This window comes from Coffea eugenioides, chromosome 2, assembly GCF_003713205.1.
Source record: "Coffea eugenioides isolate CCC68of chromosome 2, Ceug_1.0, whole genome shotgun sequence".
Taxonomy (NCBI): Eukaryota; Viridiplantae; Streptophyta; class Magnoliopsida; order Gentianales; family Rubiaceae; genus Coffea; species Coffea eugenioides.
Genome location: NC_040036.1, coordinates 18936270 through 19075263, shown reverse-complemented (window position 1 = coordinate 19075263; position 138994 = coordinate 18936270). Strand labels below are relative to the sequence as shown.

The 138994-nt window shown below is 38.5% G+C and overlaps 18 protein-coding genes and 1 pseudogene across 27 annotated transcripts; 9 read left to right on the top strand and 10 right to left on the bottom strand.

Annotated features, from left to right (window-relative positions):
• Positions 1–112: 112 nt before the first annotated feature.
• Positions 113–5014, bottom strand: LOC113762170 (EEF1A lysine methyltransferase 2). The gene is made up of 6 exons (XM_027305480.1): positions 4694–5014; positions 3753–3953; positions 2157–2253; positions 1351–1454; positions 736–787; positions 113–543 (listed from the first exon to the last, which is right to left on the bottom strand). The coding sequence occupies exons 1-6, from the start codon at positions 4906–4908 to the stop codon at positions 316–318; spliced, it is 897 nt and encodes a 298-aa protein (XP_027161281.1). The 5' UTR covers positions 4909–5014; the 3' UTR covers positions 113–315.
• A 1625-nt stretch (positions 5015–6639) lies between these two features.
• On the bottom strand, positions 6640–7182 carry LOC113758809. Its single transcript, XM_027301532.1, has one exon. The coding sequence runs from the start codon at positions 7180–7182 to the stop codon at positions 6640–6642; it is 543 nt and encodes a 180-aa protein (XP_027157333.1).
• Positions 7183–10296: 3114 nt separating this feature from the next.
• Positions 10297–11925, top strand: LOC113762446. The gene is made up of 2 exons (XM_027305901.1): positions 10297–10561; positions 11569–11925. The coding sequence occupies exons 1-2, from the start codon at positions 10325–10327 to the stop codon at positions 11680–11682; spliced, it is 351 nt and encodes a 116-aa protein (XP_027161702.1). The 5' UTR covers positions 10297–10324; the 3' UTR covers positions 11683–11925.
• Positions 11926–14161: 2236 nt separating this feature from the next.
• LOC113758800 (integrin-linked protein kinase 1-like) lies at positions 14162–18654 on the bottom strand. Its single transcript, XM_027301522.1, has 11 exons — positions 18397–18654; positions 17915–18007; positions 17617–17700; positions 16870–16961; positions 16629–16749; positions 16121–16200; positions 15712–15774; positions 15233–15324; positions 15056–15144; positions 14470–14570; positions 14162–14279 (listed from the first exon to the last, which is right to left on the bottom strand). The coding sequence occupies exons 1-11, from the start codon at positions 18652–18654 to the stop codon at positions 14162–14164; spliced, it is 1191 nt and encodes a 396-aa protein (XP_027157323.1).
• Positions 18655–20276: 1622 nt separating this feature from the next.
• On the top strand, positions 20277–21527 carry LOC113758795 (probable S-adenosylmethionine-dependent methyltransferase At5g37990). The gene is made up of 3 exons (XM_027301517.1): positions 20277–20327; positions 20416–21078; positions 21177–21527. The coding sequence occupies exons 1-3, from the start codon at positions 20277–20279 to the stop codon at positions 21525–21527; spliced, it is 1065 nt and encodes a 354-aa protein (XP_027157318.1).
• A 469-nt stretch (positions 21528–21996) lies between these two features.
• Positions 21997–25230, bottom strand: LOC113761325 (ATP synthase subunit beta, mitochondrial). Its single transcript, XM_027304272.1, has 9 exons — positions 24530–25230; positions 24250–24325; positions 24019–24107; positions 23660–23777; positions 23445–23548; positions 23183–23341; positions 22871–23095; positions 22474–22785; positions 21997–22282 (listed from the first exon to the last, which is right to left on the bottom strand). The coding sequence occupies exons 1-9, from the start codon at positions 24965–24967 to the stop codon at positions 22172–22174; spliced, it is 1632 nt and encodes a 543-aa protein (XP_027160073.1). The 5' UTR covers positions 24968–25230; the 3' UTR covers positions 21997–22171.
• A 1455-nt stretch (positions 25231–26685) lies between these two features.
• LOC113753876 (DNA ligase 6) lies at positions 26686–37794 on the top strand. The gene is made up of 19 exons (XM_027298145.1): positions 26686–29095; positions 29197–29314; positions 29461–29542; positions 30087–30189; positions 30304–30400; positions 30920–31022; positions 31769–31882; positions 32118–32165; positions 32454–32551; positions 32651–32716; positions 34061–34220; positions 34366–34473; positions 35505–35554; positions 35810–35844; positions 35957–36018; positions 36091–36252; positions 36329–36417; positions 36822–36921; positions 37414–37794. Exons 1-19 carry the CDS (start codon positions 26725–26727, stop codon positions 37720–37722), a joined length of 4275 nt encoding a protein of 1424 aa, XP_027153946.1. The 5' UTR covers positions 26686–26724; the 3' UTR covers positions 37723–37794.
• Positions 37795–38356: 562 nt separating this feature from the next.
• LOC113762381 (histone chaperone ASF1B) lies at positions 38357–41861 on the top strand. 3 transcript variants are annotated; one of them, XM_027305818.1, is made up of 4 exons: positions 38357–38731; positions 38920–38988; positions 40925–41040; positions 41132–41861. In XM_027305818.1, the coding sequence occupies exons 1-4, from the start codon at positions 38623–38625 to the stop codon at positions 41480–41482; spliced, it is 645 nt and encodes a 214-aa protein (XP_027161619.1). In that variant the 5' UTR covers positions 38357–38622; the 3' UTR covers positions 41483–41861. The 3 variants fall into 3 exon arrangements, with proteins under 3 accessions (XP_027161619.1, XP_027161618.1, XP_027161620.1); XM_027305817.1 differs by having other exon boundaries at positions 38358–38731; positions 38920–38997; XM_027305819.1 differs by lacking the exon at positions 38920–38988 and having other exon boundaries at positions 38361–38731.
• Positions 41862–42274: 413 nt separating this feature from the next.
• On the bottom strand, positions 42275–45113 carry LOC113762547. 2 transcript variants are annotated; one of them, XM_027306041.1, is made up of 7 exons: positions 45018–45113; positions 44337–44584; positions 43918–43968; positions 43376–43611; positions 42951–43061; positions 42791–42853; positions 42275–42711 (listed from the first exon to the last, which is right to left on the bottom strand). In XM_027306041.1, exons 2-7 carry the CDS (start codon positions 44530–44532, stop codon positions 42628–42630), a joined length of 741 nt encoding a protein of 246 aa, XP_027161842.1. In that variant the 5' UTR covers positions 44533–44584; positions 45018–45113; the 3' UTR covers positions 42275–42627. The 2 variants fall into 2 exon arrangements, with proteins under 2 accessions (XP_027161842.1, XP_027161843.1); XM_027306042.1 differs by having other exon boundaries at positions 44337–44561.
• Positions 45114–46200: 1087 nt separating this feature from the next.
• LOC113761506 (2-hydroxyacyl-CoA lyase) lies at positions 46201–50489 on the top strand. Of its 2 annotated transcripts, none has more exons than XM_027304522.1 (3): positions 46201–47935; positions 49461–49776; positions 50378–50464. In XM_027304522.1, the coding sequence occupies exons 1-2, from the start codon at positions 46526–46528 to the stop codon at positions 49773–49775; spliced, it is 1725 nt and encodes a 574-aa protein (XP_027160323.1). In that variant the 5' UTR covers positions 46201–46525; the 3' UTR covers position 49776; positions 50378–50464. The 2 variants fall into 2 exon arrangements, with proteins under 2 accessions (XP_027160323.1, XP_027160322.1); XM_027304521.1 differs by having other exon boundaries at positions 46202–47935; positions 49988–50489.
• A 3801-nt stretch (positions 50490–54290) lies between these two features.
• LOC113762654 (protein DETOXIFICATION 14-like) lies at positions 54291–57975 on the top strand. The gene is made up of 7 exons (XM_027306203.1): positions 54291–54776; positions 55336–55880; positions 56005–56091; positions 56186–56242; positions 56376–56614; positions 57217–57422; positions 57583–57975. Exons 1-7 carry the CDS (start codon positions 54528–54530, stop codon positions 57640–57642), a joined length of 1443 nt encoding a protein of 480 aa, XP_027162004.1. The 5' UTR covers positions 54291–54527; the 3' UTR covers positions 57643–57975.
• A 3567-nt stretch (positions 57976–61542) lies between these two features.
• Positions 61543–78798, top strand: LOC113760898 (annotated as a pseudogene).
• A 14460-nt stretch (positions 78799–93258) lies between these two features.
• LOC113763654 (zinc finger CCCH domain-containing protein 15-like) lies at positions 93259–94793 on the bottom strand (the record flags this gene model as incomplete). Its single annotated transcript, XM_027307535.1, has 2 exons — positions 93259–93806; positions 94236–94793. Coding segments are annotated over 2 exons (843 nt in total), but the record flags the coding sequence as incomplete, so codon positions are not given.
• A 2793-nt stretch (positions 94794–97586) lies between these two features.
• Positions 97587–98299, bottom strand: LOC113763389. The gene has a single exon (XM_027307174.1). The coding sequence runs from the start codon at positions 98124–98126 to the stop codon at positions 97725–97727; it is 402 nt and encodes a 133-aa protein (XP_027162975.1). The 5' UTR covers positions 98127–98299; the 3' UTR covers positions 97587–97724.
• Positions 98300–104360: 6061 nt separating this feature from the next.
• Positions 104361–105103, bottom strand: LOC113761595 (60S ribosomal protein L26-1-like). Its single transcript, XM_027304663.1, has one exon. The coding sequence runs from the start codon at positions 105000–105002 to the stop codon at positions 104547–104549; it is 456 nt and encodes a 151-aa protein (XP_027160464.1). The 5' UTR covers positions 105003–105103; the 3' UTR covers positions 104361–104546.
• Positions 105104–106035: 932 nt separating this feature from the next.
• LOC113762356 (lipid phosphate phosphatase 2-like) lies at positions 106036–111069 on the bottom strand. Of its 4 annotated transcripts, XM_027305766.1 has the most exons (9): positions 110971–111069; positions 109067–109159; positions 107823–108047; positions 107629–107716; positions 107418–107527; positions 107209–107299; positions 106758–106946; positions 106621–106680; positions 106036–106408 (listed from the first exon to the last, which is right to left on the bottom strand). In XM_027305766.1, exons 3-9 carry the CDS (start codon positions 108036–108038, stop codon positions 106215–106217), a joined length of 948 nt encoding a protein of 315 aa, XP_027161567.1. In that variant the 5' UTR covers positions 108039–108047; positions 109067–109159; positions 110971–111069; the 3' UTR covers positions 106036–106214. The 4 variants fall into 4 exon arrangements, with proteins under 4 accessions (XP_027161567.1, XP_027161568.1, XP_027161569.1 ...); XM_027305767.1 differs by lacking the exon at positions 110971–111069 and having other exon boundaries at positions 107823–108044; positions 109067–109143; XM_027305768.1 differs by lacking the exon at positions 110971–111069 and having other exon boundaries at positions 107823–108075; positions 109067–109138.
• Positions 111070–115301: 4232 nt separating this feature from the next.
• LOC113753730 lies at positions 115302–118073 on the top strand. 2 transcript variants are annotated; one of them, XM_027297970.1, is made up of 3 exons: positions 115302–116146; positions 116973–117544; positions 117664–117747. In XM_027297970.1, exons 1-3 carry the CDS (start codon positions 115359–115361, stop codon positions 117669–117671), a joined length of 1368 nt encoding a protein of 455 aa, XP_027153771.1. In that variant the 5' UTR covers positions 115302–115358; the 3' UTR covers positions 117672–117747. The 2 variants fall into 2 exon arrangements, with proteins under 2 accessions (XP_027153771.1, XP_027153763.1); XM_027297962.1 differs by having other exon boundaries at positions 116973–118073.
• A 1097-nt stretch (positions 118074–119170) lies between these two features.
• LOC113763412 (protein PLASTID MOVEMENT IMPAIRED 2-like) lies at positions 119171–121801 on the bottom strand. 2 transcript variants are annotated; one of them, XM_027307219.1, is made up of 3 exons: positions 121595–121801; positions 121370–121503; positions 119171–121230 (listed from the first exon to the last, which is right to left on the bottom strand). In XM_027307219.1, the coding sequence occupies exons 2-3, from the start codon at positions 121490–121492 to the stop codon at positions 119437–119439; spliced, it is 1917 nt and encodes a 638-aa protein (XP_027163020.1). In that variant the 5' UTR covers positions 121493–121503; positions 121595–121801; the 3' UTR covers positions 119171–119436. The 2 variants fall into 2 exon arrangements, with proteins under 2 accessions (XP_027163020.1, XP_027163021.1); XM_027307220.1 differs by lacking the exon at positions 121595–121801 and having other exon boundaries at positions 121316–121391.
• Positions 121802–124759: 2958 nt separating this feature from the next.
• Positions 124760–133251, top strand: LOC113762791 (RAB11-binding protein RELCH homolog). Its single transcript, XM_027306388.1, has 20 exons — positions 124760–125111; positions 125924–126076; positions 126550–126716; positions 127323–127430; positions 128021–128191; positions 128274–128825; positions 128909–128983; positions 129108–129236; positions 129312–129386; positions 129479–129688; positions 129877–130029; positions 130103–130317; positions 130446–130563; positions 130654–130786; positions 130883–131078; positions 131161–131266; positions 131349–131489; positions 131571–131694; positions 131835–131951; positions 132642–133251. The coding sequence occupies exons 1-20, from the start codon at positions 124913–124915 to the stop codon at positions 133016–133018; spliced, it is 3519 nt and encodes a 1172-aa protein (XP_027162189.1). The 5' UTR covers positions 124760–124912; the 3' UTR covers positions 133019–133251.
• The last annotated feature ends 5743 nt before the right edge of the window (positions 133252–138994 follow it).

Genomic DNA, 138994 nt, shown 5'->3' with positions numbered 1-138994 from the left:
GAGGAAAGAGTTAGCCCTAGGAAGCGCAACTTCATCGCAGTCAGGAAACAAATCAGTAACTTGCAATAGACTAAAACAAGACGCTCGTCATGATGACCTTAAGAGGATCGGAGCACAAATCCTTCTCTGTTTGGACTAAAGTTACCTTGTCCAAAAATCTGTATTACCCTGACATGCCTCACATTGCAAAGCAGAGACATCAATAATCTTGATATAAATTAGCATCCTCGACAAAGTCACAGACACATTCATTGAAACATGGAATTCCTTCAAAGAGAAAGAAACTAACTCAACAAATTACGGACACTCAATTATTCAGTTCCTTTGGAATGCCACGGTAGCAACACGTGATCCTACTGATCCTCCAAACATAAATGTTGGGTATGAGCGAACATGATCAACATAGCGGAACAAAGGGGGGTCTCTATTTACCTCTTGGTCTCCACTAGCTCCTAGCTCTTGGGACGGTGAATTTCTTCTCTGATTAAAAGCATCAACTTCTTGCACCAGTTCATCTTTTGTACTGTTACAGGAGGTAATCACCTGGGAACCATGAGAAATAAGAGAAGAAGATATGATGAAAGCTCAGAAGATAATCACTTGCACAAGAAGCAGAACTTTCAGAAACCAAAGACATGCATAGTTATTTGAGTAATAGGTAAGAGGTTTAGCTTCATTCAAGCAAATTGGACTTGACAAGAATTAGTATGTTGGAAACAATACAGAGAAGCTCACCAATAATCCACCAGGAGCCACAAGACTTGATACTGAATCCCAGTACATGATCCTTGAAAAAAAGAGGGGAGGTGAAATCAAAGATAGAATAGTATTCTGTAGTTTTTACATCTAACCAGGATTCCAGAAGATAAAAATCAATTTACTGAGACATACAAGGATACCATGATTATTTTCAGACAGCTTAAAAAGAAAATGAAAGAAAAAGTGCAAAATAATCCTAAATAGCCCTAATAAAGATGACACATTTGAGTATCGGAGGAAAAAAATTTTAACATCTTCAGCAAGGTTAGAGTAATTCACGCCAAGCAGATGGCGACAGACCACCTAAAATGTCTCTTTTCTATAATCTGTTTTTCCTTCAATAAATGAACTTGAACTGCACTAACAACGAAAGTATAAATTCTCTCTGTCTTTTAGTATAATTAGCTCTTTACTCTAAATCTTCCACAGAATCAAACTTGATGCTCGCACAATTCCCTCTCCCACAAAACATTTGTCATTACTCTGCAAGTCACTGGTTGGTTTTGAGATGCTACAACTTGGGGACTCTCTTGAATGCATGTATCAGGTGACAACATAATAAATGCCAGACCTTCAAAACGTCCATAATACCTTTTCACAGGACCATCAGGATGAAGTCCAATGGCATCTAAAGTGCCTTTATCAACAAGAAGCTGAAACTTCCTGTCTAACTTTGTTTCAAGAATGTCATCAACCTGTACCATTGAAAACAGAGAGGCTTAACTGCAGAGCTAAAGAGAACAGGTTGAGAAGAATAATGTACTTAGTGTGTTGTACAGAATACGTGTTAAGGATAAAATCTACATGATAAAATCTGAAAATATTTCAAATAAGCATCTAAGATTTACATTTTAAAATCATAAACATCCACTCGAAATAATGAATTTTTAATTTTCACCCCACAACCACTTCAAGCTATCACCTGCCCACCATATAGGAATAGGCACTGCATCTTGGTGCAACCACCAACTCAACGGGTACTTCTCGAGTTACCTAGTGCTCATCCAAACTGGCATCACTTCATACCAACCAAGCAATCATACTTGCAGTCTATGATGTTACCAACCTATCCTTGTCTAAGACCTCATCAATCAGCAGAGTACCACATTTTGCTACAACCATGTCTCCAGCCAAAAGACACCCCACCCCATCTCAAGCTCCTTCCAACAACAATTTAAGATGTTCCACTTCTATGTCAAGCTTTTGAGTTTCACCCTTTTTACCTACTTAGACAACATTTACCATAGATGTAAAGAAAAGTTAAAGAGAATCATCTAAAGACAAAATATGGAGTATTTTCTTCACAAGCTATATCACTGACAAGGTGACAAAAAGTAAATAGCATTGAAAGTGGTGGATAAGTTACTTTTATGTTAAATTTCAACCACTTCTCATACCAAGAATTTAATATTAGTGAAACCGTCACGATGCGCAAGGCTCCGAGCAAGGTCTATGGCTCCTTCACTATAATCAGTTCCAGTAAGATCAGAGAACCTAAACCCAAAAACATCAAATGTTAGTTGATTCAGAGCTTAGAAAATAAAAAAGATCACATGCTAATGACGTGGCAACAAAGTCTCATTGATACAGTGAATCTTCAATGATAAGTCAAATATGCAAACCTTCCTTGTTGATTCATTCGCATTGATAGCGGTCGACAACTATAGAAAATATCTCAGAAAATCATACTTTTGTTTACAAAGAAACGTGTGATGAGTATCATCAGATAACTTGCCATTCAGGCTCATCAGAAATGAACAGAGCACTAATAACTATAGATTCCGGCTCCCAGACTCCTTCAACACGTGTACCATCATATCCAGAAGGGCTGAGGAAAGGAGAAGTTTTAAAGACCTATGCAACCATGTTCCTTGGCTTTACTTCACAAACAACATGACATTGCCCCACAACTCAAGAATTAGGTTAAATTCCTACAGCTTTCATTTTTTTATGAAAATTACACTATTTACCCTTCTTGTTTTAGTCAAGGTCTTGCAAAAAAAAAAAGCAACTAAATTCGTTAACAGAACATTAATTCTGGGTTAGACATGTTGAGCACTGACCGTTTCAGGAAAAGAACTGTTTGCTTTGATAACCAAGAACCTAAAGAAGGCCACCTTAGACCCACCCTCATTTACCAAACTTGGGGGAACTGACCCAACCAGTCACTTCTAGGATGTCATGTATTATATAATCATGCAGATTTTCTCTGGATTGAATGTCATACATAGAAACAATATTCATTATTCCTATGCCCTTTCTGTGCATCCGTTAAGACAAAAGTCCATGTTTTCTCCTATTTGTTCCCAGGTTAGTTTGGTTTGAGTACTAACTCCTTGAACAATAAACTACAAGATGGTACTATGTTTCTAAGTAGAGAGACTGGATGTTAAACACAGAGAAATTTTTAATATTTGAATTTATATGATTATTACACATCAAGATCGATATACAAACTGGTGGGGAATGTTTCAAAAAATAACCCTTAAAATAGAGGTTTTTCTGTGTAACCATATCTGGAAAGGCCAGCAAGGTTGCTGTTCAGCGTCTATGTCATTTTCTCTCCCTTTGTCCCAACCCTTCTGTATATGAACAAATGTCAGTGAAAAAGAGTCCGAATAAGAAATATTCTCAAAATAGTTGAACCAAAACCAATAGCAGACTCGAGATTTGATAGCTGTGGGGCCCACAACTTTCAGACAAAATTACGAAGAGCACATTCTGATTTTGAACAAAACCCGGAAGGATGGAAAATTGTGGTAAAACAGCATTAAAGACTTCACTGAAAATGTCAAACTTTTAAGAGATAAACTGAGTTTTTCACTGTTGTAAGGCAAATGCTCCGACCTGCTTCTTCCTACTTCGACAAGTATTTAAAAAAGGTCAAATCACAACTATGAAAATAACAAATTTTGGTATTCCAAAACTGTAATGCCCCTGGTTTAGCACTTGATACAGACTATAAATAGCTTCTGAAAGACCAACAATATTACCCCTGCTTGGCAAGCTCTTGGAGAAGAAGCCCATTTCCAGTCCCAATGTCAAGCACGCTCCAATTAAAAGGTTCCTTCTCAAGCTGATCAACAGATTCACAATTGGAATCATCCACGTGGTTTGACAAGTGACCTTGAGAAAATTCACCACATAAGCTTTTTGTCCAAGAAGCAACAACTTCCATAACGTCAGCCCCAAACCTGCCCAAGAAATCAACTCTCTTTACCATAACATCTTCCCAAAAAGTATTTGAAAACAAAATACTGGGGAGAAGACTGAACCCTCTATCATTTCCCAACTTTTCTTTTGTTCTTTTTGTCTTACGGGTGATAAAATGGAGGTGCGTCTTATGTGTATCCAGGTTCACATAGACATACTACACTTGGGTTGCTAATTCAAGTAATCCAAAATGGAAATTGAAAAAAAAAAAAAAAAAACACTGCTGATGCCTTATTGTCAAGCTAATGACCTATTTGAAGCAGATGATAATTGCTTACCAAATCCTCAGCATGGCCATGTTCACGAAATTTGTTTAGTTATCTGCATATTTGAGCGTCCCAATAACTCTGAAACCCAACATTTGATGTAACTGCCTTCTGCACTCAGGCTCCTCTTTTTGTCCGAACTACTCTAACAACAGAACATTTCCAAAATATCCAACTTCAAAATTTGAACTTTATGGAACTAATATTATCCTATTCAAAACCTCAACAACGAAAGAACTATATTCCTGATAATACCTAATAAACTAACCGAGCTGAAAAACCGAATTTTACAATAAATGCACATACTACTAGAAGTGTATCAGCCTCGTTAATTAAGAGGATTCAGAAATTTCAAACATCCCGCATTGCATAATTTTCCCCCAGCTAATTGATCCAAGCATCTAATTCTAATCACATATAGGTGGAAGCAAAAACGAGTGAAATAACTTAATAACCTGTAGTCGGAGGCGGCACGGAAATTGGCAACGGAGAGTGCTTCGGAGGCATCCGCGTGACGTTGCTCATCGTCAAGAGTACTTCCGTAGTCGCTTTTAATCGACCAAGAGTCCGCAGCAACCGACCGGTCGTCGTCGGAGATCAGATCAGACGAAGTTGGCGGTCGAGCTTGTGAGGCGTCAGGGTCTTCCGGCTGAAGTCTGATCCCAGCCATACGCAGTAGTGGCTGTGTAGAACAGAGAATGAGTGGAGAAAAAGCCCTAAAATTAAGAAGAGGAAAATGGTTGAATTGCAGATTGTTATTATGATGATGACACCCATGAGAAGCGACTATAATAAAACTCCTAGTTGGAGTGTTGCCAGACTCGATTGTAAAAGTTGACCTTTGACCTTTGTTGGAGGCTGAAGATGGACAAAATTCATTTTTGGCCCTCCAAGATCCGGTTTATTACTAATTTTTCCGTGCAAACTTTAAATTTGCACAGTTAAGGCACTAATGCCCATGATTCTTTGATTTGTGAAACTAAACAGTTCTTATTCTAGTATAGTTTCAAATTATGACGTAATTCAATTAAAACTGAAATTGTTGTCATGTTTAATTATAAAATTTTTGTTGACACTATTAGTTCTTTTTTTTTTTTTTTTTTTTTTTTTTTACCTTTATCCCATTCATTTATGCTCTTGACATGAGCATTATAAGAGGGTTGCATTCTTTCAATTATTTAAAATTTAACCCTATGCATTTCAATTCTCTTACTATAAATTTTTTGTCCTAATTCAAAATATCTTTTATAAGCATAAGATAACATTTTCCCCTGTTTAACACTAGATTAGCTTCTTCGCATCTCTCTAACACTTTGATCTAAATTATGTAAATAAACATCAAAAGCAGAATCCAGCACAGAAAAATCATCCATAAACACTTTTTTCAATATATTTTTTAATAAATCAGAGAAAATAAACCTTCCATCTTTGCATATGACTTTTTTTTTTGTTTGAGAAGAAAAATAAAATCTTGCATTATGAAATTCTGGTTATATTGGCTAAAGCATGAGCTTTAGCTACAGTCTTCCTACTAACCTTGACTATTCGAACAAAAGAGAAAAAAACTACATAAACATAAGATATCTTCCACAATAGCCTGCACCATTTGGGGAGACTTGGCCGGATCCTCGATGTATTGCAATAACAAAATGGAGTCAGTTTTAATAACAAAAGTTGACCACTAATCCCTCTAGATTATGGAAATTGTTTTAGCATTAGATATCATAAGCTCTTGAGAAGTTCCAAGTTAATGTACCTATATGCCATCCCCATTAAAATTCTGCAAGTACATTAGTATACTATCGCATAAGTACCTTCCAACCTCTAATACGTTGAAACCACCCTATTGTAGCTCCCATTCCATGTCAATTAGTTATTTAATGATGGTAATGATTTCATGTATTTATGCATTATCATTTTCAAAGCCATTTGCCTATGAAATCCCGGACTTTCAACAGCCTAATTCTAAAGGAAGAAATAGGCACACACTAAACCGATTCACTATAAATAATGGCGAAATTTCTATAATATGCAGTCCCAAACCGGCAAGGTATCTCGGTGATGAATATGAAGAACTTTTATAGTCACAATGATACTCGTACAATTCCACAACTAAAAAAGAAGGTCTACATGCCATTTGATGGAGATACTTCTCAGACAATCATATTACAGATTGAACAAAGGGGTAACCATGGAGACCAAATCTTCGCGTCTACTCATGATTGACTTCAAATCTCATCGAATGAAGAATTGTTTTTCACCATAGACTACACTTACTCTGCTACTCCGCTACAAATAAATGGAATTAGTATGTATAGCTTTAAAAAAGAAAACAAAAGAAACTCTCTCTTTTCTAAAACATAAGAGAAATTAATTGACTTCAGTCACGACTGCATCTCTCTCATCTTGAGCAAACCGGTTCCTCAGCTATAGTCTCTAGCAAAGGCTTCTTTGATCTGCACATAGACAATCTGTGCCTGAATTCAGGCGTTGAAAACTCTTCAATGTCATCCAAATTCAACTTGGGTACTGCAGCTTCAGTGGTTTTAGGCTGAGGCTGCACAATTTCTAGCGCCGCCGGGGCATTGCATTCCGGCAAGATCCTCACTCTTTTCAGGGACACCCTTTTAGCAGATGATTTAGCTTGGATGAACAAAGCTCCCAAATCAGCCGCTGTGACAACAGAATTCACTCTTTTCATAGGAAACATAACATAAACGTTGGCTATCTCCAAGTCTTCGTCTGCATTGAGAGCAGAGAACCTTCTTCCTATCTGCAGAGACTTTGTATTCACAAGAAAGAATCCGGGCGTTTCAAACATGGGCTCTGCTGCCTTCATCGGTTCGTAAAAGTGTCTAATTTCGCCACCAGGGAAAATAATCTTTATGCCGCGAGATTGCTTGCTAGCAGGCCCAGAAAGGGTACAAGATACATAGTTGCCCATATTATAAATCAAGATGCACAAGAAAACCAGTAGTAAACTGGTAATGGTTGAGAACTTTGTTGAGAGAATTTGATGAAGAACAAAATATGTTTAATTGTGAGAGTTGAGAGAAGACTTGATTTTTTGGGGTGATCGAGGACGGTGGGAGGGATAATGTGTACCCGTATATATATATATATATATGTAGGACGCGAAAAAAGTCTGCGGGAGAATGCGTAGAGTATTCTTGAGCCAGTTGTATAAATTGTGTGTGTATAGTTATGGTTGACAATCAGTTCAGTCCGCGTCTGGTAAAGCAGAATATAAAAATGTGCGCAAGAAATCAAGAAATTGATGGGAAGGCTCATAATTCCAGTCGGTCATTTGGTCCCTCTTTAGTTTTCTTGAAATGGGATAACTCCTACTTTTGTTGCGCGTGGAGCCCATCTCTTTTTTTTTTCTGGTTTGTGTTTTTCACTTTTGTCTACTTCTGTTAAAACAAAATATGTTTTTCATCCCTACGCCACTAATTCAACCGGGCATCAATCCACTACAGAATTGGTCACTCGCCTGCAAAATTCTAGTCGTGATTAATGATTCAAAGAATCAAAACCAGTCAAAATTTTCTAACTTGGAACACCCTGATACTCGACGAGGTGCCAAATTTAGGTAAGTCATAATTATGTAATGGATATAATTAAATTAATTCATTCAGATTCATTTAAATAAATAGATATAAATGGATGCTCAATTACTCATTTATGAGTCATTTAACATTTTATTTATTTATTTTTATTTTTATAACGTGTTGTTTGATAAGAAGTAACGGTATTTTATTATTATTAGATTGATAAGAGATTCAAATTTATTTGCTTAATACTCATTAAAAGTTGAGTTTAAATGTATAATTATTTTTAAATAAATTTAAAAGTTGAGTCAAATTAATCCACTATCCACTAATTAAATGAGTTTAATTGAGTACTTATTTAAAACCATTCAAAATTAATGAATAGGTCTGGACAATTATTGATGGACGAATTTAATGGATCAATTTAATTAATTTATAATTGACGCCTCTACGTACTCGTCTAACAAGTATAGTAGGCTGAGAAGCAATAATTGGCTGTACCATATCCACGGAAACGTGGATAAATGGTTAGCGTGCCCGGTTACGTATGTTTAGCAATGTGCCAAACATTCGATATGACTTGTTGACAGCGCAGCAATTGGTACCCTAAAGCAAATTCACCAAACTCATCTTTTTCGGACGCGGTGCCATTTGGTGGTGCTAAGTTAACAGTTAATGGAGTTAGGAGGAGTTAATTATGTTGGCGTAGTTGCTAAAACACTTTGCAACTCGAAGTCTTAACTGAGTAATTTGTTGGATGCTTTTTTTCACCTTTTTCTTCAAATTTAAATTTGGTTGATTAGTTCCCTTGATACAACATTCTACTAGAAATTTTCAACTTCAGTTTTGCGTAAAAAGAAGTTCATTCTCTTTTTCTTTTTCTTTTTTTTTTGTTAAAATCCATCATTGTCCCCTCACATTTTTTTTTTCCGGGGACGCAGGGGGTTATCCAGACCTTCGACCCAACTAATTTTCTTGCGGCTCGAGAGGAGAGGCCCCATCCCCTCGGACACGTTAATCCTGGGACTCAAATTCTGATGGGGAAGATGGACAATACTTCTTGAAGAGGGTACGTGATCAACCGAGCCACCCAAGAGGACATGTCCGTCCGCATTCATGTGTACAATTTGTGCAGCCCTAGGAGATGAAAATATTCCATCCAATTAACCGTTACGAGACCACATGCACAACCAGGGGTGAGCAAACTGTGCATATTCAGTAATTCGATTATATGAATTCGGTAAATTCGGTTATTGGATTTACAAAAATCTAAACCGCTTTCAAATTCAAATTGGAGATACCCGAATTCATTTAATTTGGAATTTGAATTCGGAAATAGTAATGAATTCGGGTTAACCAAATTCATTTTAAAAAAAATTTACTGAATCCTTTAATTGCAGTTTCCGGCCCAATTAAAATAATAAATATTATAGTTATACTTAAATGTAGTTATGTATTATACCTATACTTATTAATTATTATCTAATTCTGGTCATGTATAAAATAATAAGTATTATAGTTATGTTATGTATTGTTGTATATTTGTATTATTATAGTCATATAACAATTAACAAATACTAAAATAGTATATTGTACATCATTATATATTATTGTTATCATAAGTATATGATAATACCATATACTAACTATTATTAATAGCATTTACCTATATAATATAATAATATATTAGTAATATATACTAATACTAAACCAATTCTTTATAAACAAATTCTTTATAAACGAATTCGAAATCGGTTATTACCAAATTCATAATCTTATTAACTATTTCATACCATATTAGAATTCGGTGAATTCGGTAAATACTACTTTTGTACCAAATCAAATACCCGATTTCAAATTACCAAATTGAATTTGAATTCGGTACGTACCGAATTTGCTCACCCCTATGCACAACAACAACGACAACAGCTTCGCGTTCTTTATTTCATTGTTTAAACATGGGATATTCACCAATAATTTGTAGTAGTACATAAGTATATAAATTCGTTCAATCTATCAGCAATAGATAGACAAACATTAATCATTGATAATCTAAACCCCAAAACACATGATGTGGACAGAGCTAGCGCTGGTGATGATTGTATTAAACTTTTTCAGCCTAAAATAACAGAATATGGGATGTTTGTGGCTTGCCCTGTTCTTTTCATTGGGTTTACACTTTACACCCCATTCTAGCTTAGAGTCCACTCATGGGCCACAAATAAACATAAGGGTATGTTTGGTACCCCATAGAATTGGGATTTAGAATTGGAATTGGAACCTCAATTCTAATTCTTGTGTTTGGATGCTGCCTTTTCCATAGAATTAGCATTGAATTCTAATTCCAAGAGGTTCCAATTCCATGAGTTGAATTCTTTATCAGACCAAAAGAATTCTAATTCCAATTCCACGTCTAAACCCTCAAAAACGGGCCTACACGCGGATCCAACGTGGGTAAAAAATAAAAATCGGGTCAAGTTCACTCGCGTCCCTTCTCTATCTAATTAACCGCTTTTCCTCAGCACAATTGCTCTGATGTCCACTGCCGCTTCCACCTCAACCCTAACATTTTGCCTCTTCCACCACCGTCTCCCCCATTGCCCTTTGCTCCGAGTGCTCTGCTCTGCTCCGCTCTGCTGTTGCCTTTTGGCCTTTGGGGGAACTTACAGCTTGCTAGTTGCCTCTGGTGGATTTCAATCTTTTTCTTTGCTTCTCCTTTCTGGTGGCTTCAAGGATAAGCGATTTGGATCTTGGGCTTCTGGTTTTCTCACAGTAAGTTCAAATGTTGTGCCTTTTCTTCTGTTTCGATGTGATTCTCGGGTTTTTTTAGCGTTTTAGTGATTTTGCTGGCATTAATGTTTTATGGGTTGTTTCTAATTTAGCTACTTGTTGTAGGTTTTTGTAATTCTGGACTAAATTTATGACCTTTACTTGCTGTGGATATTTTAAAAACAAAAGGTGAAAATGCTATACAGTAGAAAATTTCAACGGCAAGATCCCTCTTTTCAGTTTGTTTGAGCTATCCCCAATAACAAGACAGAAACGAAACCATATCCATTTTATCTTTCATATCCATTTCTGTTCAGGTGGACTTGTTCAAGTTTTGTTTGGCTCATTTCTTGTCTTGTTCATCAGATATCTAATGACAAAAGAAGTTCCTTTGCACCTGTTTCTCTGGCTCAGTATATCTGATGCTGTCTTCCGTATAAACAAAATTTTGTTTTTGACTTCTTGAAAGTTGGGGTAAGATGCAACTTTTGTAAATAAATTAATGGTTCTCCTGAGTTTAGGCTTCTTTTTTAGTTTCTATATACTTTGTGTGCACATGTATTTTGAAGCAGTAATAAATAGATTGTTTGAAAGTTATGAATGATTTGCAATTCGTAAAGCGCCGCTACAAGATCTGTGATGGAATCCACTAATGGCCGTTTAGCCAAACAGTGGTTTACTATGTGATTGGTGTAAACTACATTTTGCTTTATGCTCAAAAGCTTTCATTGTACCAGACATTAGGCCCACCTCTTTTGGCTTTGCTTCTGAACCTCTGTTAAGATTCACTTTAGCATTTCATTTGATTGGTTACACATCACGAATTTTTCATCGCAGAGAGACACTTTTTTACTGCAAAATGGAAATAAAGTGTTATGAGAAATGGTTATAGTTATACTGTGAGGCAGTAAGATGGCTGATCAAAATGCTTATGAATTTATTCTCATGTATGAGCTGGAAGAGAAACAAATATGTGTTGTTATCCTAACACAGAGTAATTACTTCTGCAGGCCATTAGCTTTAGCAGCGTCTCATATCCCTCTGGCATGGTGAAATTTGGTTTTGTCTTCTTAATTTCGAGTGACAAATATGGGAAGCTACTTTTTGTAACAATTTCACTCTGACTTGGATGCAAATGAGATATGATACTGAATAATGTTGTTTCTGTATCAAGCTATTCCAGGGCTCAGCAGACCACAGGGCCTGTGTGAACTAGGTGTTACCTTTATGTTATGTATGCCAGCAGGCTTTGTAAACTCGTATGGAATTGGGATAATATGTCATTATGATGCTGTCTCGTATGTAAATGGAAGAGACAATTAATAATAATAATAATAAAATGTTGCTCTGTGCCTTTTTTATTCTAATTTATTGTCATTCATCCAATTAAATTGTTTTTGACAATTCAGAAAGAAAATTAAAATGGATGTCACTGTTTCACCAATACTACATGTGGTTGCAGTTGTTTACTGTGAGCATTTTTAATACACTAATTAGCCAAAATCATTCCTAGCCTTGAAATTTGATAGGAACTTATTCGGACTTAATTTAATATTAGAATGGCCATTTATTGAAGAATAGTAGCAATGTATAATTGTGCTTATCTCTCTCTCTCTCTCTCTATTTTGCTAAAGTCACTTTGTTTGCATATTCATCTATTGGAATTTCTTGTAAGATACAAAACTCAAATTTTTATAATAGGCACAAGCTATTACTTTCCTTCCCAATTAATATCATAGAGTAGGCTTTTGATTTTCTAAAATTTAAAGTTCTTAGCTTTATAAAAAGTATCAAGGTTTTAACTTGATAAATATTAATTACTTTTTAAGTTAGAATATATAGTTATTTTTTATTTAATATAATTTAATTAAGAAGAAAAGAAACAAGAATAATATTTTTTTTGAAGAAAAGTAACTAATTTTTTTTCTTTAAAGCTTGAGTAACAATTAGCTAAATGCAAGAAAAAATAAATTATTAAAGGTACAAATTGGTTTTTTCCTTAAAGCTTTAGTAACAATTAGCTAAATGTTAAAAAAATATTATATAGTAAAGGAAAAAGAAAAATTTTCTGTAAGCAAATGTTTCATGAAAACAATTCTAATTCCTAATGAATTATTCTCTCATGCAAACAAAGAATTTGGAATTCCAAACAAATTCCATATCAATTCTATGCATTTTCCAAACGAAAGAATTGCAATGATTTGGAATTATAATTCATAGAATTCCAATTCTATAGAATTTCAATTCTAATTCAATTCCAATTCTGCAGAACCAAACGCACCCTAAGAATAATCAATCACCTGCCAACTCGCTCAATCTCTGAATTTGTTTCCGTACTCGGGTATCTACCTGTAACGTCGCAACTTCTCACTGACGATCCACCAGTTGCTTCTAGGGTGCGCACACTCAAATTGTGCCTGAAATTTACAAAATTTTGTTCTAAAAAAAAATTAGATTACATCCTTTGGAACTGAACAAAACCTGCTCAAATGGATTTTCTGATGACCGTTTGAGCCTCTTATCCCCTGAATTGCTACGTTCGGCTATGCGTCAATACTTAGTAAGTACATTTTTCTGGCAAGAAAAATTCTATCAATGGCGGATATAAGCTGGGGGCACGGGCCTCCATTGCTCCCCTTAAATTCTTATAGTATTTATAGAATTTTGATATAATTTCAAGCGTGTCTCGAAATTTTCTTATGAAGGAAGTGAAAGAATCACGTAGTCCTCTAAGTTGGTTCCTGAACTAATATTCTAGAAGAATATGTGGTCCACAAAGTTTCATTTGAAATAAGCTAAAAAAAGGCTTTTCATTTCAACTTGTTGGTGAATATTTTTTTGCTTAAAAAAACTAGAAAAAGAATAGATAAAAAATTTTAGTGTTTGCCCCACTGAGAATTTTTTCTGGCTCTGCCACTGAATTATATATAATTGTTTGAACTGATTGATCGGTTGAACGAGTCCAGTGCTGGCTATACAGCTGCAGCTCAATTTTATGGCTTCAACATCGTAATTACAGCTGTTCCTCTCTATCTCCTCTCTCTGATGGAAGGGATTATACTAATGATTTTTGAGGACTGGGTTCACATACTTTTATTTGTTAATTATTCCAGAATTCCTGTCAGTAATAAAATATTTGTTCATCACATTTTCTTTGGGAACCTAACAAGACTTTGTACGTGTTGAATTTTCGATATACCTAAAACAATGTTGAACACTAAAGGAGGTGAACGGAGATCATGACGTAGATCCTCCAAAAAAGTTTTAATACGTTGATGGCTTGAAAAAATGGTTTGTCTATCAAATCATGCAGGGACGGTGAACCTCATAATTAATCTTTAGCAAGCAGAAACCAGAAGGATCTTCAGATGAACAACAACCGATCGAATACTATGCTGAACGAGAATCATACGGTAGTAATAATTTGTAGCTGTGTATAAATAATAAATCATTCACACTTGAGGAGAAAAATTTGAGGTTTTCTCAGATGCCAATCGTAGTCATATCTTAGATTGATAGCATAACCTAATCTGCAGGGACACAAGGGCCATTACCATGTTAACTTCCGACTCTTGATTGATCATCTTGCATTGGAGAACTTACTCAACAAACAGGACAACCAGCCTTTCCTAGCAACACTGAAACTTCCTCTAGAATCACTATGATTCCTTCAAATGAGGGCCTCAGGGAAGGATCATCGCTAACGCAGTTCTCTATCAACCTGCAGATAGAAGCGATAGCTTAATTGGAGTTGGAAAGCAGCTAAACGCAGTGAACTTCAAGATGATTAATAATTCTACCATGTAAGTTGTAACAGATGATCATGGCTTCCCACTGAAAACTCAAGATGATTAATAATTCTATAACTTTAGTCATTACTTTCCTTAAATGCTATGATAATATTTACTTACTGAACAATTCGTCCGGGACAACGGCTTAAATGGAACTTCTTCTCTGAATCAGCAAGCATGCATTCAGTGTCGATGTTACTAACATGCCTCCCTTCAAGCATCTGCAGTGCCATCATCCAAAAGAAACGGGAACAGAATCAGAAATCATGGAAAACTCTTTTAACTTTGAGTGACAGCTATCTTCTTCTCCTAAATTAAGGAGAGTCTTTCGAAATTGGCTGGTGCCAGATGCGTTTCAAATTTCCAGACTTAAAAGAGTTTTCTGGCCGTTTATGAAATACAATCATAGTCTGGAAACTGAAACGAACTTATAACATCTTGGTGATACAGTTATAGGCGAATGCGGCCCAGTCATTGCAAAATGCCCTTTCTGATCAAGTTTATCAACTGGCTTTGGGTTCAGACTTATTGCTGGTGAATGCACATTAGGACCATAATACCCTAAATGGACTTAATAAGTCTTACAGACCTATCTACTTCACAAATCTTTGTGGCCCTATAACATAGAATACCCAAGAAAAAGGACCAATCATTGTCAAATATCATAAGACATCACATTAGATGATAAAAAGGGAATGAATTTCACCTGATACAGTAAAAAACCGAAAGACTGGACATCTTTCTTGGGGTCGTTTCTGGCGATGTTAATGCTTCGCAAGCTGTCGTGATTTTGTCCTGTACAGCAATAGATGGTCAATCTTGACCTTTCTGTCGAATACTTGAACAATGAGTGGTAATCTTATTAACAAACATCATGGCATACTTGAGTCTTGATTTGTGTGAATCTGCTCATAAAGCATTTGAATCCAATATTCACCGATCTTCAAATGCCCACCTTCATCTTGCAACAAGTTCCTGGGATAAGGAAGAAAAGTCCTAGTGAAAGATCAAGAAAATGGTAGTACAAGGAAATGGGTTACACCTTTCTTCTTGCTTTCCTTTAGGTTACTAGTCACTTGGAATATTAGATGCTTCAAGGGAAATAATGCTCCACGCTCATGGAGTAAGACAGACGAAAAAGTTACTTTTAAGCACTCGCACTTACAGTGATCAAGCATTCTTCAGATAATTGTTTATGATGAAATGTTTTGACATTCTTCAGCCAATATCTCACGAACATGTCTAAATACGAGCAGTGTGAAATTCAATTGACGAGATGAGCTAAGATGAGGTGGGTCATGTGGAAAATGGTTTTGGTTAAGCCAAAGACACCATGTATTTACAAGCCTACAACGAACCTACCTGGGATTCAAATTATTGTGAACTATGGGGAATCGCTTGTGCTGATGAAGGTAATTCATCCCCCTGTCAATTGATTCAAGTAACAAATCTCAGCTTAACCTTAAGGGACAACTTTTTACAAGCAACATGTCTCTAAACCATAAAAGCATGATACCCGTTTCGTTTCAATGCTCAAAATGGAGGGTACATAATCAATAAACTGTCAACATTATATTTATTTAGCAGAATTGACGCTCAGCTTTGGGTTTTGACATGCATTTGGCAAGATGAAACTGTAACGATAGCAAACAAACATGAATGTAGAATAAGATGATCTGCCAGAAAAATGTAGAATAAGATCAATGAAACTTCACATCTGAGATTGGAATTCTTCAGGTTAGTAAACATAGAATGACTTCAGGAAAAATACCTGGCAATGTCGAGTGCATAGCGCAGAGCAGTTTGAGCGTCAAGACGAACTTTGTCAGCCAAAATATCATTCAAGTTTCCCTGACATGTAAACCAAGAAATGATTCAGACTTTCCTACCTTCATCATCAACTGAATTGTGCATAGAAAAACATCTTACACAGCAAAGACGATCAACCCTCACAGTAAAAGGTAGAGCTAAAGGATATTTCAGTTGAGTAAAGGTCCAATATATTCAGTAAAAGTCTTAAGTTTCTCTTTTGAAGTTTTTGAATGTTCACTAAATAGACCAGATGACAGAATGACTGGCCAAAGACCAATTGCATCAATAGTACCGAATGCACTGTGGAGGGCGGAAACTTATATTCATCAAATTTCATCCTTGTATTTCTACAAAATCAAGATCACTTCAAATATCCTACTCACCAAAAGCAAACCTTTAGTGAGTCAGAATAAACCCCAAAGAAAAAAAAAAGAACCATAGATTTGTAAAAGTATTTGAAAACTTACTTTTGGCAAGTACTCCGTAATTAAAATCATCTCTTCGTCGTGCACACTTGATCCAAGGAACTGTAAAATATTTGGATGCCGAAGTTCCTTAAGCAGAGTGTCATCCTTGGCAGACAAAACCCTGGATCAAGTTCAACTTGGCATCATATCAGCACTTCAAATTTAAGGTGAATAACACACTAAGAGCTATTGATTCGAGTTCAGCAGAAGTAGGAAAGAGAGACAGCGTGGAAGAACAAACATTTTCACCGGATGAGATATATGTCTTTTTATTATCGTTTTCACTACCCATGTTCCTCGCCACTTGACCTTTTCAGATTCACCGAACAAACCCTGGAAAGCACCAATCAAAAACACCACTTCTTTCAGGAAACTAACTTTAATAGAAGACTAGCACAGCTTTGACAGGACCATAAACATCACTTGATGTCAGACATACTTTGACAGGACAATTAACTTTCAAGGAATAGTTGAGCAGGAAGAACATGTGAATTTTCTCTGAAGAAATTCAGACGCAGAAAACAGTATGGGCAGTCAACGATTTTTGTTTCAAAGCTTGTAAAGAATAATATATAGCTTGGATTATTTTACATTCTTTCTGCATTACTATAAACTATTCTTACTTATTTTTAAGGCACAGTCTCTACTTAAGTCCACCTATTACAAATGATGTATAAGAGGTTGCATTGCACTACAGCTCAAAAATAAGTTAGTGGTAGTGATTGGGGTTTCAACTGAAATACAGTTGCTCTTTGTGTAACTGTCTAATTATCAGTGCTTGGGCAGGGATAAGAACAGAGTATTATCCACCAGGCATAAGATTACCAACTCTTAGGCAAAGACAAGCACTCAATAATACCCGATACAGAAGATCTATATGTAGAACTAAGTCAGTAAATAGATATTGGAATCAAGCCCATTTATCAGATAATTCATTGCAAATTTGGAGCTCAGTAAGCCGCAATCAGTTGCTGCTCATACTCTTTACCTGTTCAATCATTGACGAATGCTGCAACTTCAGTTCAGACATGTCAATATTCACCTCATATGAATCTTCTTCACGGCGGATCGTCTGCATTATATGTTATAGAAATATTATCATTGTATATAATGCGAATCAATTATAGGACTCCAAAAAATACATAGTAAAGCTGTTAATATCCCCTGTGGTTAAAGTCCACTATTCCTAGTCTAAAAACAAAACACTTAATGCAAACATGTAGCCTTGAATCGAAATTTATTTATCAAACCATCAAAAAAGACTAAAGCAAATTTATCATTATTACCATGGAATGATCATTGGTGGAGTCCTTGCCGCCATTGACTTCCAGGATCCTGCATATATCTCGATGTCCATACAGTCTTGCATCTGTTAAAGGCTTGATAATCAAAAGTAAGAGAGAATTATGATCCTTCATCCTTCATCCTTCATAATGCCTCTCTCATAGCAAACAGAGGTAATCATCTTAAGAAGCATTGAGTAAGGCTGAAAATCAGAACATACTCAAAATACTTGGCATACATCTCTTGGCTATATAATCACTGCCCGCGCCAACGATAATACTACTCCACACACATAAATTTGCTCAAGTTCTTAGTCTAGTCTAATTTTCTGTCCTAGTTCGGTTAAAAAAACTGGGTTGTCTTCATTTCCGTTCGAATGATACAAAGGAATAAAAGTAAACATAAATCACAATTGTTTTAGCTTCATGAAAGTTTTTAAAGACACATAACTTGAAAGTCATATCTTATACTGTGTCAAACTTACTGTCCTCTGCCACCTATCTTGAAGGTTAACTTGAGCGTTGTAGGCCAAAAGAAGCTCAACAATGGAGGCTTGGCCCTCGCTGGCAGCAAGATGAAGGGCAGTTCTTTTGTCATAATCTTGTACATTAGGAGATATACCATTTCTTAGCATCTGATTTAGTCCAACTCTATCCCCTCTAGACGCGAAACTCAAGAAGTTTCCTATTAATTGCATATCGAAAACATCTGTAGGATCTCCATGGTAGTTTGGATTCGACATTGGGATCAACAAATTTCAAGAATGTAGGAACCACTTGTTGCGTAATATCCAGTTGATCTCCAATTCAAAGAATTGAAGTAACAGGAGATGACTTTATATCCACTTAGCAACTATCAAGTGACTTCTGAGTGGGAGAGTTGGCGGTTAATTCTAAGGAAAGGAGTTTAGGATTTAACGACGGTTACGCACTTAACAGGAAAATACGTTATACTTACATACTACTGTATAGATGTATTCATGAAATGTTCAACCTCCAGCATTGAACAAACGTCAAGATGGGGTTTTCTTTTATATTTCCTTTTTGACTTTTGGTTTGTCCGGGCCTTTAGTGCTAGCAATTGAGTTAATTAGTGGAAGAATAAACGAAAACAAGGAAATATCAAGTAGTACCTTTGCTTTAAAAGGAAAAAAACAAAAAAGGCTAGTTCCTTTTCTGTATGTCCCTGTATCAATTTGCCGTATTTTTTTTTTTATCAAGAATTGAAGTACATTTCTTCTCTGTGACTTTATCTGCGTCAACTTATGGTGCTACTATTTTGAATTTTTTTTGGGTATTATGATGGGGCACCACAAACCCGATAACAGTACTATTGCAGCGTGTCGGGAGAAGGGCTAGTGCGGTTGGGGTTTGGTACGATTCGCTTCAATTATTATATTTTTTATATTATTTGATGTACAATTACATTACATTTTATATTCAGGATAAATGTGATGTATATAAATAAAATATTTGATGCATATTCAATAAAACATTATAATGTATTTGTACACCAAAAATTTAAACGTGTACAATGCCTAAATGGAACGCACAAATATAATTGTACTGAATAGCGTACCAGCATGTACTAAATCGCGGATAACGCCTGTAAGGCGCGGTAAGGAGTAAGCTTTTAGTTTCACGCTAGACGGGTATAACGTTAACATGCAGAAAAGGATAATTCTTGAGTCGATTAGACATAACCAAGTACAAGTTCGAACCATATTTTACAAGCACTTGAAACTTTGATAGTACAGGTTAACCAGGTCTATGCCAAACATTTGCCCCGGAAGAGAGAGACGTTAAATTAAGCGGTGACCTCTTCAATCCAGATGATTACCTTTTTATATATTGTTTTGCAAATATTTTGTTAAGGAGATGTCACTAACTATATGGATACTTGTAATAAATAACTCTAATTAATGTCTTTCTTGTCTATAATGATCACTAGATGATGACACAAGCTCTTGATTGCAATCATCTTACATTCATCCTTGACTGGAGTGGTTCACGTATGATACCCATGCAAAAATCTTTATTGGTAGCAAACAAATTTCCTTAGGTTGACATATCATGGCTTTGCAACGTTGGATCCTTCAATCAGCATGTGTTCTACTTTTTAATATCCATTTCCTAATTAGAGGGCATCATTTTTATATCATGGCCAAGATTCATACCAACAAATGACATCAGTCCATCGTATTGTAATGCAAATTAGTAATCAAAAGAACCCGTGCTTGATTGCCTCATGATTTGCTCATAAAGCAATTGACATTTTTCACTCATTAAACAGCCACCATCAGGCTTCAGGCTGAACAGAAGCACAGACATGGCTCAAGAGAATTTAGGCATCTGTAGATACCCCATGGAAGGCGGTGATGGCCCATACAGCTACACTCAAAATTCTGAGTACCAGGTAGTAATCTATTATGTCTCGAATTTATGTTCTTCTTTTTGGATTAAGAAAAGGGAGGAACGAAATAACTAATTTTAAACTGATGCAGAAACAATCACTGGATTCAGCTAAGCAACTGACGAATGAACTGATTGATCAACATCTTGTTGTTGGAAACCATCCATGCTCTTTCAGTAACTCATATCGAGTTGCAGATTTTGGGTGTTCTGTCGGTCCTAACACGTTCTGTGCAGTGCATAACATCATTGAAGCTGTTGAAAACAAATACAAATCCCAAAAGATGGAATCACGGACGCCAGAATTCCATGTCTTCTTTAACGATCACGTTGGCAATGATTTTAACACACTCTTCAGAAACATTCCTGCTACTGGACGCTACTTTGCAGCAGGTGTTCCGGGTTCTTTTCACGGGCGCCTACTTCCTAGTTCTACGCTACATTTTGCACACTGCTCCACCGCGCTTCACTGGCTCTCTAAGATCCCGAAAGAAGTGACGGATAAGAATTCCCCTGCATGGAACAAGGGCAGAATCCACTATGCTGGAGCTGCTAAAGAAGTTAAAGATGCATATTCAACTCAGTTTGCAAAAGATTTTGATTCTTTCCTGAGCGCGAGAGCTCAGGAGCTCGTTCCAGGAGGATTGATGGTGCTTGTATCACTTGGATTCCCGGATGGAGTCCAGGTATGCGAGTCCAGTATGGGAGAAAATTTTAACATTCTCGGGTCCTGTTTCCTGGACATTGCCAAAACGGTGAGGAATTGGTCCCGCTAAATCAAATTTCACCCAATCAACTCTCCATCTTTCAATTCTTACTTATTTGAAAGTTGAAACCCATCATTTACTTGCAGGGAATCATCACTCAAGAGATGGTGGATTCATTTAACTTGCCGTTTTATTATCCATGGCCATCGGAACTGAAGTCGCTGATTGACGTAAACGGATTGTTTGAGATTAAGAAAATAGAGAAGTTGGTCGCCCCAACAAGACAAGTAAAGCCGGACCTTGCTGTCTGCGTCCTTCACCTTAGAGCTATCCTCGGGGAACTCATCAAGAAACATTTTGGTGAAGGGATAACGGACATCTTGTTCAAACGTCACACGAAAAAGTATGTCGAGAGTCCTATTGTGTCTGATGGGAGGTATTTTAAAGAAACTAGCTATTTCGTCTTTCTCAAGCGGAAAATGAATTGTGCATCCTAGTTCTTCAGAAGAAATTCCATACCATTGCACAAAGATGGTTCTTGTGTACATGCTATGGAAGCAATATTACTAATCACTGGTTGTATGAAGTCGTCTTATATTCCAATAAAATTAGCTCGGTTATCTGTGAAAGATTTTCTTGAAGCAGCAAAATTTAACTGTCAAAAATTTATCGAAGTGCAATGTAGCTCGCAGGAGATACCCTCGTAGGCCAAGACGGTGCCGAAGGCTTGATTCTGTTTTTAATACTTGACAAGCAGAGTTGATAAATAAGATGTACGCAAGCAGGTGAGCATGAAGCAAAAGTTAGAGGAAACACTAATATCTTATGAAATCGATATCCACAGTTTCAGCCTCGTGTATGAATTTTCTTGCCGGTGCCTAAGCTCCAATTTGTCAGCTTAAAATCCTGAGAAAATTAAACTACCAGCACCCCCGGCATACACACATCAAAGAAGCAGAAACAAACTAACAAAGAGTATGATCCACCGTTTGTAGGTAGCCCAACTTCATTCCATTCATCTAAGATTAGCAGTGTGATGAGGTAAGAAGCATTAGATGAAACAAAATCTCCTAGTACTTCTAATTGCTATTTTATAGTATCATTTGAAAGTAAATTCTAAAAGAAAGAGGATAGGTAAAGCTCAAGTAGACTCCTTTGCAATCTTCTCCGCCTTGGCAAGAACTTCATCAATCCCACCAACCATGTAAAAAGACTGTTCAGGAAGGTCGTCATATTTCCCATCCAAAACACCCTGAAGATTAAGAATTCAGTCAGAAAGAAAAAAGAAAATTTAAGAGACGAGTAGAAACTTTATATGCTGAAGTACCACGGAAGTATCCAAAATAGTAGAATTCTCAATGAACTAATTTGACACAAGCAACAATATAGACTTCTTTCTCACTCAAGTGAGGCTGTCAAACCTAGCAAGCAGATCAAATTTACCTGAAAACTATTGATACTCTCTTTCAACTCCACATACTTTCCAGGTGCACCAGTAAAAACCTCGGCCACATGGAAAGGCTGGCTCAGAAAGCGTTGAACTTTTCGTGCGCGAGCCACAGTAAGTTTATCCTCTTCACTAAGCTCATCCATTCCCAGAATAGCAATTATGTCCTGCAGATTCTTGTAATTCTGGAGAACCTGCTGCACGCCACGAGCTGTATTATAATGTTCATCACCTAAAATGTGAGGAGATAGCATGCGAGAGGTAGAGTCTAGAGGATCCACAGCTGGATAGATGCCAAGCTCTGAAATCTGCAGTCAGGGACAATGGCAAGGTCAATAGATGGACCTGGTATAATATTTGTCACCTGGATAGATGGGTTCAGTCTGGAAACACCTGTCGAGACAACACAGTTGTGGCATCTAGGTGGGCAAAGGTGGTAGCAGGGGCTGGATCCGTCAAGTCATCAGCAGGCACATATATGGCCTGAACAGATGTGATTGATCCCTTCTTGGTGGTTGTAATACGTTCTTGGAGTGCTCCCAGGTCTGTTGCCAGAGTTGGCTGATAACCCACAGCAGAGGGGATACGACCCAGCAGAGCAGATACCTCAGAATTAGCCTGGAAGCAACCAGGAAAAACACAAATGATAACCTTGTAAGCAATATGGGAAATGAACAAAAACATAGAAGATGAAGAAGTGGATACCTGTGTGAACCGGAATATGTTATCAATGAACAAAAGCACATCTTGCCCTTCAGCATCTCGGAAGTGTTCAGCCACTGTCAATCCAGTAAGCCCAACACGAGCACGTGCACCAGGAGGTTCATTCATTTGACCATACACAAGAGCACACTTGCTTTCACTCTAAAATCCATGTAGGTTTTCAAAATGAGGCTAACAGTTCAAACTATGTATTAACCACAAACGAATAGATTCATTTCAATTGGGAACTGCAATGATTATAAACCTGCTTGTCCCCTAGCTTAATAACACCACTCTCAATCATTTCTCTGTACAAATCATTGCCCTCTCGAGTACGCTCACCAACGCCAGCGAAAACAGAGAAACCACCTAATTAACAACACATGCATCACAAAGAAATTAACCACAACAGTCAGTGTCACCCATGATAGTATGACATAGAAAAGACAAGAAAGAGTAGTTTTAAAAATAAATTCAAACCGTGAGCCTTGGCAACATTGTTGATCAATTCCATGATCAGCACTGTTTTTCCAACACCAGCACCACCAAAAAGTCCAATCTTTCCACCTCTTTGATAAGGAGCAAGTAGGTCCACAACCTGTATAAGGGAATTGGAATAGAAAATTATCTCCAAAGGGGAGCAAGCAGCTACAGATATTAAGAGAATAAGTAAACAGCTCTTCATGAAACCTTGGCAATTCAGAAAAAAAAAAAAAAAAAGCATCTGAAAAGTAACAAGTAATACAGACTTTCTCTCTGGCTTTTATGTATAGAAAATTAACATGAAGATCAATATCATTTAAAAAAAAAGACGCATCAATTAAGATTGCAATTATCACCTTGATTCCAGTGACAAGGATCTGCTGTTCGGTTGCTTGTTCGACAAAGGTTGGAGCTTCTCTATGGATTGGGAGAAAGTGATCGGTTTCTTTTCATGTAAATCGATTTATTGAATACAAAAAGACAGCGGAAAAAGGAAATCCACAAGTTAGAAATGCAATGGCAGACACGAAATTGAAGGAAACATATCCTAATATAGAAGTAACATTAATTAATGCATGGAACATTACTTATATCACCCCTGTCGTCAATAGGCTCCCCAATGACATTCACAATACGGCCAAGAGTAGCCCTGCCCACAGGAACCTGCCATAACGGGCCAAAGAATGGAAGCACGAAATGTGAGCATTTTCCTTGCAAATAAGCATCCGTGAACACAACGAGGAGCAAGAAGTAGGACCGAAACTCGAAGTTACAGATTACATAATCATGAAACAATTACTTATTTGAGTACGAGGGACAAAACGGTTTAAGAAAAAAAGAAAACAGAGAGATAGAGAGAGAAATTACAGTGATAGGAGAGCCAGTATTAAGGACGCTTTGGCCACGAACAAGCCCTTCCGTACCATCCATTGCAATCGTCCGTACAGTGTTCTCTCCCAAATGCTGCGCCACCTCCAGTACCAATCTCATCGAGTGGTCCTTCACCTCCAACGCCGTCATTATCGGCGGCAACCCATCTTCGAACCGAACATCCACCACAGCCCCGATGACCTGGCAAACCTGACCAACTGCTCCGGCGCCGGTGAAATTTTCCGTGATCTTCCCTATTCCCTTTCCAGGCGGCTGAGTCGGGGCTTTCGTAGCGGCTGCTGAGGAGGCGGCATAGTTGGCCACACGGTGGAGAATGTGACCAGCTGGTGGAGGATTGTAGAATTTGGGCTGCAGAGAATAAGAATGACGTGTCGGAAGGCGGATGAGGGAGGACAGAATTTTCCGTATAGCCATGGCTAAGAACTGAGACTGAAGCGTGTGTTATTGGGGCGTGTTTATGGTGTTAATGGAGTAAAAGACGACGATGATGAGGGTTTCTTCACATTTTGAGTAGAAATTGGAAGATGAGAGAGTGAGCTGTGACTGAAGTATATGAGGCAGTACATGGTGTTTCTGTGGAATTCTCAGATGGATCCGGTCCACCACGGACCAAAACCTTAGGAAGCTTGAGTGGTTCTGCTACGTGACTTTTTACTTTTTAGATGGGTTCAGTTGTTCAAAACTGCAGCTCACGGTGGACGAGCTACAGGGAAGTGTTTTGGGCGCGATTTGGTGGGACACGTTGCATGGTACGACGACATCTGCGGTGGACGGATTCAATGCGTACTTTGAGTGCCACGTGTTCCATGGCTGCTGCAACTGAAAATAGCTGCACAAAACGGCGACGTAGCCACCAATAGGCCTAGTAACCAACTACTAGTAAGTACTTAGACACCACGTATCGTGTGGAATGCGAGGTCAATGGTCTAGACCTTCCTTCCCATGGTTACCAATGTGGCTTCTTTTAAATTATGTAGCACATTCGTATAATCAGATAGTGATTCAGTTTTCATCGATTCTCTTGATTCAATTGGATCACCTCCTTAAAAAATGGATTAGAGTAGGAGTAAGAATAAATTGTGACGATTGACAAAAAAAAAAGTTATAATATATGAATTCATTACACCTACAATCCCATTCAAAAGTATCATACTTTCCATATTTAAAAAGGATAAAATCTAATACGTGTGAGTCCACGACCCTAATGATTCTACAATCAATAGATTACACCTACAATCCCATTAAAAAGTATCGTACTTTTCATATTTAAATAGAATAAAATATAATTTGTGTGAGTGCACGATCCTAATGATTCTACGATCAATAGGTTATATTCATTAACTAGTTGTTGCTAGATCTTGATTGGATCAGTAGATCATATCGGTCGATCATGAACAAGCATTTTTTTTTCGAGTTGGTTAGTAATACAAAATAGTTTTGATAAAAAAGCAATCAAAATCATAAAAAATCGACCAAATCAGTGACTTGGTTCGGCTACTTGATTCAATTCTCAAAATTTTCCTTCTTGTTTTTTCGAACATACTTAAGTTGTAAAACTTTCATTTATTAATAGGAATAAAAAAAATGCCACCCACTTAATATAAACACTAAAAATCACTCATACCCCTAAACAATCTCTAAACCACGAAGTTTTCATCCATATTATCTTATCAATTTATAATTAGTGATTCCAACTTGCATTAAAAAGCAATTTTCTCAATAAAAAGATCTCAAATTGGGTATGATTTATTTTAATTTAGTTATTCAAGTACTTTTGAAAAATGAACATATTTAAGATATGAATTCACATTTTTATATATAATTTTTAAATGTATATTTAATTGTAGGCCAATATTTTTGAAATATTTTGTATAATTGGTTGAAATATAACCAAAAATATAATTTTAATATTTTTAAAACTTATAAAAATATAAAATAATTATAACATCATATAACGTGAGCGAATTAAAAAAAGGTGGCGATCGTTGACCCGGGCTGCTATCCAATCCGAATTTAACAACATTGCCAAAAACAGGTCCGGCACCCAAACCTTTTGGCGCCAGTCCAACCGGCTCGCTGTCGCGCGTTATAAACTACTTAACAACTGCATCAGTCCCCGCTAATTTCCCTCGTGGAAACCACCGTCCGCTTATGACCACCGACAAACCGCCATGTCTTCAACTGTGCTCGAAAGCCAATCCCTAACCCTTGACTCCACCACTCGCTACCTGGGCGCTCACACCACCGTCTCCTCTCAACCGCCGCCCATTTCCCACCCCCTCCCCCCGCTTCCTTCCTCACTTCCCCAACCCAAACTCATTCCTAAAACCCGCTTTATCATCGACGGTTTCAAACACGCCGGTGACTTCTCCGTCTCTTACTTCCTTTCTCACTTCCACTCTGATCACTACACCGGGCTCAACCCCTTTTGGTCGAAAGGCGTCATTTATTGCTCCTCCGTCACTGCCCGCCTTCTTATTGAAGTCCTCAAAGTCCCCTCGGCCTTCGTTGTTGCATTGCCCCTCTCCGAACGGTTTCTGATAGACGGATGTGAGGTTGTCCTCGTTGACGCCAACCATTGTCCCGGGGCAGTTCAGTTTTTGTTTAAGGTTCCAGTTAATGGAGGTAAATTCGAGAAATATGTTCATACCGGTGATTTTCGCTATTCTGATTCCATGAAATTGGTACCGTTGCTAAGTGAATTCATTGGTTCTGATGCTGTGTTTTTGGATACTACCTACTGTAACCCGAAATATGTCTTTCCGGGACAGCAGGAGTCAATTGAATACATTGTTGGGGTTATAGAGAGAGTTGGAGCTGAAAATGAGGGTAAGTTGAAGAATGTTTTGTTTCTTGTTGCTACTTATGTTATTGGGAAAGAGAAGATTTTGCTGGAAATTTCACAGAGGTGTAAGATGAAGATTCATGTCAACGCCAGGAAAATGGCTGTTTTGAGTGTTCTGGGGTTGGGGGAGTGTGGAGTGTTTACTGAGGATGAGACGGAGAGTAATGTTCATGTTGTTGGTTGGAATGTGTTGGGCGAGACTTGGCCGTATTTTCGACCTAATTTTGTTAGCATGAAGGAAATTATGAAGGACAGAGGGTATTCTAAGGTTGTGGGATTTGTTCCGACAGGATGGACTTATGAAGTGAAGAAGAATAAGTTTGCGGTGAGGACAAAGGATTCATTTGAAATACACCTTGTGCCTTATAGTGAGCATTCAAATTATGATGAACTTAGGGAGTACATAAAGTTTTTGAAACCTAAACGTGTTATACCTACAGTGGGCATTGATGTGGAGAAACTTGATGGTAAACATGCAAATGCACTTCGAAAACATTTTGTGGGTTTGGTTGATGAGATGGCTGCTAAGGAAGAATTCTTGATGGGTTTCCACCAAAAGGCCAAGGAGGGGGTTGGGAAGGATGACAATGCTGGTTCTTCAGCGCCAACTGTTTTGTTAAAGCAGGGGAGTGAGGATATGTTGTCCGTAATTGAATGCAGCAAAAATATTGAGAACGATGATGTTTTAAACTCTTCACTTTCTAAGGAGGGAAGTGCTTCACATGATATTGAGATTGTAAATCAAGAGGACATAGAGGAATCTACACAAGAACTTTGTGACTGTTTACCCAGCTGGGTCACTCGAAGTCAGATGTTGGATTTACTCAACAGCTCAGGAAGAAATGTAGTTGAAGCGGTTTCCCAGTTTTATGAACATGAAACTGAGTTTTATGAGCAAGTTGCTTCAAACATATCCTCTGCATGTAAATCTCCCTCAAACTCAGAATTAGTAGAGTGCAAATTGCCAGCTAAGTCAACAGAAGGTTTATTTGCATCGTCTGCTAAACTAAGTGGAGTTGAATCTGGATTGCCTTATAAATGCTGTCCTGATAATATGCTTTCTAAAACTCAGGATATATCTTTTAGAGAAAGGCTTAAGCTACCAAGAACTATTAACCCAAGTAAGAGTGGAAGTTCTCCAGGGAAGAGGAAGAGAACTCCTGAAAATAAAACAAGCAAAAAAGCTAAAAGGAAAACAATTCCGGAGTCAAATGGGCCAAAACAGCATACTATAACAAAGTTTTTCCAAAAATTAGTCCCTTCTGTTTCTCAAGCTGAAGACATTGTAGCTGCATCTGGGCATTCTCATGATGATGATGCTGTGATGTTAAATCACTGTACTGAGAGATACAAAGTCGAGGTGGATCAGTTTATTCAGATTGTGAATGGCGACAACGCATTAAGAAGGCATGCTGCTGAGATCTTGGAGAAGACAAAAGGAGATGTTAATGTGGCACTAGATATCTATTTTAACAATTCTGGTGGTAGTATCATGGAGAAAAAAGTCAGCCTGTCAGAGAGAATTAATGAGTTCCAGATTCAACCGTCAAAAGGGAATAGCTCTTCTGACCAATGTGCTCAGACGTTAGAGGGATTGACATGTGAGACTGTCACATCTTTAACTGTACAACCAACAGATAATGTAGCTGTGAATTACGTATCGTTACTGCCTGAAAAATATTCTCCCATTGAGCATGGTTGGTTTCTAGTTATTGTCTTAATTCTCTTTCCTTATACAGAGAGTTATTTATGTAGGAGAGTTATTATATGTAATGTGTGTATCATTGACTTTATCCAGCTTGCTGGAAAAAGGGGGAGCCTGCCCCATACCTACATCTTGCACGATGTTTTAATCTGCTTGAGGAAGAAAGGGGTAAAATAAAAGCTACATCGATGCTTTGCAATATGTTTAGGAGGTTTGTTTTCTGGAAAAATATACGTCCTTTTTTTTTGCTATCTTTTCAGAATCTATAACCTCCACAATCGGTCAACATTAGCCTTTTTTGTGGCACATGGAAAGTTATTGTGTCATCATTTAATCACTTTACTGTTCAATATGCAGCTTGCTGACCTTGTCTCCAGAAGATGTGTTACCTTCTGTGTACTTGTGTACCAACAAGATTGCTCCTGACCATGAGAACATGGTTAGTGTGTTTTACTGTTGTTGTTGCTTTCAGCATTGTTGTGCTGTTGCCTGCTCTATCTGTCTCCCTCGTAAAGTTTTCTCCTCTCTTGGCATATTTCCATTCCCTTGGTCAACATCCTCATGTTATTGGCTTTATATGCATGAATCCACACCGTTTATTTCCTCATAGTACTTGATTTTGATTTGGTTTTCCTTTATGTTCTTTCTCAGCGTGCTTTGTTCTATTTTCCAAATTCTTACCAGAAAGAAAGAGCTTTCTTCCTAATTGTCGTTTTCACACTTAAAGGTTGTCTGCTTTGAATTATTTTTAGCCCTTCCTCTTGTTGACCCTTGAGAGTCAGAAGCCTTAAATATACTGCTGTTTTAGATTTTAAAGTTGATATCGATCACATGTTTGAGTTCCATGGATCATTTCTATGTTAATATTTTGGATCATTTTATTCACCTTAAGTGGTAATAGTAAGTGTATCTTGGTAACTTATTGGTAATCAATTTATTCCTTTATTTATTGACTGGAAGGCATTGGGCGATTGTGTGCACAGGAACTTAATATTGGTGGTAGCATTGTTGTAGCAGCATTGGAAGATGCTTGTGGGACAAACAAATCTAGAGTGCGTGACTTGTATAACAGCCTAGGTGATCTTGGTATGAAAAATTACTTTTGTTTATTGTTTGCTTAATGGCTATATGCTACTCTTTACAAGGTTGGATCATGATTGTGTTTAAAAATTCATGTTAAACTGGTGCATACTTAATTAGGTGATGTTGCTCAGCTTTGTCGAACAACACAACCACTACTTGTTCCTCATGCTGGGCTTACTGTTCGAGGTGTCTATTCTGTTCTTCGAAAGATAAGGTACAATATGTATAATTTCACAGTCAGCAAATCATATTTTCACTATATCACTTTCAACAAGTGAATATTAGTGGTCGAGTAGTGTTATTCTGGTTTCCCCTTTTCTCCATACTTGATCATGAGCTACCCTGTATTCAGTGGTGGAGCCAGTGGGTGACAGTTGGTTTGCTGGAAATTATATATGTATTGGTTAGTTATCTTCAATTTGACAGGGCATTCTAATTTTGCTAAGGTCGTGGTAGAAATTTTCATTTTCTCATTGGTGTGTGGCAGATGTTATAAGATTACGCCTGTTTTTAAAACATTCTTCAAAATGGAAACATGTCAATTATTTTTCCTTGACAGATTTCTAGCAAGATTAACTTCTTTTCTGTATACACCTTAAAAAGCAGATTGTGTTTTTTTTTCTTTTTTGTATCTTCGGATGTATCTTATTGTTTAATTTTTTTTTTCTTTCTTTTTTAAAGATTATGGTAGTCCAGTATGGATTCTGTCATTTTTTCATGTACAATTCATCAGTTTACAAACAGGTAGTGGAAGCACAGCTCGGAAGAAAAACCTTATAGTGAATCTTATGCGTTCATGTAGAGAAATGGAGATGAAGTTTCTTGTCAGGACCTTGGTATGGCATGCTTTATCTGAAATTTCTTCTTATACTGTTAAGTCACAATCTTTTAGCACAGTTGGTTGATCTTGAAAGATTAATCTTTTGAGTTCTAGTTGATTCTGCATTGAGCTATAACTGGTGTTAATAGTTTGTTTGATTTTCTTGATGTGAAAAGGATCAAGATGTAGAAAATTTAATGCGTTACCTTTTTGTTGATGTTTATTAGTTAACTTGGAATCTAATGTGTTGGCCGTGAGATAAAAGTATTTTGCTTTTGTGTCATGGTTGTGTTCCAGCACCCTAGTCATCTTTTCTTTTTCCTTTCTTTTTTCTTTTTTTCATTTTTTCCGGTTATAAAGTGTGAGTTAGCCTCTTAAGGGTGAGGACAATTATGGTAATATACATGATAAACCAAGAAGTTTTTAAAGATAATGAAGGATAAGTGAGAAATGATGCTACTTTATCTTTTATCAGTATCCACTACATGGGTATGCTATCTAGGAATAGCTAGCCAAATATGAGGATGAGTAGGGTGGTGATGTATGAGTCAGAGTTGGTCTCTTGAAGAGATCCTGTTTATGTGAATGATTATATTGTATTTTCACACTCATAGTTTTCCATATGCATTGAAAAAGGAGATCATATGATCTGCACTAGAAAATATCATACAGAATGATCTACATGAGATGATGTGTAGTTAATTTTCTGCTGATCATGCATATAGTACGGTGGTGGTCTTTTGATCTTTATTCTATATGTAGGTTAGAAATTTGCGTATTGGAGCGATGATGAGAACTGTTTTGCCTGCATTAGCACAAGCTATTGTAATAACCTCCAGTGAAGGACCTGTTGAAAATTTGAAGGATCATCTTCAGGTATGTTCCCTTCTTTGGGGTCAGAAATCATGAGATTTTACTTCTCAAAAGAAATGTTGTTGACGTGGCTTTTACTTGCTGGGGAAAAACAACTACTAGTTTCCACCATGTTCTGGTTGAACAATGTTTGTATTTAGATGTGATTCCTATTACACTACCTTTTGTCCAATGTACCATTTAATAACTTTTTCCTTCTGATTATTGCATTAAATTTCTTTTTCTTTCTTGTTCTTAGTGCCTTTCTTCAGCTGTCGTTGACGCTTATAACATACTTCCTCATTTGGTAAGCATTTCGTTCTATGTACTAGTGCATGGCATATGCATTTTAAAGGTGTTGATTGAATATTGAAATTTTTATGTGTGAATGATATTGTATTATCATAATGCACCATGTTATCCTTCTGTAATTTGTTTGGTTTTGACAATGCTGTCAATGAAGATAAAAGCTTCTTTTATTGTTTAATGTGTATTAATATCTATGAGTTGTTTGATTATTCTTCTGAATGAAAATATTAGCTATAGCATCTTCAAACCATTAATGCCCTGAATGCTTTGATTTGCTGTTGATTAGGATTTACTAATACCCAAATTAATGGAGAAAGGAGTTCAATTTTCTTCAATGGCTTTATCAATGGTTCCTGGCATACCCATCAAGCCAATGCTTGCAAAGTATGTTTGCCACCTACTTCTGCTGCTTTTATACTTCCTCCTTTTGTCTTATTTAATTGATGCTATCTCTCTTTGTATTAATTATTCTTATTCTTGTAGGATTACTAATGGATCCCCTCAGGTTCTGAAGCTCTTTCAAAACAAAGCCTTGACGTGTGAATATAAGTAAGTTCTCCACAAATTTGCTATTGCTTTTTCTTTTGTATTGCCAATCTTTCTGTTTTTGACAATTCTTGCACGCTTGGTTTCTACACAGCATGAATTTCTTGAATGCTTAGTAGGAGACAGTTTGATGGTACACCTTAGTGGCTCTAGCAATCTCATTTTATACATTCCGTTCTGGAAGTCTAGCTATTTTATGGGTGAGTAGTAAAAATGCTAGAACTTTTTTTTCAATTCTGAGATCCTTTCTTCACGTAATGGGTTCGCACTCATTTGTGTTTTTGCCGAATTATATATATAATGTTTCGGATGGGGTTCTGCCATTTACGCATGTGCCCAAATACTTCAAAGTTCCTTGGCACTTCAGTTAGTGGATTGAAGTTATTTTTTTCACTTAATTTAAGGTGAGATAACTCTAATATTTGGCGCTTGTGTGGTTGGCTTGGTGAAGGTTATATCCATCGTGGAAGATTTCTAATTTTTTTGGAGGTGCCCTATGTTTATAAACTGATGTAGATTTATGTTCTTAAGACAAGCCTCAAATTTTTGCGCTATCAGAAGTTTATATCAAGTATTTCAATGGTTTTACTTCATGGATGTAATGGCCTGTGATCCAATTGTTTAGGTTGATTTGTCTGGTTTCTGGATCCTGATATGCTTCCCCCAATTTAATGCCATTCATTGAAGTCAGAATCTTTTACATGTTGGATTAGTTGAATACTTTTGCTCAACGAGAAAAAATCCATTGCATGACTTTGCATCATTCTTGTCTAAAAGATTTGGACTTCATACTGGGATGCTTTTCAAACTGAATATGTTTGCCTTCTCTTCCTTTGATTGGGTTGGGTTCAGAGGTATCTTATTTCTCAAATATTATTTATCACTGTTAAGATTGGCTTTCACATCCAAGGAAGCATACCAGTCTGATCACATTGAAGTGTTTGGTGCACTTTTTTATGAATTCGGATCTGAACTGCATATTACTCCATGCTTTGTTGGTCTGATAATTAAGAGGGGAAAAGGATGCCACAGGTCCTTGAATTTAGAATCTATAAGGCCGTTATGTTACAACATTTGCTTGATATTTAAATCCAATTTCTGATCCATCCATGTATTTGCTCCAAAAGATGTATGGTTTTCAAGGCGCACAATCTTGTTTTTCTCCTATAGGATGTGGAATTTGTTTGCAATCTTCTGTTTGAATTTCGTATGTTATTGTGAGAAAGAGCAAATCACAAGTAACTTATGTAGATTAAAAAATAAAAAAAAAACTTTATTTACAATGTCCTTTCTTAATTGAAAAGTCTGTCCAGACTTTTCTGAGCAGCATATATTTTCATTTTTCAGATATGATGGCCAGCGAGCCCAAATTCACAGATTAGATAATGGATCTGTTCATGTATTCTCACGGAGTGGGGATGAAACAACAACAAAATTCCCTGATTTATTAGATATAATTGGGGAAGCATGCGGCTCTGCTTCAATAACTTTCATAGTGGATGCAGAGGTATATTGCTTCTCTGATGAAATATACTAGACTTGTCGGCTTTGAAATTCATGCTGATTATTTTTGTGCATGGCTTGAAATGATTATTACCGTCTTCAATCATGGTCGTCTGTTTGTTTATTTGTGTATGACCTTGCATTTCCAGGTAGTTGCAATTGATAGGAAGAAAAATATGAAGCTTATGTCATTCCAAGAATTATCTTCTCGGGAAAGAGGAAGTAAAGATTCCATGGTTTCTGTAGGAAAAATAAAGGTAGCATGTTATGTTCTTTTACATATTGGGAACCTCTACTTTTCTTAAAAATTTTGTAGAGTTTTGTGTTATTGGGAGTGCCAATTGGGTATAAATTTGCATTTGGATTACTGTTACTTGCCATATGGTTCTGCTGTTCTTGTTGACATCATTGATATGCACTGGGACGAAAGTAGTAAACTTAATTCTTTCATTGTATTCTCTCCTAAACCTAGATAACTTAAGATTTTTGTTCTGCATTACATGGTTACCTATTGAAGGAGGTCGAAGCTGTTCGACGCTGAAAATGATTACACAAGATTATGGAAATTTCCCTCTAAGAACATTTGGCATTTATTTTGTCTTCTAATGGTCACGGCTATTTTTTTTCCTAATGTCATAACTGTTCAATGATTATCTGGGAATCAGAAAGGAAGAAACAAGATGAATCTAAGAGAAGTTTGGTCATTATCCAAAAGCCATGTTTGTTTTTCTCCAGTAGGTTTGTCTATTGGAATCCAGAACCAGGTTGTGGCATGAAGAGAGTTTTATGGATATTTTAACCTAAATAGTGGTCAAATTGTTTCTGCAAGCAGTTAGCCGAGCAGTATTTTGTCTTCTCTTATTTAGGTACTAGGCATTTACAAAAGCCATTTTAAGAAAGATAAAAGCATGAATGCTCCTTGCATTTTGATGATGAATTGTTCAAATTCTTGAAGAAGCCAATCATGATCATTTTGCATTAATTGAAGGTCAGGAGTTTCCGGAGAAAGAATGAATGTGCATTAATGTGAGCTATCTAAATAAATCGAGCAGTCAGTTTTTTCACCTTTGAATAAAAGAAAGTAGAAATTGAAAAGCAAAATGAAACATGTGTAAGAAGCTTTTAAAAAGGCGAGGTTTTGAGAAGGAAGAAGTTAAAATCAGCTGAACTAAAGCATCTGAAAACAGGCCTATCAAGTGCTTCATTATCTACGGGTTTTCATTCATTTCTTCTACCTCCTTATTACTTAGTAGTATTACAAGCTTCTGACATTTTGTTATATATGCAGGTTGATATTTGTGTTTTCATCTTTGATATTATGTTCGCGAATGGGAAGCAGTAATGATCTTGTACCTTTCTACAAACATTTATGGTTTAAATCATGTTTTACTGTCATGTATGATATTCAATATCAAGCTATGGTTATACTTTATAGCAGTCTACAGGGGATTTGAGAAAGGTTCTGAACTCTTATGTCACCATCAATCTGTTTGGTCTCATTTTCATCTAAACTAAATGATTAATCTTGCCTGCGACTAGTTTGATTTATATAGTTTTACGTCTCTCACTGATCTTGATTCACATTTTCTCCAGGTTGTTGAGCCTTCCCCTTCGCCAAAGACGGATGCGTATGCACTTTCTCCATCTTTGCAGAGTAGATTTTTCTATCTTACCTGGGGGTGACTTTTAATTGCATAGATCTTATTTTAAGCTCATTTTAAACTTGCTTCTGAATTACAGATTTGAAGGACTTGTTTGGTCAGGAGAGACCAGGTTATTTGGAGTATGCAAAAGAAATTACGGTAAGTAATTTATTGTTAACACATATGATAGCCACTTTGTTGTCAAAGATGTCATGAATTTACTTCGTTTAGGTGGAGGCAGAAGATGCTTGTCCAAATAATGAAGCCACATTGACCAGGATGAATTGTTTTCTTGATAATGCAATCCATTCCTCCTGTGAAGGAGTCATGGTTAAATCTCTTGATGTGGATGCTGGATATACTCCGTCAAAGCGTTCTGATGCATGGTTAAAGGTGACGTAACAGAAGTTATAAAATCTTAACAAAGCAAAACAATTGTTGCTACTAACAAATAGTTTTGCTTTTGCAGGTGAAAAGAGATTATGTGGAAGGTCTAAGTGATTCGTTGGATTTAGTCCCTATAGGTGCTTGGCACGGGAATGGAAGAAAAGCAGGATGGTAATAATCCAGCTATTTCTTGTTCTGCACTTTTATCCTACTGTTTGTATGCATCAGCTCTTTTCCCTTACTTTGGTAAGCTCGTCTAGATATTTTATTTCCAGATGAATGGAACCCATCATGCGGTGTTGAGAAAATACGTTAGATAATCATTAGCCTCTTAAGTTTCTCAATTGGAACGCAAATATTTCAATCATTAATATCGTGCTAGTGAAAGATATCTTCTTTATTTCTTAAATGTTTAACTTAAGGCTGTTTATGATGCTTCAGATTTTTCCTTTAGTGTCATGTTGGATTTTTCAGGAGCAAAGATTGTTTTCCTTTTCTTCACTAGGAAACCCAAAGACGTGTTTTTATTTGCATCTTTGATGTGTGTAATTGTTTGTTGTTTTTCAATGATTTAGGTACAGCCCTTTCCTTATGGCCTGCTACAATCCTGATACGGAAGAGTTCCAGAGTGTATGCCGTGTCATGTCTGGGTTTTCAGATTCCTTCTACAAAGAGGTAAATCAAGCATAATCTGGTATTGACTTGTTCTTTCAGTGAACTTCAAAATTCTTAGGCTGCAAAACACTTGATGACGCACAGCTGAGGGTCCTTTTTACTATTTAGCTCATGGTAATTGAAGATTTTGATATGTCATAGTTAACTTGAGATTACTTGGTAGCTTTTGATGTTTCATCTATAAGATTAAAAGTAGTTAGCGTTATTGTTCTATACATGCGCATAATAGTAGTCTCCGTGGCTATTAATTAGATTGAAACCTTCAGTTAGGTTGGTGGTGTTGTCTGTGAGAGTTGTGTCATTAGTTGTAACATCTTTTTATCCGAGTTCAAATCTTCGTATGAATATGCAAAATTGATGCAAAGGATTCCTCCTCGTTGTCTTTCCAATTTGGTAAATTGCTAGGTATTGTAAGCTGCCGGTAAGTCATAAATGCATTCAGATGACTTTCCAGATGCTCGGAAACTGATCAGGCATCTATGTTTATAACAGATGAAAGATTTCTTCTCTGGGGACAAAATCCTTGCAAAGAAGCCTTCTCATTATCGAACTGTGGAGGTGCCTGATATGTGGTTTGCTGCAGAATTAGTGTGGGAGATCAGGGGTGCAGATTTCACAGTCTCCCCTGTTCACCATGCAGCCATTGGTTTAATTCATCCGTCCCGTGGGATCTCAGTCAGGTTCCCCAGATTTGTTGGATCTGTATCTGATAGAAATCCTGAGGAATGTAGCACATCTGCAGATATAGCAGAAATGTTCAATTCTCAAACTCGAAAGATGAACCTCGACAAAATAGTTTGAGCTGAGCTTTTGTATCACTGTAGATGGATAAGCTTTTTGTATGATGTAGCAATATAAACAAGATTCCTTCCATGTCTATGGCTATAAGTTGGAATCTGTTCTGTATAGAATGCTTAAACGTCATTATGGATCCATGTTGCTCGGCAAACGCAAGAACCTATGTCTGTAATCTTCGTCCATGAGAGTCTAGCAATGTCCAAGAAAGATGGAACATATCCATCCCCTCAAAAAGCTAAAAGCAGCAAATGTGCTCTAGTTATTGAACCCAGCCACTGTACAGATGTTTCTTGACCTCGGACGGAATTACTGCTACTTCATCTTTTGCTCTCAGAGGCACTTGATCCTTTTGCTGCCTTAGGTCCGTCTCACGAACACGAAGGTCCTTGCCATACGTGACAAACCAGTTTGGGTAAGCCATGTGATGTAACCTAAGACTAAGACTGGATTACGATATGAGCCCAGTAAACATCCATTTCCTAAGACGGATAACGTAGCAAGGAGAGGGAGCGGCCCAGTGGGCCCAAAATATGCACCTCAAAAACTCCCGCCAAGCGCCAAAACCGGCTAGTCCCGGTTTCCGAACGGGTAGCCGGTGATCAAAATAATAAAGAGCTAGCCTAACAGTAATACACTGAAGAAATTGTTGTCATTCCAGCAGAAGAGAAGCAGTAGTAGAGTATTTAGTCCTTCCTCTTTGCTCTTGCTGGGCGTGTTGAGTCGCGGTCGCCGTCGTTCCTCCTATTGGGGTTTTCTCCGCCGACCATCGAGTTCGAGGCGTTTTGCCTCCGTTCCATGAAGAAGAAATCTAGGGCTGAGCTGGTCTTGCTTCAACTTTGTCTAATAAAGCTAAAACCCCTTCGAGATTTTACAAGTTTACTTTAGCTTGCTCAAGTGGGAAAAATGAGTGCTGTTAACATAACCAACGTCACCGTCTTGGACAATCCGGCACCGTTTCTCACCCCTTTTCAGTTCGAAATCTCCTACGAGTGCGTCACTCCTCTCAAAGACGGTAATTCTTTTCCTCTAACTAAGTTAATAGCACTTTTATAGAACTTCGAGATCCTTTTGCTACGTCGTAATCTATTATGTCGACACATTCTGTTAGGATATACTATTTTGTACAGTGAACAAATCGTTAAATCTGGATTTTGTGTGAGCTTGTAAGGAAAATTTATTCTACTTTTGCGGATTTTGCAGGATTCTTTTACTTACCAAATGCTTGTAAACCTAGTTGGAAAGAAGAATTATCATTGTTAACTGAAGACGGTAATCTAGGTCTCTGCATGGGTGCTCTTTTCTAGGGTTTGTAACTTCAGAATTTAATAGTTTTTTGTGTCTGAACTGGGCAGGATTACACTCATGCATCATCAATTCAGCAAAGACTAAAGTGTCTGGTCGTGAATTAGCTGAATTCCTTTTTTTTTTTTTAATTGATCAGTTAGATACTGTTATTAGCTGCTAATTTATAGTAGTTTCATCTCCATATTAAGCAAATTGTAAGGTAGCTCTTATGTCATTTGTACTGATTTGGCAAAAATTGTTGCAAATTTAACGTAGAAGGTCCACACACTGACAATGTAGTTTAGTGCTTAATTTTTTGACTAATTCATGCATATGCACTTTGGTTTTTTAGCTTGAATCTTGTTAATGCAGGCAATTATGGGAAGGGTTAAACTGCTTTCTTTTAAAATCTATCTTGTTGTAACAGCATATGCCGGAAAGCTGAGGTGATCTGTGTCAACCAGTAAAATATTGGTGGTGCTTATAAGTAGTTTTCAGAATCCTAAAAAAATTCGCTGTCCATCTTCATTTGGGGCTTCAGTTTCATCTTAGAGCACCCAATATTGTTTAACAGATCAGATGCAGTATTCTTTTTTCTGTATAGCACCGAAAAGTGAGTGTGTTCTTTTTGAAGGACACAAAGAAAGAAACAGGTGTCGTTGAGAAAACAGAAGTTACAATGACGGGGATGAGAATTCCCACAAGATAATTTTATTTAAACAGTCAAATGATTGCATCTTCCAATTGCTGTTAAATTTTGTTACCCAGATGGCCCCGTCCCACCCAAGAAAAAAAAAACCTTAAATGGTGTTTTGTGTTAACTGTAGCAAGTACCAAACTTTGGGAGCTGAAGAAGAGCAGGTGCAATTGTACTTGTCTTGATTTTGGTTTTGTGAGTTGATTGTTACTGGATTAGCATCGTACGTATTGGTTTTGGAAGAATATAATGCTTTTCTTGCCATGTAAAGAAATTTTTCTATGTGCTCCAAACTTTTGCAACAGTAGCATTTTACAAGTTAGTGTTTGCCATCAGGCTAAAAGACTTGTTTTGAAAGGTTGCATGAAGAGAGAAATGAATGGGTCAATACTTTTCTAGGGCTTTTCAATGCACTTAATAGTTTGGATGTCTGCTATGTGCAATGTTAAGCCTTAAATGATTGCTTCGGTCCTCCACCACATAGTTTTGGCAACAATGAGTCACATTATATCCATTTAGGTTCTCTGATATCAAGTCTCTTATTGGCTGTTTCCGTAGCATTAAATTCACTAATTTAAAATTTATCTTTCAGCTGTGCTTTTCACGCATTGTATTGGATGTATTATGCGAATCATGCATGGGTTTAAATATATGTTTCAATTGATTAATGCGCTTAACGGGTAATAATAGATGCTCTAGGCCATAATGGCAAGTTAATAATTGTTCTCGCCGTACATCCTTTAGTGTCTTGAATATGCCAAATCTGGAACTGGGCCTCAATCTTGCTTCTTTTACAGTATCATCGTATAAGTACTGCCATTCCATGTCTATCTAATGATGTATGGAGTTTTGGGATCTTTGGAGGATATTGCTGTGTCTTGTACGAAATTTTCTCAACTGGCTCGCTGTTATCAGCCGTGTGCATCTGGTTGAACAGTTCACAAAGCAATTGTACCTCCTTGTCTTAAATTTGCCTTCATGAACTATCAGATTTGGTGCTTTGTTGAACATAAAAACCATCATATTATCGGTGTTTTCTTTTGTTTTTCCCTTCTTGTTTTTGGTTATGGGGTTACTTGTGAAAGTAAATATATACATGATATCATCCTTGCTACTGATATCCTTCAGATTGTCTTGAGTTAGCATTTGTAAAAACTCTTGTCTTGGTATTATGAATTAGCTTTGTGGTTTTTTGCACTTGTGATAACTGTACTGCACATGCAGATTTAGAATGGAAACTCATCTATGTTGGATCTGCTGAGGATGAAACTTATGACCAGCTTTTAGAAAGCGTTCTTGTTGGGCCAGTCAATGTTGGTAATTACCGTTTTGTCTTGCAGGTAACTCCCATCGAATGAAATGTTTTTTATGAATTTGTTTACCATCTTTGTTACTCATTGCAGCTATCAACTTTTGTTGGTGACCTACCAGGCAGACCCTCCAGATCCTTCCAAAATCCGTGAAGAAGACATAATTGGTGTAACAGTGCTTCTACTGACCTGTTCTTATATGGGTCAGGAATTTGTTCGAGTGGGCTACTATGTGAACAATGACTATGATGATGACCAGCTAAGAGAAGAACCTCCACAGAAAGTTTTGATTGACAGGGTTCAGAGAAATATACTTACAGACAAGCCCAGAGTGACTAAGTTCCCCATCAATTTTCACCCAGAAAATAGTGAAAGTGGAGAGCAAGGACCTCCTCCTGAACATGCAGCTGAACCAGAAGGAAATGAACAAGTGCCTGCTTCACCAGGTCATCTTTCAGATGGAGGACAATAAATCACAATGACATTAACTTTGCTTAATAGCTGACTTATTTGTGTTTGAAGAGGATATCTGTCTTCTATAGGTGGACTGTCTACAGAGTCAACTGTTTCTTTTCTGCTCTCTGTGTGAATCTGTGAGTGGCACACATGATTTTGAATAGCTTTTGGTTAGTTAAGCTGATAATTACTGCAGCTCGTGTGCTCTTCTAGTTTTGTTGTGGAACTTAGAAGACTTTGGAGGAAAAGTTTTTGGCTGTAGGCTCCTGCTTTAACATTTGCAATCTGAGTACTAGTTAGAAAAAAGCCTTTTTGCACAGCTGTATTGACAAGAGTAAGTTTAACGATTTGTTTGAATAGTATACCTTCTGAAATGTATGTTACATTACAGTTAACATTGGCCTTTTGACCTTTGTTCACCAATTTGGCTAGAATGCCTTTTCTTCAAAGCTTTCCTTATTTGATGGCTTGCAGGTGCTCTTTTAACTATTAACTTCCGTTGTGATTCGTGGTATCCCTTTAACTGCAGATTCGACATTAGTCCTTCCATATATGAACTTCCCAAACATCATATTAATTTAAACGAAACGTGAGGCTTTTACCCTCCAGCAGCAGGTTTTTCAGTAGGTACTTGTTTAAGCCAGTAAAATGATTATTTGCCCTCAAGCAGTACAAGTACGGTAGTTAGAACCGCGTCTAATTGGCCCTTGACATAAAGAATGGACGTAAAATATCAATTTCCCACAGGGTCCTTCGAACAATTCTTATGTTGATACTTACAATTCATGCACACGAACCACAAAGAAAATGAAAAGATTAGAAGCATTACCAAAAAATAATAATAATAAGATTTAGCAGTACATTGACAAATTGGCAGTCTGAAATATCTTGCGGTTGACATACTGATAGATAATGTAAATGCAAAATACGAAGAAAAAAGGAAAAAAACTGTTCCCCAGAGAATTTGCAGGATAACAGCACAAAATAGGCAACTTTGCCTTTGACCCAGCCCTCCTGCATCCCTTGTCTCCAGTCCCGTCCCCCTAAGGGCCAACCTGCTGAAAATGGGGGGCGCAGAAAAGCCTCAGATCTGATATCAACATGCTATACTTTCATTAGCTGCTTTGTTTTCTTGAAGGAAAGCCATCTGATTGCAATGTTTCACTTGCCATCTCTAAGTCTCTTCTTGGCTGGATTCTTTGCCCATTGCCTTGCATGATCCAGGCTCGAACCTTTTCCCTTTTTCTGAAAGTCATAAGATATTCAAGATTACAATTGGCATTTATTAATGTGAAGCACATTCATTGGGTGACAGAAGATTTACCTTCCTAAAATTTTTGCTGTGAATATGCCGCCGTTTGGCTCCCCCTGGGGTTTTAGGTGTAATCTGCTAAGAGTAATCATTCAATTATGCCAAGCCATCTTCCAGATCATGCTTACAGCATCAAATGATGCAGCGTACTCTCAACTGCAAGTGATCTAACCTGAGCAGAAGAGTTATTCTCTGGATCAACCTCTGCATTAGCTTTTCCATCATCATCCAGCATAAGCTTCAGCCTCCCTTCTCTCAATAACTTTTCAGATCGAGCATGTCTCTATTAAGAGATAAAGAGCATGCTTTTGTGAAATGAATCAGTAGGGACACACAATAAAGAGTTTTAATCAGTCTTACGAAGATTATACAGAAAGTAAAGGCTTCAAATGCCACAAGTAGATATCATTCTTCAAATGCCAGCCCTCAATTCCAACACGAGACACAAGTAAGAAATTACGCACTTCTGCATTTTAGAGAAAAATGTTGCCGCCGCTGGTTGTAAAAATAGTATGCAGTAAAAAATCTAGAAGTTTAATTAAACATAACGTAGTTAAGTGTACATGTTGCATGCCCCCATTCTCATATTGTGCTTACCTTGGATTTCAAATGAGCCTTCAAGCTATCCTCTGTCAAGCAGACAATTCTGGGGCACAGCTTACACTTAAAAACAGATTTACATTTTACCACACGATCTGCAAAATCAGATGGGATATCACTAACTTCAGGCACAGAATTATGATGTTCCACATTGCCTTCACCAGATGGATGACTTTCCAGGATATTTTCTCCATCATTTCGAGATCCCCCATCGTCCTCACTTGTTGGTAAACCTACTAGAGGTAAACATGGTTAGACATTTGTTCTATAGGCAATTTATATTGTATGCATCCTTGAGAGTTTACTTATAACAAAAACTAAAAGCTTCTTTGTCGTTCAGAGGGCCTAGCCATTCACACGTTTGCTTAATACTCCGAAGTCCAAAAGATAGCAGTAAGACCATTACTACCACAAATTAGACAAGCACAGACATATGTTACCATCAAACTCTAAATTAGCAATTTTCAAAATTTTAGGGCCATTTAGAAACTACAGATTTTAGGTCAGAAAATCATGTATATCAAAAGTTCCAAACCAACCTGAAGAATCTAGATTAAGTTCATTTGCAGAGCTATCCTCACTTTCATACCCTGCAGGAAGGGGGCAAAAGCCATCAAGAAACAAGATGAAATACCTAACAAAGATAACAATGGTAAAATTAAAGCACTGCACGGAGATATCATTCAAATGATACTAATACAATATTAAAAAAAAAAAAAAAACTGTTATCTTTCGAAGCAAGGCAATAACACACCTTTTGGAAATTCTCACCCTGTAATGTACTAGTGTTGCCTTTCACCATTTAGGCAAGAAAGCTCCTATGAATTGTCCGTTTAGTAATTCAAAAAATGTAACAATGTACTGTCACTAACTTTTCAGCACTTTCTCACTCTCTGTGATAATAGCTCTCAAGCATTGTAAGTTACAATTTACCCACTGCCAGAAAAAACAAAGGTACCTGAAGAAGAGGACACAGCTTGACCCCCTCTTGCTTCTGCTATTCTGTCATCATTATCTCCATCTTCTTCTTCCTCCTCTTCGCCTTCTGTTTCTGCAGTGGCTTCTGCCTCCAATTCAGAGTCAGATGAAGACGAAGATTCAGAGGGAGCATCTCTATCACCGTGATCAAGCTTGTAAAATCTCCTCTTTATCATTTTTTTTTTATTTGGCCTCTTTTGTTTAACTACAAGAATTCAACCAATCAAACTAATAAACAAACCCAATTAGCAAGCTGCCCACTTTCCAAAAAAATAAAATCTTTATTAAAATGTACAAAAGAAATTTCTGGGCTGTAAATATTTCATCCCGACACCCTATCACTTGATGAAGCAGTCATATATCCGGCAAGGGTTCGGGCACAGTCAAACAACACATCAGAATAAAAAAAAATTGAAGAAAAACCCAGAAAACAAGTTCTTCATACGCAATTAAAGGGCAGAAAACAAGGTCCATTGTTGTTAAGTCCATAAATTTAATAGGGAAAAAAGCTTGATAAGTCTGTAGAGTTTGTTACGATATATCGGTGCACTACAGGAGGAAAGAAAAGTGAGGACATTTATGTATACACACATATCTACACCACCAACGACATGTAAATATAGGCAGTTGTATATAGAGACACGTCAGAAAAGAGAGTTACCTGAGAGGAATGGAGGGTGGGCGGTGGTGGTGGCTGATGGCGACGAGAAGCTGAAAGAGGGTTTTGGAGCGTTTTATCATACGGATGTAGGGTAGGATCGGGTGTAGTTCAACGTGAGTAGTTTGAGATGACGCGGCGGCTCCTGGTTAGTTCTTATAAAATTCTTTGTACGGCTTCGACGCGAGAACAGTTACCTGAGAATTGAGTGAGTTTGGATCGGAATTATTTGCTAATAAATTATTCGTTTATATTATTATAAACACAATTCTTGATATATTTATTTATTTTTTAATAATTTATTATTTTACATGCTTTATATCATATAATAATTATTTAAAATAATATTTGAAATAATCACCGACCTGTCAGTCCAAACACTACACCAAAAGTTAGATACCTTTTGGTTCCGTTTGTTATGTGCCCCTAATATTTCTTCATACCATATAGCAGAAGGTATTTCATGGCACCGTTAAAATATAAGATGTATTTGTTGAATATAATCCATTTAATGGGTATCTTAAACTAATTTATTTGTTGTATGATTTTCATATATTTTTGGTATGATTTTCACGTAATAGGACAGGACAGCGAAAGGCCAAATAAAACCTTCTACTTGTACGGAACCTACCTACCTGGTAGAGAGTGGAACGATTTTGAGAGATTAAAAAACAATGACGAGAAAACTTTCACAGATGTTCGTAAACTCATCTGCACGTTTGTTGATCTCAGGTACAATTTGTCGGCTTGGACATTGCAATTTGATACTGTAATTAACTTGTTTGCAATTAGTTTAGAGAAGTATCCAGTATTTCATGGATGAGTAAGAATTGGAATAAAAGGTCGTTCATGATGCAAAATTTATATGTGATCATCATGTCTTTTGGTGGAAAGATCTTTCAAAATTTATTGTGCCATTTTTAGTGGCGGATTTATTAAAAAATTAACAAAATTTCAATCTTTTCTATATATATATATTTATCAAAAAAGCTTATGTACTTTTTGAACCCAGTATTACAGGTCAAATTAGCAAATTCACCTCAAAGCCAACTTTGTTTCCGAAGCAATCACGTTTGCGCTTTATATTTCCGATGAAGCATTAGAAAGAAAGAAAGAGCATAGCGGGCAGCTTTGTCTCGTCGTACCAAATAATGGGTCACAACTCACAATTCACGTCGGAGTGAAGTAGTAAATATTAATAAACAAGAAAGCCAAAACCAAATTCATTTCTTTTCTTCTGGTAACGAGAAAGCCCAAATTCGTTGGACTTGGTGACAAAATCTCACCGTAACTTCCCAATCAGATGACTCATGCTCAACCCAGATCGCCTCCCTCAGTCCCCTCCACCGAATCGAATCGTTCTTTGGCTGGGGCAGAGAAAAAAGAAAGAAGCATGAAAATTGTACCTCTACTTTAGTATAAATTGCCAACCACTAGGATCCTCATTTTCTGCGAATCATCTATTTCTCGTCATTCTCAAATTTTCCGCACTTTTCCAACTTCTTTTGAACATGGCAGAGTCTGATGGGAAAACCTCAACTTCAATTGATGGCAACACTCTCGTGGCCATGTGCCTGGCAAGGGCCGGGGTGGACAAGATGTTCGGAGTTGTGGGCATCCCCGTAACCTCCCTAGCCAACCGGGCCGTGGCTCTCGGAATCCGCTTCGTCGCTTTCCACAACGAGCAGTCCGCCGGCTACGCTGCCTCTGCTTACGGCTACCTCACCGGCCGTCCCGGTATCCTTCTCACTGTTTCCGGTCCCGGCTGCGTTCATGGGCTGGCTGGTCTCTCCAACGCCGGCGTCAACGCCTGGCCCATGGTCTTGATTTCCGGCTCGTGTGATCAGAAGGATTTCGGCCGTGGTGACTTCCAGGAGCTCGACCAAATTGCCGCTGTTGAACCCTTTTCCAAGTACTCGGTGAAAGCCACTGATATTACTAAAATCCCTACCGTTGTTTTCGAGGTTCTTGATCGAGCTGTTTCGGGTCGCCCCGGCGGGTGCTATTTGGACCTCCCCACTGATGTGCTTCACCAAAGTGTTGCTGATTCCGAGGCCCAGAAATTGATTGATGAAGCTGAGAATAGTAGGAAAAAAGAGCTGATTGCCAAGCCCTTAGTTAAGAATTCAGAGATTGAAAAGGCGGTTGCTTTATTGAGGAAAGCAGAGAGGCCTTTGATCGTGTTTGGAAAAGGGGCTGCATATGCTAGAGCCGAAAATGCATTGAAAAAGCTAGTTGAAAGTACTGGAATTCCCTTCTTACCGACTCCTATGGGGAAAGGTTTATTGTCTGATACTCATGAGTTAGCTGCCACTGCTGCCAGGTCACTGGCAATTGGGAAATGTGATGTGGCGTTGGTTGTTGGAGCAAGGCTTAATTGGTTATTGCATTTTGGGGAGCCACCAAAGTGGTCCAAAGATGTGAAGTTTATCTTAGTGGACATAGATAAGGATGAGATTGAACTAAGGAAGCCTAGTGTGGGATTGGTAGGAGATGCCAAAGATGTTGTGGAAAGGATATACGAGGAGATCAAAGATGAACCTTTTTGTTTAGGAAAGTCTCACCCTTGGGTTGAGGCCATAGCAAAGAAGGTTAAGGAGAATGTGTCAAAAATGGAGGTTCAGTTGGCGAAGGATGTTGTTCCATTTAATTATACTACACCATTAAGGATTATTAGGGATGCAATTCTTGGATTGGGTAGTCCTGCTCCAATTTTAGTTTCTGAGGGGGCAAATACTATGGATGTTGGCAGGGCAGTGTTGGTTCAGACAGAACCAAGGACTAGGCTGGACGCAGGGACGTGGGGGACAATGGGGGTTGGTCTGGGATATTGCATTGCTGCTGCTGTGGCATCGCCTGATCGGCTTGTTGTGGCTGTTGAAGGGGACTCTGGATTTGGTTTCAGTGCAATGGAAGTTGAGGTTTGTTTTTGTTGCTGTTCATGCCTCTTTTTGTTGTCTTTGTTCACTCATTACTGTCTTTCATATTGTCATTTTGACATACATCACTTCATTGTGAGTTGTTGCGTTTATTTTAGTCTGCATACCAGAATACTTTTTTCCCTATATTCTGCTCTGGTTTTATTTGCTTTCCCATTGGTGCAAGGTCTTGCTTCATGTCTATTGCATTCTTACTGGGGCGTCAATGGATAGTAGAGTTTTTCTTGAAAATGAACTTCCTTTCTTCTTGTCAGCCTTGAGAATTGCACTCCAGAAGTTGCTAACGACTGCATCAGTATCATCAATTTCATGAATGCCTTGAAGCGCCATTTAATGTGTATTTGTTGTTTTGCATTTTTCTTCTTTCAGATTTAGGTGATATTTGTTCTGAGTCTTACCAAACTTATATGTTCCAGTTTGCGTTCTACCATATTTGATACACTATTTCTACCACCATGCTATCTGCATTAGAGCAATTTTTTTGGATCTCCAACAGGTGTTGAAAGGCAAAGAAAAGAGTTATCTCGGGGGAGATATTGTTTAAAAAAAAAAAAAACAGGAGGGAGATATTGTACTTTTCCTGTGATTCTTATTTGCAGATCAAGTGATTGGCTGGAATTAAAGTGTTTCTCATGGAATATTTGGTTTTTCCTTGTTTCAACCCATTTTTTCCTCCTTATTCAAAACTTTCAGAAATAAGTCAAGGTTGGTCCACCCATTTGCTTACAGAACTCAAGTGACTAGGAGAACTTTTACAACAGAAACAAGTGTATCTAAAGCTATTTGAATTGGAAAACTACAAGTTCTCTGAAATTTGTCTGATTGAGTAGTTATTTGTTCTTAAAACAGGCTATTCATCATAGTCAGAATGACTTGTATGATCCCTATCATATATGGGCAGAGTAGTTGGTACAAGGCATCTGCTTTAATAACTGTTGTCTGGTTGAGAGCTTTTATGACAAGTGATTGCAGAAAGAATGCTCTCTTGTTTGCCTATAGAACTTGTTTTAGTGAATCCGTAACTGAGAACAGGATAATAAAACTTTGATCTTCCACGAGTAAGGTTTAAAATAGATAGATATAAAGCTCATAATCATGGGACTACATATTTCTCCCTTTTCTCATATTATCTTTGGCAATATGATCAATTTTGTATTTTGCTTTGTATGTTTTCTAGTCGATGAATTGCATCACAGTTCATACTTTTCATGCCAGAATCATGCTGCAATTTACCATCTCCTTAAATTGTGGTGCATGAGCCCGATCTTATTGTTCCTTTTGTTTTATAAATCTTTTTGATAATAGCACTCAATCAGAAAAATTCCCCTTTTCTTCATTCCTGATAACTCATAGAAAAAAGCAACATTTTAAGGCCTATGCTTACCTACTATTTTTTTACTAGCAATCCTTATGAAATCATGATTCAGCATTTCTCTTTGTTTTAGTGTCCTTACACCAATTCTATGGTTTTTAATTGATTTAAATGCCGTGCACTTTTATCTTGCAGACCTTGGTTAGATATCAGTTACCTGTAGTCGTTATAGTTTTCAATAATGGTGGGGTTTACGGTGGTGATCGAAGGAGTCCTGAAGAAATCACAGGGCCTCACAAAGATGACCCAGCACCCACGTCTTTTGTTCCCGGAGCAGGTTATCATGTTCTAACGGAAGCTTTTGGGGGGAAAGGTTATCTCATTCAGACGCCTGATGAACTCAAATCTGCACTTGCTGAATCTTTTTCGGCACGGAAACCTGCAGTGTTAAATGTCATACTTGATCCATATGCTGGTTCAGAAAGTGGAAGGTTGCAGCACAAAAACTGAGGTATAACCAGAATGCATGACCTAATAAGCTGTACCTAAATTCTTATTTGATAAAACATATGGATGTTTGTTTTGTTCTTTTACATAAACTTTCCAAAGCGATCTGCTCCGGTGTTTTCTCCGACTCAAATGAGGAAAGTTAGTGCTGTTGCTATAGTGTATTCTTATCATGTAGTAACAAATTGCACTTAATGCTTTTATCCTTTTAATAGCTAAATACACGTGCAAGTAGAAAGAGCATCCTCTGCTACAAGCCTACATACTCATTGCATGAGGGTTGCTGATTTACCAAATGTTGGGTCGAAGAAGCAGCTGGTATCCCTGTCTTGTTTTGTTTGAACAAGAAAGTTAAGAGAGCTAGCAGCTTCAACATTTTGAAGACATCAGTGGCAGGTTTTCAGGACTACCATTAGCTTGTATGGAATACTGTAGATAGTTTTTCTTGGAATGTTTGTTGAGTTCTTTTGCAATTATGTGCTTTCTTTTCATCTGCACGAGAGAAGAAAACATGCACTCCGGTCGGGAACTGTATCATTACTTGTTTTGAGTAGATTAGGTATAGTTTCTGCAACTTTGATCAATGAGTAGGAAAATTGCTGTAGGAATTAGCATTTGGAATCACTCTATGGATCTGAGACTCGGCATATAAGGATTCAGGCCTTAAAGGTAATAATGTGTTGATTGCTGCACATACCTGCGCAGTATTTTCCTTTTTCTTTCTTCTTTGTGTTATCAAACTTCTACATTCATCGACGCCTTGCTCAGTTGCTCTCTTTGCGCTCATCTGTTAAGAATTCAGAGAATAGCGTAAGCATTTACCGCTAGCTGTTCAGCAGTCGGACTCGAGTCAAAACGACCAGCTTTATTCTATTCTAGGACACAGGAGACTGGTATCCAGTTATCTGTCGGATAGGAATAGGATGTTCTCAAGTGCCACCCAAAGGTCGGTTCTCAAACATATAATACCTTCTCTCGGCCAAGTTGCTAAAAATTGCTTTCTTGGCATCAAACTTTCTCTCAGAGTAAATCGGAAAGACGAGTGACCCTTAGAATAGATTGTAGTAATATTTATTTATTCTGTAAAACGGATGCACGTACGCAAGAAAATTCCATGAACACACCTCCTGCCTGGATGAAGAACTTGCTCACGCTTTGACATAAGCCATTTATTGTCTGATGATCTATTTCCAGAATAAAATAAAAAAAAAAAGTGCTTATCTTCCACCCTCCGCACAAAGGAAAAAAAAATTTATCATATTGACTATTGACTCGTGAGATCCATCGCTGCGGCAAAATCTGTTTTCCAGAGGTACGTATGAACAAGACTTTCTTGATTGCAACTGCAACTAGGGAAGGAATGGACAGAACAGATGAGAGTAAAATGTGCAAAGAAAGAAGTGACTCCAGCTCCTGGAAGACCAACAAGTAGAAAGCCTGCTTTCTCAGGCTCAAAGTTTCTCGACCTTGTGTACGAAGGTAAGATTTTTGGCCTACAAAGATCAAAGTACAATAATTACTTGGATAGGGTATTATTTGAAATATTATTTGGAATAATTATTGTAGCTCTTTTTGTGATGTGATGTATGTGAGATAAAAAGGTGGTTGAGAATATAAAAAGGTGAGTTGGAAAATGTGTTTATGATGCAAGCGAAATATTATTTGGGATAAGTTTTGTATCCAAGCACTATCATAACCACAATGAGATTTATTAATAGCTAATTTAACGTGGTCCTAATTCTGAAAACTGTGACCGGAGCAGTTACCTGCATAAAAGCGCTGGAGTGTAGAACTTAAAATGAGAGGAAGTGGAATCGGACTTAAAAAGAGTAACCAAAATTTTCAACCGCAGTATTCTCTCTACTGAAGATTGAAGAGAGAATCGGTAAGAGTTGCAGCAGAAGATTAAAGAGGTGAGTCGTGGTGTGGAAACACTGGGACGCGTGGAAGAAGACCACCTGCATTGGGCGTGGGAAGTGTTACAATTCTAGTCTAGGAGCACCAAGCCAATGGATTGTTATTTCATTCTTGATTATTTGACTCCACCAAGGTGAGACAATTGATTTTTTTTTTTATTTTTTATTTTTTGTCGACACAGGAGTGTCCGGGTCCATCCTTACGGGGCCCGACTAATCCCCTGCGGTCCGGCCCGGCACCCCAACTCGGCCCAAACACGTTAAGTGCGCGGAGGAATCCAGCGGAGCGGAGACTCGAACTTGTGACCTCAAAGTTCACTGGTGAAAGGCGCTGCCGTGGACCATTCACACGGGGTAAGGTGAGACAATTGATTGCTAACATAACATTTGGTCCAATTATTACATTAAGGATTTAATTTCTGCACAGTCCTTGATATTTACAGACCATTTTAGCTTTTCTTTTTATTTTATTATTTTTCCATATGACTACAGAGTGATTTTACTTGCACCACCATTTTTTAAAATCTTTTTTACTGTGGATAGTAGCATCCAGCACCTCCGGTAAGCAGGAATTATCCCTTGTCATCACTCTGTGTATTCAGTCTCTGAATCCAGCTGTATTCACTCTGTGGAGATGGATTCTTCCAGTATCATCTCCTTGTGTAAGTCAAATAATCTTACTTTTCGTGAACTTTAGCCTATTATTTTTTATTGCAGGGAGCTGTTGACTATATTTCAGCAGATATGTTTCTACCATAACTATCGCAAAGCAAACAAATGTGCACACATCCTAGCAAACTGGGAAAGAAGCAGCATTCAAGACTTCACTTTTTTTGAATTATGTCCTAATTTTGTCATTTCCTTACTTTTGCAAGAAGACTTAAAAGGACGTTACCACCCCACGGATGACTGTACTTTAACTTCCGCTCTTGATTTTTACTTTAATGCATCTTTATTTACCAAAAAAAAAAAAAAATCTTTGGTAGCTGCGACTAGCGAGCCAGCGAACCAGTGGGGAGAGCATCAAATGATCACGAGGCCACAATGAACAAAGGGGTTAGACAAGTCCAACCATTTCTCCCGGGCTCTTGGATGGATAAACCGTTTGGGCCAAATCTGTGCACAGAAGAATTGGGTCCTCGGACAGGGCGTCAGTAAAGATGGGACTACTGAGCCAGTTGACAGCTACCTCTCGTGGGCCCAAATGATTTCCGGCTTCTGTGCCAACCTGCAAGTGCAAGTGACGTCTCTCAACATCCTGGACCCCTTTTTTTATTTAAAAAAAAAAAGCCTACAGAGTGAGAGAGCATCCTGGTGCCATTTTTCAGATTCGGATCCTTTCGCAGTTGCGCTTGTACTAGCAGAGCAGTTGATTTAAAAAATTTTATTGGGATTTTAAATCATCGATCAAGATCCAATTCAAGCTCGGTTTCAACAACTGTGGATCCTTATACGTGCGTCCTGGAATAAGTTTCAAATTGATTTATGCGTTTCAAATTTTTTTTTTTTTGCACAGGAACAGAGGGAAAATTCAGAAATGTTGGGTGGTCATTATTTTATTTTATTTTTTTAGCTGGGGAATAAGTCTGGAATGCGTGTTTGGTAAGTAGAATGTGGGAAGAAACATGCAATCGTTGTTGAAACTTGAAAGATGATTGATTCCATTCCATTCCATCCCATGCACAAAGGGAATTCAAAGGTTTCGTACTGTCCACTCCAGGACACAACACATCCTAGTAGTAACCTCGCTTTTACCCTTTTTTTTTTGAATCTCATCTTTTGCTGCATCCAGATTCCAGAGCACATAACTTCTTGTCACCATTAAAGGTAGCCTATCGTATCGTAGTAATAGAACTTTTTTGTCATAATTGCTTATCAACAATAAAGATGGTATTAAAAAAACCTCACATTCTCTCCTTATATTTGTGTTAGGTATGTAATATGTTACGACTGTTTTGGAAAATGATTCAAACCTTGTAAGCTGTGGTGGGTCTTTTAGGGCATTCATTTAAAATTTTGATCAAATTTAAAGTTTGGTTACCAAAAGTGTTAAATTAGCGAGAATAGGTGCAATTTTAAAAATTCAAGGGAGCTCTTTGAAATTGCTAGAAATCTCAGGGAGGCTTATGAAATTATCCCATAGTTTCTTTTTCCTGGATGCTATCTTCGTCGACCGTCATGTCAAGTAAATAGTACTACTCTAACCATTAGCTGTTTTGTCAATCTAAATCTGTTCTCCAATAATGGACACATCATTGATTCATGGCACAAAGTCAGTTGCGGTGGGCCTTGCATAGAAACAAAATCTCTCAACAACGAGTCAACGACACTTTTTATCACAAAATTTGTCGATATGTTACGGCCAAGATCAATAAAAAAAAAATAACGACACTTTTTATCAACGAACTACACTACTCATTAGGCTTGTTTTATGTGTTATGTTCATGGCCGGCTATATGTATCATGCATGTCAGGGGCAGGCACAGACTGTGGCAACAAAATAATCTCTGAATAGATCCACTCCATCCAATTATCCTCCTATGTTATGCGATGAGCCCGCTTGACCCGCTGCAGTTCCTTGACCAACTCCGGGCCCAATAGAAGCAAGCCCGAGCCAGGCCTATTTTTGTCCTATCATGCTCACATGTGCTAGTAATAAATAATTGAGCTGTTCTCAAATCTCCGGTACTTCTCATCAGATTCTGTTAACTCTGATAGCCAGCTATAGCAAGCTAAGTAACCAAGCAGATTTTCGTTTTGTACATAGATAGTCTCGAGACTCGGGCGAATACGAGAAGTTTGTGCATTTCAGTAGTCGTCCTTCAAGAACAAGAGAGCGATGGAAGAGGCACTGCTGCCATCTGAAAATGTTGAGGACACGAGATCAAGAAAGGCGGCAACGTGCAAGCCTTATGTGGAAGAACTGAAGAGGGTCAACAGCATAGCACTTCCGATGATAGTAGCAACAGTCGCACAATATCTCTTGCGAGTTTCACCAATCTTTATGGTGGGCCATCTTGGGGAACTCCAACTCTCTGGTGTCTCCATTGCCACATCCTTTTCCAATGTTACTGGCTTCAGTGTTCTTGTAAGTTCTTTCGTATTCCTCAAAATTTTCACCTGATAAATGCTGCTGAAGATTTTAATCAATCAGATAACTCATCTTAATTATCATATGCTATTAGATATTCTATGACAAAGCAAGCGTATGAATGCAAATTGTCTTGTACTAGAAGCATAGTAGTCAATCTAGAATCACTTTTGAACATAGTTAGCATAATATGCTGCAAAGATATTTGTAGAAGTACAAATATGTATGCGTTCTTCTCATGTCAACTGACTTCTTATTTCACTCGAATATCCTTGTATCGTGAGCCATGCATGACTCATCCTTGTTGATATTTTAAGTTTTGCTTTTTGGGGAAAGAATCATCAATACTTGTGCTGCTCTCAGTCACGCCAATTGCAAATATGGCTTCTTTCTGAATTTTGATGCCTGATGTTGTAAGTCAATTATGTCAAACAACTCCATGTCAACTAAAAGATTAAGGCTAAAAAAAAAAAACTGTTAAGAACTGTGATAATATTGGATAAGTAGTGTCCAGAACATACTTGATTAAGTACTGATACAATTAACTATCACGCAGTTTGGGATGTCAAGTGCACTGGAGACCTTGTGCGGGCAGGCTTTTGGAGCAGAACAATATCAAAGACTAGGAGCTTATACATATGGGGCCATCATGGGTCTCTTTATGGTTTGTATACCAATATCCTTGTTGTGGATCTTCACAGACAAGCTATTAATACTCACTGGCCAAGATCCTGCAATTGCAACCGAGGCTGGCATATACTTGATTTGGCTCATTCCTACACTATTCCCTTATGTTATTCTCCAGTCACTTGTCCGCTTCCTTCAGACTCAGAGTTTAATCTTTCCAATGCTGTATAGTACAGTTGCATCTCTATGCTTACAAGTGCCTCTTTGTTGGGCTTTAGTATTCAAGTTCAATCTAGGGAATACTGGAGCAGCTTTGTCCATTGGTATATCATATTGGTTGAATGTGATCTTGCTTGGGCTGTATGTGAAGTATTCTTCTTCCTGTAAAGACTCCCGTCTTCCTTTCTCTATGGATGCTCTTCAAACAATGGGGGAATTCCTCCGTTTTGCCATCCCTTCTGCCGTAATGGTTTGGTAAATTTATCTCTTAACCTCTCCAATTGGCTATGCATATTAGTCGTTCCTCTGGTTCTGTAATACTCTATCTACTAATCTTCTTGATCACTTTAGCTTACTATTGTTTGCAAAATGATGGTAGTCTGGAATGGTGGGCATTTGAGTTAATCATATTGCTGTCTGGCCTGTCACCAAATCCTCAGCTGGAGACCTCTGTGCTATCTATCTGGTTAGCCTTTTTTCTTTTCTTTTTTTGGACCTTTTACTTCTCTGATAGAATCTAAAAAGTTAATGTAACTGATTCAAAATTTCCTTTCGAACAGCTTTACTATTACTTCATTGCACTACCAGATACCCTCCTCTTTTAGTGCTGCTGCAAGGTTTGCTCCCTACTCTTATGCAATGAATGCATTGATACATAGACTATATCTCTTAGCCTAATAATCCAGAAATAATCTTATGAGCTCATGCAAGTAAGGTTTCCGCTGAAAGACAACCTTTGTTATCTTATAGTACTAGGGTATCAAATGAACTTGGAGCAGGGAATCCACAGGCAGCACGAGTAGCTCTTTGCATGGTGCTATTAGTATCTGTATCAGAGTTTCTTGTGGCAAGCACTACTCTCTTCCTCTGCCGTACTATACTTGGATATGCCTTCAGTGACGAGAAAGAAGTTATTAGCTATGTCAAGGACATGACTCCTCTTTTATGCATCTCCATCATGATGGATAGCACACAGGCGGTGTTATCAGGTATCCTAATATCTTGGGTTACTACTTTCTCAATATGTTGACTGACATGAAAACTGGGATAACATCAGAAAGAGTTACATCAAATCTTAAATTAACTATTAGAGCAACTTTGCAATTTGAGTTAAACAAACACTACAATAATTTTGTGTAAAATTCGTATCTTCGTGGTATGATTTTGAAAATGAAAGAGAGCTGACTTCCATGTTAGTCCTACTCCTTGTCTTTGTTGAGTGTAATTTGACATCACAAACTGAAGACATCATACTGGCTGTCATTGAGGTATATGGAGGATTTTGTTTCACATTGGTTAAGATTTAAGCATAACAATTACAAGATACCCATGCCTTACCACAGAAAGGATGCAAAAATTGTGAAAACACTGGAAAGATGTGAAGAAATTAGCAATTGCAGTTCTGTCAAGTGTCAACTGATAAATTTGTTTATCCTTGTCCATTTTCTCCTGACTTGAGAACTGCGTTTGGATGACATAAACACAAAATCCATCATTTTAGAACTTCGATACAAAACTTGTGACATCATATAGCACTGGACATGTTTATTTCCTACCATCTTCTGACTTGATGCAATCCTTTTGCATTCAGGGGTAGCAAGAGGAAGTGGATGGCAGCACTTGGGAGCTTATGTAAATCTAGGGGCATATTATCTGGTTGGAGTTCCGACGGCTTTAATACTGGGCTTTGCATTGCATTTAAGAGGAATGGGTCTTTGGGGTGGACTGCTCTCTGGAGCTACGGTGCAAACTCTTTCCTTGTCTGCTATAACAAGCCTAACAAACTGGGAAAAGCAGGTTGGTGAACGCAAAGTCTATTGAATTACCAAACTTTCCCCCAGATTTTTATACTTCAGCTAAATCCAACTTAATTCACTAGTAAAATAAAATAATGCTGAATCATGTTGGGAAAAAATCAGTTAGTTGCCTGACTCTTACACCTGTGGATACATGACAGTCAATGGAAGCCAGGCGCAGAATATTTGAAGGGCAAAAAGAAGAACCCGCTTCGGTATGAGTAAATTCGAGAAAAACACCAGCACCGACATTCTAGTTCCATCAAGAACATCAGACGGGGCTCCTATTGCTGCGCGCAGTTAGATTCTTGAACGTCTGTTTCGCGTCAAATAGGATTGCTACCTGTGCTAAAGACGAAAGATGATAATTTTTAGTTCTCCATTGCACAGAGAGGAGCTGATGGTTTTCTTTTAAATAACCGCTTGACTTTGCAATAATATCGAACTTATGAACATCCACAGCGTGCCTAATCACTTTTCCCTGAAATAATTTTGAGGTGGGAAAATGGACAATGTCGGCTTAAAATTGAAGGGCGCATGCCACCGTTTTTTTTTATCTGCTTCTGCTGCAATGGAATATAACTCATCACACGGTAAGCGCATGTCGAGATAGAGAGCTTCATTGCATGAGGTGTATTGGATGCTATACGACCAAATTATTATTTTCCCAAAAATTGCTGTAAGATTTGAATCCTACGGTCGGAAAAGGAAGATGAGTTGAGTTGCAAATAATAAGATTTTGAATCCACCCACCATTTGCGACTACGTTAAATCTGCCTGAGATGATTTGGAAAAGGAAAATGAGTTGACTTGAATAAATATGGCAGTATCGTATGATTACCTGAAAACAGCTTCTCCTGGGTAGTTCGGTTAGTCACGTACCCTCCTCGGGAAGTGTTGTCCATCTCTCTCACCAAGGTTCGAGTCTCAGGGTTAACGTGTCCAAGAGAATGGAACCTCTCCTCTCGGGCCACAGGAAAATTAGTCGGGTCGAAGGTCCGAATACCCCCTGCATCTGAAAAAAAAAGAAAGTATAATTACCTGAAAACATAACAAGAGCTGCCATCGTGTACTATAATATCAGTAGATACACCTGTTTTATAAGGGAAGAAGTTTGCAAATTCATATATGGGAAGCTAATTTATGGGACTTAATGATTGTGTATGAAGCAATGAAACCGTGTCAGCTGGTAAAATGCTAAACTCCTAAGAATGATAACAAGTGCCTATTTTCCCAAGCCATTTTGAATATCCCCCTGCCAGTCAAATCAGAGATCAAAATTGTCCAGTTTTAATTAACCATCCGTTTCAATACAACGTCAATTGAAGATTATCAGGATATATGCACTTCAACAGGAATTTATATATAAGGAACAATTTATGTTTTGGGAACCCAAGAGGTCAACACTAAATTGAGCCAAACAGAAAAAATTAACGCCACATATGTTTGTCCTTTGCATGTTATGGTCTTCTATACTCTGCACCGCCAAAAAAAAAAAAAAAAAAAATCCGTAAAAGGTATTCTGGGCTTTTTGCGGCTTCAGACGGATGAAAATTGAAGGAGCAATCTTTTGTAAATTCGTGGGATATTTGTATTAGTCCTAGTGCTAACATTTTTCTCCAACTGATTGTCATTTCTATTTGTTTCTAGAATGAAAACTTGGTTAAAGTAATGCTATGGAATATCTTTCCCTGAACGGTACTCTATGACGTTAATGATTTGTTTGTTCCCAACTTTGTATGTTCCCTCCCCTTGAATATTCTAATTAAGAACCTCGAGTATCGGATCTCACATTTCAATTTTCAACTGATCAAGAAAAATTCGAAATTTGTCGTCTCTTGCTCAAGAACACTTCAATTTGCCTTAGAGTAAAACCAATGATCGATGTGATTGTGGAAAGAAACAATTGGATAGAGCCCAGAAGAAGCACACTGCTAAATTGCCTATACCTACTGAAATTGTACTTGTTTCGTTCCAATTATTTAATCATATTTGAAGAATTCAACTTTTAAAATATTTGAAGAATTCAACTTTTGAAGAATCATAGTTGTTTAATTGTGATGTTTGTACTTCTCTTTTTAATTTTATCCCTACAAATTTAAATTTTAAATTTGAATGATTATATGTATATGATTAAAAAGAAGGATTATATTGAAAGAAAAGACTAAAATGTGTTTTGACTTTTTCAATATGATAAATATTTTGATACGTTTCAAAATAAAAAGTACGACACTACAGTATATTGGTTTATTGGATCTTGCAGCATTAATTATCTACTACTCTATTCGAAGTCAATTTGCGAAAGATTCTTGATCTGACATTGCGGGCATCAATGTCCGACTAATATAATAGTTCTTTTCCCTGTTGTCTTTAGGACTGTCAATGGGGCTGGGCCAACCCGAGCTCGGTTCATTCAATCCGACAGAAAACCTGATGAGCCCGATCATTTAGTGAGCCGGTCTGAACTTGAGTCTAAAAATTAGGCTCGAATTAAATGTGAGCCGAGTTTGGGCCTTATTAGGCTCAAACCCGATATAGGTTCGACCCTTTAATTACCTATATATATAATATTTATATTTTGATATTATGTATAATTATATATCCAAATATATTATTACTAAATACTAAATATATACATAAATTATAAAACACAAAATACATCTAAAAACTCTTTCATGAGTTTTCTTGAGAGCCAATATTGGTAATGCATAACTAAATCTCTAATTTTTCTTATTGGTTGAGTAAATTTTTGTATTGGTATAATATTGGTTGATTTTTTTTTTGTCTACAAACACAAAAATCATCAAGCATATTTGGATTTAAATCACAAGATTATAAAAAAAGTTTCAACTTTTAAAGATGTATTGGCTTATGATCGCATGTTTTATTACTATTTTTCATGCATTTTGAATGGATTAAATATAAATATTGTTGAAATTTTTTTGGTTTATATACGTTTTAAGAACTATTATTTGTTCATGTTTAGTTTTAATATTATAGTCTTGTAAATGTTAAATTAGTTTTACAACTTAATAGTTATAGTAATTATATTAAGAAAATTAAGGAGTAATAAGTGAGCTTGGGCTAAGCCCGATTAAGACTCACAACTCGAATATTATGTGAGTTGAGTATGAGTTTCACATTTACAAACTCGAAACTCATAGCCCGAAGCCCTAAAATGATTCAAATTAAATGAGTTGAGCTTGAGTTCATCAAAGCCCAACTCATTAGGCCCGATTGACAGGCCTAGTTGTCTTCCCGCTTTCTGACTCCTAACTGCTAAGTTCGATGGCTAAAATTCACACTCCATCAATGTATCATAGATTCGGTTTTTGACATAAATACAAGCGGGTCTACGGTGTTAGTGTTTTGAAACTCAAATCGTTAATTGAATCGATGAAATGAATAAATTGAGATTCAATTGATCAAATCGATTCAACTCTGATTTGATGATTATATGTATATATACACACGCACACGTACACACTTGATGCACAAAATAAGATATTCTATGGACGAATTTAAGATATTACTTGATATAGAGTTAAATATATTTAAACAAAATAAATTTTTAAAATTGTAAATTCAAACCAATAAATTTATCTCAATTGTACCTATTAGAAAAAAAATCTTAAATCCTACACAAATCACAACTATATTTTGAAATTATACAAAATGCATTGGAACTTTTGAAATTAAATAAAATCTAATAGAACTAAAAAAAAAAACGGCAATCGTTGAGTTTGACAGTGAGAAATAGAGAGAGTTTGGTTACTCTTTTAGAAATTAGGGTTGGGAATAAAAGATTCGATAGATAAGTTTTATATTTAAAACTTTAGATTCATTTATAAAAAAAAAAAAAAAGATGGAAAAAAATGAAAAATCGCAATTCACAAGTCAATTCGGGTTGAACAGTCAGACTGGTTTTTTATGATTTTGACCCATTTTTATTATAAATCAACACTAGTGGTGAATCGGATCGGAGACTTGTCCGGTTCATAGTCTGATCAATCGAACCAGCTGGTTCGGTCCAATTTTCAAACCTTAATATAACAGGTCAAAGTCATACTTTGATTGCCTTCTCTTGTTGCTGGAACTGGAAGCCATTGCTAGAGTTGGAAATGGAAGATGCTCTGTTGGGAGATAAGGAAGAGAGGAAGAGGGTGGTTGCAACATGGGATTTTTTTTTGCAAGAATTGAAGAGGGTTAGCTGCATAGCACTGCCAATGGTGGTGGTGACAATTTCGCAGCACTTCTCCAAGGTTGCATCGATGATGATGGTTGGACATCTTGGTGAACTCTCGCTCTCGGGCACATCCATTGCTACTTCTCTCACTAATGTTACTGGCTTCAGTCTTCTTGTAATGTCTTCTTTCTTCTTTTCTTCTAAATCTATTACTTTCCACAGCAATTTATGGTGGTAACTTACTGCAGCAATCCTGAAATAGTGCAAGCAGTTCTGCCGACTCTAAATTAGTACTTCTTCATAATCATTTCTAATTGTTTCGGTAGACGTATTTGATGAGTGAAATGGATAGCGCATGATAAGGAATATGTTGCATTGAATCAGTAGGCCTCTGTGAGTCTTGGTAAGCTCAATTTATTGCAATGGTTCTGTTCTAATGCTTGAACAAATCAGATAATCAACATCTTCCGGTTAAAGAATTTTAACCAAGCACCCTTTGCACCTAGATTACAGCTGAATGGCTGATGAGACTCTCGGAGAATTACAATCTTAATCCAGCCAAATTCTGGAAATCCTTTCTATGAGTTTTCACTATCATTCTGATAGGATTAGAAGCAAGCATGTATAAGTACTACCTTTCTGTAGCAGCCACCAACCAATTTCGCAGTATGATCAGCCCGAATTCTATTGTAGCTAATTCAATAACGAATTTTCAAACAGTTTGGAATGGCTAGTGCACTGGAAACTCTCTCTGGCCAAGCTTATGGTGCAGGCCAGTACCACAAGCTAGGGATCTATACTTACGGTGCCATCTGAGGATGGTCGTTCCAGCCCGGATAGTCCGGGGGCCTCACCCTGTAGTACTTCTGGAAACACCGCCTCGGCAATCCCCCTCGGGTCGTGACTTCGGCCCCGATACCACCTCGGCTAAGATCTTCTGTCATAAAGCCGAAGTGATGCCTAAATGTCTGACCGCCGGAGAGGTGGGATCTGACCTCTGACACCTGACAAAGCTGCTCTGACACATGCGCCGCCTGACTTTGACAACTGTTCCGGTGCGCCTTTTCGCAGGAGCCTATCAAATCAACTTGATGTACTGCCCATGCCAAATCTTTAGGGACCCGTGCCAGCAATCCCTCTTTCCTGTCCATCCTCTATAAATACTCAACACTTCTACTGAGAAATGGAGGATAACCAATTTTCTGGTAAACAACATATATTGATTCTCTACTATTAAACCATTTTTCTAATCCCGAACTGACTTAAATTTCGGAGTTATACCGGGGGATTCAACCCCTCTTGTGACTTAAGTAGGTGACCAAGACCGCTGTGACCTTTTCAGTCGGGACACTTTAAGCTCTCAGTTCACTCCAACCGGTCAGAAATCACCTCTTCAATTGGCGCCGTCTGTGGGAACGCGAAAACATCAGAGGATGAAACCTACGCGTTCTAGGAGCAGGAAAGCTCTCACTATTGGGGCTGAGCAGAGTAATGCGGCTCAGCAGGAAGATATTTCCGAAGGGCAGGAGTCCCCCAGGACTCAACCCGCAAACGAAGAAGCCATAACCCGTATGATCGAGTTTGTGACCGAGAACCCTAACATCTTCGAGAAGTTGGGGAGGTATCTTAAGAGACAAGGCAAGCAGAAGGCCGAGTCCTCTAAAAGGAAATCAGATGGATCTCCTGAAGGTTCGTCTGAAGAAGAATCTGACGGGAGGCACTTGAGCCGAAGTGCTTCAAAGCGGGCATTCTCCAAGGCCACCTCTAAGGTCACCTCCCTAACCAAGGCATTTTCAAGAGGGCTCTTGAGTCGACGACCTGAAGAGGAACCTCAACCCATGGAAAGAGTTGGGGTGGATTACAAGAGGGCTCCACCCTTCACGGATGACATCAACGAGGAGAGGCATTCTCCCAACTTCAAGCTCCCCTCGATACAATCTTACGACGGCCGAGGTGATCCTGAAAATCACATTCATGCTTTCATCTCGGTCTTCCGCCTATATTGCATCCCTGACCCCGTCATATGCCGGACTTTTTCAGTATTCCTCCAGGGGACAGCTCGAAAATGGTTCTGGGGTTTAGAACCTAGGAGCATTTCAACCCTGGGGAAATTAGTGGAGAAATTTCTTCACCGATTTGTCTCCTCCCGACCTACGACCAGGATCTCGGCTTACCTGTTGAATATGCAACAGAACCCGGGAGAATCACTTCGGTCATACGTCCAGAGGTTCCATGAGGAAAACGTGCAGATACCTAACCCCAATGAGCAGGTTACCATTGCTGCTTTTACCTATGGGCTCGTTGCCGGGGTATTCAATACGGGGATCCACAAGAAGTATCCCCGCACCCTCCATGAACTGTGGTTGAAGGTCGAGAAGGACATACAGGCCGAAAACCTCAACCGCATGAAGAAAGAGGTCCAGACCGCCCGCTCAAGGACCGATCCCCGAAAGGGAAAAGGTGGCCGAAGTGAAGTAGGGACGGGGAACTTCCAAAGCCCTAACCGAGATCGCCGCAGCGTATTTGACCGGATCTCCAAGGGGAAAGCATCCATTCCCGAGTCCGAGTTGACCCCTTTGAACACTACTCGGTCCCGGGTATTGTCAGTGATGAAACAGAATAACCTCGGGAAAGCACCTCCGAAGATGTTCGGTAGCAGGGACAAAAGGAACTCCAACCTCTACTGCCTGTACCACAGAGACATCGGGCACGAGACCGAGGACTGTAACGACCTTAAGAGGGAGATCGAGAACCTAATCAGGCAAGGGCATCTGAAGCAGTTCATCCGCCGAGATGGCGGTCACCAACGTAATGAACCCCGACGCGAAGGCCAGAGTGACCAACGCCGAGACGAGGGACGGGTATCAAGAAGTAGTTGTAGGCCCCCTGAGGATCCTAGGGAGACGAGAAGACCTCCCCGAGACGGATCTTCAGGTCATGGGTTGGGATATGGGCCAAATATAGCTGGGGTCATCAACACCATCGCCGGAAGTCCGACGGGAGGGGATAGTCAGAACTCCCGGAAGAGAACCTACAGGCAAGCCAACCCGGATCAGGCCGAGTCAAGCTCTCGACTATCCGAGGTGATCTCTTACGGACCCAGTGATCCTGTCCCAACTGCCTCTAGTAGCCATGAGACTTTGGTGATTGAAGTGCTCACCAACAATTACATTGTGAAAAAGGTCTACATTGACTCGGGAAGTTCGGTGGACGTCATGTACCTCCGCACGTTTGATAGCCTTAAAATGGTCAGGGAACGCATGACCCCAGTAAGAACCCCCTTGGTAGGGTTCGGGGGACACGTTGTGCATCTCGAAGGGATGGTGACTCTGACAGTGACCGTGGAGCACCACCCCCGTTGTCGAACCATTCCAGTTAACTTTGTGGTGGTTAAGGCTGACTCTCCGTACAACTTGCTCCTGTGTCGACCCACGCTTAATGCTCTGCGAGCAGTGTACTCCACATACCATCTGAGTTTTAAGTTTCTTACCCCCGCGGGTGTTGCTAAGGTAAGCAGCGATGTCTGTGCTGCCAGAGAGTGCTACCTCACCACTTTGCAGGCAGCCTCTACATCGGCCTCCGACACGAGGTCCGAGAAGAGGTCCAACATCCTGTCCATTGATTGCATCGACCCTCAGCAAGTTGAGAAGCCCCAGAGACTGGAGGCCGGAGACGAGGTGGAGGAGGTCTCCCTGGACCCCACGAATCCGGATCAGACGATCCGCGTCGGCACCTGTTTGCCTGGCCCAGTTAAGAAAGGTATGGTGGATCTTCTTAGAGAGTACCGGGACGTCTTCGCTTGGGCCGCAGATCTATGTTTTCAAACTCGGACCGGGACTCGACTCGGCAGAGGTCGGGGGTCAGGGGTCAATGGGTTCGACCGGGGTCGATAGGGGGTCGACTCGGATGACGTCATATATACGTCATATATATATATATATATATATATATATATATTATATACACACACACATACCTGCAAATCAAATTTACAAAATATAACCAAAGAACCCAATCATCTAAATTTATATCTAATTCATCAAACAATTCACCAAATTCATCCAAACTCACAAATTTATAAAATAGAAATCCCATATATGTTCAATCATTAACAAATAGCAATCCAAATAAGGTAACAAGTTCATGTTCAAATGCTTGATAATATCAATCTAAATAAAACACCATGTTCCACAGAACTATCTAAGCCATTCTTCATCTTCATCCTCATCATCCTTATCTCCAATTTCATAACTTTCGAAGTCGATATCATCAACATCATCCTCATCATCAAGTTGCACAATATTTGTGTCTTTCTTATCTACAAATCATTTAAATACTCATAAATAAAAATATTCAAAAATAGACACAAATTAAAAAGAAACTTAAATAAAGTTAGCAAATATAAACTTACGTGATTGAGAGGCTTCATTCTCGCTAGTTTTGGGAAATTCTTCTTCAATCATTTCTTCTAACTCATCATAATCAAGCTCTCCTTCTTGTTCCTCATCAATTACCCAAAATTCAACTTTATCAATAGTTTCATAATCCACCGGATCATAAGACCTCTTTTTATATGAAAGCCTACAATGAAAAAAAGAGCAAAAAAAATAAAAGAAGTAAGTAATTTTAAAAAAGTAATAAATTTACAAAAGAAAATAAGCATGTATAATAGTAATTCCATACCTATTCTTCAAACGTAAATTATAATGAATATAAACAAGATCATTCAACCTTTGATACTCAAGTCTATTTCTCTTTTTGGTATGGATGCGTTCAAATACACTCCAATTGCGTTCACATCCCGAAGAAGAAGATGTTTGGCTCAAGAGTTTAATTGCCAACTTTTGTAAATGTGGAGCATCATTACCAAACAATTTCCACCACTCATCAATATTAGTAAGACATAATTAGTAATCTTTTTTAAAAAAAACCAACAAAAGTAATTCTTAACATAATCAATGTGAAATTAGAGTAGGCATACCTGGACGGGCAGTTTTGTGAGTATTTTGAGCAAATTCAAATCCAAAACTTTGATCCTTTGACCTAAACATTGATATTTCATCCATCATATATTGAAGTCCATCCATTTTTAGCTTTTGCATGACTTCTAAAACACTTTTCATAATCTCAGGCATGTGACAAGGGCTATCCTTATCATATTGAAAGGCCGGATTCAACCAAAAGGCAGCTGCATGAAGATCTTTTTCAACATATTATCCCACCTCCTATCAATTATATCAATGTATGGACCATAGAACTTTTTCTTGTTCTTAAACAGCTCTTTAATGTCATTAACAACTCTCCACATGCCTTCATATACATAACCCAATGATGGTTTTTCATCAGAATCACAAATGCGCAACAAGCGCATAATTGGACCCATAATTCTCACAATAATCAAACAATTATTCCAAAACTTCCCATCAACAACAATTTGTTTGACTTCTTTACCTTTATCATTTTTCAACTCTCTCTTGTATGCACTAGAAGTCACTAAAGCCTCCAAATGTTGTTTCAAATCATGAAGGTTCTTCAAAGCAATAAAATTAGTACCAAATCGTGTTTCCGCAGGACGAAGAATCTCTCTCCAACCAGGCCTTTTTCTTAACCAACTAAGAATCCACTTTCGATTATGAACATACACAGTGACTCTTGAAGCAAGAGTAATTACATCTTTCACATGAGTCATTCTCCAATATCTTTCATAATTAAATTCAAACAATGTGCTGCACGAGGAGACCAACTAATTGTAGGATATTTTTCAGAAAGTAATCGACCGGCAGCTTTATAATTACTTGCATTATCTGTGACCATGTGAACAACATTACTAGATCCAACAATCTCAACAATTTCTGAAAACAGATTACACAAATATTCAGCATTAGACTCAAAATCTGAAGCATCAACAGATTTGATAAATGAGATCCCACTAGGACAATAGACCAAAAAATTGATCAAACTTCTTTGCCTATTATCCTTCCAGCCATCACCCATAATTGTGCAACCAGTTTCAGCCCATTTACTACGTAGATTGTTAACAATTAATTTAACTTGCTTCTTTGCATCTTTCAACAAAGTTACCCTTAAAGCATGATAACTAGGTCCTTGATAACCATGACCCATACTTGTTATTTTTTCAATTGCTTGTTGGTAATAGAGAGAATTACAAGCATTCATTGGAATACATGCATCATAAAACCACAAAGCTATAGTCATGTCAGTATCATGCCATCTCTCTTTACTTTGCATACAAGACTTGATACTCGGTTGAGAGCGATCAAGAGATTTACCTGTTATATAAGATTCAATGCCATGTGCCTTTCTTTTTCCCTTATTCCCACTCATGTTAGTTTGAGTCTTTGTTTTTGGATGAGGAATTTCTTGAATATCATCATCTTCAAATCCCGCTACACTTCGGCCCAATGGATTTCCAATTTCAAATATCCCTTTTTTCTCTTTTGCTTTTTTAACATTTTCGTTCAATGAATCTTCCATTATCTGCTGAACATCATTTTGCACATTTTTGCATGGAGCCACATTACCCTTTACTTTTGCAAGATGATGCTTCACTCGATTAATACCTCCCCCTCTAAAAATACTACTGCACCATTGACATATCAAAATTCTTCTACCTTGTGAATCTTGTCCTTCTATAGCATATCTCCAAGCTATATCAGTTTTTTGCCTAACATTTTCAGAACTTGACTTTGATGCCGATCCTTCATTTGTTGGTGTGGACTGTGAATCGGTACCTTCCATTGTCCTACATTAGAAAGAACATTGAAAATATTAAAAATTTAAAAAATCTCCTATAAATGAAAATCTACAGCAATTATGCATAGCCATATATGCACAGACATTAGCTATCATTAGCCATATATGCACAGCCATTGAGTATGAGAAAAGAATATCAAAGCTAAAAGTATGTTGAAATTGAAGTCCGCAGGAACTATATGGTTTTTCAAAGGCTTGTTGGCAATGACATTAAGCGTATATGAAAAGTGTAAAACTCCAGCAGTTGTTTCAACGGGAAAAAGAAGGAACCAAGGCAGTGGAAGAAGGCTTTCACAGGTCTTGAACAGAGACTTAATTTAATTTAAGAGAGACAACAACTTCAAGTCCCATTTCACTATCATTGCTCAATTACTAAAAAAAGAAGAGTAGGAATGAAAATTTTTTGATTGCTAAATCATTTTGGAATTGCGCCTGTCTTGTTTACAAAACCAGTGGAGTCTTGTTACTAAACCAGTGGAATTGCGCCTGCCTTGATTCCAAAAATTACAGTGCCCAAGAAACAACCATTACAGTTTGGCAACAATTACAGTGCCCAAGAAACAAAATTTGGCCTATCTTGTTTCGTGAGCCTGTCTTGTTTCTTGAGCAACAACCATTACAGTGCCCAAGAAACAAAATTTGGCAAATAGTGGATTTCCTTCAAGTTTGACAATTAGGGCTGCTGCCTGTTTAATATCTAGAGCCATAAGAAAATGCCAGAGTTATAAACCTTATTCCTATAAGCTAAGACAGGGTTCAGATTCATAAGCCAGTAATGTAAAATATCCAATTTAACGAAACATAATCAGTCAACATTTTATCGTTTTATAATGGATAAAACCATTAAAGCTCATGGTTAACAAAAATAGAAGGTCTAGCTATTAAAATGTGCATATGATTGGCGGTGCTAAATTATAGGACCTGGAGGTTTATCATACTTGTCTGTCCTCTCAAAATCATCTTCCATTCAAAGTAATCCTCATCCATTTCATCCCTTCCATGTAATCCTCATCCATTTCATCCATGTAAAAATGGTAGAAAGTTTATAACATACGCCATAATAGTTTAGTTTTTGAAAAATCTCAGGCATCATATTCGGGCAACAATAAATTTGCAAACTGATACATTTGTCTTTCATCTAGGTGATTCAGTTAGCTGGAAAGGGAGAAACGTGCATAAAAGAAAGGGAGATAACTGAGAACAGAGCACAACAGTTGTGGCCTTCGTATTAGTTACACACCCGCAATATCCAATCCCGAAGGCCCAGCATAATGAATCAAAAAATTCCAGCCACATATCAACTTTAGCATAACAAATCAGCAATAATAGCCTTCAGATTGTAAAAATTACCAGATATAGGCTTTAGCTTCAGTTCACCCGCTTGCTAACTACTTGCTTCTCTTGAAATCTGAACGAACTGGTGGTGTTGCGGCGGTGGAGGCCAGAGATTGAAGACTGTGGATCTCAAGAGCGATGGAGGCCAGAGATCGGCGATGGATCTCAAGAGCGGCGGTGGTGGCTGAACTGCTGTGGTTATCGGCGTGGTTATCGCCTATCGGCTGAAGAAGAAACACTCAAACAGAAGCTCACGAAAGCTTTTGTCAATTTCGCTCTATTTTTTCAGTCAATTTTTAGCGTTTTTAGTTGGTCAATTTGTCAAAGTCTGACCCAAAAAAAGGCCGAAAATGGAAAAAAATAAAAATTCGGAGTTAACCAAAAATTCCGGTTCACCGGTCCAACCCGAGTTATGACCGAGTTTGACCGATTTTTTAACAGCCGAGTTTTCTAGCTAGCTCGGACCGGATGCCTGGCCGGTTCCCGGTCCGACCGGCCGGTCCGGTCCGAACCTGAAAACACAGCCGCAGATGAGGTCTAAGGAGTCCCGCATCACCTCATGGTACATGAGTTGAACGTTGATCCCCTGGCACGCCCGGTCAAACAAAAAAGGAGGCACCTCGGCCCTGAACGCAGCCGAGCCGTAGGTGAAGAAGTGGACAAACTCCTGCCCGCAAAGATTATCCGGGAGGTCCAATATCCGACCTGGTTGTCCAACCCGGTCATGGTCAAGAAGGACGGGGGGTTTGGAGAATGTGCGTCGACTTCACCGACCTCAATAAGGCCTGCCCCAAAGACTGCTACCTATTGCCCAAGGTCGACACCTTGGTGGACTTGGCAAGGGGTTATGAGGTCCTCTGTTTCCTTGATTCCTTCAAGGGGTACCACCAGATCGGAATGAGTCCCGAGAACCAGGAGAAAACGGCCTCCTATACAGACCAAGGCGTATATTGCTACACCACCAAGCCTTTCGGACTAAAGAATGCCGGGGCCACGTATCAGCGTTTGGTTAACCAATCTATCAAATCCCAGATCGGCCGAAATGTCGAAACTTACGTGGATGACATCCTTCTCAAGAGCCAGATGACCTCCACTTTCCTTTCTGACCTGAAAGAGGTTCTTGAGATCCTCCGGAAGACGCGAATGATGTTAAACCCCGAGAAATGTGTTTTTGGGGTCACCTCGGAAAAATTTTTGGGTTACCTCGTCTCAAGGCGAGGCATTGAAGCTAATCCAGATAAAGTGAGAGCGATCCAGGAAATGTCTCCACCTCGGTCCATCCGTGAGGTGCAGAGGCTCACAGGACGGTTGGCGGCCTTGAACCGGTTCCTGTCGCAGTCAGCCTCCAAGGCATTGCCTTTTTTCAAAGTTCTCAAGAAGGCCGACAGCTTCTCCTGGACTGAAGAATGTCGACAGGCCTTTGAGCAACTAAAGGAGTACCTTCACCACCTCCCAACGCTCACCTCGCCTCGGCCAGGGGACAAGTTGATTTTGTACCTGTCTGCCGCGGTCGAAGCTGTGAGCGCAGTGCTGATAAAGGAGGAGGGAATACAGATGCCAGTCTATTACGTCAGCCGAGTCCTCCGGGGTCCGGAGACCAGGTATACCCAGGCGGAGAAACTCGTGCTGGCCTTAATCCACGCAGCCCGCAGGCTCAAGCCTTACTTTTTAGCTCATCACATTTGCCTGAGAACTGACCAGCCCCTCAGGCAAGTTTTGTCACGTCCGGAGGCTTTCGGACGTCTTACTAAATGGGCCATTGAACTGGGGGAGTACGATTGTCTTACGAGCCTCAAACAGCCATCAAAGCTCAAGCCCTCGCGGATTTCCTAACTAAACTCACTTTTGATGAAGTGATTGAATCCACCTCGGCCACCACTGAGTCTCAGCGGTGGATTCTACATATGGACGGCTCTTCCAACAGTGAGGGTAGTGGGGCAGGTTTGCTCCTCGAAGACCCTAGGGAGAGGTGTGCTGTATGCCTTAAGATTTGACTTTGTCGTCTCAAACAATGAGGCCAAATACGAGGTAGTCATTGCCGGACTCCAGCTGGCCCGCAAACTCGGCGCTATGCACATCTTGGTTTACAGTGACTCCCAACTCGTCGTGTGCCAGATATTGGGTGATTATGAGGCCAGAGAAGAGGTCATGCATCGCTACCTCTCCAAAGTCCACCAGTTGATCGCACACTTCGAGTCTTTTGAAATTCAAAGGATACCACGGTCGCAGAACAAGTGCGCCGACGCCTTATCTCGGCTTGTTTCTACCTCATTTTCTGACTTGAATAAGACGGTTCTTGTGGAAGCTTTAGCCGAGTCGGGATACCTAGGAGAAATTGTGTACCCCATCTATCCCGGAGACACTTGGATGGGCCCCTTGATTCGATTTCTCAGTCGGGGGGAGCTCCCTGATGACCGAGCTGAATCAAGAAAGCTTCAGCGTAAAGTAGCTCGGTATGCTCTTCGACAAAATCTCTTGTACAAGAGGTCCTATCTTGACCCGTAGCTGCGGTGCATCACACCAGAAGAAGACCAAAGGATCCTCCAAGATATACACGAGGGACTCTGTGGTACTCACGTCGGTTACAGGATGCTCGTCAAAAAAACTCTGTTGCTTGGGTATTTCTGGCCCACCATGAGGGTAGATGCCCAGATCATGATCCTTAGCTGTCCTGCTTGCCGGCATCACGCCCCTGAGCACCACTAGCCGACCAACCTCATGATCCCCATCACCTCGCCCTGGTCTTTCGAACAATGGGGGACTGATATAATCGGTCCATTCTCCAGAGCCCCAGGCAACTACTCTTACGTGGTGGTAGCGGTGGATTATTTCACCAAATGGGTCGGGGCCGAGCCTCTGAGAACCATCACTGGGTCAGCCGTTCAAAAATTTTTCTGGAAGAGCGTGGTTTGTCGCTTCGACCTACCCAGGTGGTCATCTCGGATAACGGCAGGCAGTTCGCTGATAATCATTTCAAGGCGTGGTGCGAAAATCTTGGGATTAAACAGCATTTCACCTCGATTGGACACCCCCAGGCCTATGAGCAGGCCGAAAACTTCAACCGCACTCTCCTCCATGGCCTCAAAACTAGGCTACATCGAGCCGAATCATCCTGGATGGGGGAACTCCCTAGCATGTTGTGGTCTTACCGGACCACCCCGTGGTCATCCACCCAAGAGACCTCGTTCTCTTTAACGTATGGGTCCGAAGCTGTCATCCCAGCCGAATTCATCACTCCGAGCCCACGAATGGCAGCGTATGCCGCCAAACTCAATGAAGAAAAACGACGAGTTGACCTCGACCTCACCGAAGAGAAGCGTGACATGGCGGCGGCCAAAGTTGCTCTTTATAAAAATATCCTAACTGGCTACTATAACGCCCGGGTCAAACACCTACGGATCAGTCCGGGAGACCTTGTGCTCCGGAAGAATTCGGTCAGCCGAGCTGAACCTCAGGGGAAACTTAGCCCCAAGTGGGAGGGACCCTACCGTGTTGTCGAGTCCAGCCAAAACGGATATTGTAAATTAGCTTATCGGGATGGTTCTCGGGTGCCTCGAACTTGGCACGCTGAGAACCTTAGATTGTATCACCCCTGAAAGGTATGTACTCTGTTAGTTAAACTCATCTGTTATTTCTCCCTTAGTGTTATTTTATTCTAAGTGAAAAATAAGGGGACAAAGCAGCAGTAAAAAAGAAAAAAAGGAAAATCGAGCTCAATTAAAAAGGCAAAAATACAAAGTTATATTGAAGTACAAAAAGAAGACCGAGGTCCAGAATGCTCCTAAGCATCCACGACCTCGGCCCTTGGGTACAAAATAGAATGTCTCTAAGCATTCCCTGCCCCGGAGCCTGGTTCACCCATAGTTTCTCCCCCCACCCGGGCGTCTTACTGACCTTCAACCTCTCCGCCGGTCTGGTCCCCTTCGAGGCCATCGCCATCTAAGTCGAACTCTTGAAGCCACTTGTTGAACTCGGCGCGGACCTCGATTAGGTCTCTTCCGGCTATGATGCCTTCGGCCATGCGGTCGCACAGCTCTTTGGCATCCTCATTATAGCTCGGCGCATCTTGGAGAGATTCCAGCTGTTCAGAAGAGAGGAAGGGCGCCGCGTCATTGATCGCCGTGATGTAGCCAAACATGAAACTCGGCAGCGTCAGTTCGCTGAGGTCGCGGTTGAAAGACTCCGACTTGCGGAAGGCTTCCAAGGCTGACACCCCGGCCATCTCTATCGGTTTTTTGGATGACTGCTCTTCCTGGGCTCTTCTCTCTTTTTCTTCACCGATTTCTGGCCTCCTTGGCCTTATCTCGCTCCAACTCGGTGGCTCTTAGTCTCTCTTCCAGTTCAACAATTTTCTTCTGAAGCTCGGAGGGCGGCTCGTACGTTTCCATTATGTTCCCATAACGCTGAATCATCTCAGCGAAAAAGGCCGTGGTGGATGCCCAGGAAACTGAGGCACTCTGCATCAGCTCGCCAGGGGTGAGCTTCCTGGCATAAGTGTTGTCCCATGGCAGCACTGAATGGACGAGGAGCTCTTGTGCGACCAGAGGGTTTTTGCAACGGTCGTTGACATTGATGTTCCACTCCGGGCACCATTGTGCTCCGGAGTGCCTCTTGTCCTCCCCGGCCTCTTGAACAGGCACGTGGTGGAGATTGAACAATGAAAACCCCATGACGGGGTGATCTGGAAAAGGTGTTACACCCTGACCCCGGGGTAGAGAAGCTATGGTTACTTCTCGAACGGGGACCCCTACCGGAATGGCTGAGTCTTGGGATCCCCCTGGAGTGGCCGAGGTGCATGAGCTTTCCCCCACAATCACCACGGGAGGTACGCGGCTCGCCGTTGTTACGGCAGTCTTCTTGGCCGGCCTGGTGGAGGGCTCAGCAATGTCCTTGCGTTTCTTTGGTCTTTTGGCCACCTCGGCTGCCGTCCCGGAGGTTATCAAGTCAGAAACTCTCGTCACTGCGAAGTACGAAAGGAGAGTTAGTTAGAATCAAGGAAAAACAAACAAAGTAGGGAATGAAAAAGTACAAGGTTTCTGTAGCCTAGAGGAGAAGAAGACGGGGTGATCCGAGCTGATCAGAGCTCGGCTGAGCCCGCCGTCAACAAGAACTGCCTCGGAAAAATCTCAACAGTTGATCTTGAGGCCCGACCCCGTCAGTTTCTTGAAGTTGCTCTCCTCCAGTTTACCCGGAGAGGTCTCTTTGACCGGAGTGGGAGGCCTCCACCAGAACCCTCTAGGGAAATCCTCAGCTGGAACGAAGATGAAGTTTCCCTTCCACTCCTTTATCGAAGTAGGGGCATCTACCACCAACTTTGGGATCTTATTCCCGAAGTAAAACCAACCCTTTTCACTTCCGCTGTTTTTGAGCGAGTAACACCGGCGGAAGAGGTTGACTGTGGGGTCTATTTCTTGATGTCGGCATAGCAGTTGGAAGCCGACAAGAACGCGAATGGCGTTGGGGGTAAGTTGAGTGATTCTCACCCCCAATGCCTCAAGCAGTCTCGAAGAAACCTTGTGGTGGGCATTCTGAGCCCAGCCTCCAGTTGATCCACATAAATAGCCACTCTACCCCTTGGTGGTAGTGCGGCTGACTGATCTGGCCGAGGCGGATAGATGCTGTAATTCCTTCTCCAGGGATATCGGCGAACCACCTCGGCTACCAGAGTTCGATTCATGATGCTGCCAAATGTAGGCATTTGGCCGTAGTTGAGTACTGATAGATCCGGAGGGGTGGCCGGCTCTTGCACACCCTCATCCCTGGGAACCTCGTCGCCGAGGTCGTCGTTATAAAGGACCTCAGCTTCAATCTCTATCTCTTCTTCCTGCTCTTGGAGTAACCCGATCTGGTGGGACGCTCCGGCACCCTCTTCTCTCGGTTCGGAGGCAGTCCTCTCCTCGGATGGGTCGGGCCTCTCTGCCTTGGTGAAGTCGGGCCTCACTGTCTCTTTGTGGGTACGAGCTGTCCTAACCATTACTAAAGAGAAAGAAATGGACTTACTCAGAAGATGCGATTTAAGAGATTGCCGAAGTGAAAAGACAGAGAAGCGAAGCTCTGGGGTGATTTGGGATTTCTGGTAAAGAGTGAAACGGTAAAAAGGGACTCCTATTTATAGGCTAACAGGGGGAAGATGAAAAGGCGGTACCTTTGGGATTCTCGAGGGCACGACCTCTCTCCTCATTAATGAGTACTGTTCATCTGACCGTTGATTTCACGTCCATCCATGGATCCGTCATTAAAGCTGACAGCCGTCCTTTCACTTCTCTTCCAGTCCCATCCACACGATCATGACATGTCCTTGCTGTAGTCCGTGTCCTACACACTTGTCAGCCTCGGGAAGTAACTATATCGGGAGGCAACGATCTCGCCCTTCCCGAGGCTTGGGGGGCTTAGTGAGGATGGTCGTTCCAGCCCGGATAGTCCGGGGGTCTCACCCTGTGGTACTTCTGGAAACACCGCCTTGGCAATCCCCCTCGAGTCGTGACTTCGGCCCCGATACCACCTCGGCTAAGATCTTTTGTCATAAAGCCGAAGTGATGCCTAAATGTCTGACCGCCGGAGAGGTGGGATCTGACCTCTGACACCTCTGACACCTGACAAAGTTGCTCTGACACATGCGCCGCCTGACTCTGACAACTGTTCCGGCGCGCCTTTTCGCAGGAGCCTATCAAATCAATTTGATGCACTGCCCATGCCAAATCTTTAGGGACCCGTGCCAGCAATCCCTCTTTCCTGTCCATCCTCTATAAATACTCAACACTTCTACTGAGAAATGGAGGATGACCAATTTTCTGGTAAACAACATACACTGATTCTCTACTATTAAACCATTTTTCTAATCCCGAACTGACTTAAGTTTCGGAGTTATACCGGGAGATTCAACCCCTCTTGTGACCTAAGCAGGTGACCAAGATCGCTGTGACCTTTCCAGCCGGGACACTTTAAGCTCTCTGTTCACTCCAACCGGTCAGAAATCACCTCTTCACCATCATATCTCTAATCATGGTCTGCGTGCCAATATTGGTACTGTGGCTCTTCTTGGACAGACTACTCATCTTCATGGGTCAAGACCATTTGATTTCCGCTGAAGCTGGCAGATATGCATTTTGGCTGATTCCTGCATTGTTTCCGTATGCCGTTCTACAAGCGCTGATTCGCTATCTGCAGACTCAAAGTCTGATCCTGCCAATGCTCTTAAGCTCAGTTGCAGCGCTATGTTTCCACTTGCCTGTTTGTTGGGCTTTCGTGTTTTACTTGAAATTTGGAAATGCTGGAGCTGCCTTGGCGCTTGGCTTATCCTATTGGTTTAATGTGGCATTGCTTGTTTTATATGTGAAGTATTCTGCAGCCTGTGGAAAAACCCGCATCTCTTTTTCAAAGAGATGCTTTCGCAAGTATGGGGGAGTTCTTCAAATTCGCTGTCCCTTCCGCGGTCATGGTGTGGTAATTTCCGTCGTTATTCTTCTCTTGAACAGAATTTACTCCCTGATTTTATATTATCTTTGATGGATAATAGTTCTAATATGATTATTACAGTCTTGAATGGTGGACATTTGAAATAGTGATTTTACTTTCTGGACTTCTGCCAAATCCCCAACTTGAAGCTTCCGTGCTTTCAATATGGTATGTTCCTCATCTTGATATTACTTTTATTGGGTGATCATTTTGAGGTTCGGAATTCTCAGTGCTAACGCTTAATTCTCCATTCAACAGCCTCTTGATTGCTTCATTGCATTACTTCGTACCATACTCTATTGGTGCTGCTGCAAGGTTTGCTCTGATTCTCTCTACCTTTAACTTTAGATCTGTCTAGAGATCGAGTGATTGCATTCAGGAGAAGAATATTGGTAACTCTTTTTGCAGCACTCGAGTTTCAAATGAACTGGGAGCTGGGAATCCAGAGGCAGCTCGAGTTGTTGTCTGGACAGTGATTTTTCTTTCGCTAGCAGAAGTGATCGTTGCCGCAACAACTCTCCTCTGCTGCCGTGGTTTTCTGGGATATGCATTCAGTGATGAGAAGGAAGTAGTGGATTATCTCAAAGAACTGACTCCACGGGTGTGCCTTTTGGTTGTAATGGATGGCATTCAAGCAGTACTTTCTGGTTTGTGTCGCCTGGTTTCTTTACGTTAATGTTGTTTGATCAGTATTCAGTAATCAAGCCTACAAGTTAACTAGGTTCTGGTTTGACTCAGGAGTTGCAAGAGGAGGTGGGTGGCAGCATATAGGGGCATACGTCAATCTTGGGGTATATTATCTGGTTGGGATCCCTGTGGCCGGAGTGCTGGGGTTTGTCCCGCATTTGAAAGGGATTGGCCTCTGGATTGGACTGAATGTTGGATCAGTTCTGCAATCTTCTCTGCTTTCCCTCATAACAAGCTCCACAAACTGGGAAAAAGAGGTTGACAATACGCTAAATGCTTCTACATTAGCTTCACTTTTTTCACAGAAATCGTCTGCAAATAGCCATTCACCTTTAAACAATGACGTTAATTTTCTTCTGGATCAAATTGCAGGCAATAATGGCTCGCCGAAGAATACTCGATGGAGGGATTCCGGCTAATGAGTGAACGCAATACCTCATTTGCATTGGTCTTATCAGATATGAGTTCGACAAAGTTCTCCTCTGATTTTGGTAATACTCCATGGGTTTGGGTGCAGCCGGGAAACTTTTAAAGAGGAGTTCATGCGTTAATTCCTCCTCTCACTCTCAGGCATCTTTTAAGATTTTCTTTCTGTTTGGTAATGCCTTATATTTATTAAATTTTACTACAAAATTTCCAGCGGTTGTCATAGCCGCCTTTGAAGTTTGAACTCCGTAACCAAGAGCTGCGCTGGCTGTCCCCAACGCCACCACGTGGTTCACGGGATCATCAAGAAAATGCCACGTTGTTACAAAACTTTTGATAAACCAATAAAAACTTTATAGTCCTCCCCTACCGAAAAAAAGTAATAATAAAGGCAGGGCCAAAATTTGGCAAAAGGCGACCATAGAGAAAGATGGACTTATTGGACAACGTACTAGAAACATATTTCATCAGGAATAGTAATATTACATGCTCATCAGGAGGAAAAAAAAAAAAAGGGTAATAAATCTAAAAGCTAAAACCCTATATATTATTGTATCTTCTTTCTTCCGAGACAAATTATTCGGGATGTACCACAAACACACAAATACGTAGAAATTGCTGTCCGCAAGATGTGAGGAAATACGATAACCTGAATATTTTTGTTCACTCATAGTTTACACATGACAAGTCCCGTGCCACGCGTACGTATAGCATGCAAGTAAACAGCTTCTAGTATGGCGGCGGCGGTGGTCTAGGGCCAGGTCCTGGTGGTGGTGGTGGTCCACGATCATAATAATATGGCGGAGGTGGACCAGCTGGCCCAGGACCGGGAGGGGGCGGTGCGTAAGGTGGACGAGGTGGTCCAGGAGGAGGTGGTGGCCCAGGAGGGTAAGGAGGAGGAGCATAATAATACACCGGTGGTGGAGGTGATGGTGGTGGTGGTGGTGGTGGGGCATAAGGACCTTGCGGCGGCATGGGAGGCGGCGGTGCAAAAGGATTCTCTGGAGGTGGTGGTGGAGGAGGATGTCTCGGAAACTCCATTTGTTTTTCTAGCAAGCTAGAGAATGTATCAGAGAGGCAGAGTTTCAGCAAGCGAGGTTACCAGAAAATAAGCTGGTGAAAAATGAGCGGATTAATCAAGGATGAGGAGAAGCTTGAGATGATTTTATACTATGTTGGAGATTAGAATGAAGAAGTTTCTGGGCTTTTATCTATCTACCCATCTACAACTACACATCATTGACTGGTAGTTTCGACAACTGGTGGTTGAAACTTGAATGTTGAAACCAGCCAGGTTAAATACCTACACCACTAAATCATCTTTTTCTCTTAAAAGTTAAAACAAAAAAGATTACTAATTTATTCAAGGTTTTTTGCTTCAAATCTCTGCGGACGAGTCTAGTTCTTTCCATGACTTGGAGATTTTTATTTCTGATTAGGATTATACAAACCAAGTGGTCCCGTTCGTTAGTATGTTTTGTGAGGTCTAAAACTTAGCAACTGTCTTTGGAATGCTACCACTTCTACCAATCAATTATTTGTTGAGAGTCTGAGTCTGGTGGAATTCGTCGTCTTGGCTAAAGAATCATATAATAAATTTGAGTTCGTCCTCGGTGATCATGCCTTTGAGGGTTTTTTTTCGTTTGTTGTTTTTTAATGTTTTGGGTGTATTAGTTCCTTGTTTTGTGAAGTTTTCTAGCATCCTCCGTATTAAAATTTCAGGCAGCGTTTTACGAAGAAACGGCACATGCATTATTGACTGCTCGTGCTTAAGGCACACTCGACGTGTGTGTAAATATTTAAAAAAAATTTAAAGATATTTGTTAAAATTATTTTTTATGAGATTTGATTTTATATTTTTATAATACAAATAGACATTTACATAAATAAAATGTACAAATAGACTATTATTTGGCAGTAAGTAGTTATATATATATATATATATAAAGAGACAGAAGTAGATATAATTTGGATAGACTAGTGTTATTTGAAATATTATTTGGAATAATTACTGTAGCACTTTTTGTGATGTGATGTATGTGAGATAAAAAGTTGGTTGGAAATATAAAAAGGTGAGTTGGAAAATGTGTTTATGATGCAAGCGAAATATTATTTGGAATAATATGTGTATCCAAACAATGAATTTTTATACTTCAAGGGTAATATAAGAAGATCATAAAATGACAATTTTGTATCTACACCACAAGGCTCCCTGTCCCTTTATATATGATATATAGATAGAGATAAGGATAAATTTGAAAATGTACAAATTAAGTTAACACCAAGTTGGTGTAAATTATCTTTACACGGGCTTTATTATTGTAAAGATAATGTTAAAGCTTGCAATTTTACTTGTCTAGATGCTCTCTCTCTTTTTCAAAAGCAAGAACTGAAAGATCATGGTATTATTGGAATAACTAGTGGCAAGATTTTTAACAACTTCGCATCCCTAAACCTTATAGTATATTTATTCTTTCTCTTATCACGACTCATTTGCATGCAGTATTCAGTAAATACGTGTAAATCATATATACAATAATGCGCTCACAATTGCTCCCAAATTAAATCTGGGTGCCACAAAAAGTTTATCAATAAGGACACAAGCAACGTTAAACGGTTAAAGCCCGCAGGTACAACAACAGGAATCGTGGCCGGCCGATAGTTCACACTTCACATGACTTGGGTTGATGAGGACGTTTACGATGTGGAACTTGCCTATCTTAATTAAATTGGGTAAGATATCAAAAAACTCCCTATGATTTGATAAATATTCAATTTAATTTCCTCTGGTTTGGAAACTTATATTATAACTCCATGTGGTTTTCACTAAATTGAAAATTAGACAGTAAGCATCAAATATAACGGTTGTGTGTGAAATGTCAATATTACCCCTACTATACATGAGATGTTTCCATTCAATTTTCAATTTAATCGAAACCGTAGGGAGTCATAGTGTAATTTTTCAAATTAGAGGGAGTTAAATTAAACATTCAACAAACCATAGAGAGTTCATTTATATAAGGGCAATATTGACGTTTCACGTATGACCGTTAGATTGGATACTTTCCGTCCAATTTTCAATATAGTTAAAACCACAGGGAGTTATAGTGTAGGTTTTTAAATAAGAGAGAGTTAAATTGAACATTTAGCAAATCACAAGGAGTTTTTGGGTATTTTACCCAATTAAATTTTACTAGAATTCACAAGTGCACACTCAAAGTTTGTTCTACTGCTACGGTTATATATATATATATATATATATATTAGCCAAAGACAGGTGTGCAGCATATGCTTCTGTAAAATCACCACTCAAAGATACCGGAAACAATCTACACACCCTGCTACGACGCTTTACTGAATACTAGAAATATTCCTTATATTATTTAGGGGGATAATATCATAAACGTCTCCTGAGGTTCCTCTTAATATCACTTAACAACCCTAAGGTTTTAAAAAAATCACTTACCTTCCTTACTTTTGCTGTTTGTGTAACAAAAATGCTGCACTTTTGTTCATTTTGCTGAATAAAATACCCCTAAATCACTTTTTTTTTTTGTCATCACTGTGGGTATCCGGGTCTACACCCGACTAATCCCACAGCGCTCCAGCAGAGCGGGCCTGACCGATGCTGAAGAAGATAATAACTGGGTTGCTGCCCGGGATCGAACCCAGGTGGAACTCACCTAAGGAGGCTACTTCCACCAGCAGACCAACCCAACGCGGGCTAAATCACTTTATTTACTTTAAGAAAAATTACCACCTAAAAATTAATCTCTAGTAGCACCGTCATATTAGAAAGCTATAATTTGGAAAAAAAAATATAAATTTAGAAAACAGAAAATATATTTGTAAAGACATGCACTAGCACCAAGTCAAATCTATATGTTTAAAATCGATTTCTTATGAATCTTATTTTTTTTTTCCAACCTCTTCCCAACTCGTGGGCCAAATCTTTAAATTGTACTAAATCATTATAAAAATTAATTCAAAATAAACAAAGAAACCATATGCCACTCTATCAAAATCACAAAAGGAAAAAAATAAACAAAAATCAATTTACTAGAATTTATAAATAAAAAATCGCATAGTTATCCAAAAAAATAAGTAAGAGAGAATGTTGGAAAAAAAGGAAAACGAAGAAATTGACATTTGTTCTTTTTCTTTAATTTTTTAAACTCTATTTATTTGACATGTGAATTAGATATTAAGTGAGGATTAGTATATTCATTTTGCAATTTCTAGGAGGAGGTAAGCGATATTTTTAGAATTTTAGAAATACTAAGTAATATTAAGAGAAACCTCAGGAGAGGTTTATGAAATATTATCCCATTATTTAATGTACTCTTCCCACTTATCCATTTGCAATTTCCTTATTTCTTTTCGACTTTCCATTTTTTCTCAAAAAGGATAGTCTTAAGATAATTAGTTTAACTTTGAAATCGTCTAATTAATCCGGTTATTGGAATCAATTAATGAAGGGCAAACTGATTAATTCTCTTGTCAAATGAAGTACAAATCTCATCCATGGGCAACCAAACAACTGTAGTTTAGTCATCATCTACTGAGTTCATTCTTAATCTCATGCAAGAAGATGAGAATTTTCTGGTTTGTGATAATTAAGGTCGAATACATGCTGGCGTAACCCACTATGAAGCTCAGAAAGCTGCATAGTGCATCCTTTCAACGCATATACACATAGCTCCCAGCTAATTACTAGCTAACCCTTTCTTGATTGCAATGTTTAAGTTTAAGAACAAACCCTATCTGATCATAAAACAACCAAAGAGGGATTCCAGCAACTCACCTTGGCCACCTTAATTTGCTGCAGTTTCATATTCCACGAGGGAAGAAGCGCCGAAAGTCGGTTTCACTTGTTTAAAATACAAATAATACTAATAATAATAGTAACAATAATAATGAAATTGACTTTCATTTGTATTCCTACCCGAGAAAAAAAATTCAGAAATGAAATAGGTGGGGCGAAATATTGAAATTGAGTTGAAATGGTCGTATTTAGCATGCCTTCATAGAAACATGATGTAACAGTAGAAAATGCCAAAAAAGTGGAGAGTCTAGTTCAGATTCAGGACTTAAACCGGCAACTGAAGCTGTAACAAGAATACAAGAAACTGATGCATATATATATGATCAAGGAAAGAAAACGACCAAAATAGCAAGTGCTAATTATTTCACCAATTAACCAGTACTGACAGGAGCAGCTAAACTACATATGACGCTGAGGAGACTAAGAGGAAACAATAGAAGGGAGTTGAGGCATGCTTGTCTCCCAAATTCTACCTTCTTTGACCTGAATATAGATGTAGATATTAACAGCTATACGAATCAGTACTATAAGAGTATATTATATATATAGATTTAGATGCATTATGGAGTCAAGGGGCCGAGGGTGATGACAGAAGACTAGAGAGCACAAAGGAGTGAGATGCAGTATTAATTCCCCATGCACATCATCATCTGTGCTCTCTATCTTCTGTCAACAGCTTCACCACTCACTGCCTCCTCCTTATACACAGATCTCAGGATGTCCACGATTATGATCTAGAAGTTATAGCTAGGTTTCCTAGAATCTGATTTTTTGTCACTGAAAACGACAATCATGATGAGGGCTTCTCTGAAAGGTCATTGATTTGAAGCAAATGGCTGAACAGGGCAAAAATATACAGGCGCTTTCTATCTTTCTAGGATCATTTGCAAGCTGCACTGTCACGCCAATGCCTCATGGGCTTATATGGGATTTGCCATATGAGGCAAGAAGGGCCGGCAAAGGAAGGTGAAGGCTTGAAGGCCAGGGATCTAGGACTGCTAGGATAGAATAGAGAAGATAAGCAGTTGAGTTGGGATGAACTATAGCATCTTTACTGCCACTCTATTTATAGGGAAAAACTTACACACAAATTAGCGGTTGTTTCAAGTTATATTCCTGCGGTGGTCCCTTTCCAGTTTCTTTGATATGGAGATTAAAAAGGAAGAATATAAGTGTGACATCAAAGCTGGAACTGTAATCAACTTTTAGTACTAATTAAGTACCAACAGCCATTGACTAAAGCATGATTAGTACTAGACGATTTTTGGATGTTGGAGTAAAGTGTTGAAGCTGAAAACGATGTATGAAGTGATTTTATCCGTCATCCACTTGATAGATGCGGGTTAAGAACTAAAGAACAATATGTAACACACTATTTGCATTCAAACCCACCTGTCAGACAAAGATATTATCATTCTAGTGGTTTGATTTTAGAATAAGAATTAAGAATATTTTGGCACAGACAAGATTGCATGCGCGGGGGAATCCTTTTCCTTTAAGGCTCAGCAAAGACGTGTTACGAGCAATTTCATTTCCATTTTTGGCATTCGATCCTGGATGTTTCTGTGTGCTCATCTCCTGTTAGTGTCACATACAACTTTCTAAGGAATAATACTTGCAAATTAAGGAGAACGGACGCAGCTATACTTGTCATATGTGCGATTTTGCATTTGAGAGATTTGTGGCTGATTTGGACAATTTTTTTTCTGATGCATCATACAAATAATCATTGAAACGAGATTAACTCTTCTATCTGTCGTCTCAATAAGAATATTTGGTGCAGGTTGTTACTTCGAACAAGCAGTTTACAAAAGCTTTAATTGATAGATTCCAGAATATCAGCTCAATTAACCCCCCAAAAAAAAAAATTTTTTTTTGTGATAAGGTATTAGGTGATGAAGTTATTATGTACCAACTTTTTTCTATCGATAGGTAGTACGGATTATTCTTGTCTAATACTTACAGAACAGAACAGGAGAAGCATTCATTCACCTTAATGATATAATTTTTTGGTAATATATTTGGGTTTCCATTTATGGTTTTTTTTATGGGTGGGATGTCTTGAATGCATGACGTTTTATTTACAATCTCTTCCACCTTATCGCATAATCCAATCATTTCCCTTCCATTTATGCTATGTGAGAAACTAGATATCAGAATTAGTATTTGACTATAGCTCTTATTCCAACGAAGGAGAGGGATTTAGGACTGCTCAAGTATATTAATATGTTTTTACTAAAACGTTAACTCATTGTAATGATACAGAGGTGAACAAGTTTGACTCTGGATTTAATTTAATGGAACGCATGGCAGGGTATATACGCACCTATAGGAAATAAAATATTCGTTACGCAATTAAAATCTACCAAATGCCCCTAAATCATATGGTTGATCACTCTTTAACATTTGATGCTGAACATTTCAATCTTGACTGCTGCACAGTCAGACTAATTACTCCAGGGAACTAACAGCTGGTAATTTGGTTCTATTTGAATCCTTTTCATACTAATCTATGGTTCACGTGATTCATCTTAATTTTAAGGGATAACGTAACACATTTAGACATTTTATAACTCCATTTTCAGTAGCAGCAAAAGATTTTGAGAGTCATTAACTGTCTTCTCCATGGTAAAATAAGCATTTTCGCAGGGATCTTTATCATTGTTACATGTCTCTAAATTAAAAAAAGGAAGAAAATTGCAAGTTATAGGTAACCCAATCCTTATATAAATTGAAATTTTGTATCTGGCTGTCAAGCCTCGATTGTCCAATTTTGACTCTACCGCTCTTATGACGAATATGAGATTTTATGTCAGCTGCATTAACATGCATTTATTCCTGAATAACATGAAAATATTTACTTTTTCCAAAAACTGTTCAGAATAGCTATAAACCCTAAGTGAATGTTTATCTAAACGCGACCATAGAATTTTCCTGAAAAGTTAAGGTCATCCCTCTCCATTGACATGATGGTACGGTTGTCAAGTTACGAGTTTTCTATTACACGCATTAATGTGTAACACTCATGTTACACACTCTCGTGCATTGACACGTGGTCATTCCAAGAATTATAAATTTAATTAAGGGCATTATTGTAAAAGTTTAACGGGTACGATTATCAATCCATTAAAGTGTGTAACATAGAAACGACACCTTAATGTGTATCAGAAGACCCATGCCTGATTGTCAGCAAATCTTCATACGATATATTGTACCACTCACCGGCGAAACTAGGAGTTGAGATTTTGGGGGGGGGGGGCAAAATAAGTAGAGTTGTAAACTTAAAAAGTGCTTTCTTACATTTTTATAAAAAATTTTGGAGGCAAAAGCTAATTTTTCAAAGATAACAGCAAAAACATTTAATATTGTAAAAAGAGGTAAGTGGATTTCTAAAATCTTACGGGGATAAATTCCAATCTCTACAAGGTTAGCGAAGATATATAGAATTCAAATCCTTGGGTTGGCAGTTAGGGGTAGGAAAGGTTAAAAAGTAAAGGTCAAAATATGTAAATTTTTAAGGGAACATGTAAGAATTTGTAAAACCTTAGACCCCCCAAACAACGCCATGAAACTTCCGCCAGTACTGGCACTATTAATGGCTGAACGTAACATGGACATCCATATTTAACTGCACAATCAAATGGTAGCGCAAAACAACAATATTACCAAATCAAATAGCTAGTCATGCATGCATAGTCAACATGAATCCTGATGAATAAAGGCCCAGAATGCACATTATCAACTGGTAACTTTAGGTTTCAATTTATCTCTCTGAACTCAACCTTAATTATCATGCATATTCTGGACTCTGGAATCTGAATGACTCATAATGTATGTGTAACGATGGTTAAATATTTCTAAAGCTTTCTCAGTGTGTGATGTCCAAATCGTGTGTTTGAGAACCCTGACCAGGGGAGCCAAAGACAATTCGCTTGGTTTGCATGTAACCGGAATAATCGTGTGCTGGAATATTTTTCTTGTGGATGCTAGTTTGTTGCTCATCTCATTCTCGCCAAGTCCAGATAAAACGAATGAGATTTTATGGAATTGCTCCTGATATCGTCGCCAAGGCTGTGTGATATGCGTCAGAGATTAGGCAGGCATGCAAATTCCAATGCAAGTGGCCAAGAAGCATGGAGAATTGAAGGTGGAGATAGAACAAAGAAAAATTCAATAAAAAAAAAAGAAGAGGCACAGATGGACTTGGAGAATCCCCCGTCACAATATTCTACTCCCTTTCCCATCTCACTATATATCGTTTTCTTTGTTGTTGTTGTTGTCTCATCAAATCAAACAAATTTTAGCTAATTATAGAGGTGGTGGTCCTCCATCTTTCCACTTGTCAATGCCCCATAGCTTCAGCCCTAGTCTATGTTCCAACAACTTGATACATCATTTTGCACAGAATCCCCCTAGCCCTAATCTAATTACTTGATGGGAATTGATAAAGAACTAGGGTTAGTCCAACGGGTATCATGAGGATATAATTTAGGTATTAGATTTTAAAAAATATAAAATTAATTAGAAAAAGTATATAAATATAAGTGAGGGTGATAATTGCTTGTATGTGTATATACACGGTAGGTTAGGTGGAATTTAAATATGTTAAAAGTGTTGGGGATAATACAAGGAAAAATGGCTGACGATACAAACAGAAAATGATATGAAATGGCTTCAAATTGTGGTTCAAAATCACTTTTCTTTAAGATTTATTTGTCCAGATTTTTAATGTGCAAAGGATTTGGACAAATATCCTTCAGGATAATTTGAAGGATATTTGTTTTCAACTCTTGCATAAAGTTAGACAAATCAACTTGAACAATTAATGGTATGTTTTTGCAAAGGATTTTAAAGAGGACGAAAATGATTTTTTGCAGCAAACCACCCCCTTACCGGACCTTTTATATAGTGGAGATTACGAAGGATCAAGTCGTGACTTTTAGTCTACAAAACATGTGTTAACTAAATGGTTTCTCAAACACTATTATAAGTGTTCAGACCATTCTAGACATTTTGCCACCATTCCAAAGGCGACTAACCATTGTAGCATGAAAAGGGTATAAAAAATGATCAGTTTCTAACCGTTATACGGTGATGTCCGGTCCAAAGACTGACGCCGATCATCACATATGTTGTTCAATTCAAGAATCTGGTGATGTCCGACTCAATCTTCGGTTCAAAGACCAGGACCGGACATCAACCGACCAATTTTGTAAATTTCCCAACAACAAGAACTAAAATATGACTACATAATTGCCAAAGAATTTGCTGTGAAAAATGAAGTGGAAATCCTTTGAAGTAAATTTCAACAATTTTTGAAATGGTCAATACGGTTCTCAACGAAAATGATCATCGGGATCAAGTCTAATTTCCAAAGAAAGAAAAAAATCATACGCAACCGCTTTTGGCAGGTTTCAATTATTGGCGTACATCTTTTCCCAAGTCAAGGCTGCTGCTTTGTCAAGTTAGCACTTAGCACCGCAGGAAAGCAGGCTGCCCATATCTGGAATGGAATATAAGGCTTATACGCCACAACGGGCAATGTCACCTCAGATTAGCCATAACGGGTGTTGCTCATCTAGCATGCTGTCTTTTCCTTCCGGATGGAGGGGCCCATGCCAACAATTGTAGAGTGCAATTCATATCAATTAAAAGTTTTCTTTGAAACTAAAATAGTTGTGATTAATCTAAAATACCAATTTCCATAAACAAATAAACGGCTAATATTATTGTTAGAAATTTTTTGTTGAAGTATTTTACATTTAATATATTGGTGTACACATCTGCTGTCTTAGAATTGAAATTTTGTTGTATTATTATCACCGTAGATTATCCATGTTCCTGAAGAGAAATTATATCAAGTGCAACAATTCCAAATGATGAATGGATAGGATATTTCGAACAAGGCAAATTTTAAAAAAAGTAAGTCCAAAACACTTGATGTAATTAATTTTGATGTAACTGATATGCACAGTCTCACGTGAACAATAATTAAATATGATATTCCTACCACAAAACTGTATTAATAATTTGCGATGAACTACAATTTATTAAAGAAGTGTTACGCAGACCTAAAGGGATTTCCCTTACAGTCCCTAATCCCTTTATGTCTCTTTTTGCAGCAATTACAGCAGCACCTCATCTATCGACTTGTCCCCTCCGCGAAGGAGTGGAACGCAGCCTTTCTCTTGTTGATAGATTTACTTTTTCCTTTTTGGGACTTGGTCACTGCTCAGCAGGCTTCTCGTCAAGGAACATAGAACTAAGCATATTTCACTAGTCTTATCTCTTGGTATTTGCTTTTCTTTACTACTCATCTCATCGTTGAATTCGCTAATGCATGATCTTTGGTGCAAACTGCCAAATTCCGTGATGGACACATAGTCAAATTTGTTTATCCGTCCATCCAGACCTCCACAATGTTGCAAGGTTTTGTCAAAAGATTCCTTCAAGGAGAATGGCTGGGAGTGGGAAAGCATCAAACTTTCCTGATCTGGGTACATCTTTATTCGATTACTTTTGGGTTCGATCCCTCTGGCTGTGGGTCATTGGTTCTTTTAGTTCGGGCCAGCCGGACAACCATACACGACGAAGATATCTCCAGGAGAGAAAGATGGAGATGATGATGCTACTTTTAGACTTCTTTGGAACTTTTAACAACATAATATGGGAGTGGAAGCCTCCATTCTCTAACATGGAGATAGCATATCTTCCAGCCCAGTGCCCTTTTCTTTTGCGTGTGCTTCCTTTGCATCTTTAATTTCTAATGGTTATTGTTTGCAATGGCCAATGAGGCGTTAGAGTGTCATCTTTTGCACCCCTTGTAGCTTGATCAAGGAGATAAATCAACCATATTAAACTCCCGTGGTGTCACAGTTGCATCAATACATTAAACATCATCATCATCTAGAGACGGATCACCTTAATTGTGTATTCATCTCCTATTGGATCTACGTTACGTAATCTCCATTAGCTCCAAATCTCAGATTCCAACCTGGAAAACTATAAACTAACTGGATTTGGATGAGTGAGTGATGGGGTTTCTTTCCTTCAGCTTGTCATGCCACTAGAACAATTCAGTTGCCACATCACTTGACAGAATGATGAGCTGGGGTGTGGGAAGGAACCCGTATAATTCTAATTCTGTCGACCTCGCGTTCGGGAATCACTTGAATTCCGATTTTCTTTCTTTTGGTCGTTTATTTGCCTTTAACCCAAGCACTATAATCCTTCAAAACCTCACGTGACGGATAACATCGGATCTTGCATTAATCAGGTAAGTACGCATCAAGAGGAGTCGCTACTAGCTAACTTCACTCAGTTCTCAAGCAACTCAAAGATGCATCTTCGTCTTCTTTGGCTTAAAACTTCATGATATATATATATATACACACACACACAACCACATAACCTTTAAGTATAACTGTTAACTTTAAAAGTCTAAACCCTCCTATGGTCAAGTGGCCCATTTCTAAAGAGAAGAAACAAAAAATGCTTAGACTAACAAATTCTGTTCATAACAGCAACAATTACGATTAAAAAGTACCATCTACAGCCACAACATTTTCCCAATTTGAGGTTAACAGTACATCTGTCAAATAACGCAGAGATCAAATGGTTTATCTTCAGCATAACAAACAGCAAAAAGAAATTCCATTTGGTTGTCCAATCCATAAGCAGGCCATAGATATTAACTAGGAAAAGCTCATTAAGGGATGTCGAACACTGGCAGTCAAATCCCACGCATCGAACTCTGTGATTGTAAATGATCATCTTTGCTGCACCTTCAAAAATAGAAAAGAAAATAAGAACTTGCAAAGTTCCAGCTTGTCAGTCTCAAAAAGTGAAAGGATCCAAGCGCGAAACACGCAACTATTAAGATATTAAGTACACAACAATTTAATGACAAACAAACTACAAGCATAAAAGATAAACCACACATAATATTTAACGTAATTCGGCTCCATCATTGAGTTTATGTCTATGGAAAAAAACTCATTCTTTATTACGAGAGAAAAACCTTATATAAGAATACAATTTGAATCCAAACCCAACTCTTATATACCATCTCTTATCTCCTAAGAACCCTCTCTCATCCTCATGTATAAGGTTTCTCTCCATAGACGTAGACTAATGCCTCCTAAACATACATTATTTCACCTAATTTCATGGGCTTCTACTCGACATTTCTGAAAAACCAACTTCTAGAAGTGAATGGACGTCGTGGTTGCCATTACTTAGCATCAGCAACCAAGTGGCACTTCTTTGTGGATTTCTGCGATAAGTAGTGTTTCTTGCTTTCGTTTTTGTAGTTCAGGCTTAGGGCAAACTGTCTCATCATTTTATATGCAGACCGCCAAAAAAAATGTTACTTATCTCCAATTTGTGCACAAAAAATTGTAATGGAATTATATCACTTGTAGTTGTATTTTTTTATAAGAAAAGAAAGTAATGGAATTATATCCAACCGCCAAAAAAATGTAATGGAATTATATCAGTTGTATTTGTATTTTTTTAATAAGAAAAGAAAGTAATTTATAAATGAAGAGCAGCTTAGCAAAAGTAATTTTATTTGTCGTTTTATATGCGAACCCCCAAAAAAAATGTAAGTTACTTATCTCCAATTCGCACGCATGGAAAAGTAATAGAATTATATCACTTGTATTTGTATTTTTTATAAAAAAAGAAAGTAATTTATAAAATGGTAAGCAGCTTAACAAAAGTAATTTTATTTTGTATTGTACTATTAGTCAAAACTTTACTCAAAGAAGAAAAAGGCTATTATAACAAATTGTAAAAGTGGGGTTACTTTCAATATTTTCATCACAACACTTTAATTCGTAAGACGTTTCGCCTGTAACTTTCATGTCACTATTGATTCTCAATTTGTAAATATGATGTTGAATTTTTAATCTCTTTTTTTTTTGTTAATCCAACTTATAATTTTTTTTTCCTTAGAGTCACTTTTTTATTTTTATTTTTTTTTTGAAAATAGCCTCCTTATGATTTTTGGTCACATTGTATGGATTTTCAACCTAATTACGCCACTGTAAACATTTGCAGTCTGAATTCACTTTGTAAAATTTGCAGCCAATGCTTAAAATATGGACACACTGCACATAGTGTTGCATGGCTCCGATAGAAGCATATGTGTAACTTTCTTCTAGTCAATAAACTTTCAATAATTCAAATGCAAATTAGAAAAATTAAGGGAGACCGCTAATCAAGATTTTGTAAAACTTTCAAGCACGAATTATGCTATTTGCTTCTTTAGTGGATTTGTAATTAGGTGAACAATGGAGATTCAATGTTTGAGACCCTGGCTATTCTGATCAAAGGGGTTGGAGAGATTCATCAAGAAGGAATTCCCCCTTGCGGAACTATTATGGGCATGCAGCCAAGAAGGCACCGTGAACTTGAAGCTCAGGGGCAGGATTCAACAAACGGTGGTTGAGAAAGGAAATTTGGTAGAAAAAAGAATCATGTCCCTCTCAATTATCTTCGAATTTGAACTTGAATATATATATATATATATATGGGTAAAGCCAAATTAAAACTGTTAAATATCAAGCCTTTCATAATCTAACATTTTATTGTTTTTTTTGGTCCCAATCTATAAATTTGTGCGTTACGAAAGGAAAAGGAGTTGTTGATGTTGCAACCTTTTTGAGTGATTTCATTTATGTTTATGTACGAACATAAATGAAATCAAACTATCATTCCTCGCTACACAAAGCAAACCTCTCAATGTTTCATCTGAATGTTAATGTAGTTCACTGATCTTCAGTCCACTCACATGCAAAGAGAAACTTACAGAGATAGATGAGAAGCTAAATTGTCACGTATCAGATATTGCGTACTATGGTTACATTTGGGAACATGTGGAATAATGACATTATCAGATTCACATTCGGTGCATGGTCTTATGTATTTTCGTTACTGATTACTGAATAGCTAGCGACCATATGGCTTCCATTTTGCCGTTTACTTCAGCCTCAAAATGCTTTTTCGCTGCCAGCCAGGGCTTCCCAGTTGTCTGCAGCATCCACCTTATTAATTTGATCTCTTGACATGAAATAAAAACATTATTGCTTCTGCCATACAACTAAAATCTCCAACATAGGATAGAAAAACACGAAAATGCCAACAAATTAAGAACGCTCCTCTACAATATTGGACAGAATAAATCCAGAATTAAGGACCTGCAGAACCGCATGCTACTGTTGCGTACTAATACTTGCACAATATATAGTCCATCATGGAAACAATCAACACTTGAGCTATCAAGCAGCTAAGTACCAATAAGCAGTACATCTCAATGATCTATAAATGTGTAGAAATCAATGAATGAATCCTGTATCCGCTTTCAACTTAAGTGATCAGTCTGTATTAGCTAGAAGCAATAAAAGGTCTCAGGAAAGGGAGTGACGAAAATGGCATCGGTGACCATAGGGGCAGATATCCCCAGCAAGAACCATCCGGCAAACCTCAGTCTTGTAACGAGGGTGCCTTATCACCGGACGCAGCTCCATGATCCCATGTGCGAATCGACAGTTTCCAGCAAAAGGGCAACTTCCGGTCTCCTGCCACTTGTTACACAGCTCCGTCTTGGACATCCCTTGATTGTACACCTCGAACTGCGACGCCTCTTCCTCTCTCCCTCCCCCTGCTACGTACACCCTTTGCCTAGCCTTCTCCTATTGCAAATTAATTACTGTAATTTATAACCAAAGAGTGATATAATACAGAGTTTTTACTCTCTTATTGTTCCACCGTCTCTTGAGTTTCAAGTTAATGTATCTCAATTCTTACTAATTAAACAAGTACTTGATCTACGTACTATTAAACACGCACAAAAGTGTGGTGCATAAATTCTTAAAAGTAATTAATAAGCCTCCACTGAGTAATGCACATACCGGAAACTTGGATAGTTCGACTTAAGAGTTCTAATAGACTTCTATTATACGGTAACTAATTATCGCCACAAAAAAGTATTCTCATATAAAGGGGGCAATTTTTAAAAGACTACGGAAAACCTGACATTTTAAGCTAATCAGGACAGGACGTAATAAAACAACGACAATCGAATACGTAAAATAATCTTTTTTTATAAGAAATGTTCTAACCGAATCTGGTAAGGGTGGAGAGTTAACTCGGTTTGGACTCGAGGCCTGAGTCGTCGGAGCTTCATATTTTCCAGCAGATTCGGGTTTAAACTTGAGATAGCCGGCGGAGCGAATGGAAATGCTCTTAGGGAGGGAGACCCGTTCGGCGAGGTGCCGTCGTTGGAAGCGTTTTTGTTGGATGACATCGGGAGCCGGAGCGGGTGAGGCCTCGCGAGAGTATAAGCGCGGCGAGGGAGTAGCGTTTCCACTGATTCTGAGGCGGTTGAAGTCGGAGAGGAGGCAGTTGTGGATGGTGGCTCGGGAGAGGAGACTGAGGCGGTGAACTAAGTCGGCATTTGCGAGGCGGAGAGATTCGTTGTCTTGACCGAGAGCCTGCACTTCTTTGATGGATTCGCGGAGGTTGGCGAGGCAAAATGCATAGCGGTTGTAGAGCTGCTGGTACTCGAGGATGAGGCTGGAGTCAGAATGGCAGCGATCGGGGGTGACTACTTCGTCTGTCATGGTATCGTAGGAGGGAGGAAGAGCTCGAAAATTGAGAGATAAGTGCGGAGTACCGGTTTAACGGTGATGTGGTGGCGATGAAGGAGGAGGGCGTGTATTTGCTTGGCGGCGGTAGTGGTCAAGGTTCCGGTGAGGAGGATATGCTAATCTTTCACGAGTAGAGTAGCGTTGGGATTGGGCACGGGACGTACGGGAGAACACTATACAGCGTGAAGGAAGTAGTAATATGATCTGGGGTTATGAAGGAGTGAGAGGATGCAGCAATCACATCCATGGGTTTGGAAACTTCGGATTCATTTCATATGGTTGGTGAAATTCTCTGGACATTGCTTGGGTGGGAAGAATTTAAACCAAACAAAAAAACAAAAGTGAGGGAAGTAGTAGTTTGGCTGGCTGGCGGGCGGGGAAATTAGGTTCACAACACAAGGAGAACGACGAAGAGGGGACCGGTTGCTCACTCGCTGAGGTGGGTCCCCGACCGTTAAGGCCCCCTGATCCTCGTCCCTAAAGTCCTAACCATTTTTCTCACTAAAATAAAGAAGTTTCTCTTCTATCTACTGAGTTAACACTTAGTGCGCTTTCAGCCTCTTCTGACCATTTTTTTTTCCAAAAAAAAAATATATATATCTTTCAAAAGAAAAAAAAAATTTAAGTGGATTTGGATTATTTGATACAGTGTAACATTTGTCTGGAAATAGGCAATGAAGTGGATTACATCAGAATTCCGATTATGTGTTATGTGCGTTATGAATAATTGTTCGATATAGATTGCTTAAGATGAAAGAATGAGAAGGAGGAGGAGGGTGGTGTGATATGCAAGAATACACTACTATGTATGTCAGTGAAGTGGAATGATGATGATGAGTTGAGTTGGATTAAGAATAACTTAACTAATGGTTTCATGGGAAATAAGTAATTAATAAAGTCTCTCTAATCATTTCAGCAGAGAGGGATGTAGAGAGTCGTTGCTTCCTTATCACTTCTTTAACTAACTCACTCCCTCACTCGAGGCTAGGCTAGCTCTGCAGTCTTGTTCCACTGTTTACAATTTCATCCCATTGATCATAAGGCAACCAGTTTTGAAAACTTAATCGATGGGAGTCCTGTACACCAGCCTACTACCCTATCAATCATTCTTTTCAGCAACTTCTTCTTCATGGTGAGCATCCTTGGAAGTTCTCTACTACTGATCGATGATGGTTTATTCAAATTTCACCACTTGGTTACTACTTTATTCGATCATTTGTTAATTATTATGATATAGAAATTAGCATCGAGTTGGCGTCGCGGGGGTTTAGAAGCTGCAGACCGACACCGGGGGATAGAATCTGTTTGTACAGGAGGAGACCTCAGTGGAGGAAGGTGACTGAACACTATTCTAAGACGTGGGCTGCATCAGTCTGCTGTGCTTTGTCAGTCCTACACGTGGCTAAGTTACTGGTTTAGCCCAAAAAAATCCAAGAACGGCCCAATAGAAATTTTGGTCAAAATTGACATGATTATACTTGGATCTGTGCTGACACTAATTTAAGAGATATAGACATATTGGGGCTGTTTGGAATCTGAGTTTTTTGGGAGTTTTTTGGGAGTTTGTCTAAGTATTTCGATACCAGTCTGTGCCTTGATTATTAATAGGAGGGCTTTCATCTCGCGCCATCCTTAAAGATGTATATTTAACTTTTTTTGATGCTAAGAACGTCAAAATTTCTTTATTAGGTGGTCTTGCCCCTATAAATTAAAGAATAAATTTGTTTAATTGTTTTTTAATAGGTTGGACATTAAAAACAGTTGATAATCAAGCTTGACTCGATTGGTTAAGCAGCTTCAGCTGTCGCATAAACATTTAAACTGAAATAGTTTTCAGTAGGGCTGAACATACTCGAAAATAACAAGGAGTTGAGGATGTATAGGCGTCTTGAAGTTGTTAGGGGTTTGAACCTTACCTGCATTGAAAAAAATTCAAAAGAGATGCCAGGAATATCTCTTTGATCTAGTAGGTTTTTATACTTATTAGACCCTTATACATACTATCTTTAGGCTCCCTTCCCCTAGATTAGATTATAGAAATATTAAAAAAAAAAAAAAAAAAACTCTTGTCAAAGAAGCTGAACACTAGTGGTATTTATTAAGACCACAAGGACATGTCTGAAACTTGATACTATTAAAGAAACAAAAAAAAAAAAAGAATGTGTGGAGGAGAATTTACCCAATTTAGTTGTCTAACATATCTTTTCAAGCTAAGCAAAACCACAAATTAAATAGCTTTCATATAGGCATCTGGATATCGAGATAGTTGAAAGTAGTTGTACGTTGTATTCAAAGAGACGTTTGTGGTTTTCATTTACTATATAAATTATAACCCGTTTCCCCTTCTTAAAAGCTAGGCACGGTTCTCTTGTTTACTGGTTGCAACGTCTGAAAATTTCCTAAAGCGTTGGGCAGTAGCTAGAGCTTAATTAGAGCATTAAAATGGCGGTTAGATATTTGAAAACAAATACAGCAAAACTCACAAATAGAAAAGTGTTTTTTAAGAAAAATAAGAAAGAAAGAAGGAAAGAAGTTGGCCCAAATTGGTTCCACCTAATTACAAATTGCATGAAAATGAGACCCATAAAACAAAGCTCGGTATTAATTTTTCTTTTTTCTTATCCTAATTCCTATATATGCTTGCAATACCACTCACTATGGGAGGTTGTACAGTCGATTAATGTGACATTTCCTGACCAGGGTGATAATCAATCCCTTTCAAAGGAAGGACAACCATTCGGAGTTGGAATTACTGAAACGCTAAAATATTACATAGCAAAATGGAACAAGAAATCTCTGCAAAAATTATAACTCTGCTCATTAAAGAAAATAAACCTCATTGGTCTATATTAAAATTCACATTCAGACAATTCGTGCGCTTTGTACATGGAGAAGCTGAATATCAAATTTCACCCACGTTTAGGAAGACAAAATTAAAGATGAAAATCTGGGCCAGTAGCCCTACCTGGAATCCATCTCCATGGAAACCGCTAGAGATTTGTATATCTCATAAATAAGCCTATTTTCGAACTCACTATTTTTATAAGTTACAGGAACCGGGCGAGCCTCTGGGATCCTCTTTCCGGCAAAATCATTTCCACTGTTCATTGCCCCGACGTTGCCAGCCAATCTAAGCATCATGTTCATATAGGCGTTCTTGAACTTGGTCCAGAGCTTCAGCGGGGAAGCAAATTTGAGACGCAACTTTGGAATTGCTCTGATCTTCCATGCCCTCTTCTCTCCCTGCCCTCCAAACTTCACAATCTTTACATTCCTTCTCGATCCGTTTATTCGGTGATAGTTCTTTCTTCTTCTCCATTGCCTCTTCAGGCTTCCGTTAAATGGATTAGCAAGCAACTTCATCTTTTTCAGTTGTATGTGGAAACACCAGGGAAGGGAAGGTTTGATTGGTAACTGGGGGGCTTTTTTAATTATCGTAGGGATGGGAATGAAAGGCTGATAGTATTTATATGAAAGCAAAAGGAATCTTTTGAGTTGGCGAGGTCTGTTTCTTGGTAGCAAGCGGGGATGGTTTTCTTTTATTATGCGAGACGTCCTCCTGAGTCCTGCGCTCGGCAACCCGCTGAAAGTAGTTGGTAAGCGTAAGCGGCCGGTCAACAAAGTCGGTTTTAACATTTATTGGTTTTCTGAAGTTTTTTAAGCGCTTAAGATTATGGAGGTGCGTGTTTGTCTTATAAGTGCGGAGCATGGAATTCTTCATTTGACGCCCATTAAAAGTAAACCTTTGACGGAGATTATCAGGATCTTCTCTGCTTCAAACGGACGTAAAGACTGGAGACTGGGACTCACCTCAATAGCTGAAAAAAGCATTCGTTTCGATATGAGAATTTGACCTTCATAATTGCTTAGCTCATGATTCCTTTCATCATTAAAATTAAGTTAAAAAAATGATGATGAGATGCACTAAGAAATAGGCCATTCCTTTTTTACTTTTCTTTTTACCCTTTTGTGATATCATGCGCTGCGGAAAGAGATTATACCACTCCTACTACGTTACGAGTCTTGAGACAGTAACAGCATTAATCAGCACGTAATCCTGCGCCAAGAAAGAGTATGCCCTTCTTCTTTTATATATGTATATATAACACAGGAGGAGGTGTTTGTTCCCCTCCACTAATCAGACACGGTCTATATTTGCGGTTTCATTAGATACTAGTACTAGTTCATATGCTCCCAAGTATGTTCTAGTTCCAAATACAAAAATGAAAATTCTACTCCTCTCAATCAAATGCTACCATTAATTTCCAAAATATGAATAAATTATTACTTAAAAAACACAATCAGTTATCATGCATGGCCAATTCAAGGAGATCCCTGTATTTGGCGGCCGGATGCTTAAGAAAAATCTTGCTTACTCTTTTATTGTTGGACGGGAATAGAAGTATGTTTTCTACGAAACACTACTGATAATAGACAAATCAGCAGCAACGAAGAACATGGAGAACGACAAAAGAATTTTCGTCCTGTTTCTGAATGTGGCGTGTACTCGTAATTGTAAAAAAACAAGGGCCTGCAGTATACTTACTTAAGACGCATCTCTTCTTTTCTTGCTCTGTAATTTGAAATAGTCCATGCAATTGTTAATTAATCAAGAAAGCTCTGTTAACTCGAGATAACTACTGGAACAAGTCTCATCCGCGTTTCAGGCTCTTCTTGTTTAATTTTACCTGGGACTTTCTAACCAAAAAAAAACAAGGAGATAAGAATAATGCTCGGGTCGGTTTCTCGCCACCTTTAATAGATTACACGATATCTGATGGTAAAAACATGTTAGTTTTTGCTAATGATGGTATCGAGATCATGGTATCAAGAACAATCGATCGGCTGTCTTTTTTCTTTTCGTACGTGCAAACTCTCCTGCTGATTATGTAACATAATAGTATAACAATGCACTCAAGTTTAATTTTAAAAGCAAACTTTTGGAGATATTAAATGAAAGTTTTTACAAAGGAAGAAGATTTCATAATTACTCTTCGTTTTGGTTCAAGGGTAGATTTCAAGCGTTATAAGTAACTTACAAGGAGAAATAGGGAAATAGAGGAAGACTCGATCGGTAGTAGCAGTCGACATAGAGATTTCATAATTACTTGATTGATTAATGCCTTTCCTAATTAAATCAAGCCTTGGACCTTCGCATGGCGTATGGCTTGTAAAGTTCATCCAATTTGTTGACCAGTGAAACTTGGTTTGTTACTTTAATGTTAAAAAAACTGATAAATTAAGCACCAAATATTACTAAAGTCAGGCCTACGATAGTTTCAATGGAAGTCTGAAAAGACTTTCAACAACCTTCAAGAACACGCAAAAACCAACATGTGGTATGCAACTCAGATAAATTGTGTGGGACTCGAACCCTGGACAAGCCAGGAAGGTCGCCATACCATAAGGAGGGGGAGCGGACCGCTCGAGCTATCCCGTGGGGGCAGAAGACCAGCCACTTAAAGTGGCAGGTTTGTGGGAGGCAGGGGTTGAACCCCTGACCTCCAGCATCACCAAAGAAGTGATGACCACTAGACCAAATGGCCAGTGGCTTTATTTTTTATTTTTAGCTGGGATTATTCTTAATCATAAATTGTGTACTTGGGATCCGGTAGAATACGCGATTTCATTGGTGACTATAGAGGCCAATTTGAAGAACAAAATGGACCGCAGTCAACGTGATATTATTGAAATCAATTACTAAATTTTTTCCGGAAAAAAGAATTGAAATTTTAGATTAGCTGTCCAAATGAAACTATAGTCCTTAATAGTAAAGAATCAACTCCCTTAGGTAAATCGTCTATGATACTCGATATTGACCTGTGACTTGCAGCAAAATGAAGAGGACTCGTGGTATGAAGTCGTTCCACATTACTGAAATTAAATCAGTAATGCATACTACATTTTTTTTTTCAAAAAAAAATTTAACAGTAAAATGGTGAAATTTTAAAAAAAGTCGGAAAAGGAGATAGGCAATTAGAACACGTGACCTCTAAACCTTAAAGTTTCAACTTCGGCAACCGGACATCGAGATTTCTGTATAATAAAGTAGAAATATTACTACTGATGGCACGGTGGTGGCGTCATGTATGATGTTTAGCACATAAATCTTGTCTGAAATTTCATCATTTCATCATTACTGTGGTGGTGTCATGTATTATGTGTTACATAAATCTTGTTTGGAATTTCATAATTACACGTTTGTCTCGTTTCATTACTACTTTGTCAAACACTATACTATATCATATGTAATGAGGATTCGTTGTTGTTACTTGTTATGTACCATGCGAAACATGCAGCTAATAAATATTGAGGATAGAGCAGTAGAGATAGAGAAGAAAATGAGAAGGTTGGTTGCCGGTTGGGAGTAAATTGTTGAAATTTATTAGCCGCTACCAGCACAACGACTCAATGTCCCTCCCTGGCATGGTTTTCGTCATTTTTCGGCTGAGCTAGAGACTTTTCATCCGCTCCGATAATGACTCCGATAATAATAAGTTTTACTACCGCCCACCTGCAAAGAATACGCAACCCCGTTCTCACGCATTAATTTGTCACTAAATGTGGCAGGCCACTTCAAGTGACTACCGGACGTGCACTCACTTGAACGGATTGGTGGTTCAATCTTTTCTGATTTCTCTTCGAATCTCTTCAGGTCCCCTCCTCTATAATATGGAATGTACGTAGGTCTATCTATCGTATTTGGCAAAAAAAAAAAAAAAATTTCTCGCTCATTAATTTTGCGCCCAAGAACTGAAGACTAATTTCTTAGGACTTAGGAGTGTGGGTCGAATGCAGGCTTTATCCCGACCCAAAATGTTGAAGCCCAAAAATCTATTGCGGTGCAATTGTAGACAAACTTCCGAGCCCATTTTCACATTGACCTTTGTATTGTGGACCGAAAGAGGGAAAAAAAGAAATCAAAGTGACCTTACTTTCTTCGCATATTCTACCCAGCTTGAACCTCACCAGGAATGGATGGCGAAAAGCTCTTCTTCAATGGCTTACAAGAGGCAAACAGCAGTTCCTTCTGGAAAGTTAAGGGAATCGGTGGCAAAAGCGGAAAGCACGATGACAAGCGATTATCGATGACAGACTTCCTCCACGAAAGTGGGCGTCAGATAGAAGAAGCGTGGGAGGTGGGTCCAGTAGCTGGCTTTGGAGTCGGTTGTGGTGTTGGGGTGGGAATGGGAATGGTGGGAGGGGTGGGCGTTGGTAATGGTGGGTCGATGTGGAACTACCTCAGAACGGTGTTCGGGTTTGGAATTGGGTGCGGCGTTGGATTTGGTGTTGGGTATGGGCAAGGGATTGGATTTGGCCGCACACTGCAATCGCTAAGATCTCAGCTTTTCCAGCCTAAGAGGAAGTCCAAGAGACCAATCCTTGTTCTGATTTGATTTCCTGTATTGTCGCCTGGATTCTGTTTGTTTCTTGTTTCCTGTCAAGACAAGTAGAATTTGAACTTCTGCTGTTCTTTTGTTTGACAAAACATCAGTGTCGACGAACCCGGATGGTGTGATTTTGGCTAATAGCATTTTCTTTTTCCCCTTCCAATCTTGGGCATTTGTAGGCAGTTTTACTGCCGGAGTCTTGACTGTGGTGGTGGACGCACTTTAACTCATCATTTTATGACTATGAATGTACGGCTGAATCTGGATTGTAGACAACAACCCTTTCATGATAAAGTTACGTGAACACCAGCCTTTCTTTCTTGTTCTACGGCCATGACGTCCGGTCACGACTACAACAATCCTATTTGATGATCTTGAAAAACGAATTTAGCATATTCAGATGTGGATAAGGAGGCCTTCTAGGTAAAAGTTCAAACTTGCATTCGTCGATATTAAATGCATTCTAATTCCTTTGGCAACAAGCTCCAACTGATAAAATACTGGTGGCACGACTAAAGAGTTTGGCCATAATCACGTTAATCTCAAATTACCAAAACGAGCAGCAGTAATCAGGTAGTAATTGCTTGAGCACTCCACTCCATCTGATATTGACGTGTTATTTATCAGCCAAATCATCACATTAACAGAATAATTTGTGACCAAGTTAGAAGTAAACCAACTTCTGAATAAATTACTAGCTGACGAACTTCCATAGAACATCAAACTGCACCCCACCCCCGGGGGCGGGGGAATCAATCACTAGTTTCTTCAACATGTTACCACCAGTATATGATTGCTATGAAAAGGGGTCTCGTGGCCAGCTTGCAGAAAAATGTGGAAGTAAACACCATAACAGCCCGGTCGGCGGCCAATTCAGGCCCTAGAGACTCGTTATGCTGTCCCTCTGAAACAAGTGCCTTCAGCAACTAACTTTCCCAAGGACGACTCAAGAGTTCTTTTGTTCAGCCAGATAGACCAATGTGGCACTATCAGTATTTTTAATCAGTTCAATTATTTGCATGTACATTTAACTCTTCTACATCAAAAATCCTTTCCTTTCTTAAGGTCTAACAGCAACGGAAGCAGCCCCAACTCCTAATCCAAGTAAAACATCCTATAAAACGCTCTATCTAGAAGCTAAAAACTGCCACAACAAACACAACACAGAACATAGAATGGCTCTATCAGAAAGCCAATCCATCAAGCACACAAAATACATAAACATTTCAGCAAGCAACAAAAAACTGTTCCAATGCTAGAATTCTCATTGCAGAAGCCATTTAATACACTGCTGCAGACAGTGTGACCATCAATTCCAAGGAATAAAAGCTTTTGAAGATAGAAAAGAAGAACATAGAATGGATGAAGGTTGGCCTCTATATCCTGTCACTCACATTAAGACTGATGTGTAAACCCTGCAAACTACTGATGTTATGTAAACCAGAAACAACTACAAACCATCCTTCCCTTATAACAGAGTAAACTATTGAATCTAGCAAACTTAGCACTCAAATACCAGTCCGTCAAATCAAGATTTGAAGTAATATGTTTTCTAAAATCACAAAGCATCAACCACAAACAAAGCCAATTTCACAAAGTGTTTTCTTCAATGATCCATAATCAACATTCCTACACACACACATATATATATATGAGAAAAAGATACACCAACACACAGGATTTTGGGAGGATTATATAGTTCCTAAAGTCCACAAACAGGGAGGGCTAACAACAACACAAGGACGGTAGGAGATGTCCTCAATTAGTGGCAGCAAATCATGAGAAAACCTCAAGTTACAAAAGTTGCAGAAAAAGCTTCAATTCATAACACTCCAAAGAAACCTTAAACCTTGCAATACTGGCTAGTATGATTACATGTATTAATACAATGGTTGACACCAAACTAATTCACTGTACATATCGAACCCGTGAAATCTAGTAAAAGGCCAACAAAGTTTCTTTGTTCACCAAACATTTCAACTAGGTACCATACAATTATACTAGTAAAAATTCTCTTCCGTCTAAGCTACTCACAGATCTCCATTTCCACCCAACACCATTCAACATTCCTACAAATAATCTTACCTTCGCAACATACCTAAACAACTAGAAGTAAATGTGCAATTACTATCAAAAGCAACCTAAACAACTAGAAGTAAAGACTATGCAGCACGCAAGGCAAATTCTAATACTTGGGAAAGGGAAATTACGTTAATCGTGAAATACTCATTGTATCTTCTGGTTAAATCCTGCTATAGAAACGAAATAGTACAAAATTGAGAACAAACGCATCCCAATTTAATAAAAACACTCTTTCCATTGATGAAAGACAACAATGCTGAAAATACAAAATTCAAAAATTTAAGGCACCAAAAAAGAGAAACAATCCCTTTTAATCGATGTTTTGAAGAGAGGGTGCAGCAGCAGCAGCGACGTCATCCACAGTGAATTTCCCCTTAGCCTTATCAGCAGCCCTCCCCTTAGCTTTCCTGTCCAGCAAATCCTTACGGTCCTTATCCAGCTTAAGCTTGGTCACCACAACATTGGAGGGGTGGATTCCGACGTTGACCGTAGACCCGTTGACTTTCTCCCGGGTAATCCGCTCGATGTGGATGACCCATTTCTTTCTGTATACTTGGACGACTTTGCCCTCCCGGCCTTTATAGGTGCCACGGACGACATGGACTTCGTCGTCCTTGCGGACGGGGATGGAGCGGACGTTGTACTTGTTGCGGAGATCGGCTGAGAGAGCCGCGCTCATGATCACTCGGCGCACGCTTGAGGGAGCAGTGAAGTGGGCCTTCCGGCTCTTCCGGCGTGAGCTGGAGACTCTTGGGTTGTACTTCATTTCCGGCGGGGATGGCGGAAGTGATGGGGGGGTTGGGGAGATGGGGAGAAGGGCGTCGTACGAGGATGTGGGGATAGTTATGAGAAAAGCGGAAGCGGGGAAGCTGGGAAGGTAAAGGAGGGTTTAGGGTTTCTGAATGATTTGACGATAGTGGGCTTGAGACTGGATCGAAGGTCCAAGGACGAGTACTACAAGTTGCTAATTGCCAAAGGGGTATTTCCGAACTTTTAAGAAATGGAGAGTTTTTCAAATTTTGAAGGCTTGATGCTGGTACTTTCACCTTCAACTCGGTGTGGACTTGTTTTCTATTGATTATTTTAATCAATTATAGAATCTGATTCAATCTCAACTCTCCTTTGTGAAATTGTGAACTTGTTTTTGATTGATTATTTTAGCTAACTGATTCAACTTCAATAATTGTGAATTTGATCTCCATTAATTATTTTTAAGTCTGATTTTGAAATTTTATTTTAACTCTTATTTTACATAATCAGTTTTTGTGATATTTTCGATCGATTGCTTTTGTATTATTTTAATTATAAATTTCTTAATTACTAAAAAAAGTTAAAATTCATAATCATTTAAAGAGTAACTTTTGTTCATAATCATTTTATACAATATAAAGCAACCGAGAAAAAGACCGCATAGGTAACAACTTTGACGGACAACTCGTAGCAACTCAAAACGTACAACTTGCAAAGCGTCTCCAAATTAGCATTTTGATTGATGAACGAATACTCTGCCACCCACTACCAGGCTCCTGAAGCGCATCTACTGATCCCGTGAGATGCTCACCACTTCATGTTCCTCATGTCACGCAATGGTTGGAAACATATTTATATTGGGAATCATTAAAAAAAATCCAACCGTGAATTCAAGGTGGAAAACCAGTGGGCCAATGGCTCAGTGGCCACCAGGATTGGTGAGGGTTCAAACCTCACCAGCAGCGAAAAAAATCTAAGGGTTGTGCCATAGCACTCCCTTGGTTTAGTTGGGTCTGTATACCCACTAGCCCTTACAACAGCCTCCTTAGGCTCCCCTCCCCCTTAGATTAGGATAGAGTAAGTTATACAAATGTATCGTTGCTGACAAAAAAAAGAATTCAAGGTGGAAAGTGGGAAAATTTTTCCACACACACGACTGTATCAACTCCTCCAGCTTTAAAACCACTAAGCAACAAAAATTTCAACCTAATAACTACAGAGAAAATGCTCAAGTTTCTCTCCGACCAGATTCTAGATCTTCAACTGCTGTGCCAGGATCAGCAGTCGAAGACATTTCCATGGATGCATTGTTGCTTTCATTTTGGTGGTTTTCATCTTGAGCTTCTGCATTCAGAGCATTGGTTGGTTGCGTGCTGGCATGTATTTCCTCCAGAACCCTAAAGTAGGCGTACGTCCCCCAACCTACAGCAACAGATTAACAGGCGCTGGGGTAAATCTGCACTAAAGTCATCATATCGACGCCAATCTTCTTCAAAAACAGCCTAGTATACTACCCAAAAAAAAAAAGGCCGCCTCATACACGATCTGATTATTATATACATTGGAATCCCATTAACTTAACATGACAGTAAGGAGATCAGTTACCATCATTTGAAAAGGAAATAGCAGCTTACCGTCCACATGATATGGGGGTGGGAAGAACTGCAAGTAGCAGAACATGGCCACTATGAGACCTGTTAAAAACCACAGCCTTAGAAAGTACAGTGTCCAAGTTTTCTAATTAAAGACAAATATATCACGACAAACCAACCTATGAGACCTCCAGCAAACACATCCTGCCAGTGGTGCCTATAGTCATCTACCCTTGAAATGGCAACAAGAGATGCAACAAGCAGGGGAAGGAAAACAATGCAAAGCTTTGCAACGTGGCCTCTACGGTCAAATGCTTGAATTTTCCCAGACAAGTACAGTGATAAGAAACCCAGACCAGCAAATGACCCTACAGATGTCCCAAGTCACGACCGAGTCAACATAGACAACAACTTAAGAACACAGCTTGACCTCGTGTTGATTTCAAACCTCTCCTGCCCCTTCATAATATCTCACATAATTTGACGAACACATAAAGAACTCATTGCTTAGGATGATAAGAAAATCAAGCAAGGTAGATATGAGTTATAGACAGGCTATACACATGAACATGTTTTTGCTTGTTATTGTAGATTTACTTGCACAAACAAAAAAGATGGGATTATACTCACAAGAAGTATGCCCACTTGGAAAGCTTTTGCGTCCATCCTTAAGGATATCTTTCTGCCCGTGGCATTCTACATTTCCCCACTGATCATAAACCTAAAAGGCAACACAAATATCAAAATTACACTAATAAAAACTGTCTTTAAGAAATAACTGAATACCACTGGCTACTTCTCATTAAAGATATGGAAAACCAAGTCCAACAGCCGTGTACATCTTTTCCATCTGGAAAACAACGCCAAAAGAAGTCTGGTCGAGGGCGGCCAACGGCATCTTTTATGGCATCTGTTATGACTCCAGTTACCAGGACAGAGAATAAGAGCCCTGCATTTGCCAGCAACATAAGATGTAACAGTCTGGGAGGTAATTTCACCGGAATCAGAGTACTTTCCATTGTACAGCACAATGCTTAAAACATTCATTACCCAGAATGGCGTGATGAAGATCATAGACATCTGGTCTACGCAAATAGAAGAGTAGAAAGACGACCATTGGCAAGAGGATGGCATACACCTACTTGGTTTTAAAGGAAAATTGAAAGGATAATAAGACACATAACCAACTCATATACTCATAGACGGTAGTACAGATTCACTTAGATAATGATGACTGAACTTACTGGCACAGCCCATACAGGAACAGTGTTCTCTTTCATTGGATACTTGAGATCTGCCATCATATCTTTCCCAACATAGCGGTAAAACGGATTGATGACATTGAGAATAACTACTATTGCTGCAAGAAGCATCAGTATAAGCCAGTCATGCATATGTTTTCTTGCCAATGTAACCCCATGAGTTCTCACAGTATGTGTTCCAAGCTGGGCCTCTCTCATTCTACTCTGCTAAATATCAACACATGGGCACAGCAGACTAACAGAATTGTCAGATTATTCTGAAGGAATCCACAAAAGTGCACAAAGCAGCTAAGATTGATACTGGCTGAAAATTCACAGGAAAAATGATAAAATCACGAGAAAAAAAACTTATTGCAACCAAATACAAGATATATGATCCATTGATCTGATCTGACTAAGGTGAACCTAAAGGCCCAACAAAGATCATTTCCAAGCACAAGGAAAAATGGTTAAAGAATTCAACATGGTTAAGGGCTCGAAAAACAGCAAAATGAATAAAACATTGACATCAGAAATTATCTTTGCATCTGGTTAATGCTTCAAGCATGAAAGCAACCTTTTGGCACCACTATTTGCATTTAACCCAGAAGCTCGCTAATGCATAATCTAACTAACACTGATTTTTTAAATTGACTTTGTGAGCAGAAAAGAGAAGTTAGCTCTGAGTAATTCCAATTTTTATACAAGTACGGCTAGCAGGCAGCAATAGTATGATTGGTTAGCACACGGTTAAATGTTCTGGATCCTATCTTCCAACAAGGACTATGATCAGATTTCATTCTAACAACTTTCATCCAGGAACACACTTTAAGACTTTTGGGGGATGGAAAAACCATTCCTTAACTAGCAGTATTCTTAGACCTGATAAAAGTGGCCAACAAGACGAGTCAACCAAGAGAACAGTTGGTGAACCAGTCTAATCAAACCATTTTTTGAAGATCAAAGATTCTTGCTTGTTTAATTTAACACTCAACAAATTCATAAACTCCTTTATACTGGATATCGCATGTATATAGGGAATTTTTCTCAAGTCAATTTATTTTCATTCTCCAACTCCCAGATATACTTTTCCAACATTTTATATGCTTACAAAACACATCATTGTGTTCACTTCAATAAGCTCATAGCTCTTTTTTACCCCTAAAAAGTAATAAGCACGAAGTTAGAGAAGGGCATAACAAAGTAAAATTTGTGAATAGATTGAACAATTTATAAAGCAATTGTACCTGGTGGTTCTGGTATCTTATCAATGGCTGGTAGAGGTGTGAAAACCAGTCCCCTCTGAATGGAAAATTTCCCCACTCCAGTCTTAGAATGCCCTAGATAAATGGGAAATCAGTTAAGCACAGACACAGCATGATGGACTGAAAGTACTACAAGAATTTGTTGAGTCTATCTTACACAGCTAAATACATGAACCCTTGAAAGTTAAGACAATTGATTCTGAAGTCAAAAACAAGTCTCCCAGCATCCATACTAGCCAGGTATTTTAGTATAAGATACGAGGTGGTTGTTTGGTGAAACATGCAAATAGGTGCTAGCCTATCACCATCGTTCAAGATACAAGTCAGCATTCTACCATCTATGAAACTAAAACTGCATTCGATGCCAGAGGGGGCCATTATCTTGCACTTCCTGAAGGTTGGCTCTCCATATTGTTGCATTGAGGCCGGTAACCTCGTATCATTAGGCATCAATTGACTAGCTATTTCATGTACATTGTACATCCAACATAGATACCTTGAGACATGTAATACCATCACTATGTTTACAGTACAGGGCAACAATATTCTTGAGTCTTGACATAGGGATCCTTCCTCTCCCCATTACCCAGCTGGGTTGCTGTACCATATTGCCCTCCATCCCTGCCCCGCCATCTAAAGAACATCTCTCTCCCCCCACCGCCTTATATAAGTACCTAAATAATAACCTGTCTCCTCCACCTATAACGACCATGAGATTCTCATGTAATTATGTGATACTAATGAATGTCGGAAACAACAAAGATTGGACTGTTCTAGAAATCACAAGTCCGAGGTTGGTAATCATAAAATAATTCTACATTTATACATTTGTAAAACCTGAAAACCTCAACAATCTGCAGTCTCTTATGCATAACTTGCAAATGAGAGACGCATTAGATAAAGAGATACATATAATCTGACTTCAACTAGTGATGAATTAGCGTGTTATGGAATTTCTGGGCCTTGTATGGATGGGTTAACCTTTTCGTATCAATGGTATCAGAGCCAGACAAATAACCCCAACGTCCCAGGTTCGAGTCTCGCGGGACTCTGCCTCGAAGAAGGGGGAGCCCCGAATTACCAGGCCAACGGGGACGTCGGCCTCTAAGGAGGGGTGCTTGTTATGGAATTTCTGGGCCTTGTATGGATGGGTTAACCTTTTCGTATCATAGCGTTGGAAATAAGAATGTAATGATAACTCAGTAAAACGCTAATCTTTCCCTAGCTTTACCATTCAGCTATTAAAAAGGTCATGCAATATCCATAACTTATAAAAGAGAACAATCTCGGTAAATATCTTTCTGACGGCACACAAGACAATGCCCTGTAATTAATGACCAGAGAAAGAAGAAAAAGAACAATTAAAGAAAATTAAGTATGCATAAGACAACCAATTTCACAATCTGCAACACCTCCACTTGCAAAGAGATAAAGGGTCAAGGGAAGACAGTAGAATTATGAGCTCAAATCCAACTGAAAGAAACATGTGCTGTTCTGAAAACACCAACCTGAGTATGAAAAACAGCTCTGAAATTGTCGACACACAAAAGGGATCTCAAATCCCACAAACCCATGTGACTTTCTAAATGTATGACACTCAAAAAGACACTAATCAAGCTAAAATTATCACTAAATATCTGAGAAATAAGCGCATCCTATTTCAGATATCATTCAACAAACATTTAAGCAAAAATACCAATTTATTAAATAGGATTCCACGTGTATTTTTTAATGTGCCAATGCTGTATACAGTGGTCCAGTAGATTAGCGATCCCTTATCCAGGGTACGGTTGAAATAAAGTATTTAGTCCACTATCAATAATGGGCAAGAGAACAAAGTTATGTCAACCTGAAAGACTGATTAAAAGGTAGCAAACTCGTCTGACCTTTTCTATAAAAAAAAGTTTAATGTTGTCTCGGCCACAATATTTGACGGTGACAGCAAAACCAAAATATCTGGCAAAGTCACCAATGATGCCCCGACCCTTCTAACCTTCTTCTTCAAAGAAGTTTCTATGGCCACTGAGGACGGCCTTAAAACGGCAAGGTGTTTATTTGTATTCTGAAATTTGCGTATCTTTACTTTTGTAGGTTTAATGCATAGGCGATAATGGGAAGGCGAATAAGGGGCCGCCATAGAGAAGAAGCAGGAGCTGTGCGTTGTTAAGAGAGGAAACTGCCACGTCTTTGAGTTGGGGAATGGAAAAGGTCTTTCGCGAAAAGGCAAAACCAAAAACAAAAGTAAAAGGAATGACAAGTTGACAACACCAATTTGGGATAATTTCACAAATCTCCCCTGAGGTTTGCCTTAATATCACTTAGCGCCCTTATAGTTTCAAAAAATCTCTCAAGACAGGTTTGTGTGCTAAAAAGTCAATTTTTTGAGATAGTAAATTATTTGAAATAATTTTGTGAAAAAATACTGTTGCACTTTTTTGATGTGATATATGTGGAATAAAAAAATGATTGAAAAATGTGTTGATGATACAAGTTAGTCAATATGTGTAAATAAGATAGAAATAATGTGTAATCTAAACACACTCATTTAATGAATGTGGAAACCAAAAAACAATCTACCATAATACTAGTACTGAGTGTGTTTAGATAGGCATTTTGTTCAAAAAATTATTTACTTACAACATGATCACATTTTTCAACACATCTTTCTATCTTTTTATCACTTTTTATCTCGCATACATCATATCATAAAAAGTACTACAATAATTATTTTAAATAATATGCTATTTAAATAATGAGTGTTTGTAGAAGCAATCTTGTAAAAGGAATGAAAATCTTCCAAGTAATGAGATTATGGCATTGGGATTACTTGGATCAATTTGGAGTGGTGCATAGCCCTACAATGTTTTATTCAAAATACTCTCAATTTGGGCTGCAACTTTTTACAAGGGCGATATTCTAAGGGTCATAAAAAATGGACATACCTTTTTTTTTTAAAAAAAAAAAAGGACGAAAAGGGGATGTACTTAAGAAATAATCATTGGGAAATTCTATTTCCATTAAAAATTGGGATAATTTTAGTAACCTTTCCTAAAGTTTCTAAGTATTTCAGTTAGTTCTCTTCAAGTTTCAAAAATTATACTTACTTTGTTTGAGATATTTTGGTAACCAAACCTTAAATTATGGTAAAAAATAATTAATACCCTAAAGTGCACTTATCTTATAAAATTTATTTTATTCGTCTAAACAATTATAAAGTAATGCAGTATCATTATATAATATGAATGAGTGCCAAGTTTTTTAAGTCAATATTTATTATTTGATAATTAATTGTAACAATAAATCTATCGCTATAATAGGCTACTTTTTATAACGTTTTTATCGGAGATATAGATTCTTTTTAAAATTGAAAAGAAAGCATTATCTTGATTTTTTTAAAGGTTGTGAACCAGTTATGTGGTAGAACTACCACAGTTCGGTTGCGATTTTGGCCTATTTGTTTTTAGGTTATTGTCAAAATTTTTTAAATTTGATACCTAGAAAAAAAAAGCTACAAAAAATTTAGATTACATTAAAGGTTATCAAAAAATTTTACCAGTTTGACGTTTGATCAACATAGAGGTTTGGTGTAATATTAATAGTTCTTCAGATTTTATGATGAAATATAAAGAGAAATGAATAAACAGGAAAAAGGGAAAAAAATATAAAAATCCATCTTTTATATAAGCATGGCAAACAAGAGAATTTTATTAGAATGTCGATGTTAGTAGTATCATTTAAAATCGGCAAAGGATGCACATGTAATTTAAAAAAACCTAAAAAAAAAAATACCTTATGAGAGGTTTCTGAAATTATCCTTTAAAAGTATAAGAAACCTGATGAATGGAATTCTACACTATCTGTAGTGCACTTACCAGGAATTTAGGAATCTTGTGTTGCACTGCTTGTAAATGTCCATGTCATTGCAATGAAAAACTAGCGCATATGATAACTTTTTCATTGGATTAGTGGAAAATCACATATCATTGAAACATTATTATTATTCACGCTAATATAATATTTGACTGTGGAAATTACCAAGGATGCACCGCATTTGGAGATCTTGTACTTTTTTTTTTTTTTTCCGTTTTTCCGTTTTTTCTTTTTGGTTTAGTCCAAAACTTAACAAAAATTGGGTCGACAAATGTCAGGTCATTCAATTGTCCAAGAATTTGAGGCGCAAATTGCTACGAAGGTAATAGAATGGGGCCAGAAGTAGAGAATTTTCCAGTTTTCCTCGTTGCAATATCGTACAACTTGCCGTTACTTGTGAGGTGTCAATGAGAGAGTGGTCAATGGAAGCTTGCTAGATTTCCCCTGAATATTCATCTTCCCGAGATTACACGTCAAACCGTGTCACCATGACTACCTGCTCTACGACCTGTGGCTGTACCTTTCTTTCATTCTTTATTTATTTTTATTTTTTGACCTTACCGAGTGGGTTTGCTTTGGTAAAGCCTAAAGGCTGCGAGCTGTATCCTTTCCTGGTAAGTAATCATCCGTGGTTGTTAATCTTTGTTTAATTACTGGTCATCTGTGGATAATCTCTTTTTAATTACTCAGGGAAGAAAATGCCCTATTACATCATCATACACTCGCATCTTCCATTATTCAATCCCTCTCGAGATAGACATTTTGATCTATTCTAACCCCATAACTTGTTACCCTTCAGGATCGTTTCATTTGAAAACTACATCTGACTAAAGATGCCATCGCGCGTAGGTGATTGGCGTTCAACTTAGAAGAGATAGGCACATGACACGAAAGTTTTCATTATTCATGTGCATGTTACTTCAAATCTTCTCATTTCATATGTTTTCTTGTTGACTGACTTTCCTCGGTTTTCTCTCATGCTGTGTGCAAATGTCAAGTCAAAACTCAAGATGCCCTTGCTTATTTAGGCACTTACGGTGGAAGCAAGTTAATCTACATACATCAAAACTTAATCCAAATTAGTCAAATTAAGAACTTGTTTGGCCTGCTATTTAAAAGTTAACGCATTTTTTAATTACTTCACATACATCATATTATAAAAGATTACTTTAGTAACTCTTTTTTTTTTTTTCCCAAAAACTCTATTAAAAATACAATCCAAACAAAATTTAAAAGTTTTGAATAAAGTTTTGTTTTATATCGGAATTACTTAAAACTCTTTGACTTAAGTATAGAGTAATTTGAGGAACTACAATGATACATTGAAAAAGAAAAAATTTTATGTTATGCTTGATGCAAGAAGGAGATAATTTCAAGATGAAAGCCGTCTTAATAAGCCCCATTGGGTTTGTTTGGATAGGGTATTATTTGAAATATTATTTGGAATAATTACTGTAGCATTTTTTATGATGTGATGTATGTGAGATAAAAAGGTGATTGAGAATATAAAAAGGTGGATTGGAAAATGTGTTTATGATGCAAGCGAAATATTATTTGGGATAAATTTTGGAACAATGAATATGTTTGGATAGTAAATTATTTGAAATAATTTTTTGAAACAATACGTTAAAAGAACATATGGGAACTTTAGACTCCATTTTTTTAGATAAGCATGTAATTGTAATATGTTTGAAAGAACGCCTCCTTTTAAAAAAAAAAAGTGAACCTCATAATTTCGTATAATTTGAAAAGAATGGCCGTAAAAGCCAATAAAGGGAACAAATTGCACAAGTCATTATTGCTTTTTCACCACTTCCACAAAGAGTATGCTACAAATAAGGTCAAGGATTTTTATGCTCTGTGATTCCACTTAATACAAGCATAGTAAGATAGAAGAATTTTTGGACATAAGAATCATACCGATTCACTAATTCACGGAGATAGCCCACGTCATAAATGCAACAATACTAATCTACCATGACAGCTTCTTCCGCAAGTGTTTGAACAATAAGGAAAAACCTCTTTTGATAATAACTTTAAATGAGAAAGGGACTAATTTTCATAGAGAAAACATTAGAAATTACTTTTAAAAAAATTAGAAACCCGATTTAATTTTTTTGCTTCTTGAAAAAGGAACGATTTGCACAAAAAAAAAAAGGAAGAAAGAAACAAAAAATTGCGAAAATCACGGGATTATAATACTGTGTTGATTATTTATATGTAAATTACGACATTTCACTAACCTGCGACCATAAGATTAAGGTCTTACCATAATTAACTGTCATTACAAGAAATCCCAAACCCCCTATAAAACCTTCTCCATCACTCCGCTCGAAACTCCCCGGCCATCAAACCGCCCCAAACGCTCCCACGCAAAGCCCAAAGGTCTCCACCGAACCAACCGATGGACCCACCACCTCCGCCACCGTCATCTACCGCCACAGACTCTCTCCCCACCACCCCACCCAAAATCCGACTTATGTGCAGCTATGGTGGCCACATAGTTCCCCGTCCACAAAACAAGTCCCTCTTTTACGCCGGCGGAGAAACCCGAATAGTCGCTCTGGACCGCCGCACGGTCTGCTCATCCATTTCCGCCCTCACCACCCACCTCTCCCGGACCCTCTTCGGCAACCGCCCGTTTCATCTGAAGTACCAGCTCCCAAACGAGGACCTCGATTCACTCATCTCCGTCACCACTGATGACGACCTCCAGAATATGCTGGAAGAGCACGACCGCATCTCCGCCGTTACGTCCCCTACACCATCCCGCGTCAGATTATTTATCTTCCCCATAAAGCCAGAGTCTCTGGGTTCAGCGCTTCTTGATCCGAAAGCTGACTCGTGGTTTTCTGATGCTCTGAATAACACGGGGATTGTTCAGAGGGGTCAGTCTGTTGATGCTGCTGGATTGGGTCAGGGACTAATGGGTTTGGATATTTTGGGTAGATCGGATTGTAATGCGGCCTTGGAGAATCCAGCTGAAAGCATGAGTAATAATGGTGCTGAGGCTAAGGAAATCAGTGGGGCTGTGCCGGAATCGTTGGTATTAGAGACTAGCTCGTCCTTTGGGTCAACTAGTTCTTCAATTTCAATGTCAAATGCGCCGGCTGTTGGGATCCATTGTGAGGACGGGAGCGTCAGTTTGTTCGAGAGGAAGCTCAGAGTACCATCCTCAGCCTCAATTGAAAGGTAATAGTGTGTTTCCGTTCGTGTGTTTTTTTTTTTCTTTTTTTATTTCAAAATTCTTTTGTGGACCTGATACTTAAGAATCCAAAATAAGGAAAAGTTAAATGAGTTAGCTTTTGCTTTCTATGTGATCTTCAATTTTAATTTCCGAGTAACTGATGATAGGAAAAATAGGTGCATACTGAAGTTTTTTTGACGACTTAGAATTTGATGAGGAGATTTGGGTAAGGCTCGAGTTTTATTCAAAGTAAATGATGCGCATCCTTGAAATATTGAAGAGCAATTGTTGATCTGTTTTGATATTTTTTAGCATACTGATTGATTCCAAAATTGCCCACGAGGACTACATTAGAGGTAAAAAGATCTGAATGTTGCTTGGGTACCTGGTATTGTATTCAGAGAAAAGGAGATAGTGATCTTGATTTTTAAGAGAATGTCAGCCAGACCACTGGTAGCGAATCATGGCATCTCTAGAATGTCTTGTGGATTTTTATGTTTCAGTTGTACCAAAACATTTAATTATTGCGTCAGAATGGCAATCAGGCTTCCTACTGTTTATTGGAGCAAGAGGCAAATAAGTCCTCAGAAAATGTAAATGATTTGCTGCTAAATTTATTTGTACTCTGTTATCAAGAACTTTAACAAGTTGAAAGTTCCAAGAAGGGAAAAACTTGAAGCCAAGGTATTGTTTCTCTACTTGATTTTGCCAACAACCTTTCCCTGGTGTACTCAGTTAAGCTAGTCGCCAAGTGCAAATATTTTATGTGCACTGCATTGTTCGTATCTCATATCGGATTATAATCATGGAAATGTTACTGAATTTTGCCAGTGATACTAGTGTTGGAAGTGCTGGTATCCAACCAAAAGCGGGGATACACCAAGAGCCATATGTTCAAGTTGCTTCGGGAGTGTCCTCATACTCAGTAGAAACAGAAAATTATCCTCCTGACCCTCAATCTGTGATCCAAATGCAGAAAAATGTTCAGCTGGCTGGTTACCAATTATCTCAGCAATCAGAAGGGAAGCACCACCAGTATGAAGTCCAGTACGTTCAAGGAGATATGCGCTACATGCCTCAGTATCAAGCTGGCCCATCACCACTTCAGTCTTACTATCCATTATATCAAATGCCTATGCTCCAGCAGCTGCATAGTTCTTATGCAGTAAACCAACCCTATCCAATTTACCTGGTGCCTCTGAGGCCAAATCAGAATTATGGGGTGTCGGTGGAGAATACAAATGTTGCCTCAAGTCGGCCACCATTACATCCACAAGCTGTCATGATCCCTCCAGTGACTTATAAAGAGGCCACAACTGGTCAACCAGTGCCTGAATCAGCTTTAAAGTTTTATCAGACTGTTCCGCAAGCCACACCTGCAGTCAGTGCACCTACTACACAAGGTAAGCAGCAATTTATGGAGCTTCCTGAGCTGCAGCATCCTTCGCAAACAGTTGTCAGCGCTCCAGTGGCAACCTCTAATTATGCTAACGAATTTGATGATGATGTTGCATACACTCAGATATATAAAACGCAGCCATCAGGTTCTGCCTTGCCGTTGCCATACCAAACGTTGATGAAGGGAGTAAATTTGATGACGTCAGAGTCATCATCAACACAGGAAAACATGGGCATCAAGCATCAGACGCCGTCACATCCTCAATGAGGCTCTCGTCTTAGAACAGGAAAATTTTGATAGGGGGTAAATTTTCATATCAGGTATAGTCTTTCATTGTGATTGGTTTTGGGGTTAGAATAAACCGTATTTTGTGTCATTTGTTGATTGTTTATTTATTTATTTTCCGCAGACTGCTTTTTTTTTTTTTGGGTGGCTGTATTATCTGTTAATGGATTTCAAGTTATGAGTGTGGGAAAATCTGTAAAAACTAGAGTTTTTTTCTTGCCAATTGCGATCTGAAACTAGAGTTTTTTTCTTGCATCTATTTTAGATGCATACATTAGTCTCTTTTTCACTAGCTTTACTATGGCTTTTCATAGCTTCTTTTTGGTGACGCTAATGGCAATGTTGGACTCATCCCAGTCACATTCAGAATAATCTGTTCTCGCTACTCTATTATTACCAATACCAAAATATCTTTGATACCGGCCTTGAAGGAGTAGGCGTCGGAGCTCCGTCAGCTATTTCATTCTTGTTATTTACTTCGGTCTTCACATCTATTTTTAATCATTTAAAAATGAACGTCTTAGCTAACTGTCCCATTTGAAGGAAAAGTAGATTATTGCTGTAACACGTTATGGACATCAAAATGCTTATCCTTGGCAAAGTTCGAAGTCTCTGCAACTTGCGGGTTGATCAGGATATTGTTCTCTACTACTCTCTTTTTAGTGAGAGCAGCCAATATGTTTTAACAGAAAGATTTTTGTTGCAATTGGAATGATGAATTTACACAATCGACTTGTACTTTCTCGGGTACGGTGGAAATGAACGCAAAAAATTGCCAACATACTGTTGGTCGTTGGAATTCTCAGATTCCAGGGGCTAGGTTCCTCTGACTTTTAAGAAGCAACTGACTAAGAATCTCAAGCGCAATAGTAGCAGGTCAACCCGTCGAGCGAGGGACTGTCCTGTTCCCTCTTCAAACTAGTAGCATTTCGTGGAGCTTTACAAGAAAACGAGTTTACAGGCTCTTTAGCCGCTATCTTTTACCAATTTCGAAGTTTGTATCATTTGGTAATATTATATAATGGTGCTTGTTTTTGATGGGATCTCAAGTTCATATTCGAAAAATTTGGTGGATATACGTAATGCATTCTAAAAGATAATGCTGGCTGGGAATTCGAATTGCTCATGCCACAGTATGGTTTCCTCGATGATTTTCAGACACTTACTTCCCCTTAATACGTCAAGATTAAGAACGTGTTATCGGGCTAAATACTTCTCCCACGGTTAACCAAAGCAAGCAACCTGACAAAGTGCTGCTTCTTTTCTGAATTTCAATAGCTTTTGGTTCTCTGGTTCTTAATGAGATAATAATGCCATCAAGATTTAGATACTATCTTCTATAAAATTGCTTAATAGATTCTTAGGACCATTCTCAAATATCTCACATAAACTCGCAAGCACAGTTACTAAAAACTTTTCTTAGCATGATTTCCTGATACATGTACAGCAAGTTTACTGGTTTAGCAGGTTAATAAGTACTAAACCTGGAAGAAATGCGTCTGACTGGGGTGAGACTTAGCCCCTAGCAGTTATGCAACAGAAAATCTTATTTGATGTATCTACTTGCCAGAAGGGGATTTACTAGTAGTGTTTAGGCTGTATGATAACCTCTCAATGGGCTTCTATGCCTTTATTAGTGCTCTTGCCACTGAAGAACTTGGCTAGATTTGGCATAACCTTTTTTCTCCTCCTGACTGCAAAAGAAGCCGACCTTGGTGTACTCCGAGGAGCCGGAGATGCTGCTTTTCGCAGCTTAGCTCGTCTCATCGGCGTCGTTCTTCCGCTTCTGTTTGTTAATTTTGCTGGCAATCCAGCCTGAGGCCGTGGCGTTTCCGGAGCAATGATCTTTTCATATTTTTGCTTCCAACTTTTGAATTCACTCTCAACTTTTAGCTTTTCATGAAGTGATTCCTGTGTGTTGTCAGCCTCCTGGTCTTCCTCCACCTTTAGCTCTCTAATCTCTTTTTTAGTTTTCTCAAGTTTGATCAGGATTTCTCTTTCACTGGCTTTTAGAGCTTCAATCCAGGCCTGGGCAGCTGCAACCTTTTTATCTGCAATTTCTTCAGCTCCAGCCGCACGATTTCTTAGGTATTCGTATTCAAAACTAGAGATCATTATGACTGGGCTGCGCTGTGAAACTGAAGCTCTTCTTCTCACTGTGTTGTCAATAAGCGTTTTTAGTTTCCCCAGAGCCGCAGCTTCTGATGACTTGGCAGATTTGAGCTCTTCGATTGCAGCTTGTAACCTTTCCTCTGCCAAGTCTATCTCTGATTCAGTCTTCTCAATCTCTGCCTTGATGTTTCCGGTTTCTTCATCTATAAGTGACCTTTCTTTTTTGGCTGCCTCTGCTTCTGTCTTCATTTGCTCAAGAGCACGAGATAAATTTGACACAATTTCTTTAGCCTTTTCTTCAGCTGCTGATGCAGCTTCCAATTTGGCTTTTCCTCGCAGGAGCTTTGCATTCAGGTTTTGTACTGTTAAGTCTGTCTTCTCTTCCCTTTTCTTCGATCGCGCTGCTTCTTCTTTGACATTTTTTAGTTCGGTCCTTACTATATCCATGGAAGCCATAAATTTAAAACCTTCTTCCCTGACAGAAGCTAATTCTTTCTTAGTTTCCTCCAATTCTTTTGTGATAGATTTCAGCAGTTCTGGAGTACTTGATACATGCCCATCCTGAGAACTACACTCCGAATTTCTCATGGTCTCTTTACCTCGGTTTACTGTGCCCATTTTTTTGACTTGCTTTAGTTCACTCTCTAGCATTTTGACATCTGAAGTAGTAATGGCCAGTTTCCTCTCAATCTCTTTTGCAGCATCAATTTCTTGAGTCATCTCTTCGATTTTCTTCCTTGTTTCCTCCATTGCAGCGGAGTGTCTTTCAGCTTCTTTTTTTCCCTCGGATTCAATAGCTCCATGTTCCTTGAGGGCCTCCATCCGAGCCAACTCCACAAGCACTTGTTCTTCATTTGTTTCCTCAATCTCCCTCTTCAGCGCATCCACTGTGCTTGAATAAGATCCCAATTTCGAATTGGAAGCTTCTGTTTCTTTCTCTGCCTTTCTTTTTTCTTCCAAGAGAGAAGCCATCTCCTCCTTGAGCTTTTTCAATTCTTGCTTTACATCTTTCAATTCTGCCATTAGTTGTGGGTACCGATGATTTTCCATGTTCCTCCCCCAACCTCCTTCAACCTTTTTAGTCTTCGTTAACTTCTCTAGGTATTGAATCTGTTCTTTTGCTCTGGAATTTGATCCTTCAATCCTTGAAGTTAGATCCTTTACAGTGTGGTTTGCGACTAAAAGTTCGGATTCTGCTTGTGGTTCTGCCGGCTTTCGATTGCTTCTGCTCCCATTATACTTGATAGTCTCGCCCATTGCAAACTTGGGCTCCCTTGTTAATGGAGATGGTTTCTGAATACATTTCAAAATGTTTCAGTACAGCTAAAAAGCAGAAACAAATTAATCTAGCTGCAATTCTTAGAATTACAATTTAAACCTGAAAAATGATGTTCAAGTATTACTGCTGGCAAGTATCTCATATCTATGGTACCTCTGAGTAGATTTGTGGCGGTTTCTTCAAAGAATGATGGTTTTCAAGCATTCTTTCCCCATACACGGTTGCAGCTGCTTTAACTGGTCTACTACTCCTGTGGTAAACATCACCCGCATTCATCTTTCCTTATCCTGCATAAGCAAAGCAAAGACTGCATAAAACAAGGGATATAATTAACTTATGAAAAGATTCAGAAGGGAGACACCAGAGTAGGAATATAACCAGAATCCTTGGAGGATCAGAATCCAGGCATCCAAGTTAGAAAGGATTGCTTGCTGTGTCCGTTGTCGGCAGCTGGTGCAAGTGACAGGAGCACCAAGAAAAATGGCTATGAAATAATGAAAATTCTGAGGGAGAGGATAAGTGCAGCGAGGCACGGCTGAGAGAGTTAGTTGTTGGCTTGCACGTAGCCTTGGTGGTAAAGCTGTAACAAAGCCAGTTCAGTGAATGAGATAAATCAGCAGAGAGGAGAGAAATCCTATGATTGGCTACCATTGGAAGCATCGCCAGCCATCTAAATTGTCCAATCTCTGGACCCCAACGATACCAATTTTCTGGTCACTTAAGTTTCAACTTCACATCTTATTTTTTTTTTTTGTACATCATTCAAGTTAACCCTCGTTTCTTGTTCTATTCTGAGGTCTTAAAAATGCCTACTTTTGGTTCTTTTGTTGCCGATATATATTGTCTTAAGCTTGCTTGTCAAGTTGCAATGACTTTTAAGTAGTTGGATTTAGCGTACGCATGTTTTCGTATTGCTGAAGGCTTCTATCTATGCCCTTTTCCTATGGGCAAACTTTTTGTTGCAAAACAGTAGTAGAAATTTCATGTGTAGTTGGATAGTAGTAATTTACACGGGATTAGCTTAAATTTGAGACTTCATTGTTTTGAAGCCTCCACTTCAATTTGCACCTAGATTAATATACATATGACAAGTTGAGAATGCTCCAGTAATTGGCTTTATAGTTCTATATCTTGAATTGTACTTTTTTTTTTTTTTGTCGACACGATAGAATTCCTATAACCTAAACTAACCTATTCTAGAGGGGAAGGGGAGGAGACTCGATATGAGTAGAAACTCCATCGAAACTGGTCAATGAAGACCGTCACATGTTGTGACAAATTTTTGTGGGAGGTCAACCCTTGACCTCCCGCACCACAAAGCCTAAGAAGGCTTGGGATGACCACTGGACCAAAGGCCCAATGGCTCTATATCTTGAATTGTACTTGGTCACTAGTTATGTAACTCCAAACCGAAGACAAGAATCTGCAATTGTCAGAGGCTCAAACTTGGAGGGCGACAAAAAGTTGTGTTCTTTTCTTTTCTTTTTATTCCCCCTCTTTTTGGGCACACACAAAAATTTGAGGAGTTAGGCAAAAGAAGGCGATAGTCAAATCCAACGTTTATCCTTGCAATTGATTCAGGTGATTAAAGTAATCAAATATTAAATTAAGCAAAAAATCAGGTTATTCCAACTTCAGGAATAGCAGCAAACTCTGTCAAGAAACTTACAAAAAAAGTTAAAAAATTATATAATTTGGCATTCATGAGTTAATTAATATAGAAAATGATATTAACAAACCTTCATCATCTTAATCTTTATTGCATTTTAAATCAATAGTGAATAGTTATTGATATAAGAGAGGAATGTCTGAGTATCATTTACCGTCAATAATAAGTGAATATAAACTAGTGAAATATACATCTTACTTTAATTGGTCTTAAACTCTAAAAATCTACTTCGTTTGTATCGCAATGATAAGTTGAATTGTCAAACAGACCCTAAGTGAATTGAATAGACTGAAGGGTTATTGGTGAATATATAGAGGGACAATTTTGTCTTTTAGAATATTTGATAGTTTTTTGTGTCATTTCATTAATTAAAAAGGAAGGAAGAGGACTTGAAATTTTTTTTGAGTGCAAATATCATTTCAGTCAATTTATTGCAATGACTACACATGGTGAGGTGTCACTTAAACTACAAAAAAAAATTTTTTTTTTTAGTTAGAGACAAAAAAATATACTAATCCAACATGTTTCTCACTAGTTATTTTATTGCAATGACCGTGTCTGCCTTAATATATTGTGAGGTGTTTTCAAGCTTCAACGTGTTATCAATTATCACCGTGTTTGCCTTAAGGTGTCAAAGATTATTTATTTATTTATTTATTCATATTCACCTAATTAATGTTTTTTATTGAGTTTTATGATTTTAAAAATTATTTTAAATTTCAAAGTTGTCAAGGGTCTAAGGTTGCAAAAGAATCGAACCGCTCGGTCAAAATTCGATTCGAGCTCGAGTTGGCTAAATCGAAATAAAAAATATTAAATTCGTTAGCTTGTGAACCAGCTGGCGAGCTCAATTATATATATATATATATATATATTAAATTTTAATAGTAAAATTACTTATATATTCCTAATATTTTATTATTTTTTAAAAATATTATTTTATTTATTTTTTAAAAATAAAATAATTATTATTTTTTATTTTTTCGAGCTCAAGTTCAAAAATAAAATAATTATTTTTTTTTAATTTTTTCGAGCTCAAGTTCAAGCTTGAGCTTGACTCGAATTTGAGTCGGGCTTCGAGCTTTGCAACTCGTCGAATTCGAATTCAAATTCGAGCTCGAATTTGATAAAATTAAATCAAGGCTCGACTCAATTGGACCAAAATTTAATTTGACTCAACTCGTTTGCAACTCTATAAGGGCTTTTGTGCTTTCTTGGCAGATTGGGCCCCAAGATACAGACAGGCCTTTTTTGAATCACGTAGTCCGCATGCAAATTGGGTCTTTTGGGCCTCGTACATTTTGTGGATAACACTGGTACGGTGGTACCTTCCGTCGGTAAATTTCTACTATTTGCATGGTGTGTTAAAAAGGTTATCTTGTACGTTGTAAATACTCCATAAAAGATTAAAAGGGTGCCTCTGAAAAATCATTATTTTTCTATTAATGGACCAATTTCATAATTAGTGGACCTGAAATAAAACAGCTATTTGTTTCGCAAATTTTCATTTATTCCCTTTTTGATGAACTACACAGTAGTATTTTGCAGGTGTAAAATCAAATCAACTACAATAGAATTATACCACCGCTTATTTTTACTAGCCAAACAAAAAAAAAAAAAAGAAATTTCTCTTCCCTGATATAGTATTTCTTTATGCGGTGGGCGGTGACCAAATCTCGTGCAGAAGCAGTATCAGGTGACCCTGCCGCGCAAACACGATCGATCATCATATTATGATGAATGGACAGTTTTTACGCCCACACTGATTCTGATGCTGCTGCATAGCACTGTAGTACAAACCTTTCTCCGCCAGGGAGAAAGTCATAAATGAAGACTAGTCTTCGTATATATACGCAACACAAGAATGGTTAGAATTCACCCAAATCTCACTTCTCAGCTGGAAAAAACTCATTCCAGATTCAGATCTAAGAAGAGATTCTCTCCCAGAAAATGTCATTGACGTTGATGATTATCAGAAATTGGACTTTAGATTTGCAATTGAAATAGAGACGCATAGGAGATAGGAAATGGATGTGGAGAAATCGTCGCTGTGTAATTGCGTGGTGAATTTCCTACTGGAGGAGAATTACTTGTTAACGGCGTTCGAACTTCTCCACGAGCTACTTGATGACGGCCGCGATGATCACGCTATTCGTCTTAAGGAATTCTTCTCCGATCCTTCTCGTTTCCCTCCCGATCAGATTTCTCGCCTCAATTCCCTCAGAGGTTCCATTAGTTTTGTTTTTCCTTATTTGTCCATTCAGATACACGAATTTTTGTAGAATGTCTGCATAACTTGTCCCAACTGTTTAAAAATAAAGTTTATGCAGTTTCGCTTTCTTCTTTTCGTTGGTCTGAATTGAGTTGCATGAATTCTAGACTCGAAGGAATTGTTGAAGATCGAGCGGTAGTTTCTAGCTTCTTGAAAGGATGCTCAAATATAATGCACTAAAATGTTAACATTTAAATGTGTGTAATCTGGGACGAGATATCGGCGTGGCAGCATTTCCGTTGTTGCATTTACTTGCATTTTAAAAAGTTCTAAGATACTTCTTTTCTTGGTGATTCAGTGGATGTGGCTCTCGAGATCTGGACTTGATTAGTGCTATGTAGCTTGTATGTTAATCTTTAATAATTTAAAGTTTTTGCAACAGAATATATCAGAATCTTCTTCCATAAAGATTTTATGATTTCTAGATGCTGATGGAGGCTGCTTAAAATAATGTACTGGTGATAGATTAAAGAAACAGAGCTGGTAAAGTAGTCTGAAGTGAGTACTGTAGTATGCGAAGATGTTTTAGCTTATTTGACTAGCATACTTGAAATCCTTGGTGGAACAAAATTTTCACCACAAGGCTAAGCGGCTTATTGGTTTTAATGGTTTAAAAGATTTTGTTTTAAATAATTCCTTTTCTAAGATGTTACTGAGGCTTAGGTTTTTATGTTTTTTCAATTTTATGCCCAAGTGAATGCATGCATGAAAGTGTTGCACTATGGTATAACTGATGCCCCAACCATCTCTTTTCATGTGTGAACAGTTGCGGACCCACAAAGTCTGCTTGACGAAAAAGAAGCCTTAGAAGAAAAATTAGCATTGAGTCAGTATGAGCTCCGTTTGGCTCAAGAAGATGTTCTTAAACTCAAGACTGAGTTAGAAAATAGATCCAAGGGTACTCTGGGTGAGAGAAGTGGTAAGTCTTTGAATCTTATTACAATTGCTTGCTTTTGTTTAATATAGCTTTGCGTTTGGGATATGCAGCTATATCCTTGAAAATGTTTCGTTCTATTTGATTAAATGACTAGATTTACTTGGAATTTGTGTGGATAACCGGATCCATAAGCTGGTGTCTGAAAATGTGTATACTTATCTTAGAGATGTAGGTTGATGCTTGCTCTCCAGTTTTTTAATCTTTCTTCCCCATGTTTTCTAAACCTACACAATTCCTCCCCCCCTCTCCCGGGCCCCCCCGCCCCAACAACAATATATATATATATATATATAATTTAAAAAACAAAAAGTAAAAGCAAAGAAAATTTTCCTGTATTTTCCAGTGAGACTAGTGTCCGGTCTCACTCTGCCAATTACCATAACTATGCTTAGTCTGAGTAAATTATGGAAACAGAATATTCTCTCTCAATTGTTCTGCCTAATTGAATTTTGCAGAGACAAATTTAGATGCTTCTGCAGATGTCCAACGCCAGAGGAACGATGCTTCTTTCTTGGACTTGGGATCTTTGAAGGACAATGAGCGACAAGATCTCAACTGTGCTGTAAAGGAATATCTACTATTTGCTGGATATCGTTTGACTGCAATGACATTTTATGAGGAGGTATTTTAAGCAGAGGTGGCTTATTATTTTATGCATGTTGGGCATATCCTCGTGACAAAGTCAATTCTCATAGAGCTGGAGTATTGTACTTCCATTATCTGTAGATGACATCTTCTCCAGCTTTTGTTTTATGGCATTATCAGTATCTAGAAACAAATAAGTGTTTAAGAGGTATTGCTTAGCAGTGGTTGACTACTCTAGCCATCCACATTACTCTTGATGCAAGTGACTGAAGGTTAAATATTTAAACATTTAAGGATAAAATTTGCAACAGTTAGGGGATGTGTCATATAAGGTTTTTAAGTTGGATACTTATTGATTTGAATCCCATACTAGAGACATTTCTGGGGTGATTACCTGCATTACTGCAGCTTACTTTTGATCAAAATTCTAAAGTAAACTATCCGATTTTGATGCATTGACTTTGTGGTTTGCCAAGTGTGGTTTCCGCATAATTTTATGGCAATTTTGTTTGCATAGGATAAGATTGTGATTTTCTTTAGTATCTTGCCTTGTCTTTTATCCCAATTTCGTTACTGCTGCAATACATGCATCTACTTTTACATGTAATATGAAAGTTTCTTACTTCCATTACATGTTTGACAGGTTACTGACCAGAATCTAGATGTGTGGCAAAATTCCTCTGCATGTGTTCCAGATGCCCTGCGCCATTACTATTACCAGTACCTTTCTTCAAGTACAGAAGCTGCTCAGGTACTTCCCAGCTCATTATACATTATGAAAAGTTCTTTTTACATTTATTCTCAAAATAACATCAGATAGATATTAAATCATCTACCTGTTTACCCTCAGCAGAAGGGTGTTTGTACTACCTTGTTTCTTTGTGATTAATCATCTTAGTACAGGTCCAAATTTCTATTGTGTTCCTTATTGCTACTTCAGGAGAATAAAGTGAGCCTGATAGCTTGTTGAAAACAACTTGTGATTAGTTATCTTGCAGGCTTACATTTTTTATAGCTTTGTTTTTTCCGCTAAGATCGTGCTTTCTTCCATACAATGATCTGGACTTTGCACATTTGTACTTATTTGCGGTCAATATCTGTTATGCTTTTTCTTCCTTGTGAATTTGGACTGCCAAATTTTTGCATATTCCCATATGTTTTGCTTTTTATAATTCGCTGCATTGTTTGTGGGGACAGAGTTTTCTTTGTGACAGATATAACATTTCGTATATTCTTATATTATCTGCTTGTGATGACCAAGCACTTGATAATATCTTTTCATAAAATGTTGTTGTATTTGCTGAACTGTTCATTGGTGAGAAGAGCTGTTGTGCTTTGCAGGAGAAAATTACTATGCTTCGTGAAAATGAGTCTCTGCAGAAAGAAAATGATAAGCTGAAGAAGGAAAAACAGTCCTTACTGAAAAGCAAGGATATTGCAGACACCCAAGTGGTGGCATTGATGAAATCCCTTGAAGCTTTCCAGAAGGATATAAAGGACAAGGAAGTTCTGGTGATTATCTTAGACTCTTCGGAAATGTTGCAGCATGTTAAATGCACTCTATTCATGTTTTCTGGACAACATTTTGTCGCAGGTTCAAGAAATGAAGCAATCTATGGAAAGCCAAAGGAAAGAACTTAATGACTGCAGAGCTGAAATTACTGCACTGAAGATGTACATTGCACGTTCTGGGCAGAATTTGGTATCAAGTGACTCCAAGCATGTGGAGTTACGGTCCTCTGAAAGCTATATGGAAGAAATAAAATTGCTGGAAAATGAGATAGAGAGGTTGAAAGGAACAAATGCCATGAATATTGAACCGACAGAGGCCATTGAGCAAAGTAAAGGAGGAGATGCTGAAGGTGAAGTTCGAGATTCGGTCAAAGCTAGTAGATTAGAATCTCCAGGTCATATCTCCAGAGAGGATTTACGAAGTGAAGATTCTAACTCACAATCTGTGCCAACTGTGGATGCCACCACAAACATATTAGACAAAGTGTCAGAAGGGAAACATTTGTCATTATCAGATGACAATGGTGTCTTTGTTAACAATGAAAAGTTTCTCAAAGGGGTTCATGAAACTCCTATAGAAACTAATGAGCTAATTCTAAGAACTGAAAACATTCCTGTTGATGCTGAAACTACTGTAAGTTCCTTCAGTTTCCTTTTGAATCATGCTTTCTTTGACCTGGAGATATACTTTTCTGAATTGATTTTCTTCCTTACCAGGGATTGGCAACCATACAGGTCCTTTCAGATGCATTGCCTAAAATTGTACCCTATGTATTGATAAACCATCGAGAGGTATGCTTCAGAAGTTGTTGCCATCTGTGTTTTGATTAATTTTTTGATGATACTTTCAGAACAGCTTCTGATATCCCATAGCAATATGGTTTTTCATGGATCACATGATATTGCGTATCTGCAGGAACTCCTTCCCCTGATGATGTGTGCAATTGAGCGCCATCCAGACAGCATGACTCGAGATTCCTTGACCCACACGTTATTCAATTTAATCAAGCGTCCAGATGAACAGCAGAGACGTATTATTATGGATGTTAGTTTCGTAACTATTCTTATCTGTACTATACATATATATTAGACAAGTTGCTGATGCTGTGACCATGTTCAGGCTTGTGTTACACTTGCCAAGAATGTTGGAGAGATGAGAACAGAAACGGAGTTGCTTCCTCAATGTTGGGAGCAGGTATGCCTTACCACTTCCAGAATGATGGTTCTTAAATTTATTAACGTGTTTTTGGCTGTTTCCAGTCTGATTTGTGAATGATTGATGTGTAGATCAATCATATGTATGAGGAGCGACGTTTGCTGGTTGCTCAATCATGTGGAGAGCTTGCAGAATTTGTCCGTCCAGAGATCCGAGATTCTCTCATCTTATCTATTGTGCAACAGCTGATTGAGGATCCTGCAATAGTTGTTCGTGAGGCTGCTGCTCATAATCTCGCTTTGCTGTTGCCACTCTTCCCCAATATGGATAAATATTTCAAGGTCAGCCTCACTAAATATGCTTCGAGGCTATCATGGAGAAGAAATCTGACTTCACAGAATTGCCTACAATGTAAGCTCCGTGGTCTAGGGAATGGAGCATTTCCCCTGGTCATAGTATGATGACTTACAAGAAACAGTAAGACCAATAAAAAGGAGTTTCTCCAATAAATATTTTTATTTGTTGATAGGTTGAGGAGATGATGTTTCAGTTGGTGTGTGATCCGTCTGGGGTGGTTGTAGAAACTACTATCAAAGAACTGGTTCCTGCTCTAGTAAAGTGGGGTAACAAATTGGATCATGTTTTACAGACTTTGCTTTCCCACATCTTGGGTTCTGTTCAGGTACTAGTCCAGCTTCTCGAACTTGAATGGAACTGCTTTAGTTGTAGCTCTAATATGCTTCTCTATTTTCCAGCATTGTCCACCTCTATCGGGGGTTGAAGGTTCTGTTGAGTCGCATCTTCGTGTTTTAGGTGAAAGAGAACGCTGGAATATTGATGTCTTGTTGCGCTTGCTGACAGAACTGCTCCCATTTTTGCACCAGAAAGCTGTTCAGACTTGCCCATTTGCCTCAGTTTCAAATGGTGTAGGAACTTTCTTCTCTGTTTCCTTGCTCGAACTATATTCTAGGTGAGCTCATGTTTACGTTGTCTCCCTTCCAGATCCAATAGGAAATGGTTCTTCATGTTTTCCATCCACCTTGGGAGTCCAGGAAATCTAGATTTGGTATAAGCTTCTAATTTGAAATTTCTGTTTAGGGGAAATGTGGAGTGGCCTTCATTTGATTGGCTACATATTGACTGCTTTCCTGATTTAATTCAACTGGCCTCTCTATTACCTCAAAAGGAAGACAATTTGAGAAATCGAATCACAAAGGTATTTGAACAGTCCAATCGGGTGCATTTGATTTAATGATTCTTCTGATTTCACTTTGAACTGTTATTGATATGGTGTTTCCTGATGCAGTTTTTGTTAAGGGTTTCTGAATTTTATGGGGAAGCTTATTTGACACACATTGTGCTGCCTGTATTCTTGCTAGCAGTGGGTGATGATGGTGATTTGACATATTTCCCCCAGAACACTCATGATAAAATAATAGGTGATTGAATGCTTAAAACCTTCATGACTGCATATTCCTCTTGATTTGAGTTTTGAAGGATAGAGTCATAGTGATGAGTAGTTCCTTTTGTAACAGGTTTGAGACCAAAAACTACAGTATCTGGTAGACTTGCTACCATGGGTGTTCTGCCACTTCTCTTGGCAGGTGTTTTAGGATCCTGGAGCAAGCATGATTACCTCACTGAGTACTTGAGGAAGAAGATGTTTCAGAGCTCTGAGGACGAAATTCGGCCAGCAAAGCCTGAGCTTGTTAATTCTGTTCGCTTCCTTTGGTTGGTTTTGTGATGAAATTTTCACATGTGCTTCCATTGTAATTTACATGTATTCTGTTATTTACTATATATGTCAATGCAGCATGTACGAGGACAATCATAACATGATTTTTGACATCCTTTGGGAAATGGTGGTCAATTCCAATATAGACACGAAAATTTGTGCAGCCAATCTTCTGAAATCAATTGTAGGACCTTTAATTCTTGAAAATTTTCAGTTCCATTTTGGTTTAGAATGTGTTTATTGAATCTCACCATTCTTTCTCCTAGGTGCCATATCTGGATGCAAAAATTGCTTCAACACATGTTCTGCCTGCTCTTGTTACCCTGGGTTCTGACCAAAATTTGAATGTTAAATATGCAAGTATTGATGCATTTGGAGCTGTAGCACAGCATTATAAAAATGACATGGTATATACCTATATTTTGTTCCAGTTTTACATCCGATTAGATATTGATATCTTTATGTTGGCTGATGAGATATTCTCTCAGATTATTGACAAAATTCGGGTTCAAATGGATGCTTTTCTTGAGGATGGATCGCATGAAGCTACAATAGCTGTTGTCCGTGCATTGGTTGTTGCTGTTCCACATACGACAGACCGACTCAGAGATTATATCCTCTATCATTCTGCTTTGAGCAGTTTATTTTCGTGCTTTAAGTGTCTCTCTTCATTTGCTGTAATCTTAAGTATTCTCTCCTAACCTCTAGTTGTGTGAATGTGGTGAAATCCTTTGTTCTTTAACTCATTGTACATCTCTTGTCCAAGATTTTCCAATTCACAGCCGTGCCACTCCCTTCAAATGATTTGATTCGTCGGCGTGAGAGAGCCAATGCATTTTGTGAAGCCATACGTGCTCTTGATGCAACAGGTTTGCTTCTGTTAATGTTATGAATTAATTTTTTATTTTATGTCATTCTCTTCTCCCACATACATGGGAAACAGCAAAGTGAAAAAAATTGTTCAAAAATAAGCATGCAATTTTATAGGGCCATTTCCTTGGGAAGTATATGTTGTTACTGTTTGTGTTCAATACCATTCAAGACTACAAGATGTAAAAGTTTGAACTGTTAGGCTGCAGCCAACTCTGACTGCTAAGCTTGAAGCATTCATAGTTGAGAGGCTGTAGCTGAAGTGGCTGTTGCCTGTTAGATTGTTACCTTTTCTAAAGTGGATGGAATCATACAACCCCTTATCTTCTAGAACTTTCTGTTCTTTTCAAGAATTTGCTGCTAGAATCTCTGGAGATGTTTAATATAGTTTTACTTCCGCAAGTTTTTATGGAGTACAACTGTCAGCACAAGACGTCTCATTATTATTTTGGAGACAATTTAGTAAAAGCTATGGGTTATTCTTTGAGGTTGGTAGATGCTCCTGAGTGGATGAGATTACAGCAGTAATAACAATTTTGGTATAAAACATTTATATCATGAATGTGGCTTCAAGAAATTGATGATTGTCATGTAACCAACTTTCTACTGTTGATTGTAGTATAAAAAGCTGTGCGCGCCAAATTCTTATAGGGCTTTTTTGCACTTATCATGCTCAACTTTTCTTTCAGATCTTCCTGCTTCAAGTGTTAGGGACTTTCTTTTGCCTGGAATCCAGAATCTGTTGAAGGACACTGATGCCTTGGATCCAGCGCACAAGGAAGCACTTGAAATCATAATGAAGGAGAGGTCTGGCGGAACCTTGGACACTATTAGCAAGGTAATGGGTGCCCATCTAGGTCTACCATCTTCTGTAAGCAGTTTCTTTGGTGAAAGCGGGTTACTGGGGAAAAGGGAAACTGTAGATCAAGCTTTGCCATCACCAGAGCCTGTTCCATCACCACCAGCAGTTGAAGATACAAGACTACGGCGGATCATGAGGGGCAGTTTCACGGATATGCTCAGGGGCAAAGCAAAGGGCAGTGATGACACTCCTCACAGCCAGTGACGAGGCTTTACTTTTGTAGATTTTAAACCATAGGGCCTTAGGCACGTTGGGTGGGTGGTAATGAAGGAAGAATACAAATAGTGTGCGAACTAGTTAAGGATTTCTTTACATTCTTTGGTTCCTGTGACCCATATAAAGTTTGAAATTTTGCAGTTTCTTGAACATAAGTTCATCATTTCTTGCGGAACTATACATGGAAAAAAATAAAATAAAACAACATTGAATCAGCACAATCCACTACAGGTTTTACATTTCGTGTTTTCTGAGTGGAACGTGCCTTCAGTCCTTTGCCAACCAGTTCAGGAGGCCATTCGTGTTGCTTGAGTTAGAAAATAGACTTCTTGTAACCATTATTTATGACTTGAAGGTCAGAGTTTATTCGCTTTGATATTGTATGTAAAAGGCAACGGTTCTGGTATTTAAAGCAGCACGAAACAAGAGCAACTGCTCTGAGATATACGGCTTAGTTAGTCTGCAATCATACCGTGGCTTGCCATTTGCACCAGCCTTAATGTGGCGTGCTAGTCTCTGATATTCTGTGTGTTCCCCTTTGGCTGCAGGAAACAGGAGGCTCTTCCATGAAAACTTAATAGAGCAAATGCGACCTCAACTAAAATCTAATTTTTGAACTGGCCATGCCTGGTTAATGATTTTTTATTAGTTCTCATTACCATAATTATCGAAGTCAGCTAAAGAATAACAACATGAACACCCTTCGGCCCTTAACTTTTCAATTCCAAACCCAAACGAATTGCTGGAGCCAAGTCTTCTGTGCGCTATTGCGCTTTTGTTGATTTACGTTGTCAGTTAATTGAGAGTCCGTCAACATACTTTTGAGATTAAATCGACTTTTTATAATGCTGGGTCTGCTGGCTGTGCAGTCGGATAATTCTCGGGGACAGCTTCATCTTGATTTGACAATTTTAATCCGAGGACCAAGGAGTGAACTTCCATTGTTCCTTGTCCCAAAATCATATTTCATGATAGATCGCCAACGCGTGCCATGTGCACTAAAGAATACGACTGCTATAGCATGTAAAATTTTGGGTGGCCAACATAAAGGCACCAGGGGAAAGCCAAAAGTATACTCCATCCGTCCCATTTTGATGAAAATACGACTGCTATAGAAATTTTTTCCATAACCATTAACATCCTCCTCATCTTGTTCTACATTCGAGAACAAAGGCCATTAGCAAGGGACTTGATGACGAACGAAAGGCCATTAACAAACAACTGCATCGAGAACAAAATTAAATTGCATCCACACCTAGCCAAGAAGCTCCAACAACTCTTCAAAAAGTCCTCAGGAGCAGGAACTCTAAATTGAAGAATATTAAACCAAACTGTTTTAGTATTAGTTTTCCAATTCTTTTTGATGTCTTGTTTGTCTAGTTTTCTAATTAGATTAGGAAATTTCAAGTCAGTTTTCAAGTATGTTTTGGTTTATAATTGTATTTGTTTTAGAAAATTTTACAGTCTATGAGTACTACTAATCTAGTAGGTTATTATTTGAAAAATTAAATTGAAGAGTCGAGTCGAGTCATAGAAGAGTTGAATTGAAGAGTTAAGTTGAATCTTGAAAGTAGGTTTGAGAGAAAATCTCTTAATTGAAATTTATGAGTTGTCTTGAGCGAAAAATTACGATTTGATATTTTTATTGTTGAGTTTGAGTTAAATACAATTATTAAAAATTTATTGAGTATTTGTTCTCCTCTTTTTTTTTTTACATATTTTTATATGTGCTAAAATTATTTTCGCTGTGTGTGCACGTATTTTTTGTGCCGACAAGTGGTATCAAAACTCTAGATTTTGATCTTGGAACTTGTTCACAAAATTGGGACTATGAAGAACCGAACAAATTTCAAGTTTCATTCTTTTGTGTCATTAGTTTAGATGATGTCCAGCATTGTTAGTTGTTAAATTAGAGTTAATTTAACTGTTAAGTAGAGTCATTAGTTAAGGAAAAAAGGTCAAGTCATGTGGGCCACTATTGAGCCAATTTAAATTTATTAGTTTCCTATTCTAGTGAGTTAGGGCTTTAGGAAAGTCATAATTCGTTTCCAATATTGAATAGGTTTCTTGTGTCTTGTAAAAGGCTATAAATATAGCCTTTAGTCACGTAGATTTTTAAGAATGAATTTTTCCAGCCAAAATCCTTGTGTTTTGCTACTCTCTTATCCAAGAAATCTTCATTTGAATACTTGAGAATTGACCTTGAGTGTTTACGACTTATCAATCAATAAGTCACAATTGGTTGTGGTGTCATCGTCCAACATTCATGGTTCGTTATTCCATTTAGTTGTAGGTTGAAATTAAGTTCAATAGGTTCACAACTACGCGTGTTAGAAGGGTCAATAATTTTCGCAACCCCAACTTGACTCTTCGTCTAGATCCGAGGCATTGTGGGATACTAGTTGATGCCATGTTCATATTAGTTTGGTATTAGAGTTAGTTGAAGGTATCAAGTATATATTTTCTCTAGTGTCTTCCATCATAGGTTTTCATGTTTTCCAAATCTGTTTGTCCGTGCTTCCAATCTAGTCATGCTTTATCTAGTAGAGTTGGTAGGGTTTGTAGTGTCATTCTTGTTGTTTATGTTTTACCATTGCTGTCTATATATTGTTTATATCATTTGTGTCATATATGATCTTGATTTGTGTCTTGTCATATTGTTTGATTCTTGTGTTGTCAAGAGTCTAAAAAAATCTAGTCATACTTGTGGAGAAAGAAAACGTGGTTGTTTGCTAGTTTTGTGAACTCGTGGCTGACCTTGTTGTTTATTAGGAAAAACGTTTGAAAACTCTTGAATTCTAGCCAAAATCTTGAATTTCTTAAGTTCGTGGACTAAGTTCTAGTAATAAACCTTGAAGTTCTTGGGTTCTTGAAATTCTTGAAACAAACTTTCCTAAACTTAAACCCTAGTTCTTGAAAGTACCTTTGCGGCTGTTGAAGTGACTTGCGGCTGTTGTTGTGTGATAAAGAACTTAAACAAAAACAGAACAAAAAGAATCTGATCCATGCAAAAAAAAAAGGAGAAGAAAGAAAAAAAAACAAAAAGCAATGGATTAAAGCAGCAAAAGTTCACAATTTTGGAAACCATTGTGACTTGGAAGTTACCAATCCTAGTCGCAACTCCCTTGCCCAAACTAGTTTGTGTTGAACCACATAATATCTGCACTTGGGAAAGCTCTTGAACCATATCTTACCTTTCAAAAGTGAGCCTAAGACATAACCCAACCAGTTTCCCAACTCTAGCCACACATGCATACAGGTAGAGTGTTTTCCAGGCTTCTAAATTTCTGACATTTGTGTCTTGTTGCTTCAGTTTAAATTTTGTTATTCTATCCAGCCACAAAACAAGCTGTGTAGGAGTCATATTCTTAGTTATAGTCGTGTCTTTCTAGCCCTAAACAGGTCCAAATCAGTCTTGGACTAAAAAAGTCATAGTTTCCTAATCGAGTCCAAGCTAGTTACTTCCTAATCTTGTGTCTTATTTGTCTGCACCAGACTTGGAAAATTTCCAGCAAATTTTCTACAATTTTGAGAGTCATCAAAAACCTGCCAAGTTCGTGTTCATCTCAACCCAAGTGAACTGCATCACAAACGCCACAGCCCTTTGCGAATTTTCAGCTATAAGTCATTGAACCACTTGAGAAATTTCTGATTTGTTCAAGTGAGGAGATCAACGACTTATAGAGTTGCTTGGTAAGATCATTAGAGTGATTTAAACACCTGAGTGAAACACGTGTGTTGAGAGTAAATAATCAAGGAGTGTATGAGGAATTTCTTTTGTTCAACTAACCATTTTGCAAGTTTATTAACAATAACTAATGGAGCTGGAAGTAAGTCCAACAGTAGTGTTGAAGGGGCTTCCAATTCTCTTGACGTCAAACTTCTTATAAAGATGTTGGAGGACAAGTTTAGAAAGATGTTGAGTCAAGCATTGGATCCAATACATGCAGAGCTCTACAAATCACGATCCACTCCAAAACAGTCTAAATCTGGCTATAGGAAGATACATGTGGAGGAATCTGCGAGCTCCAATGATGAGAAGGAGTACGCGAGGCCTCCATAGATGAAGCAGCATAATGAAACCATCAAAGGTGTAAAACTGAAAATTCCCTCTTTTCAAGGGAAATCTGATCCTGAAGCATACTTGGAGTAGGAAAGAAAAATTGATACGATTTTTGACTGCAACCACTACACGAAAGCTCAAAAAGTGAAACTTACAGCCATAGAATTCACCGATTATGCGGCCATTTGGTGGGATCAACTTTGCACCAAACAGCAGAGGAATGAGGAGCCATCCATTAGAACTTGGGAGGACCTTAAAAGGGCCATGAGAAAGTGCTTCATACCAGGGTACTACCATAGAGATTTGCATCATAAATTGCAAACTCTCACTCAAGGTAGTATGATAGTTGAAGACTGCTTTAAGGAGATGGAGATGGCTATGATGAGGGTTGATGTCCATGGGGATTTGGAGGCAACTATGGCTAGGTTTTTGCATGGATTGAGGGCTGAAATTGCTGATATTGTGGAGTTTCAATATTACCTTGATATGGGAGAATTGTTGGATAAAGCAGACAAGGTGGAAAGGAGGCTTAAGATGAGGGGTAGTGACCGTCCAAATTCCAACTTCCAAGCTGGAAATTGGAGTAACTCTCAACCAAAAAGGAAGGAAGAGCCCTCGGTTCCAATTCCACTATTAAAGCCGAGAGATAAAATGGCTAAATTAATTCAAAGGGGTGAAACTAAAGCTGGTCAAGAGGCTTCCAAACCAAAAAATCGAGACACCAAGTGTTCTAGGTGTCAAGGGTTTGGACATATGGTATCTCAATGTCCTAATAACCACACCATGTTGATGTTATCAAGTGGTAAAGTTGTGACTGACGATGATGCCGAGTATGAAGATATGCCACCTCTAATTGAAGAGGATGATATCGAGGAAATTGAATAGCAGCCTCATAATGTCGTGGTTGGATTGGTGGTGAGGCATGCACTCACTACTCAAGTTACTAGTGATGAGCTACAACATGAAAACATCTTCTACACACGTTGTCACATCGAGGACAAGGTTTGTAGTAGGGTGATTGATCTGGGGAGCTGCACTAACATAGCAAGTGCACTCATGGTGGAGAAATTGAGTTTGGCCTACAACCATCCTAGACCTTACAAGTTGCAATGGCTCAACAATAGTAGAGAGGTACGTGCACTTAAACAAGTACTTGTTTCTTTTCGCATTGGACGTTATGAGGATGAAGTATTATGTGATGTTGTGCCTATGCAAGCTGCTCATATAATTTTAGGGCATCCATGGCAATTTGACAAGAGAGTTATTCATGACGGTTTTACTAATAAGTACTCTTTTGTTCATGGTAGTATAAAAATCACACTTGCACCTCTCACACATCAACAAATGCATGATGATCAAGTTAGTCTTAAAAAAGAGTATGAACTTGAGGGTGAGAAAAGGAAAAACTCAAGGGGAAAAAAAAGGTTGAGACCGAAGTTAAACATAAGAGAAAAGTTGCCTTGAATGATTCGGCTATTAGAGGAAATCCAGCACTCATTGTCAAAGCCAATGATGTTAGGAAAGTTTATGGTTGTACTAACAAACTTAACCTTGTCGTGTTTAGTGTTTCTACTTTTAAGGCTTAATCCCTTTTGCATGTTTTAAGCAAATTATTTCTGATTTTTTAAGGCATACTTAAGCCTTGATAATTTTTAGAAGATTTATTACCTTGTTGGGTTGGAAAATGAACTAAGGCTTAGGATTAATGTTTTGTTGTTGGATTTTTTATAAATGGATGTTGATTATGGCCCTGGAACTCCTGATTTCTTTCAATTAGGTCCTTAATTTAATTGCAATTTGGCTCCTAAACTTTATCTTTTGTTCATTTTTGACCCTAAATGTTCTAAAGTATAAATTGACCCCAAAACTTTCTTAATGTGTGCAATTAGGTCGTTGACAGC

Coding starts and splice junctions, on each gene's coding strand:
- LOC113762381 (XM_027305817.1), top strand. CDS start 38,623: ATGAGTGCTGTTAACATAACCAACGTCACCGTCTTGGACAATCCGGCA. Junction 38,732..38,919: donor CGTCACTCCTCTCAAAGACG/GTAATTCTTTTC, acceptor CGGATTTTGCAG/GATTCTTTTACTTACCAAAT. Junction 38,998..40,924: donor AACTGAAGACGGTAATCTAG/GTCTCTGCATGG, acceptor CTGCACATGCAG/ATTTAGAATGGAAACTCATC.
- LOC113753730 (XM_027297962.1), top strand. CDS start 115,359: ATGGACCCACCACCTCCGCCACCGTCATCTACCGCCACAGACTCTCTC. Junction 116,147..116,972: donor TCCTCAGCCTCAATTGAAAG/GTAATAGTGTGT, acceptor GAATTTTGCCAG/TGATACTAGTGTTGGAAGTG.
- LOC113762356 (XM_027305766.1), bottom strand. CDS start 108,038: ATGAGAGAGGCCCAGCTTGGAACACATACTGTGAGAACTCATGGGGTT. Junction 107,528..107,628: donor TCTTCATCACGCCATTCTGG/GTAATGAATGTT, acceptor TGGCAAATGCAG/GGCTCTTATTCTCTGTCCTG. Junction 107,300..107,417: donor GTTTTCCAGATGGAAAAGAT/GTACACGGCTGT, acceptor GTTGCCTTTTAG/GTTTATGATCAGTGGGGAAA.
- LOC113758809 (XM_027301532.1), bottom strand. CDS start 7,182: ATGGGCAACTATGTATCTTGTACCCTTTCTGGGCCTGCTAGCAAGCAA.
- LOC113762654 (XM_027306203.1), top strand. CDS start 54,528: ATGGAAGAGGCACTGCTGCCATCTGAAAATGTTGAGGACACGAGATCA. Junction 55,881..56,004: donor CCTTCTGCCGTAATGGTTTG/GTAAATTTATCT, acceptor AAATGATGGTAG/TCTGGAATGGTGGGCATTTG. Junction 56,615..57,216: donor CACACAGGCGGTGTTATCAG/GTATCCTAATAT, acceptor TTTTGCATTCAG/GGGTAGCAAGAGGAAGTGGA.
- LOC113762170 (XM_027305480.1), bottom strand. CDS start 4,908: ATGGCTGGGATCAGACTTCAGCCGGAAGACCCTGACGCCTCACAAGCT. Junction 3,954..4,693: donor CGTGCCGCCTCCGACTACAG/GTTATTAAGTTA, acceptor TTTCTTGGGCAG/GTTTGGGGCTGACGTTATGG. Junction 544..735: donor TGGCTCCTGGTGGATTATTG/GTGAGCTTCTCT, acceptor CATGGTTCCCAG/GTGATTACCTCCTGTAACAG.
- LOC113753876 (XM_027298145.1), top strand. CDS start 26,725: ATGTCTTCAACTGTGCTCGAAAGCCAATCCCTAACCCTTGACTCCACC. Junction 31,883..32,117: donor ATTTGAAGGATCATCTTCAG/GTATGTTCCCTT, acceptor TCTTGTTCTTAG/TGCCTTTCTTCAGCTGTCGT. Junction 36,922..37,413: donor CAGATTCCTTCTACAAAGAG/GTAAATCAAGCA, acceptor TGTTTATAACAG/ATGAAAGATTTCTTCTCTGG.
- LOC113762446 (XM_027305901.1), top strand. CDS start 10,325: ATGTCCACTGCCGCTTCCACCTCAACCCTAACATTTTGCCTCTTCCAC. Junction 10,562..11,568: donor GGGCTTCTGGTTTTCTCACA/GTAAGTTCAAAT, acceptor TTACTTCTGCAG/GCCATTAGCTTTAGCAGCGT.
- LOC113762547 (XM_027306041.1), bottom strand. CDS start 44,532: ATGATAAAGAGGAGATTTTACAAGCTTGATCACGGTGATAGAGATGCT. Junction 43,969..44,336: donor AGCTGTGTCCTCTTCTTCAG/GTACCTTTGTTT, acceptor CCCTTCCTGCAG/GGTATGAAAGTGAGGATAGC. Junction 42,854..42,950: donor AGAATAACTCTTCTGCTCAG/GTTAGATCACTT, acceptor TACTCTTAGCAG/ATTACACCTAAAACCCCAGG.
- LOC113761506 (XM_027304521.1), top strand. CDS start 46,526: ATGGCAGAGTCTGATGGGAAAACCTCAACTTCAATTGATGGCAACACT. Junction 47,936..49,460: donor TCAGTGCAATGGAAGTTGAG/GTTTGTTTTTGT, acceptor TTTATCTTGCAG/ACCTTGGTTAGATATCAGTT.
- LOC113763389 (XM_027307174.1), bottom strand. CDS start 98,126: ATGAAGTTGCTTGCTAATCCATTTAACGGAAGCCTGAAGAGGCAATGG.
- LOC113758800 (XM_027301522.1), bottom strand. CDS start 18,654: ATGTCGAATCCAAACTACCATGGAGATCCTACAGATGTTTTCGATATG. Junction 18,008..18,396: donor AAGATAGGTGGCAGAGGACA/GTAAGTTTGACA, acceptor TTGATTATCAAG/CCTTTAACAGATGCAAGACT. Junction 15,145..15,232: donor TCACACAAATCAAGACTCAA/GTATGCCATGAT, acceptor ATTGCTGTACAG/GACAAAATCACGACAGCTTG.
- LOC113761595 (XM_027304663.1), bottom strand. CDS start 105,002: ATGAAGTACAACCCAAGAGTCTCCAGCTCACGCCGGAAGAGCCGGAAG.
- LOC113763412 (XM_027307219.1), bottom strand. CDS start 121,492: ATGAATGCGGGTGATGTTTACCACAGGAGTAGTAGACCAGTTAAAGCA. Junction 121,231..121,369: donor CGCCACAAATCTACTCAGAG/GTACCATAGATA, acceptor AAATGTATTCAG/AAACCATCTCCATTAACAAG.
- LOC113758795 (XM_027301517.1), top strand. CDS start 20,277: ATGGAAGGCGGTGATGGCCCATACAGCTACACTCAAAATTCTGAGTAC. Junction 20,328..20,415: donor CTCAAAATTCTGAGTACCAG/GTAGTAATCTAT, acceptor AAACTGATGCAG/AAACAATCACTGGATTCAGC. Junction 21,079..21,176: donor TCCTGGACATTGCCAAAACG/GTGAGGAATTGG, acceptor ATTTACTTGCAG/GGAATCATCACTCAAGAGAT.
- LOC113762791 (XM_027306388.1), top strand. CDS start 124,913: ATGGATGTGGAGAAATCGTCGCTGTGTAATTGCGTGGTGAATTTCCTA. Junction 129,387..129,478: donor TTCCTCAATGTTGGGAGCAG/GTATGCCTTACC, acceptor ATTGATGTGTAG/ATCAATCATATGTATGAGGA. Junction 131,079..131,160: donor AATTCTGTTCGCTTCCTTTG/GTTGGTTTTGTG, acceptor ATGTCAATGCAG/CATGTACGAGGACAATCATA.
- LOC113761325 (XM_027304272.1), bottom strand. CDS start 24,967: ATGGCTATACGGAAAATTCTGTCCTCCCTCATCCGCCTTCCGACACGT. Junction 24,108..24,249: donor TGACGACAGGGGTGATATAA/GTAATGTTCCAT, acceptor TTACATGAAAAG/AAACCGATCACTTTCTCCCA. Junction 23,342..23,444: donor TTAAGCTAGGGGACAAGCAG/GTTTATAATCAT, acceptor CATGGATTTTAG/AGTGAAAGCAAGTGTGCTCT.